The 142,799-nt window shown below is 43.6% G+C and overlaps 7 protein-coding genes across 15 annotated transcripts; 5 read left to right on the forward strand and 2 right to left on the reverse strand.

Annotated features, from left to right (window-relative positions):
* Positions 1-20,718: 20,718 nt before the first annotated feature.
* Positions 20,719-21,645, forward strand: LOC118588259 (olfactory receptor 1019-like). Its single transcript, XM_036194478.1, has one exon. The coding sequence runs from the start codon at positions 20,719-20,721 to the stop codon at positions 21,643-21,645; it is 927 nt and encodes a 308-aa protein (XP_036050371.1).
* A 5,689-nt stretch (positions 21,646-27,334) lies between these two features.
* On the forward strand, positions 27,335-44,523 carry LOC118588817 (zinc finger protein 39-like). 3 transcript variants are annotated; one of them, XM_036195366.1, is made up of 7 exons: positions 27,335-27,436; positions 28,796-28,852; positions 31,242-31,371; positions 33,921-34,047; positions 38,697-38,789; positions 40,766-40,824; positions 42,872-44,523. In XM_036195366.1, the coding sequence occupies exons 3-7, from the start codon at positions 31,324-31,326 to the stop codon at positions 43,067-43,069; spliced, it is 525 nt and encodes a 174-aa protein (XP_036051259.1). In that variant the 5' UTR covers positions 27,335-27,436; positions 28,796-28,852; positions 31,242-31,323; the 3' UTR covers positions 43,070-44,523. The 3 variants fall into 3 exon arrangements, with proteins under 3 accessions (XP_036051259.1, XP_036051257.1, XP_036051258.1); XM_036195364.1 differs by lacking the exon at positions 42,872-44,523 and having other exon boundaries at positions 40,766-41,506; XM_036195365.1 differs by lacking the exons at positions 31,242-31,371; positions 42,872-44,523 and having other exon boundaries at positions 40,766-41,506.
* A 7,360-nt stretch (positions 44,524-51,883) lies between these two features.
* On the forward strand, positions 51,884-70,360 carry LOC118588816 (zinc finger protein 39-like). Of its 3 annotated transcripts, none has more exons than XM_036195362.1 (6): positions 51,884-51,960; positions 52,926-53,115; positions 53,448-53,670; positions 61,754-61,880; positions 65,665-65,757; positions 66,989-70,360. In XM_036195362.1, the coding sequence occupies exons 3-6, from the start codon at positions 53,656-53,658 to the stop codon at positions 68,398-68,400; spliced, it is 1,647 nt and encodes a 548-aa protein (XP_036051255.1). In that variant the 5' UTR covers positions 51,884-51,960; positions 52,926-53,115; positions 53,448-53,655; the 3' UTR covers positions 68,401-70,360. The 3 variants fall into 3 exon arrangements, with proteins under 3 accessions (XP_036051255.1, XP_036051256.1, XP_036051254.1); XM_036195363.1 differs by lacking the exon at positions 52,926-53,115 and having other exon boundaries at positions 53,448-53,530; positions 53,613-53,670; XM_036195361.1 differs by lacking the exon at positions 52,926-53,115.
* A 6,616-nt stretch (positions 70,361-76,976) lies between these two features.
* Positions 76,977-94,891, reverse strand: LOC118589683 (zinc finger protein 39-like). 5 transcript variants are annotated; one of them, XM_036197171.1, is made up of 5 exons: positions 94,776-94,891; positions 93,455-93,619; positions 87,814-87,940; positions 80,814-80,906; positions 76,977-79,012 (listed from the first exon to the last, which is right to left on the reverse strand). In XM_036197171.1, the coding sequence occupies exons 1-5, from the start codon at positions 94,776-94,778 to the stop codon at positions 77,256-77,258; spliced, it is 2,145 nt and encodes a 714-aa protein (XP_036053064.1). In that variant the 5' UTR covers positions 94,779-94,891; the 3' UTR covers positions 76,977-77,255. The 5 variants fall into 5 exon arrangements, with proteins under 5 accessions (XP_036053064.1, XP_036053063.1, XP_036053066.1 ...); XM_036197170.1 differs by lacking the exon at positions 94,776-94,891 and adding an exon at positions 94,341-94,760; XM_036197173.1 differs by lacking the exon at positions 94,776-94,891 and adding an exon at positions 94,101-94,330.
* Positions 94,892-107,225: 12,334 nt separating this feature from the next.
* Positions 107,226-112,832, forward strand: Btnl10 (butyrophilin like 10). Its single transcript, XM_036197512.1, has 5 exons — positions 107,226-107,310; positions 107,483-107,836; positions 108,600-108,881; positions 111,112-111,294; positions 112,270-112,832. Exons 1-5 carry the CDS (start codon positions 107,226-107,228, stop codon positions 112,830-112,832), a joined length of 1,467 nt encoding a protein of 488 aa, XP_036053405.1.
* A 10,495-nt stretch (positions 112,833-123,327) lies between these two features.
* Rnf187 (ring finger protein 187) lies at positions 123,328-130,003 on the reverse strand. The gene is made up of 4 exons (XM_036197964.1): positions 129,380-130,003; positions 128,183-128,275; positions 125,098-125,322; positions 123,328-124,439 (listed from the first exon to the last, which is right to left on the reverse strand). The coding sequence occupies exons 1-4, from the start codon at positions 129,986-129,988 to the stop codon at positions 124,437-124,439; spliced, it is 930 nt and encodes a 309-aa protein (XP_036053857.1). The 5' UTR covers positions 129,989-130,003; the 3' UTR covers positions 123,328-124,436.
* Positions 130,004-141,969: 11,966 nt separating this feature from the next.
* Positions 141,970-142,441, forward strand: LOC118589702 (histone H2B type 3-A). The gene has a single exon (XM_036197203.1). It carries the CDS (start codon positions 141,994-141,996, stop codon positions 142,372-142,374), a length of 381 nt encoding a protein of 126 aa, XP_036053096.1. The 5' UTR covers positions 141,970-141,993; the 3' UTR covers positions 142,375-142,441.
* The last annotated feature ends 358 nt before the right edge of the window (positions 142,442-142,799 follow it).

Raw genomic sequence — 142,799 nt, forward strand, 5'->3', positions numbered from 1 at the left:
TTTTCAAACATAGGCAACTTAATGTTTATTTATTAATGTTGAATTAACAAATTTTGCAGAATCAAAATGTGTAAATAATATAGATAAGTACAAACAATATAGGGAGTTCTTTTTCTATTCAATTACAAAATATCATATATTAAAAAGGTAAAGACACATTGTATTTAGTAAGTATCAATTTGGTGTATTTCCAGTACTTAGCACAAACCTTACTATGGCCGTGCCGCCCTGAACATGCCTGATCTCATCTAATACTTAGCACAACTATATTGAATAAGATTATTGTTAAAGTGACTAAAGATGGCTTTCACCAGGCAGCTCACTCAGGAACTCAAATGGTTCCTGGAATTGCTAATAAAAGATTGACCCTCACTCCAGATCAGAATCTTATAAAAAAAAAAAAAAAAAAAAGTCAATTGATTATACTGTTTTTATACTGTATCCTTGTTGATGAGGGTTTTGAATATGGATCCAAATTTTCTGGTGGCCTCTTCAGGTACAGTGAGGACCCTTTTTTAAAGATTTATTTATTTATTATGTATGTAGTATTCTGTCTGCATGTTTGCCTGCACACCAGAAGAGGGCGTCAGATCTCATTACAGATGGTTGCTGGGAATTGAACTCAGGACCTCTGGAAGAACAGTCAATGTTCTTAACCTCTGAGCCATGTCTCCAGCCCCCCTAGTGAGGACCTTTTATGCAAACCCACATATCACACAGAGATAAAGACATTGAGTCAGTAATGCTGGCTCAAGCCCATTGAGCAGGAGAGATGGAGATCAGGCTCTTTTGTCGGCCCAGGACACAGAGCCATGACACCCATATCCTGAAGGTTGGGTGATACTCTTAGCTCAGGAAACAGATCCTCCTGTAGTATTTCCTGTTGAAGCCTGGGTGCCTAGTTCACCTGGACATGCATTTCCAGCGTCAACTCAGATATCTGGTATGTTTGAGCCACAGTTTTCCCCAAACTGGCTCATAATCTGAATTCCTAAAGGAGTTTTTAAAGGCAGATTTTGTTGCAAATTTTATTTTCATTATCTGTGGGTTTGTAATCTTAGTTCCTGGAAGCTATGAGCTAGCTTAGATTCTAACCAAGAAAAAAGAGACAATGAAATACGGTGTTGAACCAGAGGGTCAGTCCTCACTAACCCAGGTGTTGCTGATCCTATACTCGGAGTTCCAGCCTCAACAGGCATTCCCTCTAGGATTGGAAACCACCATTCCCTACTCCAGTGACTTAACTGGCTTCTCTGAAGTTCACAGATATTGATTACATGGCTTCATTTATTACAGTTCTATTATCAGCCATTTGTAAAGTTGGTGCTTAGAGAAAGGGGAATTCTGGCCATGCTGGCATTAACAGGCTGGGAAAGACGGTAGGCTTCATGGGGGGCAGAAGACTTAAAGAAGTTCAAGTTAGCTGGGGAATGTGTGTGCCCAGGAGCAGTTAAGGACATCCCTAGACACTTATAAAAGAGGAGAGCTTGATCTATGATACCCAGTGCTGTTCCTTCAGTCAGATCTTTCCATGACAGTGTGAAGTTTTTAGGTTGTTGCTGGTTAACGTTTTAGTTGCTGCAACATGTCTGTCACCAAAATGCTTGACTCTGGAGAAGAAGTTTTAGAGGATGGACTCCATCACCATGGGCATGACAGACAGAACAGTTCACACCAATGTAGACATCTACCTAGACTGAAATGCAGAGAACACACTAAATCACTCATATAGTTTCAGAAAAATGGACTCATGGGCTTAAATGTCAGATTCTTTCTCTGCAGAAGTTCTAGAGCCTGTAGTAAAATGTTTTTAGTATATTGTTACATTTAGAAGAGAAACTAAATGAAGTGAAAATGAAGCGACCAGCTAGAAATCAAACTGTAAAAGCCCCTTTCAAATCCCCTTTGTTATGAACAACCTGTGTGTCTTAAAACTTACTTCACCCGAGGACAAATGCTTTTGTTTCTATCTTTAAAAACTATAAATTTCCAATATTTCTTAACTTACAATGGGACTGTATTGGGATGAACACATCAAAAGCTGGAAGCTTTTTAAACTATTTTTTATTTATGTGTACAAGCGTGGCTCACAATCCCTTTTGATTTTCAAACTTGAGATGCAGACATTTTCTCTCAAGCCTTCTCTGGTTACCTCTCTGCCCATCTGTCCGTCTGTCTGTCTGCCTGCCTGCCTATCTATCTATCTATCTATCTATCCATCTATTTATCATCTATCTGTCTGTCTGTCTATACATCTATCTATCCATCTATCCTCTATAGTTTTATATATAAGAGCTTGTTCATCAGAAGAGAGCCAGGAAGGAATAAAGAAAACAGGATCCATTGCCCTCTTCTGGCCTCTGCAGGCACCTACACAGAGGCGGTGTGCACACACTTACACACACTTGTGCACACAAAGTTAAAAAAATTAAAGCTTCCAATTTATGCCATGTTCATCTCAATATAGCCTTATTGTAAGCTGAATAACATTGGTAATTTATAATTTTTAAAGATAGAAACAAAAATGCCTGTCATTGAATGCAGAAGGTTGTAAGACACACAGGTTGCTTGCTCATAACAAAGAATGTTTGAAAGAGATTTTCACAATTGGATATCTATCTGAAGTATTTTCATTTTCCCTTCTATTTAGTTTCTCTTTTAAATGTAATTTTTGTTTTGTTTTGTTGAGACAGGGTTTCTGTGTGTGGTTTTGGTACCTGTCATGGATCTCACTTTGAATCCCAGGCTGACCTCAAACTCACAGAGATCCGCCTCCTGAGTGCTGGGATTAAAAGCATGGGCCACCACTGCCCAGCTTAAATTTTTTACAGCAACATACTAAAAAAATATTTTTAATTTAAGCTCTAGGACTTCTGCAGAGAAAGAATCTGACATCTAAACCCATTAGTCTATTTTTCTGAAAATCCAGGAGTGGTTTAGTGTGTTCTCTAAGTCTTCGTCTTGGTAGACATGCTGCTGGAACAGGAAAAGTGATGGGAGCCAGGCTGGGTGGTTAGAATTACTCAGTACAGGGAGCAAGGAAAAGCACAGCCTGTCTTCCAGCCTGTGGTCTCTGGTGTTCTGGAACCCAACGTAGCATCACCTGTGACTCAACTCCAATGTCGAGTGATTGTTGCACGCAGTTAATGTAGGGTCTTCAAGGGTCTTTCTACATCATGCATTTATACTGGCAGTCTCCTCTGAAATGGACAATGTTTTTTAAAAAAGAAGGAAGGGAAGAAGGAATGAACGAACGAAGGAAGGAAAGAGAAGGAAGAGAAAGAGAGAAAGAAGGAGAAACTCTTCATCTCTTGCTCTCTCTGATAAGATGCTCCCAGATCTGCAATGCTTCATACCCCAACTACATTCAGAGTGATGCTGGTTTTGTGTGATCATATCATACACATTCACACTTAAAATCCCCCCAACGCTGTCAAATTTTGCAGCTGAAGGTGAAATCCTTTCCAATCTTGCGGAGTTGTGTTGGGCCAAGCTTGGCTGACCCTCAGCCTCTCTTCTGCCTTGGCCTGTGTCTTCCAGCCCTCCCAGGCTGCTAGCTGTGTCTTTTATCAAATTGTCCCTGTGTCTGGTGTTCTTGAGTCCTTTGGATGTCTTAAATTTGTTTCTTTTAATTGTATTTGTCATTATTATGTGTGCCCAACATGTATGTGTGGAGTCAGTTCTCTCTTTCCACATTTATGTGGGATCTGCGGATCAAAATTAGGTCATTGGGTTTGTAGAGCAGGTGGTCTCATTCAGCATCGTATACCATCCATGTATATAATGGCAGTATAAGCAGAACATATACAGTCTCTTTCATGTTGCATTGTGATATTAGTCTGAATCTTCCGGAGTATCGCCATTGTCTCCTAATATTTTTTGTGACCTTATTTGGGATCCAAACATCTGATAATTCAATAATCAACCTTTCTTCACCCACTTCCTGACCTCACCATCTATGTTCTGGGAGCTAATGAGTCCACTCTGAACTTTCAGAGTCCACTTAGTAATAAGAAAAATTTGCCAGGTTCTCCTTGAAGTTCTTCATCATGTGCTGCCTAATTCCTGTCCACTGGACCTGGTGTCCTGTGACTCAGCATCACACCAGACAACTCTTTTGGTTCTAGTGTCCTCCAGACCCATGATGTGTGTATTTCCATCCAGAAATTCCCCACAAAAGCTGAAACTTAGAACCAACTTGGCCTCTGTCTTTGTCCTTCCTCTTTGTGTGGAGAAACTGAATCTGTGTGCTCCCTCCACACTGTGTGGCACTGTGTGGGGTGGGCACTGTGCCAATTGTTTTTGTGAGGTTCCCATGAGACTTGATATGGCAGCCTCTGTTTTCTGGAACCTCACAGAAGGTCTGAGTCTGAGAACTGATGAATGGACCATTTTGTGGGACTCGGAATCATCTGGGGCTTTCTATTCGGCTGTGATACCAAATCCCCATCCTTTGCCTTTTCTCAAATTGCAATGCTTTTATTTTGGTGTTGAGAGATACCTTTATATATCCAGACTCCAGGGCATTGTCAGATGTATGTTCTGTGAATATCTTCTCCAGATACTAGGGCAGTTTGATAAATCATTTAATCTCAAGACCATCCTTCTTGGTCTGCTTTGCCAATGTCGTAGACTGTAACTCACCTCGTTTATGTCTTGCAACTCAACTTGTTCTGTGTCATATTTAGGGATCCATTAGAAAACCCAAAGTCAGGAGTGTTCACCCCAGTTTTCTCTAAGAAATCTTTATTTTTCACATTTAATATTTGATAATTTTTGTAGAAGATATAATATGCTATTTTCACTGTTTTGTAGGTCAAACTAGGTGCCTCAGAATTATCCAGAACACACTTAAGAAAGACAAACCAAACACAAGACAAAGGCCACACATTCTCACATACTTATAGAAAGGAATGAGACAATCTTACAGAAATACACAATGGAGCACTGACAGCTAGTGGGGAGTGGGAAGTAGAAGAGAACAGAAATAAATTCAAAGGGTCTTCTGTGGTCTAGGAAGGATGCTAAGAGGGAGTGGCAGAGGCATCGAGGGTAGTAGAGGGGTGTATAGACTTGACCAGTTCATGACAGAGACACGTGTGAAAATATCAGTAAATCTTATTCATTTATTCGATGCTATAATAAAGGTTCATTCAAAAAATGTATTGCATGGGACTTCTTCCCCATATAGACATACTCATTTTAAAACAGTTGAAAACCATTCTGAGAACAATTGAAAAAATAACTCAGATCATCTGACCCAAAACAGAATGAGCAGGTTTAGGGAGTGACTAGCTCTTGTGAACTCAGAAGTGGGCAAAGCTGGTCAATGACAAACATTTTAAAAGTCTTATGATAAACAAAACACAGTAGGATTCCTTAGGACCAGAAATATGTTCACCAAGGACCACTGACAACTCGCTGCTCAGAGGTCCTGTTTTCAACCAAACACAAACTTCCTGAAAGTTGTAATATGTAGACATGCCAAACCAACACCTGAGAAACCCAAAGCTTATCTCTTGATTTTAGTATAGTTCCTGGTATCCTCTCTGGGTTTTTTTGTTTTGTTTTGTTTTGTTTTTCAATCTTAAAATATTTTTACCTCTTCCTTAAATGTTTAACTCTCTTCCCTTCTGTATAAACCATTTAGTCCTTTTGTGTCTTCAGGCTCTTGGAAGCTTGTATCTTACCCTCTAATTTCTTATTTCCAAGTACCTTAGTTTTTATTTTTTTCATTCTTTACTGTATCTATAGACATGCTTGTCACAAAAGCCTTAAAACACAAGTGAGGTTTATTTATTTTACTTCGTGGGGGTTTTTTTGTGATAGGTAGACAGGAAATTATGTTTTTGAGATCTGATTTATATATAATTGTCGAAGTCAAATGTACAATGAAGGTTTCCTGCCCTGCCCCTGTCCACTTTCAGCACAGAACAGTCATAGTAGCCAATTAAGGATGAGGGCACAGCACATGCTGTATGGAGGCTTGAGAAAACAAGGTTAGGCCACCAGAAGTACATGATTAATGACCAATGTCAACAACAAAGACTACGCAGAGGAAAAATGTGGAGGAAATATTCCCTGTTCAGATCTTTTAAAGGAGATATTTTCCAATCAAATTCATTCTTCTAAAGCTAAATTCCTAGTCCTTTATTCCCATGTTATGTGATGAAGCTGACTGATGGCAAGGCCAGCAGAGTCACCTAGCTAAAGTAGCAGAGTTCTGCCCACTTATTCTAGCTTTAGCCTTTCAAGGACAGCAGGTCCCCTGGGGCCGCTTCTTTCTTGGTGTATTCCTTCCAGAGAAGCTCTGGGACACTGATCTTTTTTTCCAGTCCCAGGGTGACACTCACTCTTTAGCCTCTTAATTTCCCCAAAGACCTCAACTTTCATCAGAGAAGTATGGCTATAGTGTAAGTCCCAAGACTCACCAAGGAACTCTGAAAAACAGTCCCAGGAGAGTGTCATCTTGTTAGCTTAATGGGTCCCATGACTATTGTCCAAATACTTCATTTACAAAAAGTTTTCCTACATTCCAAACCACACCTCATTATTTCAGCCATTAATGCCTCCATGTTTCCCTCATTGCATCACTTTTGTATGTGGTGCTTCAACTTTCCATGGAGCGTGGGGCATGTGTCCTGATGTCTATAGGAAAGCCATCTCCACGATCCCAGTGCTGGGGTAGCACAAAAATATTCTTAAATCTTCCTAAAGGGTGTGCAGACATCAGTTAGTGACTTAGTTGGGTTTATTTAGAATTTTCACATTGACTCTTGCCTGCTCAAAATCAGTGTCCATTAAAACACAGGAAGAAGTATGGCTATAATGAAGTCAATTCAAAAGTTGGCATTCTTCACGCACCTTCAGGTACATCCAGTGCAGAGGTCACATCCAGGCAAGCAATCCAGACAAACAATTTACTCTGTAGCAGTAAATTCACCACCACAGAGATACAAGGCAGCACTAAGAAAAAGGGTGAAAAATGGAAATCTCAGCTGTTAAGTTTGTGGAGTCAAATTCATTTATGAAATCATGTTCATGAACCTTGCCCTCAGGTTTTCAGGCCCAAATGTTAAAAAAAAGTCCTGCACTGAATTCATACATCAAATCCCCATAATTTTATTGCAGTTCTTAAAAATTATTTTGTATGTCTTTTGAGGAAAAACAGGGACTTGAGCATTAGGTTCTGGTTGTTCCACAGCATTCAGTGGCACATATCTTTAACCCCAGAATTAGAAAAGCAGAGGCAGTTATATCTTCTATGGATTTGAAGCCAGCCTGGACTACATAGAGAGTTCCAGGCTGACCAGGGCTATATACACATAGATAGATAGAAAAATAGATAGATAGATAGATAGATAGATAGATAGATAGAGAGAGAGAGAGAGAGAGATAGATAGAGAGATAGAGAGAGATAATAAAGGGTGTTCTCATGACACATACAGGATATACGTTGAGTACATTCATTCATTAACCCATAATAAATAAATAAATAAACAAACAAACAAATAAATAAATAAGGTGTTCTCATGACACTTCACATACATACGGACATGCTCTGAGCACATTCACTCATTAACGCATCCTGTACCCCCTTCCTCCCACCAGTCTCCTGTCTCTCCCAAAGTTGTCTCCCTTCTTCTCTTGTCAGTTTTCAAACTTAGATTGCACATCCGACAGCAAGTGTGTGGTGTTTGTCTTCCTGGGTTTGCTTTCTCCACTTAACACAATGATCCCCAGTTCCATCCATTTTTCCTGCCAACGACATGATTTTTTTTTTTTTGCCCCTTTAAGGATGGACAAAACTTCATTTTTAAATCTACATGTCTGTTGATGAGTACCTGGGCTGGTTCTCTTCCGTGCCACAGTAAGGATGGCTGAGCACACACATCTCTGCAGCACGCTGACTTCGGGCCCTTCAGTTACACACTCTGGAGGGCTCCAGGTGGATTACACAGAGGTTCTGATTTTCGTCTTTTTTCAACCATGGCACTGATTTCTGCAGTGGCTGCATCAATGTGTGCCCCATTGTTGGTGTGCACAGGTTCCTTCCCCATCCTCACCAGCACGTGTTCACTGCTTCCTTGATGACAGCCACTCTGACTGGTAGGAGAGGGAACCTGAATGCCGCTTTGATTTGCATCTGCCTGATTACTAAGAATGGCCAATGTTTTTACCATGTACCTCTTGGCCATTAATACTTCTTTGAGGTGTCTATTCTATTTAGTTGCCTACTTCTCTAAACAATTGATTCCTTTCTGCAGTTTAACTTTTATAATATATTTACTATATATTATATTGTATATATTATACTATATCATATTATATATCTATATTAATCCCAGAACTAGGGAGACAGAGGCAGTTATAACTCTGTGAGTTCGAGGCCAGCCTGAACTACAGAGAGAGTTCCAGGCTGGCCAGGCCTACACAGTGAGACCTGGTCTGACATATACACATACATACATAAATAAGTAAATAAGTAAATAAGTAAGTAAGTAAGTAAATAAATAAATAAATAAATAAATAAATAAATAAATAAATAAATAAATAAATAAATGGTTTGATCATGGCACTTTCATATATATATATATATATATAGTTTGTGAGATGAATAGCTGGCAAATACTTTTCTCCTGTTCTGTAGGCAGGCTCTAATGTTCTCTAAAATGTCAGTTAGAGGTATTGTTTTATTCTGTCCCTCGAGTCTTTTATTGTTTTTTTAATTGGTAAAAATATGATATGGGGCTGGAGAGATGGCTCAGGGGTTAAGAGCACTTGCTGCCCTTGCCTCCCCATGGTGGCTCATAACTTCTACAACTCCAGATCCGAAGGATCTGACGCCCTCTCCTGGCCTCTTAGGGTACTACATGCACATGGTGCTCAGGCATACATGGCAGGCAAAACACCAATATACACAAAATTAAAATAAATCCGGCTTTTTAAAAATTATATATTCTAGGTACAGTGTGTGTGTGTGTGTGTGTGTGTGTGTGTGTGTGTGTGTGTGTGTGTGTGTGTTATAGAACTTGTGGCTTAAAAACATACAATGTAGGATGACTGGACCAACCTTTGGGCATGTATTACTTCATACAATTTTCATTACTCTGGGGAAAAAAATCTAATGAAAACCTGCTTATTCACTTTGCAACACAGACTATATTATAGCTGTAGTCACTATGTTATATGGGGGGGGGGGGCAGTATGTGCATATGAGTACAGTGCCCTCAGAAGCCTGAAGAAGGTGTCTGATTCCCTGGAACTGGAGTTACAGACAATTGTAAGTCCCTGCAGCAATGCTGGGGCCCAAACTCTGGTCTCCTGTGACAGCAGTACACCCTCTTCACCACTGAGCAATCTCTCCAGCCCCCAACTACAAGTTTCTACTTTGATCAACATTTCCTCAGGCCTCTTTCTCCTCTAGCCTACAGTAAACATTTTTCTTGTATTCTATGCACTCAAACCTTTTTTTTAAAACATATGCCTAATAAGCAAGAAAATGTGGCTTATTTTTCTGTTCCTGACTATTTTACTTAATAATAATGTTCTTTAGTTTCACTTAGGTTATTCCAAATGATAATTTGTGCTATTCTAAATGGAAGGTTTCTTTTCCTTTTTGAGGATGTAAAGCATCCCATAGAAAATATTGTTTATTATACCCTTTACCCATTCATGTATTAGTGGAACTCAGGAGAGGTGCCTGTAGGAAATGAAATAAATGTGTCTTGGCTATGGTGAATACATTTGCAATGAATACAAGGTGCAGGTATTTCTCTTTGGCATACTGGTTTCATTTTGTACAAGTAGCTAACCTGTTAGGGTTTTCAGTCCGGTGTTCTAACAGACCTCATGCTAACTTTACTTTTAGCCTTGCAAGCAGCTTCCATGCTGTTTTCCATAACGTCTGTTCTAATTTGCACTCTCATCAATTATTATGTATTCTTTTTCTCCTGATTCCAGTATTCTTTTTTTCTTGGATGTTAAGTTAACAAGTATGAGCATCTAAGGAATGTCTGTCACTGAGAAAATAAGAATGCATGAGGTCATTTGGTGAAAGACAAAGCCCATGTAAGGTGTATGAGCGGTGGTGGAATACCTCTGTGATCCGGCACTTGTGGAGGCAGGGGAATCAAGGTCATCCTCAGCTACATAGTTTGAGGCTAGCCTGAGCTACATGAGACTCTATCTCTAAAAAAGAAAAGAAAGAGAGAAATTTGGTTAGTATACACCTCAGTTTTGAAAGCCGTCAATATTAATTTTCAGGTGAAAGTTTTTGGCTGCTGCAGCTATGGGTAACATTGAAAAATCTTTGTACCATAATAATTAGCCCAAATAAAATGTAAATATATATTAATGCAAGATATCACTTAAAAAGATATTCTTGTAAAATTTTTATTCAAAAATGTTTTTTTTAATATAGGCTCTTGAGTTGAAATGTTAGAATTTTTATTATTTAACTGTATCTTTTTTCACTTAAGTTCTTTCAGGTTTTTGAGAATTTCCTATGTGCATACTGTATGTCCATCATTTCCACCCCTCCTTGTTCCCTGTCCAATTCTCTTATTTAGGCAACCATATTACTGGGATTTCTTGAGACACCTCCCCATCATGTCCAGAAGACATGCTCTCTCAGCAGGTGTCCTGGCTTGCCATCTCTTAAAATCTTTCTGCCCCTCTTCCATGCTTCCCCTTGACTCTGGGGTGAAGGGTTATGCTGTAGATGTATCAGCTCGGACAGCACCCCATGGTCAGTTGTCTGCATTTTAGCCAATTGTGGATTCCTGCAGTGATCTCCATCTGCTGCAGAAAGACGTTTCCTTGCTAATGGTGAGAGATAAACAGCTCTATGGGTGTAAGTATTTTGAAGACGGTTTGAAATTATATTTGTTTAGGAAAGTGACAGTGCTAGGTTCTCCTCCAGAGTCTAGGACCTCCTTGGTCGTGGGTACTTAGCTAGGTGTGCAGTACCATACATGAATTCACTCCTATTGAACAGACTTACAGTCCAATTAGACAGCTCTTGGTTATTAATTTGAAAAGTAATTTTAAGATGTTTATACTTTTTTTAAAAAATGATCTTGCAGCCGGACAGTGGTGATACACTCCTTTAATCCCAGCACTCGTGAGGCAGAGGTAGGTGGATCTCTGTGAGTCTGAGGCCAGCCTGGTCTACAGAGTGAGTTCCAGGACAGCCAGGACTGTTACAAAGAGAAAACCCTGTCTTGAAAAACCCCAAGTAAAATAAAATTAAAAATGATCTTGCTGTCTAGAAGCATTCCTCAAATCCCCCACACATCTTCAATTACCAACTACCAAATATTTGCTCACTGTTCGGTGTAATTTAGATCCAAATAATGAACTCAGTACAGAATAGTGTTAAGTCTGGTATTTTCCATAATTGTATTGAATTAAATGTTTTCATGTGTGTTAAGAAAAATAAAATGATATTTATTTACATAGTATTGTATTCTGGGATTCCTTTCCTCTCTTTGGCTAAGGAGTAAATTAATGTGTTTTAAGTTTTTGTGACTAATACTGGAACAATGCAAACTAAAAGTTCAAAATAAAAAAAGAAGCACCAACTCAGTACTCATTTTAGCAATGAAATAGCTTGATTAAAGTATGAATATTTTATGTCGCATATGATGGCTTTTAAGTACAGCTTTCATATGAACTAGGAAGGCAGAGAATATTGTGGCTTGCCATGTTGTACTCTGTACTTTGCTGAAGGAGTCTAGAGCTGAACTTTGACTCTTTGAAGGATATGTATACATCCTTGTAACTCATAGGCCTGTTTTATCAGTATGGCCCAGAATTCTTTCTCAGTCTTAAGATGTCACCAACCTCCATTTCTCTCCTGTCCATTATCAGAGCTTTCTTGGTTTTGTTTTTCATTTGGGGTCTGTTCTATCATGTTACATTTTTTGAGGTGCTACAATCCTTTGGGTCTTCATATCTCTTGTGTCTCAGTGTTTTCTGTGAGTTTGAAGACACGCAAACACTTTGGTTTCTATAGGTACTCTTTGAGGGTAGATGCTTAATGGCCAAGTGAAGATGATATGGGACAACCCAAGTGTGCATAGTGTCTCTCACCGGGTAAGGTGCTGCCTTTGTTCTATTGTAGGGTGAGGGGACATGCTGGACTCCATTATCCAGTGAGACCAAAGGCAGAACTATGTGTGCATCAGGTAGAACTACTGGCTGGGACTGAGGTCCACTGGACAGATGTTCACAGACATTCACTCTGGGCAGGCAGTTCTGCTATTGGGTTACAAACTGGGCACAGATGTTAGGTGTAGAGTCATCCCTAAGGCGAGGCTTACACAATCCAGTTGAAATTTGCCTTGTATCAAGCCAGTCCAGGCCCTTCCTCTCCATGTGGAGGTGGCACTCCTGCCTAGATGTGGCCACTGGACACTGCATTAAGCAGAGCCACTGCTCGAGTTCCAGATCAAAGTTTGGCCACTGTGCTTCTCCAAAGCGTTCAGACAGGAGTCTCCCTGTCTTTGTTGTGAATAGAGAGGCTGTTCTCCTCATGAGCCAGGCCTGTTTACTTACTATACTTCTCTGAAATATGTAGAGTGAGAAGTCTCTCCCCTAAGACATGAGAGACAGATAGGATTTGTTTTGTTTTTATTGGTATGTGCCAATCTCTGAGAACCGTCCTCATTCCTAGCATCCCTGTTCTTGGCATTGTGTTGGAAATCTATTGGCTGTAAATGCCTACATTCATTCCTAGACTCTTCCTTTACAGCACTATATGGTTTTAGTTACAAGTAAAAATGAAATTTAATTTTATATCATACTGTCTTATGATATAAAACTGCTATAACTAAAACCATTTGCTGAGGTAGGAATGATCTCTTTAAATATGATGTTGTGAGGAAAAAAGAATGTCCACATGGAGAAAAGTGAAATTAGACACTTACCTCTCCCCCACATCCAAAAATCAGTCTAAATGAATTACAGGGTTAAATATATGACCAATGTAAACATATTGGGAAAATATATAGGGAAAAATATATAGGATGGGGGCTGGACCTGATTTGGGAGGTATGATACCAAATCACAGGCAACTAAGCAAACACAGTCAAGTAAGATTATATCAAACCAGAAATGCCTTTCACAGTGAAGGAGGGAAGCAATCCAATGAAGCAAAAGGGAAAAAATTGCAAACTTTACATTTGAAAAGAAACAGTATTTTTTTTCTTTTTTGAGCTGAGGATCGAACCTAGAGCCTTGCACTTGCTAGGCAAGCGCTCTACCACTGAGCTACAGTATTAAAACATATCCCTAGTGGTGATTTTTAAGTATGTTTCCTGTACCTATTGGGCACGTGTATACCTTTTGACAAACAGCTGTTCAAGTACTTTGCCCATATTTAAATTTTTATTTTCTTGCTATAGATTGAGTTCTTCATATGTCTGACTAGCAGGCCCTCCTTAAAAAAATAACAAATCTTGGGAATACATAAAAATACACATTAGAATTATAGAAAGCAACATGCATGAATCTCACATAAAAATGTAAGTCAAAGAAGCCAGATGCAAATGTCAATCAGAACATATTGGTAAATGTGGGTGCCTGCTTGTCAGCTCAGCTATCCACAGAGGTATGTTGATTGGGAAGAGGTACGAAAGACACCAAGCTGATGGTCAAGTTTTGCTTGACCAGAGCTTTGGTTGTATGAACTTCTTCACACAGCAAAATCACATAGCCCTGTAGACTTTAGATTTGCATATATTTCCTTTTGTATTTATGTTTCTACAATGACCTTGGCAAGACTCAAGAAACAAGCTGTACTAGAATAGATACACCAATAGTAAAACACCAATAATGTAGGTGTGTGTGTGTGCCACACACACATTTTGCTGTGTTTGTCTTTAGACAGGACCCTGCTACACAGCCCAGGATGGCCTCAAACTCAGTCCTCCTCGCCATCCCCATCAGGGCTAGGTTTTGTTTTCTGTCCACCAACCTAGATGTATTTAAAAGTATGATAGATCCTGCTGTGAGCAATAGACTAAGAATTAGTTGCATCATTAGTAAGCATCAAAGGATCGCTTATGGCATGTAATAGTAAACCTGGCACTTAAATGATGTCATCTGTGGATATCTGTAAGGCAAGACAAGGCTCTGAGCAATCGTTTGGGGTCACAGGTCACAGTAGCAGATATGAGTGTAATGGAGTTGTCTGATGCTTCTAAGTACCCTAAAAACTCAGACAAAGAAAATGATGAGTTCATATTTCACAATTTCATATTTGTGGCCTGAATAGAATACAGATATTTTTGTCTTAAAATAAGTATCTATCTCATTGAGCCTCAAGTCTGAGCTTTCTAAAAATTCAAACCATAGTTTTGTTATACCAACTGGCATTTTCATGTGGCCCCAGGAAACATTTTTTTAAGTTCTCTAAGATAACCCACAGGGACCCTGAGAAGTCTTAGACAATGGTACCTGACAGGAACCAAACATATTCCCAGAGCAAGCTCCCCAGATAGCTCAGAGCAGGCTGGCTCCTTTTCCCAGATGAACTGGAAGGTGAATCAGTTCACAATATTTAAGACATGCAAATGGAATCAGACAGCTTCCTCCGTCCACATCTCCATCAATTCCTTGCCAAGGCAGCTGACTGACCTCCTGAGACAGTCCTGCTGTCCCTGTTGTCACTTGATGACCTTTGGACACAGAAAGTGAGCATCATTCCACCAGGTAAGAGCTGACTGAGATAACAAAACAACAAACATTCCTCTGTGGATAATCACAACTGATGTGTTCATCACCTATCAATCAATTTGTACTTCTTTTAGGAAAATTGAAGGTCTGTAAATTATAGAAATATTTTATGAAAAAGCTGATCATTTTTATATCACAACTTCTCTGAATATGATTTCACCACTGCCTCTTAGTATATCATCAACTGGGCACAAGACAAAATATGTGCTTTTTGCTTAATGGGCTTGTTTACATATTGGAATAGCAACTGCTGTAAATTACTATTTCTAAAGTTGTTCAAGTATCTTCAGTCTAGCTCAGAATATTGACAATGGCCTGATAGTATAAGAATGTCTATTTACTATCTATTTGTAGTAATTGTAATATTCTACCCAGCTATTTCAGAGGCAGGGAACAATACAAGTTCTTAAGCAGGAAGTGAATTCAAGGCCAACTAACTAACAACCTTGTCTTAAAACCGTCTTCTCAACTGTATTCACATATACCAATGGTTAGCTGTCTGAGTTTGCAGGAATCATGAGTTGCTTCCTCTGATGCATGGCACTGCCTCCTGTGGATCTCATAGCCCAAGTAGAGTCAGAACTGACTCTGCTAGCACAAGATGAACTTGTCTCAAATAAAATTGACAGAGGGAAGATCAAACAGAAGCCAAATGTATTGCACAGGTACAATGCACCAGCTGCTTTTAGAAACTGTCAGGGCCTCCAAGAATTCTGTTTAAGAAGAAGTTTTCCACCCATGTTAGACATTAGATTCCTAAGGACTGGAGTCATTAAATAACTGCTAGTGGGCTGTGCATAGAGTGCTTCACTCAGAATTCAGTCTTTGTGGAGATGATTGAAAGAATGAAAGAGAGGACAGTGGACCCTTATGTGGAAGGCCTCAGCAGCAACAGAATGAAAACACAACCTGATGAGCAGAAACCAAACCCTCAGAGGAGACTGAAGAAGCACTCAGGCAAGGCAACTCCAAATAGAGTCCCCCAGGAGACAAACGCAGCTGTGATCAGGGTCACCTTGACCACCCCTAGTCAAAAGCCACAAAGATAATTGGTGCCAAAGTGTGAGCTCTTCATCTCCGGCTTAACTATTCTATTTTGAAACCTAAGTTATACTTTGAGGAGTGTTTTTCATGATTTTTTTTGATTACAGAAGCAACATGCTCTCTTTTGAAATTATATTCACATCCAGGGTCTAATACAAATGAATCTGTTATTAAGCTTTGATACGTATATATTCATGGACCAGTGCAAACAACATCAGCTCTAGGAAGACATTAGGGAAGTGTGAGGAAACAGAGTTAAGGCCAATGAAAATTTAGACTGGACAAGAAAAGGCTTTGATTTTCAAACCTGAGCTCCAGACTCTATTGAGAGAGCACTTTGGTTTAAATATATGCACAGGTGTCTCACCCCATACTGGGGGCATCTTTTGCTACTGGCCTATATATTTTGAAAATGACATAGGCTCTGTATAAACAATTTCTGGCAAACTGCAAAGTAACTTGCTGAAGGCCCAGACTCTGCATCTTGGAAAATGTGATACCAGGCCAAGTACTGAGCAGATGTGATGACTGTCCCTCATCGTCAGCTCGACTGGATTTAGAGTCACCTAGGAGACTGATGCCATTTTCTTTGCCTTGGGTGTGTGTTGATGTTTGCCACTCCTCCCCGCCATGTCTTGCTCACGTTGATGGATCCTATCTTCTAAAATTTCATACTCAAGTCAAGCATTTTGGTGATAGACATGGTACAGGAACTAAGACAATTTTCTAATAAATCATTTGCCATCAATAACCTAAAACGTTCACATTGTCATTGAAATATCTGATTGGAGGAAAAGCACATGGTTATATAGAGTGAGTTCTCCCACTTCATGAGTGTCTCGAAGCCATTCTTCATTGCTCCTGAGTACACTTCCCCCATCTAGATAGATTCAACCTCCTCCACACGTCTTCTGTCGGCGCCACCATGAAGCCTGCCTGCTATCTCTCCCAGCCAGTCAGTACCACCAGTGGCCAGAATTCCACTTTCTCCAAGCACCAGCTTTACAAATGGCAGATAATAGAATTGCTATAAATGAAGCCATGTAAGTAATACCTGTGGAGTTAAAAGAAGCCACTTAATCACTGAGGTGGGAGATGGTGCCAATCCGAGAGAGAACACCCGTTGAGGATGGAATGCAGAGCAGTGTCGGAGTTAACGAAGACTGCTCTGTAACCCAAAATTGTATTTGTCTCCTTTATTTTTTGAGTCTAAGCTAGCCCTTCTCTCACAGCATCTAGGAACTAAAATTACAAACTCATAGAAATTGGAAATAATATACACAATCAAAAAATCTGCCTTTTAAATTGTATCCAAATTCAGTTAATGAGCCATTCTGGGGGAAGCAATACCTGAACACACCAGAAATCTGAATAATGAAGTTGACTGGAAATTCATGCCTGGGTGAGCTAGGGATTCAGGCTTCAACAGAAAACACAGCAAAAGGAAATTCCTCCTCAGTTCACATCAGGTGTCATGACTCAATTCCATCAACAGAGAGAAAAGGCAGGTAGGTCCCCATCTCTCATGCCTAAGGAACTACAATATTTAATCTCACTTGCTAACTTGATCAGATCTAGAATCACCTAGAAGATAGACCTTCTAGGCACACCTATGAGGGATTGTTTACATGGCTAGCCTCTGAAAATGTCTTGCTTGGATTAACTGATGTGTGAAGCAGAACCATTCTGAGTAAGAAACCTGGACTGAATAAAAAGGAAAAAGTGGGCTGAAAGCAAGCATTAATTTCTCTCTTACTCACTGAAAACACAATATGACCAACTATATCATTTATTCGGAACTGAATTATGTAACCAATATATTTTCTTGGTTTTTTAAAAACTTTTTTTAAAAACAGGCCCTCTAGTATCCCAAGTTACACTCCAACTCTCTAGATAGCCAAAATGATCTTAAAATTCTGATTCTCCTGCCTCCATCACTCAAATCCTGTGGTTACAGGCCTTATTCAATTTTTGACTAGTGATAATTTAATAGGTTTAGGTAATATTTCAATGAGCACACTGTGGAACAAGTTAAGCTAATAATCATTCTTTGTCACCTCATCTTCTTACCAGTCACACAAAAAAAGTGAGTGCAGAATCCTCAGAAAGCTAGGAACAGAATAATCCCAGGATCTAGCAAATCCAACTCTGAGTGAGCACCTAAAGGGATTACAATCCCCATATTGAAAAGATGTTTGCATTACTGTGTGCATGGAAGCACTACTGGAAGGGACTGACCTGCAGAAACAACCCAAGTGCCCATCAATGTGGGAATGGATAAAAAGTGGTGATATACGCACAGGGGATGCTGCACAATCTTTAGGAAAGAGGGAAGTCCTTTCTCTGTCAAGAAAGATGAACCCGGACATCATACTATTTCAAAAAGATGGGGACAAAAAGACAATTCTGTTGTTACCCTTTTCAGTGAGAAATCACTCCATGCACTTAGAGCTTACTAAAGGAAAGTTTCTTTTAATAATAGAGAGCGACCACTCTAGCTAATGCCAATAAGGAGAACAGTTCAAAGCAGAAATCTCCCATAGTTTATATAGATCAGTAGCATCACATCACATTCATACACACACTTTTATCAGGAAGTTGCTTTTAGGTTCCTGCCCAAATTATACTTATAGTATTAAACATGTTTTTCAGAGACAGAAACTGCAAGTTTTGGCTATTTGTGGACAAATGGGGGGATTTACAATGTAAAGATACAATGTAAAGGTATTGTCACAGTCACCTTGGTATTTAACATTTGCTGCATTAACAAGGGCATCCTTAGAGGGACAGTGTTTCAATGCTTTGAAGGTACAAGTTTTCACAAGCCGGAAAACACAATGTTGTGAATGTCCTTCACTTTCACATTAGCAAATAGCTCCAAATTTAATACCACTTCCTAACAAAATCCACATCCCAGTCACACCAGATTCTGACAGCCATTCAGCCAGACAAACCAGCCAGGATCTGGATTTGGTTTCTTCCAAAACCAGAGGGAAAATCTTGTGCCAGGGTTTATCGGGTCGATTTAGGAAGAGGAGGCTGGGAAGATGGGGGAGGGAGAGAGGAGGCAGGCAGTGCCTGGGCACAGCCACCATGAGCTAGTCTCAGTCACGGTGACAATTACATTCACCCGGCCTTTGAACCAAGCGTCATTCTGGCTGTGGCTTGCTGAGCACTCAGTGTCAGTGCCTTCCCGAGGTTAATTCTCTTCCACATGAGCAGACTGGCTCCGCTCTGTCTTCCAGAAATAGAATTATGCTGCTGGTATTTCTGTGGACTTTACAAAACTGCATAAAACCTAGAGTTTTTTAAGGTTTATTTATGTAATGTACCTTGGGGTTTTGCCTGCATGTACGACTGTATGAGGGTGTCAGATCACCTGGGACTGGAGTTACAGACAGTTGTGAACTGCCATGTGGGTGCTGGGAATTGAACCTGGATCCTTGAAAAAACAGCCAGTACTCTTAACTGCTGAGCCATCACTCCAGTCCCAGAAAACTTGAGGTTTTTTTGTTTTTTGTTTTTTTGTTTTAACCAGGACCTCCCTACCCACTCATTCACGCAAAGCTCCTTCAAGTATTTTCTCCTTCCATTTAACGAGGCATGTCTGTTAAGCTATATCAGGAATTCCAGGTAAGACCAAAGCCACTCTGTCCCACCCAGAGTACACCAGCAGTTGTACTTTCTGAAAACTTTGCCCTTTCCCAAACACAGTGCACATTTACTTTTCTAAGGGAATTGCCCACACTGCTTCCTCCAGCTGCCCAGGCTCTGGTACAGCACCCAGGCTGCAGCCTGGGCCTTCATCGGCCCCTATGTCTGCACTGCTCCCTCCCAGCTGACCTGGGGGTGATCGTGAGGTCCTCAGCCAAATAGTAGCAGTCTTTCCCAGGAATGTAGGGAATACGTGATAAAAGTGGGAGCCTCGGCCCCCCCGTTCAGCACCCGTGGCAGCTGTCTTCTCTGGAGCTGCTGATGAACCAGGAAAAGGGCTCAGAGCAGCAGATACTTCCATGGGTGTAACATAGTCTACTAAACCTAATAAGCAGGCTACACATTCGGCATCAGTGAGTGTTGGGGGTTGATGTTTTTCCACACCCGTGAGCTTGCTCACAGCTCAGTCTCCAGAGCTCAGAGCTAGGCTTCGAGGCTGATGTCTGAGGGAGACCACAGATGCTTGCTTTGGTTTGCCCATTCACTAATGTCCACTGAGGGCTCATCATCAGATACTGACCATCTCTACAGGCAGAGAAATAGTACAGCATGTTCCTGCATACCCACAGAGTGAAAAAAACCAGGAGGATAAATAAAAGTCTCTAGGAACAGGAATTTACAGAAACCTAGAACTCGAGTGTTTCATGTTACATGTGCTCTTCAATAGAGGACATTTGGCCAACAGTGTTGGTAGAATGATTTTTTTTTTTTAGTTAAAAAAAGACTCTTAAGAAAAAATAACAATGGAATTAATACTAAAGGTATGTGGGGGTGAATCAGCAATGGAAAGAAAATGAGATTTAGAAAATCTATAGAATATTAAGAAGGAAATTGTTAATAATGAGAGTAAAAATAGAAAACCACTCTATCCTTTAAAAAAAAAACATTGAAATGTTTATGAGTTGACTTGCTTCAATACATAGAAAGCAAATGCATGGGACTGCTTCCCACTTGACTCCATGGAGAATTTAAGAGCAAGTGTGCCCTCTCTCCCCTCCTCTCTTCTCCCTCCCCCTTTTCTTCTCCCACCCTTTCCTCCTCCTCAGTTCTTTGAAAGGCCATTTTTGATAAGCTGCTTCCTGGTGTTAGTTTTCTGGTGAAAGTCATGACTCTGTAGACAACATGGAGCTGCAGACACATGTTCTGAGACTGCCTCCTATTTCTGACCTCTCCCTTAGCTGTGTGTGGTCCCTGCATCTGAACACAACTTGAGCAGACATGTCCAATCACACAAGAGTGACTCACTTCATCCTCAGGGGCTTCTCAGATGTCCCACAGCTGAAATTGGTGGTCATCCCGTTTTTCTTGCTTGTCTACACATTTGGCCTCCTGGGGAACAGCTCCATCATCATAGCAGTGATGAGAGACAGTAGGCTTCACTCCCCCATGTACTTCTTCCTGAAGAATTTATCTTTCCTGGACATGAGCTACACTTCAGCCACCATCCCCAAGGCAGTGCTTATATCCTTCACAGGCTCGGGAGTCATCTCCTATCTCGAATGTGTAGCCCAGCTTTACATATTTATCACACTTTCATCTACCGAATGCTTCCTGCTCACGGCCATGGCTTATGACCGGTTCCTGGCCATCCTCAGGCCACTGCTCTATGGCACCATCATGAGCCAGAAATGTTGTGTTGAGCTGGTGGTCACTGCCTGGGTGAGTGGGGCCATCTACTCAGCCTTCCACACTTTCAACACCTTCTCCCTCCCTTACTGTGGACCCAATGTTGTTGAACACTTCTTCTGTGACATCCCTCCAGTCATGAGACTGTCCTGCACTGATTACCATCTCCATGAGGAGGTGGGCTTTGCTGTCAGCAGCTGCATTGTTATGAGCTCCTTTCTCCTCACGGTCCTCTCCTATGTGGGCATCGTGTCCACAGTTGTCCGCATCCCCTCAGTGGATGGCAGGTGGAAGGCCTTTTCTACCTGTTCCTCTCACCTGACCACAGTCCTCTTGTTCTATGGAACTGGAAGCTTTATGTACCTGAGGCCTGCTTCCCGGTACTCTCCAATCCAGGGTCGCCTGGCCTCTGTTTTCTACTCTGTCCTCACTCCTTCTTTGAATCCAGTTGTCTATTGTCTGAGGAACAAAGACATGAAGTTTGCTCTGCAGAAACTTTACTGTGGAAGAAAGTCCTGAGTCCTACAAGACCACAGTGTGTGGCTCTTAGGGTCTGATGGATGTTGCTGGAGCCAAGTGTTTTACACACACACACACACACACACACACACACACACACACACACACATCATGCCCCCTTTCCCTTCCTGTGACACTTGACATTGCTGATCAAGCCAGTTGCAGAACTTGCAAGAGGCCACCACAGTCCCTGCAGTGACCTTTCAAACTCCAGGGGATTCTATACCCTCTTCTGGCCTCCATGGGCATCCTGACCTATATGCACTTATCTACATGCAGATATACACATCAATGGTAGCATTTCAAAAATTAAACTATGTGTCTCAGAATGTCCTAAGAAATTACAGACTAAATGGCTTAAATCAAGTGAAAACAATTATACCTAGATTGATTCTTGAGACAGAAAGACAAACAAGCCAACAAAGAAATATATGTGTCTGCCACCAGAGACCTCTGACCTATATTCAGCTGATGAAGATGTTTGGTGATTGGTGTCCAACCATATGCTGACCTGCCTTCTAACTGCCCAGTCTTTTACTACAGGGTCACCTAGACAATTCATATAGTCTTGTTCTCATCTCCGTTTGCAGAACCTGAATTTATATATGAGGAAATGGCCAGCCAGGAGGGGCTGTTTGATTCCCTCTTCCCAGGCTCTAGGAGAACTCTCCAGAGGACCATTTTTATTGAGTGGCTGCGAAGTTCTCACATGGAATAGACTTTCTCCCCTAACCAGATCCTGTACCGCTCCCTCTATTTCACTGTGAATAATGTGCTATTGTTGGATTTCCACTGGATGTCTTCTGTTGATCATAAAAGTGATTTTACTATGTCAGTCCTAAGCATCTTCACCCCAATTCTCAAATGTACCTTTTGGGTTTTACATACTTCAGGAACAGCGATTCTCACTGCCAATGTCACTGTCTCTCTGACAAGCTCTGCAATGTGATTTTATCACAGGACTTCGTCTCTTGGTTCAGGGCTTTGCCTTTGTGTGTATGTATTTATAACTGGATACTGTCCACTCTTCCATGAAGTATTTAAGTTCCTTTATAATTAAAAATTTACTCAAATCAATTTATGAGAAATGTGGTCTCATCCCATATACTTCAGGAATTGTTCTATAGTGCTGTTTTAACTCCTCCATTTCCTGCCTCTGCTTCCCAAGTTCTGTGAGTTTGAGGCCAGCCTGTTCTACAAAGTGAGTTCCAGGACAGACAAGGCTACACAGAGAAACCCTGTCTCAAAAAGAAAAGAGAAGAGAAGAGAAGAGAGGAAAAAGAAAACTAATTTTCATCCAATTTCATTATGTGATCATAATTTGTGATTGTAAACATTTATAATGTTTAGATATTTCCCTCTCTTAAATTATCATCAAGTTATACAGAAATAAACATGTTTTCTCATACAGTCCATATAACAGAATCAAATATACATGGAGAATGTGAAGGTACACAATTTATTTTTAGTTCTTTTCTGATAGGGAATGTTTTATCTAATGCTACATGACATAAAATGGATATTCTCTTGTGTATCCACATTACATAAAAAGTGACACAGTGTTATTTTTACATTGGCCTAAGTTTTTAAAAAGATGCATTTTAGAAACTCAAGAACATGTACTAGAGTTTTAAAAATAAGTATAACTAATACACTAAAAGAAAAAATGAGAACAAAAAATAGAAGACAGAAAAAGGTGAGAAATGAAAAATAATTATTAAACATTTACAAATATTATAGGCAAATCTAATTCTGACCATAATTATTTTAAGTATAAATTATTAAAATATACCATTAAAGACAGAGCCATGCATAATTACTCATGCTCTTAATCCTAGCATTTCAGAAGCAAGAATGGATAGACCTCTGTGAGTTTGAGACTAGCCTGGTCTATATAGTAAGTTCTAGACCATTGAGGGATACACAGTAAGTCCTTGCCTTTAAAGAATGATAGATTATATTTTTTAAAAAAGACACAACTATATTCTATCTATAATTCCATTTAAATAAATACATAGATACACACAAACTGAAAGTTAAGAAATTGAGGAATGTAGGGGCCAACAGGATGGCTCAGATGGTTAAGGCCACCATCCACAGATGAACACATCCGCACAGATGCAAACATGCATAGACACATACATGCACACCACACACATACACATGAAAGAGAAAAACAAAAACAGGAATATGTTGCAATACTATCATAGACTCACTTTTCCAGAAAAACATGAAGGATACAAATGCCCCTATGTGTAACACAAATCTTAAAAGGTCTTATAAATAAAAACAAACCCAGAGCCAGGTATTGGGGTAAACACTGAAAGGTCAGAGAAATAGAACAAGCCACAGCCAACCTCACCTCACCAATTCCTCAGCTGGTCTTGTTTCCTCAGATTGAAAGCTTCTGTGTCCTTATCTCAATGGGTCTCAGCTAAACTGCTGCTAGAAGCCTAAAAGCTTAACTGGACCTAAAAAAATCTCTAGTTCCTAGTCCTCATGCCTTATATACCTTTCTGCTTCCTACCATCACTTCCTAGGATTAAAGGCATGTGTCATTGCCCCGGCCAGCAGGATTTCAACAGGGGCGACCCACCTGTGGGAGCAAATGAAAGAGACAGAGGACACGAGGGACTACAGCACAGACAAGAGATCAAGCTGCGGGTTTTATTTTTCTCCACAAGGCTTATATAGCATAGGAGGGGAAGGGGCAGGAAGGAGAGAATGGGGAGGGATGTGGAAGGGGTGCAAGATGTGGGAGATGTGCAGGTCGTACAACTGCAAGATGTCAGCTAAGGTCACTCACTGCTCAGGGGCCATTTGTTCTGTTGCTAGGCTACCTGACCATGGAATGCTCTTTACATTTGGTTGTCATGGCACCTGACTATGGGATGTTCTCTTATCTTTGGGGGCCTCTGGTTAGTAAACGGGTGTTACTGCTCTGGGAAGAGGCAGTGGGCTTATGACTTGTTCTCTGGCCTAGCTAGTACTTTTCCATGGTTCATGTTTGGTTCTTGACATTGCCATCAAGCCTGACTGTTTACAGTGTGGCTTTGAACTCACAGAGATCCAGATGGATCTCTGCCTCTGGAATGCTAGGATTAAAGGTGTGTGTGCCACCATTTTCTGGCCTCTATGTTTATCTAGTGGCTGTTCTGTTTCCTGACCCCAGATAAGTTTATTAGGGTGCACAGTAGATTGGGGGACACAATATCACCACATCTATGTTCATTTCTGATATCATTTTTCTTCCCCATTTTTCTGGTTCATGATGTCTGGAGGAACATATTAATTTAGACTCATTTCTTATCAAATCTCTGCCTCAAGGGCAAACATTCTCTGACTTTAACCTTTACTACTCAACACTTAAAAACAGTATCTCAGTGAGAAATACAAACTTTCTACTTTAGATAATTCACAAGAACTTTTTGTTTTAATTGGCATACTCACTGTCCTTGAAAGTGGCCCCATCTTTCAAGACTACATTTTGCATCTCAGTTTCATGAATGAATAAGATGACTGAGATTCATGCAGGATGTTTAGTACACAGACCCATGTGAAATGACCAGGGAACAAAGCACATCCTGAGCATTCTTTCTGTACCTTTCCTCTTACTGTTCCCAGGCTTGGGTACAGCTCCTTGCATTCACATTGACTCTGGTGACCTGGTACTCTAAGGGTGGTGCCCAGAGTCTGAAGTGCATCACAGAAGCCCACAAGGACTGTGCCTGGTCCTGCTCTGAGGCTCAAACAATAGAAGTGGCCTGTTCCATGTGGAAACATTTGTCACCCTGAGGGAAAGTTCAGCAGAAGCTACATCTCCATTCACACAGAACCCTTCTATCTTCAAAGTACAGAAGGAAAGACAGGGTTTAGCGGTAGGTGAGTTCCTCCCAAGTCCTGATCTTGAGATGTTGCTGATGGAGGTGTGACTAGCAAATACCTGTAACTTTGAGTCCTAGATGAATGGTTAACTTTATTCACAGAGAACTCCAACTAAATATACCCTTTCTCATATCTTACATTCTTTTAGTCAGATACATAATTATCTCACTTTATAAAAATGGCTCAGCTACCACATGGCAATTCACAATTGTATGTAAGAACGATGCCTCTTCTGACCTCCACAGGCTTATGCATGCACATGGTGTCCATACACATATAATTAACTAATTTTAAAATCATGTTTAAAAGTAGGCAAGATGTATTAATAGACATGTCTTACAAAAACATTGGAAATGAACATCTTTATACATAAACAAAGTAGGCCAGACTCAGAAAAAAAACAAATATTGTGTGTTTTTCCTTGGAAGTAAAAACTCAATTTCATATGTAAGGTTTTATTTTTATTTACGTATTCTAAATGAGTGTATGCTCCGTGTGTGTGTGTGTGTGTGTGTGTGTGTGTGTGTGTGTGTGTGTCCATGAAGGACAGAAAATGGCGTTGGATCCTCTGGAAATAAGGTTACAGGAGGTTGTAAGCTGCCCAACATATTATTGGTTGGGTCACCTGAAAGAGCAGCAAGTGCTTTTAGACATTGAAAATAGTGGGGAAATGTTTAGAAAAAGTAACAGAACTTTGGCAAGAGAAAGGCAGAGCAAACAAGAGAAATGGGGGTGATGTAACTATGTTCAAATCTATCATATTTGAGTGAAAATACCATGAAAGCACTTTGAATAATGAATAAATTTTAAGGTATTTATTATAAGAAAGAATTGACATTACCTTTTTGAGGAAAAGTTTTATATGGTCTTATGTGTGTGGCACAGAATATAAACTGGTCAAATTTGGGGGTGTGGCTATACAAATGGTAAGCCTTTAACATGGCAGTGTCAGGAAAATGCAAACTAAAATCACAGTGAGTTACCATTTGTATGAGTGAGCTTGTCAGTAACAGAAAAGTTGACACTGTTATGGAGAGTGTGAAGATGAGCAACACATTTTTAAAAGGAGCTGAAAATGGATGGATGGATGTTCATTATGGAAAATGTGAAGGTTTCGCAAAAAGATTAAAATGCAACTCCTGTAACAGTTGGCAAGTCCAATTGTGAAATATAAATAAAGGATTTCAGGTCAGTGTGCCCGAGATTCCTGCACTGCTATAGTTACCGCAACATCATCCATAGGGGTCAAGGTATGACAATTACTTGTGTTCATCCCATAGGTATATGAAAAGGAAACATGAATATCCACAATGAAGTACATCTCAAAAATAGCAAAACCTTGTTACTTTGGACGACATTAAAAAAAAAAAAAACAAAAAACAACCTTGGCCGGGCGGTGGTGGCGCACGCCTTTAATCCCAGCACTCAGGAGGCAGAGCCAGGCGGATCTCAAGTGAGTTCAAGGCCAGCTTGGTCTCCAAAGCGAGTTCCAGGAAAGGCGCAAAGCTACACAGAGAAACCCTGTCTCTAAAAAAAAAAAAAAAAAAAACAAAAAAAAACCTGAAGGACGTCATGCTAAATGGGATAGTCAGGTAGAGAAAGAAACACAATTATGTCGCAGGTTTAGGTGGGAAAGGTCTAAGAATAAAGTGAGAAGTAGAATCTGCTAGTCAGCCTTGTTCCGTCAGCGATTGGTACCTATTACGGTCACTCAAGATATTCTATCCAATCATGGAGAGGACTCGGATCTGTCCAATCAGATGCTCTGAGGCGGGGCGTACTTTCCTGTTCTGTCTCCGGCTCCGCCATGTTGCTTCCGGTTTCCGCCGAGGTCGGGCGCTAGTGTTTGTGGCCCTAGGTTCTCCTTTTGGTGAAAGCTTCACAGAGGCTGACGTCCGGCACCAAGGTGAGTGCAGCCGCTGGGGGCCCGGCGGGAGCAGGCCGGGATCGGTCCTCAGCTCTTCGGCTGTTCCGGGTGCAGACGGCGCTGGGCTGGGATCCTGTGCGGGGCTGAGCTCACTGCCTATCTCTCTCCATTCTGGAAGCTGTGCTCAGCCTGGCCCTGTTCCTGAGTCCATCTCCTGCGGCTCCTGAGCTTAGTCCTCCCTCCACCACGGTGTGTGCCCCCACGCTGCAGTTCAAAAGGACTTTGCTGACTGTCCCTGTAATATTTCATTGTGAGGGCTTCACCAGAGAGGAAGGCATTGAGGAGTCAGTCAATCCCGTGACCGGTTAGTGAGGGAAAAGCTGGTGGGGAGGATGTTGACAGAGAAGCGATGGCTGGACTCCTCGGTGAGGGGCCAATGACTTTGGGGTGTTAATCTGCTGGACCACAGATACCAGAGACTTAGCCATCACTGCGTTCTTGCTTCATTGCCAAGGGCATCTCTTCAGACCTGGAGAGTGTCTGGAGGGAAGAGCTATGACACAGCAGTAGTTCACAGAGGAGCCGAGCTGTCTAATTGTGGTTTTAGCTCCTTTGGACCCACACTCAGAACTGTGGCTTCCTGGAGCCTATGGTAGTTTTTACTTCTAGTGTTCTGAATAACCTAATACTCTTTTTTAAAAACAGTATAGAAGCGGTGTGTAGGGACACAAAGTTACCATCTCCGCCAGTTCTCCTGGGATAACGTTTTAAAACTGTACAGATCTCATTTGTTGTAGCTACACGAGCTAGCGCAAGTGGATTTGTGGGAGGGAGACCTCAGGAAGAGCAGCCATTGTGAAATATCACTGCAAAAGTCCTGCAGTAAATACTCCGTGTTCGGTTTTGCCAGTGTGGTCATGAGAGGAAACCATCTAGATGGGAGGAGACACACTTTCTGTGGAATTTAAATATGTAAAACAAGATCTACCAGTAGGGCAGTTCTGTGTGGTGCGTTTGTATTGAACCGTACCAAACTGACAGGAACCTAAGTAATATTGCCTTTGTAGCTTCCTGTGATTTCTGTGACTCAATAATGTTCATTAAACACCCATCCTTAAAACACTGAATTATTTTAGAATAACATAGTTGCTAAGCAAGCAGCAGATGTTTCCATTAACCTGTGTGTAACTGAATGATGACTCTCTACCACTTAATAAGATGCCTGGTGCTTCTTCAACAGGATCCACAACAAGTTGTGGCAGTTTTCAAGTATAATACACTATTTCCGCACAGGGAGACATTTCCGTTGTCTTGTAGCTTTCTCCCTGTCTTTGTGAATTGGGATCTGAAAGCAAGATCATATCTAGTGAGTTAATTTCTGTTGACCTTCTCTTCTAGCTGTGATTGCACAGTCCTCTCATGTCTGAAAGAGCTAGGACAATGGACACATCTGAGGTAAGTTGTATAGTTAGCCTCACCTTGTTTTATAGTGTAGTTTAGGACTTTTGAAAATTGGAATGGAAGAGTAAACTTAATGTAAGGTAGAGCATGGGATGTGTTGACGGAGCCACATTATAAGGTCTTTTGTAGAGTGATTAAATCACATGTAACTTGGTCTCTAGTTTTCCTGACACAGTCTGTTTGTTGTAGGGGTTGGATTGACTCAGAAAGTAAGTGCCAACTTCTCATGTCCTGTGAAGTCTAAACAGGCTTGCATGATGTGGACAGAGCTTCATCCCCAGGCTGGAAATGAACACAGCCTTCAGCAGTGTCAGTTCACGAGTGCTCAAGCTCAGATCGATTCACAGGGCTCTTCTTGCTGGCTAAAGTTGTATAGTTCCAGGGAGCTTTGGGGAGAGCCCAGTTATGTCAGATGAGACCTGGAATGTATGAAGACCACGTACTGTGTGGGTCCTTCACTTCTCTCCCTGCGTTTCCTCTGCTTATGTGTGTATGTAGATCATAACAGTGTCCAAACATAAGTTTCTAGTAATACTTTGTCTTTACAGTTTGCATTTTTTCTCCTACTCACTGTACTCTGGTTCAGATTCTCAACATTCATCGCAGTCAAATGGCCAGCTGCCTTACTTAAATCTTCTGCCGTGCTGCAGAGCTGTGCCCATCATCTTCACCGGGAAGGTCTTCATTTCGGTCCTGAGATTGCTGCTGCTTTCTTAGCTTTTCTTCTTAGTTCTTCCCCTCCTTATCATAGCTTACGCTTTTCTTCTGCTCAGTCCCTACCCATCCCACCTTAGAGGACTTCTGTAACCCAGCCCTTTGAGTTTGGTGACTAGTTCTTGGTAGCATGGACCACTTGTTTAGCTTTCAGATCGTAATTTTAACTCCTGTGTTGCTATGCAAAGACATGTCAAGCTCTCCTTGACAAAATGGAAGTCATAGCCTCCATTTTTCCCTTGTATATGATATTGTCGCTGATCTACCTTATGGCCTTGATGAGTGTGCTGGAAGGAGGGATTTCTTTTTTTTTTTTTCCTGGATCTTTTTTCCCTCCACTTCCCTTCCCTTCCTTTGCTCCCCGAGGTCTAATGTTAGGAGTTGCAGTTCCTGCTGGCTTTATTTGTTGTTCATTCTTGGTCCAGTGGCAGCATGTGATGCTGTAGATGGTGAGGAAGTGTGGCTGCCTGAAGACAAGTATATACTTTCTTGCTCACACTGGAACTGTCCGTCTCTGCTAGGCCGGAAGGGTCTGTTCCTCAGTGGTGATGCCTGTGTGCCGATGAGCTGTACTGCTACAAGCGAGTGTGGTGCAGGCCTTGGGAGTAAGTGGGGGAGCAGAAGTTAGTGGGATACCATTTGTGTAGGAGTCACAAGAAAGGCACACGGAGCACAAGTGAAAACAGGAGCATGGGTCTGAATAATATGCATTATCTTGCTTATATATTTTATGTCAATACTTCCATCTGGTTCATAGATCATAAAAAATATATTCCTTGCTCAAAAATGTCTTGACATTATTTTAAACACAGGAAACAGGACCAGCTAGATTGCAGTCCCGACAGGGCTGGGGCAGGAGTCTCTACAAAGGCTATAAGTACACTGGGTCAGGTTCAATAGCTTGCCTGACGTTTCCCATATACAGAAGCCAGAGCATAGGAATCCACAGGTAAAGGTGAGAAGAGTACCATGCACTCTTACCTTCATTGACGTACACAATGGCTTAGGTTCATGGTCAGTAGCTTAGAAGGAATTCTGGATTCAAAAATTGAGGCCAAACACATTTGGGTAACAGGAGTGTTGACATATTATCTGGATGGTAGAAAGAGATAAAGGTATTATTTGTGTCTCCTATCAGACCTTATCAGAAGTGACCTCAGCAAAGGACTTTATAGGTAAAGAACTTGGCACTAGGAACTTTTAAGGCAAGATCTTACTAGGTGACCTTGGTTGGCTAAGAACTTCTCTGTAAACCATGCTGGTCTTGAACTCACAGACCACCTGCCTCTGCTTCCCGAGTGCTGCCTTAAAGGTAAGCACTACCACACCCAGCAGCTAGGACTGTTGTTTTGTTTCTGTTCCTGTAGCCACGTGCGCTACTGGCCTACCTCTCTTATGTTGATAAGGGGCAGTGCTTCTAGCAAAGGCCACACCCATGAGACTGTTCAGCTGGAGGAATTGATTTTATCCTGAGCACTTTGCTTCTTCTGACTCCAAGGCAATAGGTGGAAAAGGAGCTAGTGGTGGTTTTCCTGAGTAATCTAGACAATCCGACTAGTCTACAATGGCAATAGGAGGGGATATGCATTACTTTTATACTGCTGTGACCAAATAAATACCTGAAGAACCCACTTAGGGGAGGGAGATTTATTCTGGCTCCTTGTTTCAGAGGAGTGAGTCCATCATGGCAGTGGTGGCAGGTTGGAGTGGCTCCGTCAGTGGAGGTGTGAAGAGGAGCGGCTGTTCACACCATGGCAGACCTGGAACCTGAGAGAGAAGTGGGAAGGAACCAGGGGCAGGTATAATCTCCAAAGACACCTCATTTCTAGTCTACTTCCAGCAGCCAGACCCTATCGCCTAAACCTTCCACAGCCTTCAAAGTAGCACCACACACTGTGGATCATGTGCTCAAAGCAGTGAGCCTGTAGAGAGCATTCCATAGTCAAACCACAAAAGGAAGAGTATGTCTAGAGTACAGGAGATCACTAAGGGCATCTCTTAGTATAACTGTGCCCTCTTATAGCCAAAACACCCCCATCAGGCAGGACTACACAAATATTCCAGACACTTCAGTTATGACTGTGGGTCAGGAATGTTTTTGTGTATGTCCACATATATCCAAATATTTTGGATGCTGATTTTTCTCAGTAATTTTTTTTTAGGTATAGAATTAGGAAGTAAATATTTAGAAGTGACTGCATCTTTTTTGTGACTATTTCTTTGTCTTGGGATCTAATTTTATTATATATGAATTCAAATTTCTCAGCTTTTATTATAGTTGTGTATTTATTGACTACTTCCTTTTAGAAAGGTATTTCCTCATTGAAAATTAAAAGTAGAACAGTTCAGACCCAGAAGTCAGTGTAAGCTGTAAAACTTGCTTCAGTTTGCATGTGTGGGTGTTCATCAACGTTTGTTTTCGGTGTTCCTGGTCCATCCTCAGGATTGGATCTTCTCTAGCTAATGCAGTCTATATCCTCTGACGTCAGAACTATAGCTTATGTTTTGATAAACAACACCTCCGGCTTTGGTGGTTATATAAGCAAGGTATATATCACATCTTTGGCCACGATAGCTTCACAGAATGACCTTCCTGGAGTTTGCTGATCAGTGAGGAAAAGAGCAGCAAACCGAGTGCCAGCTTCAAAAGGCCATCAGAGGTGGCAGGTCTCTTCTGCAGATAACTCCGTAGGCGGCGTTAGCTAGTCCTGACTGAGCTGAAATGAGGTGGGAATGGAGGTATATGTTCTGTTCACATAAACAGCACTGAAAATGAGTAGGCAGTGGTCACCGTGTCTGGAATCCTTCCACTCATATGCCAGCACCTCCAAAGTACCATCTTTTTAGCGCTTTGTGCTTGTGTCTCAAAATGATGCCAGGAATTCATTTAACACTCGTTATGACTACTCTTATCTCAGACATCTGGCATTTATAGATGAATTTCAACCTATTGTGTACAAAGTGTAACAGATTGGAGTATGTGTAGGAACATGGTAATGAGGTGAAGGGGTAAACCTTGAGAAACATCATCTTCACTACAGTCTTGGAGTCTTGGGCAGGTGTGGATGGCCTTAACCCTGAAGATTGGACACCTTCTTAGATGAGGCTCTGATTCTGTGCCCTGGTCATTACTTCCCAAGCCCATGGCTCTAGTTAAGGAACTTCTTATTCTGTTTCCCAGGAAGTTTGGTCTTTGCCGATGATAAATGAAAGCCTTTCCAATGTATTATGCTCAGAGAATAAGCAGCCCTTGTCCTCTCTTTCTCATTCACAAGTCTCAAATCCTGCTTTTTGTCTGAGTCAGTTACTAGGCACCAGCTTAAGAAGGTCATCAGAGATGACAGGTCACTTCTGCAGCAACTTCGGAGGCAGCGTCAGTTAGTTCTGACTGAGCTGAAGTAAGGTGGGAATGGAGGTGTATGTTCTGTTCTGGTCTCTACATACTACCTTAATTTGCTTGTGTTCCAAAAGAAATTAGGAAACAAGTTATCATGGGAAAACAGTTGTTTCCAGGTTAGCAAAACCACAGGAGAAAAATAATCTATTGTTTCCTTCCCACAAACTACCTGCCTCCTTTCATGTCACATAGTTAACACATCAGTTCCCATAAATTGTCTACGTAGAAAGCTTGGAAACAAACTGGCGTTTTTATCAAAGACAAAATATATTCATGAAAATGCTGTTCTTAATTTTTATTTTCTGTTGCTGCTTTGTGTTTCCTTCTGTGATGAGTTTCCAATTTCTTACTAACTCTTTTGTCTGCCTAGCCCCTAACTCTTGGGCCCCCTGCCTCAGCCTTCTGGAGAAGTGGGATCTGTGGAACTTACCACATTGCATGTCTTCGGTTCTGTGAAGTGATTTTTCCCCTCTGGCTCTGCCCTAAGACCCTCCCCTTTCTCCTTTCACGGGATGGCTTTCAAAACATCTAGGTGTTGAACTGGCTTCTGCTTGTTTAGATACTGCCCTAAAGGGTGCTAGTGATGTTTTTTATCTGTTGGATCTAGCAGTTCTAAATTTTAGAAGGGCATATGTGGGTGCCTATAACTGTACTTATATAACTTACAGACAACATTAACTACTTAGATTTGTAATTGTTAGAGTCAGAGATGTATTCAATAGGGAAACCAAAGGATTATCTATTGCTTACATTTGTTTTCTACCTCTTTTCTTTCATCATTGCTAAATTAGTATGTTTGTAAGGCATTTTGCAGAATATTTTTCTTCCATGATAAGAAAACTTATATGTATATTGTGTGTAAATGATGCTTGTGGAGAGGAGTGACTTCCCATATTCCTATTTCTTGCCCGAGGCTGAAGGCTTGGGCTGAGGAATGTTGTTTCATTCCAGGGCTTGGTGTCATTTGAGGATGTCTCTGTGGACTTCACCTGGGAGGAGTGGCAGGACCTGGATGATGCTCAGAGGAAGCTCTACAGGGATGTGATGCTGGAGACCTACAGGAGCCTGGAGTCCTTGAGTGAGTAAAAGTCCCCAGTAATCCTATTCGAAGCCTATCCCTTTTTCATAAATACAGGAACTACTTCCAAGGATTTTTTTGTTTTTGTTGTTATTGTTGTTTTGGTGCTAGGGACCAAACTGGTTCTTGTACAATATAGGTAATTACCCAGCACTGAGCTTAATCTCCAGACTATATTTTTTTTAAATGTATGAGTATTTTGCTCCCATGTATGTGTGTGCACCATGTGCATACAGTGTCCAAGGAGGTCAGAGATGGCATTGGAGGCCCTGGAACTAGAGTTACAGACAGTTGTTAGCAGCCATGTGGTTGCTGGGAATCAAACCTGTCCTCTGCAAGAATAGCAAGTGTTCTTAATTGCTGAGCCATTTCTCCAGGCCCTGCCCTGTTTGTTTGTTTGTTTGTTTGTTTAAGTTTTATGTGCATTGGTGTTTTGCCTGCATGTCTGTGTGGGGGTGTCGGATCCCCTGGAACTTACAATGTGAGCTGCCATGTGGGTGCTGGGAACTGAACCCTGGTCCTCTGGAAGAGCAGTCTGTGCTCCTAACTGCTGAGTCATCTCTCCAGCCCCTGTTTGTTTGTTTTTTGAGGTAGGGTCTCAACATAGCCCTGGCTGTCCTGGAACTCATAGAAATCCAACTGCCTCTGCTTTCCAAGTGCTGGGATAAAAGATGTGCTCCACCACATCTAGTGCTATTTATAATTTTAACTGGCACATCATAGTTGTACATATTCATGAAAACATTCCTCCTCCCCAGTCTTGCAACATTAGGCTCGAAGAGCAGCTCCTCTCCAGCACTCTTCTATGCCTCGTTGTGGAGTAGCCGGAGCTGTCAGCACAGTGAGAAGCAGCAGAGAAAGCATCAGCACTGTCACGTCCAATAGCAGAAGCTAAAGTTTTATAGTTATTTTTCCAAAAACTTCCTATATACTGCACATGATAGTACATACCTTTGATCCCAGCACTTGGGAGGCAGAGACAGACAGATCTTTGTGAGTTCAAGGCCAGCCTGGTCTACATGGTAAGTCTAGGCCAACCAAAACTACATAGAGACTCTGTCTCAAAATAACAAAACCAAACACATTTAAAAAAAAAAAAAAAAAAACCCACCTCTTCCTGTTACCTGTTCTTTTGGTTTTGTGCATGTATCAGTTTTTACATTGTTGCTCTCACTGGAAGTTTCTCTGTACTGGATTGCCACTTTGGTGTTTGTCCCTTCTCTATTCCTCTTTCATCCCTTGCTTTGTGTAAGAACTTACTGCTTTCTTTCTATTGTGTTTACCACATCTTACCACATTGTTGAATGGTGGTAGACTTTTTATTTGTTGCAGTGCACTTTGAAGTTTTTTGTTTGTTTTTAACAGTTCCTCATTCAGGACTGTGCTATCTACTTTTAGTATACTTTTCATGATTTTTTTAATGCCTGACTTGGGTGGGGGAAGGACTGGATGTTTATTTTGTTGTTTGTATGTGGTCCGTGCACATCAGTTTATGGGGTTTGCCTGACCCTTTACATGCATGAGGCGGCCACGGGAGGCTTCCTCTGCTCTCCCCTTATATCTTGAGGCAGACTGTCACTGAATCAGAAGCTTGCCTTTCCAGCCAGGCTGTTGGCCAGCAGTCTTCTGGAATGTGCCTGTCTCCTATCCTCCTCCTGCCCCCATCCTCCACCACCACCACCACCACCACCCCCAGCTTCGTCTGAGTGCTGGGTCTCCAACCCTGATCATCTTTTCAAATCTGACCCCATTTGAAGATGGGATCTTACTGTGTAGCTTTGGCTAATGTATTAGTTACTTTTCTGTTGCTGTCAAAACACACCATGACCAAGGTAACTAGACAAGAAAGCATTTAACTGGGCTCCTGATTTCAGAGGGTAAGAGTCCATGATGGCAGAACAAGGCATGGAGGCAGACACAGGTGAGATGTTACATCTTGATCCACTAACAGGATGCAGAGAGAACACTGGGAATGGCACATGACTTTTGAAACTCAAAGTTTGCCCACAATGACATACCTCCCAACACCCAGTCTTACTAAATGAGGACCAAGGGTTCAAACATGAGTCTATGGACACCATTCTCTTTGAGAACATCACAGCTAGGCTACGGCTCACCATCCTTTTGCCGCACTCTCCTTAGCGTGCAGATTATAGGTGTGAGCCATCATGTTGAGCCAATCCTTACTATTGATTTCTAGTTTGGTTCTTTGTGGTCTAGGACACCCAGGGTATGTTTCGCTTTGTTTTTGTTTTTTGTTTGTTTTGTTTTGTTTTATGGTACATTGAAGCTTCTTTTGTTTCCTGACATTTGATCTGTTCGGGAGAGTGCTTTGTTGATGAAGGCAATGTGTGTTGGGTGGAATAATTCTGTAATGTTTAAAGCCTCTTTGGTCTCTAAGTAAAGTTTAACTGCACTGTTAATTTACTTCTCATGTGTTTACATTGTGTAATTGGGTCCTCTAGCAGTTGTGTGTGTGTGTGTGTGTGTGTGTGTGTGTGTAAAATGTTATAAAATGTATACTATATATGTGTCTATTAATACACATGTATCATTATAATGAGCCTTGTCTTTTTTTTTTTTTTTTTTTTTTTTTTTTTTTTTTTTTTTTTACAATGTTTGGTTATAGTTAACAGTTGTGAGGTCTGTATGTGTTGGCCATAGTTAGCAGTTGTGAGGTCTGTATGTGCTGGCCATAGTTAGCAGTTGTGAGGTCTGTATGTTTTGGCCATAGTTAGCAGTTGTGAGATCTGTATGTGCTGGCCATAGTTAACAGTTGTGAGATCTGTATGTGTTGGCCATAGTTAGCAGTTGTGAGGTCTGTATGTGTTGGCCATAGTTAGCAGTTGTGAGGTCTGTATGTGTTGGCCATAGTTAGCAGTTGTGAGGTCTGTATGTGTTGGCCATAGTTAGCAGTTGTGAGGTCTGTATGTGTTGGCCATCATTTCAGTCCCTTAACCATCAATCTAGGTGTGCCTTCATTGGCACACTGACTTTTGCTTAGGCAGTAAATCATCAAGTTTCTTTTCTGTTGGCCATTCGGCCAGCCTGTATCCTCTGACTCACTGATTACATTCTGACAGAATGCTGTTCTGGGTGTTTTATTGTTGCTGCTTCTCTTCATATCTTCTGTTCTTTTCTGATAAATCTTTGTTGTTTTGTGGTTTCCTATATATATAGGAATTATTTTAAACTTACTTTTTGTGCATCTGCTCTGCATTTGAGTTTTTATCTTTCCATATGTTTTCATGATAGTATCCTGTGGAATGTCTAGTGGGGACATTAGCCAATTTTTGTCAAGTCAGCCTGAGGTAATGAAAGCTTTTACTTGTTTACATTTGAAAGTTTTTGTTTCTGTTTGAATGTTCTGGTTATAGTATTGTTGCTTGGAAATACTCTTTGGTATTTTCCATATATCATCTCATTTTTTTCTTAGTCTGTAAAGTTTCTACATTTGGAGATATTTACTGTGCTATAATGGGTATTGTTTAGTGTATGACATACTGTTTGTCTTATCGTTTAAAAGTTTGTATTGCTTTTATTGTATTTATTTCTGTGTGGTGGGGGCATGTGTGCCTTGGGGTGTATGTGGAGGTCATAAGACACCTTGCAAGAATTGCATCCTCCTTTCATCATGTGGTTCCTGAGGATTGAACTTGGGTCATGAGTCTTAGATGCAAGTGCCTTTACCAGCTGAGCTATCTCATCTGCCTTTTTTCCATTTTCTTATTTTGTAAAATGCAGTTTTTTAAAGCTATAATTCTCAGCCAAGTGCAGTGGTGTACACCTTTAATCATCTCAGCACTTGGGAGGCAGAGGCAAATGTAGCTCTGACTTCAAGACCAGCCTGGTCTACAGGATGAGTTTCAGGACTGCCAGGGCTACATAAAGAAAACTTGTCTTGAAAAAACAAAAAAGAAAATATCTCTCTCCACAGACTTTCCTTCAAAATTCAGTGCTAAAATTATTAAAATGTGCCGCATGCTGGCTCTCAGGCTATCTTAGAGTTCTTTGGTTTGTAGAGTTTTTTTTTTAAATCACATTTAATTATGTGTGTCTGTGTGTGTGTTTATGTATGTGAGTACAGTGTTCACATAGGATGCAAGAAGGTAGATCCTCTGGAACTGGAGTTTACAGTTGTTTGTGAGCTGCCTGGTGTTAGTGCTTAGAACTGAACTCTGGTCCTCTGCAGAAGTGTCCGCTCTTCCCTCATGGGTCATCTCTCCAGTCCTGTTTTGGACTTTAATAGTTGACTGTAATACACCTTGGGGATTGATCTATTTTGATTGAATCTGTGGATGTTCTTAAAGCTTTCAAGAAATGTTCTCACTGGTCCTGTCACTGCCCAATACCCATAGTAAGACATATGTTGGTTTTATGTGTCTGGGCTTTTTGTCTGCGTGTATGCCTGTGCACAACTTGAATACAGTGCCTTCAGAAGCCGGAAGAAGACAACTGGTTTCCTGGGACTGGAGTTTGAAACAGTTGTGACCCTCCATTTGGGTTCTGGGAAATGAAACTCAAGTCCCTAGCAAGAGCAACCAATGTTCTTAACCTCTAAGCCATCTCTCCAGCCCAATGTATTGTCATTATTTAATGTACCTGACTTAGCAGTTAGCCAAAACTTGACAATTATTTCCTACTAATAGACCAGTGTGATCCCAAACCTGAGTTGATCCTGAAGTTGGAACAAGAAGCTGAACCATGGAAGGAAGAAGATGTCCCAAACCAGAGCCTCCCAGGTCAGTGAATGTACCCTGGACACAGATGTCAAGTTGAGGAAGCTCATCAGATGGTGGCAGTGTTGAGCTATTGTTTCCATTTTTCTCTTGTTCCAAACTTGAATTTAAGTGTTCTTACTCATCCAACAATCAGTATGTATAGTATATACAACAATCTGCAAGGGAGGCTCTTACATTAGTCAGGGTTCCTTAGAGGAACAGAACTGATAGAACATGTGCACGCGTACACACACACACAAATATGGTATTTATTAGAGCGGATTACAGGCTGTGGCCCAGGTAGTCCAACAACAGCTATCCCAAAAGAAAGGTCAAGAATCTAGTAGTTGTTCAGTCAGGTCGGTGAGACTGGACGTCTCACCAGTACCATTTTGTGCTGGAGTCTCTGAGGATTCCTAGAGAGCTTCTGTCTTCAGAATATATTGGAATCCTGAAGAGCTAGGCCCTAAAACCAGTGAAGGAGTGCCTCAGCAAAAGATAGATGCACTTGCCAGTGAGGGTGAGGACAAGCAGGCAAAAAGCAAAAACCTCCTTCTTCGGTTCATGACCTTTATGTGGGCTGCCACTGGACAGTTTGGCCAATATTTAGAGTGGGTCTTCCCACTCAAATGATCCAATCCAGAAAATCCCTCACAGGTCTGTACAGCTGCTTGGGTTTGAGTCGGTTCCAGATATAGTCAAGTTGACAGCCAAGATTAGCCATCACACCACTTTAGTTATTTTTGCCATGTATTATTTTAGGCTTAGCAAATTCATTCCCCTTTCTAGTTTTTGCAATATATTATCTTAGGCTAAATAAATTCTGTTCAACCTGTGGTTGTTCTTAGACATGTTTGTTGGTGGCTATTTTTTATGTTCTTAGTTGTCCTTTACTCATTTTTTATAGCTTATTTTGAGCATTTATTTATGTGTTTATTGCTTGTTACTTGCTCCCTCTTATACACTTGTTTGATATTCTGAAACAAAGAATGGAAGTCAAGAAACTTATCAGCAGGCTAAAGAGCTCTGTTGTATTGAGAAATAGAAATTTTGGCATTTAAGAAATCATCACCCCTCCCTCAAAGTCTTCCCTGAATAAAAAAAGGAAAAAAATAGTAAGGTCTAAAGAATATGCAATTTTAAGATTATCACTTATTTTGATTTAATTTAATTTTAGACCACTGATTTCTAAACATAGTATACAATATGTGGGTGGACAAGAACTCTCGAGTGCTTATTATTATTATTCCAATTTTGAAGTTAATAGTTTGAAACTAACACTGAAAACATAGTCATTTAGACAGCTCACCAAAGATTGATAGAATATGAGAAAAGATGCTGAAAATAAAATCATGTATATGAAGACAGCAGAATTTGTGAAGCTAGGAAGCACCTAGGTAGATTCTAGGATGGAGTACATCTAGAGCTTAGTGTGACATCTAGGAGACCTTGAACTTGAAGGTCAAATGACCTACAGATTGCTTGTTTCTGGGCTCAAATTTTATGAAGGATTATGCTATTAGCCTTCCACTTTTCTCTTTGTGGAAATCGCTCTGATTCAGCATATGCAGTGAACTTGTACAGGAAACTCCATTAGTTTTTCAGTTTTAACATGGTCAAAGTGCCAAAGCATAAATACAGGAATAGATAAAGGAGAAGCAGGATTTTATGAGTCAGTGTGTCTGTTTACACCGATAGGGAAGTGCCAGTCAGTAATGTCAGACCTGTGCAGCAGTTCTCAGTATTGTGGGGACACCTTGCCTTATGGAACCAAATGTTTACAGGTTTCCCTGCATGTTGTATTTAATTCAGATTAAATTGGGAATATTAATAATCCATTCTTCTGTATATGGAGGGAGATTGTTAGTATTTGAAAAGTACTGGAGATGCCTGCATCATTTCATCAAGAAATTTTTTCTTAGGTAACAGACAAGTGTACCACACTTGATCCGTGTGGGTACTAACCAGAAAACCTTCCATTTCTTTATTTCTTCTAGATATGCAACATGCGAATGAGATCAACCAAGACTATCAAAATGTACATGGATGCAATCTGGTAATTGCCAAGAGCAGCAGCACTTCAGCTGAGGAGAGGGTTAAAGCAGGAAAAACGTTGACTAGCTCAAACCATGTTTTAAGGCTAGCTGTAAAGAGTGATATGTCTTCTGGAATGAGACCTGGGGTGCTTAATATGTGGGATTGTGTGCTTCTCCCTAGTAAGCCCAGGGAGATGCAGGCTGTAGAGGAACTTGATCTTCCTCATGTAACCAGGGTGTCCCCCAGACTTCCTGGGCCTCTTAGTCTATATCACAGTACTAAATGTGAAGAAAAGCATTTTCAGTATTGTGGGCACAGTGAAGCTCTCCACACGAAGACAGTGTGGATACAGAACACATTTCCTATCAGAGATCCTTCCAGTAAGTTGAAGAACTACAGGAAAGGATTAGAAAAGTTAGCTCATCCTGCCCAAGGGGGGACCCAGGTACAGGAGCAAACTTTTGAATGTAAAGTATGTGGGAAATTGTTCTATAAAAATTCTCACCTAACACAGCACTTAAAAACACACAAAGAAAAGGAATGTTATAAAAGTAATGATTGTGAGCCAATATTCAATATACAATCAAACCTCCAAAAACATCAGAGTTTGAATGTGGGAGAAAAGCCTTTATACATGTCATGAAGATGAGAATTACATTTGTCAGAAAGCAGAAAAATGTGTTCAGCAGAGAATCATAGGGGATGGAAGGAATGTGTATGAGAAAACTGTTTGCTCAAAATTAAATTACCGTGTTCAACAGAACCCTCACAAGGATGAGAAACCCCATGAATACAATATATCTGGAAAAACAGTTAATAAGTCAGACCTCCAACTTGAGACACCACACAGATATGAGAAAGCATATGAATGTAATACATGTGGGAAAACCTTTAACCATACACCAAATATCTACTCACATTCGAGAGCTCACACAGCTGAGAAACCCTATGAGTGTAAAGACTGTCAGCAGTCAAAACTCATCGTGAATCAGCAAGCTCACACACAGGAGAAACGCTACGTGTGCAATGTATGTGGAAAAGCCTTTTACAAAAGAGCCCACTTAAACGCACATCAACGAACTCACACAGGTGAGAAGCCATATGACTGTAATGAATGTGGGAAATCTTTTAGGCTGAAGTCATTTCTTGTTGTACATCAAAGAATTCACACAGGTGAAAAACCCTTTGCATGTACTACATGTGGAAAAAGTTTCAAGCAGAGGACAAGTCTTTACACACACATAAGAATTCACACAGGTGAGAAACCCTATGAATGTAAAGAATGTAGGAAATCTTTTATTCTCAAGTCATATCTCACTGTACATCAGAGAACTCATTCAGGCGAGAAGCCCTATGAGTGTGATGTATGTGGAAAGTCCTTCAAGCAAAACTCCCACCTTCACGCACATAAGAGGACTCACACGAGTGAGAAACCCTACGAGTGTATTGTATGTGGCAAAAGTTACAAGCAGAGTCCAAGCCTCTATACACATAAGAAAATTCATATGAGTGAGAAACCCTATGAATGTAAACAGTGTAGGAAGTCATTTAGTTTGAAGTTCCATCTCACCAGACATCAGAGGACTCACTCAGGTGAAAAACACTATCAGTGAAATGTGTGTGGATGAGCCTTTAAGCAGAGTTCACACCAGTGTACATCAGAGAACTTCCCCAGGTGAGAAATCCTTGAATGGGAAGAATATAGAATACCTCTCTACCACTAGTCATCTGTCCATGTTTATTAGGAGCTTTAGTGGGGAGAAACTCCATCAGTGTTAGGTCTGTGGAAAGGCCTGCTGCCAGATGTCAAGCTGGTACACATATCTTTTATAATTAAAAACTAAGAAAATATTCCAGCCAAAGATAATCAGAGAACTCACAAACATGAGAAACCTGAAGAGCATAAATGTAAAAACTAGCTCAACCATAAGATACAACTCATTAGAACATATACAAATGGGTGAGATGTTGAAAAACCCTTCCCTAGATATCATATCTCAGCAGTTATTAGGTAATTCACACCCTATTAAGAAACCCTGTGAATGTAGAAAATCCTTTAACCATAGGTCATTCTTTACTGCATACCAAAGAAGACACATGGGAACATCTCCATGAATGTTGTTTATGTGCAGAAAACACACACTCAAGACACACCTCTGTGTCCACCTGAAAACTCAAAACTGAGAAACTCTCTGACTGTAACGACTGTAGGAAATATTTCAACCATAAGCCATCTGTTGCTGTACATGAAAGAAGTCACATAGGTGAGTATAATGTAAGCAGAGAACCCTTTAAGGGATGCCGAGTCTCTTTGCATTAGACATGCACTACTGAGGAATCTATACAGAAATGCCTTTTTCAATAGACAGACCTCTCTAAACATCAGTGACTCTGGTCGGAAGCATATGAGTAATGTATGTGGGAAACCCTTTTGCTGGATGTCAAACCTTCACTCATACAGATGTAATCATTGTATGCATCTGGAAGAGCCACATAGTCTAAAGCAGACCTCAGGAAACATTTGAATTAGCACAGAGGAGACCTTGTAAACATAATATGTGGGCAGTGTTTCTAAGAAGTCACTCAGCGGGAAGTCATCCCACAAAGTCCTTAAGTCCAGGAAGCAGAGTACCATGTGCTCCCCAAGATTTATTTTCTTTGCTGCACTCATCAGCCTGTGTTTTGCAGTCCATTTTTGTTTGTGGGACCTTGTGCTAATCTCTTTAGTAGAATGTAAATGCATGTATCCCACTAACCCCCCAAATCTTAACAAACTCCACCTGGGAGCCCATCCATAGTTGGCCTGAAATGCAAATAACCTCCAGCGTGTTTAGGAGCCATGAATAGAAGGGCACTGTGGCTCAGAATTGTTCTGTCCAGAGAGCTATGATCCTCCTGCATGTTTCTACCATCTCTAGTGTATGGAAAGGAGATCTGCAGAATCTGTAATAGTGCAGAGCTACAGCCATTAGTTCACTCTAAGACGTGGTGAGACAGACAGATTGTCTTTAGAAAACTATCAGGAGAGAGATCCTGTGGCCACTCTTCATTCCCATGCTGCCTTGTTGGGAAGAAGAAATCCTGATAAAATTCCCAGAGATACTGAGTGTGTTTCTGGTAGGGATCTTCCATTAAACAGATCATTGAATGCACATTGCTTTTATGTGTGAAACCTTTCAATAAAATTTCCAGTCAAGTTTCGACCAAGGAAAATTATCATTATGGAATCTATACATTAATTTTGGGGGGGCAAGAAATGTTAAATCTCATATTCCAGTTGTTTTTCAAAATCTGCGTGCCAGGAGATGAATATTGGTAATGCCTATCAGTGGACAGCTGCCTGTCTGGGGACATTTGTGATGTTTTAACTAGAGTTTGGGAGAGGCCAGTGGCACATACAGGGATGTAGCTGAACAGCCTACAGTATATTGGATAGTACACTCATGTATGTATGGTTCATGGATATGAGTGTTCTATGATGAGAATAAGCAAAAGAGACTCTCCGTGTTTCGTGTAATATGTGTTGCAATGTACATTAATTGATGTAATACATGTTGCAACGTACATTGATATTTCCCACATTTGATGTCATTCTGGCCTCTTTACATCTTCCTAGCCTCAGACATTGTATTATATACTTTCGTAGTCGTGTGTCATCTAAGTGTGTGTGACAGTTGTTACTGGCTCAAGTAAATAAAGGTATTCTTTTCCTAACCTTGTGATGTCTTGGAGTGGTCCTGTGTGTCTGATAGGAAAAGTATTTACAGTTAAAGGCACAGAAAGAGGTTTGTTCACAGCTGGAGTGAGAGTTGATTTTGGACTGTTGTGAACTGTAGTGCTCATTCCCTCCCACCCTCAGAGGGGTAATTTCCCCTTTGTTCCTCTTTCTTGTGCTTTTAAATGGGACGTCAGCATCGGCGTGAGTATGTGCACCACATGCTCTGAAACCAAGGTTCTTTAATCTCCATTACAAAATAGAGCCTGTCTCAATGTGATGTGCTGAAATTAAAGTACTCGCCATGTAACCTGGAACATGATGAAAGGTCTATCTATCCTCTATTTCAGTGAATTAGTTTTCCTTCTTCCAAGTTGCTAGGGGCCTGCAACAGAATGTTGAGCTATACTCCAGCATTTCCTACTTTGCCAAAGTTGGATTTGATTTTGTTCCCAGTCCTACATACTGATTTGGGGGTTTAGCTCTACTGTATTTCTAGTAATTACTTGTGATCAGTATTTTATGCTACGCATGTGAGCCAGCTCTGCCTGGGAAAGTTCCATGACATCTCTTAGAATGTGCCAAAAAAACAAATGGAGACATGGAAGAAGTGAATCTTCTGTTGTACACTGAAGGGGGCGGACCTTCAGGTTCCAAATCATCCTTTATTAGTGGGATCCCATAAATTCTCAGTATACAAAACTATAAAAACCCATTTCAGTGGTGCTGTGTAGAGCCACTGAAATGACTGATATGAAAACTGAGGGATTTTTGTTTTTGCAGGGAAGGGGGCATTTACTTACAGAATTGTGTTTATCTTGTTCCATAAAAATATTTCCCTCTGGGCAGTGGTGGTGCATGGCTTTAATCTGCACTCAAGCAGAAGCAGGCAGATCTCTGTGAGTTCCAGGACAGCCAAGGCTACACAGAGAAACCTTGTCTTGAAAAACAGGGGGGAAAATAGTACTAAGTTACAAACCAATATAAGCATTCATGCTTGTGGAAAATCCTAGCACTTTGGAGGGTTTGGCAGCATTATGAGTTTGAGGCCTGTGTAAGGAGTCACTCCCAACCCACCTACTACCTCACACATGTGCACATGAACACAAACACACACACATTTGTATCCTAAACTCATCAGTTTGAGTTAAGCATCCCTGCTACCACTCCTGCCAAACTCCCCAATAATAGACCTACTATGACAGTCATCATAGACAAATACTACTTTATGTGCAGACTTAAAGGGAAATGGTGAGGCATGTAGGAGAAACAACATAACCAGATTTAAAAAAAAAATAAAATAAAAATTGTTCCAGAAAATAGTATATTACAGTTCAAAATGGTATTTCAGACTTAAAGCAAAGTAGGCACTTCCAGAGTATTAAAACTCACTGATACAATGTCTCTAAACATGTATTTAACAATAACTAACTTGTTAGTATAAAAAGCAAAGCACTCAAGGGGGGCAAGCTTGGAACTAGAGTCCTGTGGTCAGAACAGGAGGGCTAGAGGTGGTGTTGAGGGGACAGTATACATTTGAAGAAAACTTTCCATAAGTGAAAGCCATGGTAGTCCTGCTTAAGCAGACATTTGGATATGAGGAATCCCAGTGCCAAGCAACCAGAGCCAAATCAATACCTCCCCATAACAGGTACCTTAAAAAAATAAGAGTTCCCAGAGCTTGTTGATTCTAGGCACAGTCAAGTTGACAAACAAGCTTAGCCATCACACTGGACCATGATCACTTACATTTAGCTCCAGAAGAAACTTTTATCTCCCATGAAATGAGAGATAAATAATGTAATTATTTTGAATTATTATTGACAAGTGCTGATGGTCCATCACCTGTCAGTTTTCAGCCATCCCAATCTGGTGCTGAAGGCCTGGAGAGTTCTTAATGAACCACTGCTCATCAGTCTACACCAGAAACAAACAAACAAACAAACAAAAAAAAAAACAGGTTATAATAACAGTGAAGGAATCCGCAGCAACAACAAGATAACTACAAAAGAAATGAAAAACAGCTGCTGTATCATGGGAGATAAAGGTTTCTTCTAGAGCTCGATGTAAGTGACCATGGTCCAGTGTGGTAGTTACTCTTGTTTGTCAACTTGACTGCATCTAGAATCAACTACAACAAGCTCTGGGCACTTTTATTTTCTTAATGTTTAGGAAATTTGAATTGAGTTTTCTCAGATTATTTGAAAATGGAAGGCCCATCCTGAATCTGGGTAAAAGGACATGAAAGAAGGGGATTGCTTTTTGCCTGCTTCTCCTAACTCGTGCTGGTGAGTTCATCTATCCTGATGCTGCAGCATTCCTTCAATGATACAAGAACCAACATCTTGAGGATTCCAACAGAGACTGGAGACCAGTGGCTCTCCCTCTCCAGGAATCCTCTAGGCTTTCAGTACCAGATTGAGACTGTAGAGACATCCAGCCTCATGAACTGAGCTTACCCACAAACCAAATAAACAAAGCTTCATAAAGCCACAATATAGTCAAACTGCAAAAATCCAAAAATTAACACAACCATCTTTAAAAACCAAAACTCCATTGGGATATTAAGCAGAATTCAAATGATTGCAGAAAATAACAAGCAAACCAAAGTATTAGAAATGTTTTACACAACATTACAGAAGCAGAGATGATGAACAGTCCTGACTTAGTGGCCTAACAAAAAAGGCTCAGAGTGAATGTATTTAGACTCAAGAGCTGAACACAAGCTTGTGCTCTTATTGGTAGATACGGCCTCTTTCAACAATGTTTGGTAGCAATGCTGACACTAGCATGAATTCCAGTAAATACACTGTAGGAAACTGGTATAGTCTCCTCTGTAGTCCACACAAGTACAAGCGAGCAAACACAGCACACTGCAATGAACCTGTGGTTCTGGATTACAGTGGGCAAAAATCAATTGATTCACTGGCTATGTCAGTATATCTGTGCAGAAAGGCAGACAGATTGCCAGATTTATCTTCAGCAAAAGGGAACAGGTTCTAGGGAAAATAGCTAATTCTAGGTCTGGGGAAAAAAAATGTAAAATGAACCTTGAGTATTTCTCAGTGTCAGAAAGTAATGGGTGTAGACGTAGCTCAGCTGATGGAATGCTTTCCTATTTCATTGCATGCACAATGTCCTCAATTAGATTTCTAGCATAGCATAAAACCCCAATGGTAATTCATACTGATAATCTCAGTACCCAGGAGATCGAGTTGGAAAACAACTCCCTGGGTAGGAACAAGAGAGGATGTTCTGCAGTGAAGGGGTCTCGGTGACCACCATGGCCAGCAGAATAACAATTGGTGGGAGGCAAGAAAGTAATTCAGTTCAACATGACTCAGAAGTCAGTGTTGGTTCAAACTTCAGGACTCTGACCCCGAGCAGTTTATTTTAGGCACATTTAAGCATAGCACAATTTGTTGAAAACTTTTCTGGTGATAATTAACTCAATTCCATGTGCACAATACAGTTTAAGATAAGACTACATCAAAATTCTTTGTAAAGTACGTGTGACATTTTCCATAAAGATGGGTTCTATAGCTTGGCTACATGTGACACCTTCCATGAAGATAAATTCTATAGGTTGAGAAGCTCAGGATAAGGGTCTGGGGGAGGAACCAGATGTTTGCCACCAGATAGTGCAAACATCACCAGGCTACTAAGCACATCCACTCCCAGCCTTCTGGGCAGATTACAGGTTATGCATCTTTCTTTTTGAAGGAACAACCCTGTGTATTTAACATTTCTGGTTCCCTTAGTGCTTATCTGTGAGCCCAAGGACCTTTGTGCCTCCCATACTAGAAAAGTATAAAATATTAAAACAGATGGAGTATATGGAGGTATGTGTTTGTCAAAGGTGTACCTTTAAGGAGCTTCAGAGAGATTGCTCCATGGTTAGGAGCACTTACTGCTCTTTCTGAGGATCCAGGTCAGGTCTCAGAACATACATGGTGGCTCAAATAACCCAAGTTCCAGAGGGTGTACCATCCTTTTCTGGCCTCTGAAGGTACCAGGGATGCACTGGTACACAGACATACATGTAGACCAAACACTCACACATATAAATTTTTTAAAAATTAATTGTACATTTAATTGTGGCTTCATAAACCAAGAGTGGTGGCAAACACTTTTAATCCCAGCATTTGGGAGGCAGAGGCAGGTGGATCTCTGTGAATTCAAAGCCAGCCTGATCTATATAGGGAGTACCAGGACATCCAGAGCTAAATAATAGCAAGACCCTGTCTAAAAAAATAAGTAAATAAAAATTTTTTAAATTGTAGCTTTGGGACTAAGAAGTGATTCAGTGGCTAAGAGCATTCACCACTCTTGATGGAGAACCCAGGTTTGGTTCCCATATTCAGTGGCTCACAATTGCCTGTAACTCCAGTTCTAAGGGATCCAGTGCCCTCCTCCTGTGGGCCCTGCATGAGTGGTGCACATAGAGACAAGCAGGCATCCACATACATAGATTTAAATAAAAGAAAGAAAGAAGGTTTGGTGCTGGAGAGATGACTTGGCAGTTTAGAACATTGCTATTCTTCCTGAGGACCTGAGTTCAATTCCCAGCACCCACACTGAGTTGCTCACAACAGCCTATAACCCCAGCTGTGGGGGCAGGGGGAGACTCACATGGATGCCTCCAGCCTCCTTAGATATCCCTATGCAATGCACACCCCCTACACACATAATTGATGAAACAATTTTTTTAAATTGTAGATTTCAATGTATGCACATCTGACTATACAAAGGAACTAAAAATAAGCATGTATGGGTTGACAGGGTAGGGAATGGGTTAAAGTAATGAAGAAAGTTTAAAGGTGCCTAATAAGTAGTGGTTGAAGCTGTGAACAGTCTATTATATTGTTTAGTTTTATGTGTTTATTTACACAGGTATGTATATTTTTCTATAATAAAGCATTTTATAAGACGCAAAGTTAAGCCAAGTACAGCGGCAAATGCCTCTAATCCTAGCACAGGGCACAAGCCTGTCTGTCAGTCCTGTGAAGACTGGAAGATGAGTTCAGTGTTATCTTCATATGGTACATTTACATACATACATAGAGGCAAAACACTTATACACCTAGAATAAAAATGAATTAGTCTTAAAAACAACAACAGGCCGGGCAGCGGTGGTGGCACACACCTTTAATCCCAGCACTCGGGAGGCAGAGCCAGGCAGATCTCTGTGAGTTCAAGGCCAGCCTGGTCTACAGAGTGAGATCCAGGACAGGCACCAAAACTACACAGAGAAACCCTGTCAACCACCACCAACAAAGATCTTGGATACCTTTTGGAATAGGCAAGGCCAAAGTTATTGAAAGCATGGGAGAGGCTATTTTTTTTTTTCTGTTATACAAGTGCACTCATGTGATAATTCATTGAGCTTTTGCACATTTATTTTTGTTCACATGCTTGTACATTAATAAACACTCAATATTTTATATTGTCACAAAGATTTCATGGCAGTGTCTTAGAATGATGAAAGATTTAATGTTCCTTAATGTTCATCTATCCCATCATCAGAAGGTAATCGTCTCCAAATCCTAAACCTTGGCAACCCCATAGACTCATCAGTTGTTAGCTCAATTAAGTGATAAGCTCTGTGTTTAATTTAAAAAACTCTGTGTGTGTGTGTGTGTGTGTGTGTGTGTGTGTGTGTGTGTGTATGGGAATGTGTAAATGTGAGTGAAGGTGCCCAAAGAGTCCAGAAGAGGGTGTTTGGGTCCCCTGGAACTGGAGGTACAGGCGGTTATGAGCTTCCGGTGTGAGTGCTAGGAACAGAACTTGGGGTCTCTGCTCTCAGGTGCACACATGCTCTTTACCAACGACACATCTCTCCAACCCCAACTCTGCATTTTTTCAATGATAAAACTTTTCCTTACAGTGTTCCAATACTGTGATGCTCCCCAGGCTCACAGTTAGAACAGCATCCTTCACATAGCAGGGCACGTGTGGAACTGGGTTCAATCAGGAGCAAAATCAGTAGGAAAGGTTTTAACCAAGAATGTACTTCTAGGAAGTCACTCTGGTTCTCCTTCAGTTCCTCAGGCATTGTTCTCCATCTAGTGAGATCAAATAAAACATTGCATAGTACAGGACATAGTTACTACAGAACAAGGTGAAACATTGTCAAGGGTGAGAGTGAGCATGGACCAAAGACTGCATTCGAAAATAGGCTTTAATACCGCACACTGAAGTTTCTGGGGCAACTGCCCCAAGAGATTTCTATTCACAAGATTGACAAGCTTATTTGGATTAATTTGTAAGAATGGGGCAATTGTGTGTCTTTGATGTGTTATTTATTGTCTTTTGAGACAAGGTCTTGCTGTGTATCTTGGCTGTACTGAAATTCTTTATACAAACCAGCCTGGCCTGGAACTGACAGAGATCTGCCTGCCTCCACCTCATCAATGCTTGAACTAAAGATGTGGGCCACCACACCCAGCCTGTGTCTTTGGTTTTATAATCTTTGAAGAAGTTTAAAATACCACACTTCTACCCAGACCCAGAGGTATGGCTCAGGTCCTCTACTTATTATTTAAAAAAATGTGAAAATATTTGAAGAAAGTTATATATAGGAAACAGCCTTCCCTTAAAGGGCCTCAATGGGCAACTATTTTCTATTTTTCTCTCACAAAGAATTTTAAATTGTGAGAAGGGGCGATTGAATCCATGCTTCCCTCTTTTCATGTGGTAGTTTGAATTCTAAGGGCAGTTGTGGTACTTTGGTTTTCCTTAACTTAAGGTGCGTCCATCCACAAAAGACCTGATGGAATGCCTGTCTTGCTATTCTGGCTACCTAATAATTATAGTTTATTTTATGTGTATGAGTGTTTTGCCTGCCTGTAGGTCTGTGCACATGTGTGCAGTGCCCATAGAGTCCAGAAAGGATTCTGGATCCTCGCTGCCATGTAGGTGCTGGACGTTGAACTCGGATCCTCTAGAAGAGCAACCAGTGCTCTTAACCACTGAGCCATGTCTCTAGTTCCACATTTTTTGGGGGTGGGGGGGGTGGGGGCTGTGAAGTAGGGTCTCTTTATGTAGACCAGGCTGGCCTGAAACTCAGAGATCTGTTCACCTGTCTCTCTTTGATGCTGGGATTAAAGGTGTGTGCCACCATGTCCACCCAGCTGAAGTTTTGTTTTGTATGCATGAAGCAGTTGTTTCTGGGTTTAGCCTCACAACGCATGCACTTTTAGAGCTTTGATGTATTCCAAAATGCAGCCATATCGATGTCGCTGGCGACCGGGACGCCCTAAACTGTCCAAAGAACCTAAGACAGTTTCACAAGCTCTAAGAGCAGGACGGCCTCTGTACACTTCCGGTCTGTTTCCGGCGGCGCCATCTTGCTTCCGGTTTCCGCGGGGGCTGGATCGCTACCTCAGTCCTGCGCCAGCCTGTTATGACATCTAGAGGTAGTGAGACGCCTGCCTTCTGGTGAGTGCAGCGGGTTTCTGCCGGCCGGGGCGGGTGCTGTGCGGTGTGCACACGGTGGATCTGGGAGCCCCGGGCTGGGCTGAGCTGCGCCTCCGTCGCCCTCGGTCCTGACGTGGCTGAGCCTGCCCCCTCCCTGATGCTGCAGGGAGACCAGTCCTCAGCCGTACCCCTTCGCCTCCTCTTCCTGACCCTAGTACCACAACTGCTGTGTCTGGCGTCCCATTGTCTAGCGGTGACAGCCCTGGGGCCTAGAGCAGCCTGAGGTGTGGGGCTGAGCCTGGGCTGGGGCATCTCCTGTCCTCTCCCTCATCTGGAAGGCTCTTAAAGTGTTGGCTTCTATGGAGAGTGCACAGTAGTTGCACAGACTTTTACTGGGAGATATACACACATGTCTGTTCACCTCAGATGGGCACTTAGGAATGACTAAGGTAAAGGCTCCATCATGGTCCAACTTGGTGATCCAGTGAGTTTATTGGACTTACTGATATAGAGAGGATGGTTCACACACACACACACACACACACACACACACACACACACACACCCGACCACCAACCCTACCCCACTATGGATAGTGACCTCATGGAAGCTACCTCATCAAGCTCCATGTTCAGTTAATTTTTCATCTCCTGCATACTCTAGATCACTAGCAAGGTGAGAGGTGCCCTGGGCTAGGTAATGGTTGGAATCCCAGATGAAGGTCTGGAATGCCCTTTGTCTTCTACTTTAGATAGAACAGCTCCATTACCACTATTGTGGACCTGTGTTATTTGGCTTATTTCATTATTATGGCCTCCTGGTCAATCTTTGATGCAAGATGGAGATGGGAGAATAATGTTAGCCGAGAGGAAAAAGCCATAGCACAATAGTGAGCAGAGCTGTTTTGTACAGTGTGATTTCAGTTCTTGTGGAAACATGCTCTTGAGGAGCCTCGATACTGTTTTAAAATTTGGATGTATTAACAGGACATGGTAACACAGAAGTATAACCCTAGCAGGATGGCATGGGAAACCTCATTTGGAAACTGTACTTTTGTCGCATTGAGGCCCTGCTGGCCAGAGCACATTCAGAAACAAAGCTAAGGAGCATCGTGGGAGGAAGCTACCCCCAGGCATGGACACCACAGGCAGGCTCTGGTTAAACAGTACTTGGAAGGTACTGCAGTCAATATTGGTCATGTTCATTTACAGAGACAGTCCTGAGCCAAATGTTTAGACTGTATGAAGCATTTTGTCTGTGAAACTTAAATCCGTACACCAAGAGATGGAGATGGAATCCTGTGTGGTGCCTCTGCATTGACAGGAAAGTAGAAAATCCTGCCCGAGGGTTTTCTACAATTTCTTTGACTGTATCTTGTTCATTAGACATCCGTCCTTAAAACATTGCAGTATGTCTTCATGACATACACAGTCACTAAGCAAGCAGCAGTCACTAACCTATGGTAAACCAGAAGTTTAATCTCTAATTCATTGTGTTCTTTCCTTTAGATCTATTGTGGCAGTCCTCCAGTGTAAGAGACTGGTTCCACACGGGAGGCTTTTCGCTGTTTTCTAGCTTTCTCCCTCAGCAAGTATGTAGCAATCTTTGCACATCGGAATCCACAAACAAGGCACAGCAAATGCCGGTTCACCTCTGTTCGCCTTCTCTTCCAGCTGCCATTGCAAGGTGCTCCATGTGCCTCAGAGAACGAGGAAAATGAGCACAGTTGTGGTAAGTGGTGTGGTTATTCCTGACCTCGCTTCACTTTGTGCTTTAAGAGCTTTGTGAGAGTTCCTTAATTAAAATTGGAATGGAAAAACAAACATAAGACAGATATGCACAGACATAGTAAGATCATAATGTCGACAGAACCATGTTATAAAGGCTTTAGAGTCATTTGAACTGGCCCACTGGTTTTGCTTTTCTTTTTTAGGGGCGTGGGGGGAGGGAGGGTGTGGTGGTGGTTCGAGACAGGATATTTTTGTATAGCCTTGGCTGTCCTGGAACTAGCTCTGTAGACCAGGCTTGCCTCAAACTCAAAGAGATTCACCTGCCTCCCTAGTGTTGGGGATTAAAGGCGTCTGTCACCATCACCTGGCATCACTAGTTTTTCTGGTCCTGTGTCATTTGTTATCGTTTGGATTGACTTCAGGAAGAGGACATGATCAATTCTCATGGCCTGCGACATCTAAACAGGCTTCATAGACACATGCACAACGATGTGTACAGTGCTTCACTCCCAACCCAGAGCTGAGTGCAGCATTCACAGTTGTCAGGATTCCCTGGTACTCAGACACATGGGTTTCATCAGAATTTTAAATTATAGTCAAAGGCCAGCACAATTCTCTAGCTGCCTTACCTGAAACTTCTGCCACATTTGAAATTACTATCGGTGTTCTTCATGTGAATGCTTCCATTTCAAGTTTTCTTTTCTCTCGTGTGTGTGTGTGTGTGTGTGTGTGTGTGTGTGTGTGTGTGTGTGTGTGTGTTTATAGATGTGGGCAAACTTGGCATATGATTATCCTTGTGTTCAGCTCTGTGTCCCTTCCATTCCATTCCACTGTAGACGTCTGTGCTTCAGGCCGCCCTGATTTGCCTTTCTTAACCATTTCTCTGTAACTTGTACCTTTTGCTCAGCTTTCAGATCGTTAAGTCTGACTCCTGTGTGGCTATGCAAAGGCACCTCAAGCTTCCCTTGTCAAAGTGAAAATCAGATCCTCCATTCTTTCCTTATATGGTATTGATAACAGTATACCAAATGGCCTTTATCCTACACTAAAAGAAGGAATTCATTTCCTCCTTTCTTTTTCTTTTTCTTTTTTTCTGGGCTTTCTTCTTCCCTTCCCTTCCTTTGCTCCCCGAGGTCTAATGTTAGGAGTTGCAGTTCCTGCTGGCTTTGTTTGTTGTTCATTCTTGGTCCAGTGGCAGCATGTGATGCTGTAGATGGTGAGGAAGTGTGGCTGCCTGAAGACAAGTATATACTTTCTTGCTCACACTGGAACTGTCCGTCTCTGCTAGGCCGGAAGGGTCTGTTCCTCAGTGGTGATGCCTGTGTGCCGATGAGCTGTACTGCTACAAGCGAGTGTGGTGCAGGCCTTGGGAGTAAGTGGGGGGACAGAAGTTAGTGGGATACCATTTGTATAGGAGTCCCGAGAAAGGCACACGGAGCACAAGTGAAAACAGGAGCATGGGTCTGAATATTACATATTTTTCCTTTTGTATGTTTATGCCAGTGTATCAGTCTAGTTGGTAGACAACACAGAATTATCAGTTTCTAGCTCAAACAACACATGACTTTTAATGGAACAACTGACTTCACAGGCAGCAAGCATGGCATGAGCCCAGGCTCTCAGAATTCACAGGTTTCGCCCTGGTTTCCACCTTCCTGAAGCATCTGCCCTGATATAGAATATGGGATCATCGCAGAGACACACAATGCAGAGCCCGCTAGACTGCCATCCCCACAGTGTTGGCTCTACCTGGTTATATGTGCATTGACTCAGGGTTAGTACATTGCCGATACTGTCTTCATAGGCAGAAGCCGGGGTGTAGGAATCAGCAGGGAAAGATGAGAAGAGTACCACACACTCTTACCCACACTGATCTGCATAGTGGTTTAGGTTTGTGATCAGCAGCCTGGAAGGAACATGATCGGAAAACTGAGGCCAAAGTCATGTAGGGGACAGGAGTGCTGGCATACCTCTGTAAATACTGGGAGGAGTGAAGATGTCTGTGTGCCCCTCACCAAAAGGTGGTCTCAGCAGAAGCCTTAGAGTGCTGGGATAGGCACACTTTGGTTTCTCTTCCAAGTGGCCTCATGCTCTGCTGGCCTAGAAGTCTTAGCTGCAGAAGGGCCGTGCTTCTCCCAGGAGTCACAGGTCTGGTTCTGTGGAGCTTGTGGGTCTGTCTTCAGCCTGGACAGTGTTGATCTTTTTGACCCCAGGTGTACTCAGAAAGGAGGTAGAGTGCTGGTGTGGCTGGTGACGACCCAGACTGTCGTGAAGCACCAGGAGGCCCGGGGGACAGTCTCTTCTGGCCTCAGGAAGCCTGCCATTCCTCCTGACCTGAAAAGTTGTAGGTTCTGTTTGTTCCTGTTTGTGTCACCTGGCAAACACTGCTGTTATAGACAGGCCCACTAAGACTTGCTGACCGTACACCTCCTGTCTTTAGATCAGCTCCTTCCTCTGTCTGCTCTAGACCCAGACTTCCTGTGTGCTGCTTTGTACTGCTGCCTTACTATTATTGCTTAAAATTATCTTACTTTTAGAATTTTAAAGGTTTATTTTGTATTTATGAGTGTTTGCCTGCATGTATGTATGTACAATATGTGTGTCAGAGTCAGAGCCCCTGGAATTGAAGTTACAAATAATTGTGAACCACCATATGCTAGGTGCTAGGGACTGAACCCAGGTCCTTTGTAAGAGCAACAGGTGGTCTTAACCACTGAGCCATCTCTCCAGCTTCTAATATATTATTTTAACATTTATTTGTGGTGTGTGTGTGTGTGTGTGTGTGTGTGTGTGTGTGTATTTGTAGGTCAGAAAACAACTTGTGAGATCCAGTTCTTCCACCATGTGAGATCCAGAGATCCAGCTAATGTTTGACAGGCTTGCCAGCCAGCTCATTTACCAGTGGAGCCATCACCAGCCAGGTCTTTAGGAAAAATTCCTAAAATAGAATCAAGTGAGTTACAGATGCTGCTGTGAGCCTGTTGCTCATTAGCTGTCACTTGGTGGTTACGTCATAGTTTTCCTTCTAAAGTTGTGTTTTCCCTTTAAAGGGCGTTGCACTACTTCCTGTGGTGTGCAGGCCCTGTAGTAACACAGGTGGGCTTCTTCCTGCCCTGCTGTGTCGTGATCGCTAAAGACTTTATTCTGAAGCACTAGAAGCCCACCAGACCGCGTTTCCCCCCTGTTTGAAATGCCCACAGCTTTTTAAAGAGCTTGAAAGTTAAACGAAGTGTGTTTACTTCCATGCTGGCCATTTTCAGTGTCGCTGCATTCATGAAGATTTCTACCCTTTTTCCTTGGTTTTTGGCAGCTTGGTCCTACCTGCTTTGTGTGCTGTTTCCTGATTTTAAATGTTCAGTTTCCCCTAAGAAAATTGTTGGTCACTACTAACAAGTTTTGAGGTTCCCCCACTCATCTACAGGTTTCATAGTACCTAGAAAAAAAATGAGAGAATTCAGAGATGTCATTGTACTCGTGGTTACAACTTATGCCTAGGAGAGGATTCACTATAGTCAACAAGAGAGTGAGGTCCGAGAGTCACCTTGTAGAAACTCCTGGCTGTCTTTCATCCGTGGAGGCCTGTGTCATTAGCTCTTTGTTTAGGCAACAGTGCCTGACAGTAATCCCAGCCAGTTAGCAAGTGAATCTCCTCCTGCCCAATATTTCTACCATTTCTTAGGATTCAGTTACATACATGTCATTGACCACCATTGGCTGCTTTAGTCTCCTGCATATCAAGTATCAGGTCAAGCTGACAGCACATGATCCAAGCCTGTCCCCACAAATGCCTGCCACCATGAGCATAGAGACCATACACAAGGCCCCAAGGCTTAGGTAAGTAGAGATTCATGCCTAGGATCTATGCAGAGGGCTCAGTCTTTCTTTGGGAAACATTGACCCCTCTACTACATACATAGCTTATGATCTGTAGGCTGAAATGTATAGATTTGGGGGTTTGTGTATTAAGTTATATTTATAAACCATTTGGCTTAGACTGTGGGTTATTTTTTCTGACTTTACGTAAAAGTAAATTCTCTAGTCACGTATGTGTTACACCACCTGTTTTGCCTACTTATCATTGAGTTTCCAGTGTTTTCAATTGAGAGTTCACAGTTTTTAAATCTTTCTATGTGTATTATGTGTATATATGTGTATGATGTGTGTTCATACATATGTACATGAATTTGTATGCACAGATGTGAGTATATTCAAGTGTGTGAGCACTGTGACTTAGATGTGAAGGTCAGAGAACAACCTGAGAGGCTGGCTGGCCCTTTACCTTGTTTGAGACAGTCTCTTTGTTGTTTGCCATTATATGTGAGGCTAACTAGCCTTTGAGATTCTCCTGCTGTTGCTTCCCGTCTTATTGTGGGGCACTGACGTCACAGACATCTGCTTCCATGCCAGTTTTACATGGATTTGGAGCTTGAACTCAGGTCTTCCCGATCTCATGACACGTGTACTTTATGCACTGAGGTCCAGTCAAGGCTTTATTTCTCAAAACAAAACAAAACAAAACAAAAAAAGGCCTAGAAAGGCCTTTTTTCTAAAAAAAAAAAAAAAAAAAAGGCAGAGTAGTTCTAGCTTGTAATTCCTCAGTTCTTTACACTCTGGATGTGGATTTAATGTCACTTCATATGCATATGTAGTGTAGTTATTCATAACGTTTGTTGAGATGCTCACTGGCCCAGCCTCAGGGTTACGGTGCCTGCCATCAGCTAGAATGATATTCTTTAACTGATGCCTCTTCCTGCATTTAGGATGTCAGGTGTGGTGGCGCTTTGGTAGCAACAGCTCCCTCCAGCTTTGAAGTTACATGTTCATGCGTGTGTCCCCTCTGTGCCCAGTCTGTTCTTGTTTTACCACTTGAAGTGCCATGTCTCTCCTATCCCCACCCCCTGGCTGCGCTCCTTCCCCCTCAAATGGGTCCCCTTCAGATGTCGCCTATGTGCTACTGTGCCCCCATGATTCCTTTTCACTCTCCCATCTGTTTCCCCCTCTTTCAGTACACCTACATATGCACACATGGTGAGCATTGGAGTCTAGATTCCTTAGATGAGAGAGAACGTGGTGATGGTCTTTCTGATTCTGCTTTGCTTCAACGTAATGGTTGCCTCTGGGTCCACCCATTCGCCTAACTGATGTTCTCATTCATTCTTTGTGGCTTAATAAAATTCCATTGTGTCTATCACATTTTCTCGTCTGTTGATGGATATTTAGCTGGTTCCATTTCTGACTAAAATGAATATCACCACATTAAACATGATGATTAGACATCTCTGTAAAAGGCTGGCTCAGATTTTTTTTTGAGTATATTTCCAGGAGTGGAATGTAGCATGAATCTTAAAGGTACTTATTAATAAAAATCAAACCTGAGCCAGTTATTGGGGTGAACGCTGGAAGATCAGAGAAGCAGAACAAGACACAGCTTCCTCGCCTCACAAGTAACTCAGCTGATCCTGTTTCCTCAGACTGGAAGCCTCTGTGTCCTCATCCAGAATGACTCTCAGCTGAACTGATGCTCAAAAGCCTAAAAGCTTAACCAGGCAAAAGCTTCTAGTTTCTGTTCCTCACGCCTTATATACCTTTCTGCTTTCTACCATCACTCCCTGGGATTAAAGGCGTGTGTCACCATTCTTGGCAGTTTCCAATGTGGCCTTGAACTCACAGAGATCCAGAGGGATTTCTGCCTCTGGAATGCTAGGATTAAAGGCGAATGTGCCACCATTTTCTGGCCTCTGTATCTAGTGGCTGTTCTGTTCTCTGACCCCAAATAAGTTTATTATTAGGGTGCACAATAATTTGGGGAACACAATACCATCACAGTGGAATGTCTGAATCATGTGGTAGTTTGATTTTTAGTATTTTGAGGAACTTTCATATTGATTTCTACAGGTGTGTAAGATATATAAGTGATACATAAGAATTCCTGTTTCCTCACATCCTCAGCAACTTGTTTTCTTTTTTATTTGTTTTGTTTTGTTTTTTATTTGTTTGTTTGTTGGTTGGTTTTTCAAGACAGGGTTCTCTGTGTAGTTTTGGTGCCTGTCCTGGATCTCGCTCTGTAGACCAGGCTGGCCTCAAACTCACAGAGATCCACCTGCCTCTGCCTCCCGAGTGCTGGGATTAAAGGCGTGTGCCACCACCAACTGGCTCCATTTGTTTGTTTTTAATTCATAACTGTTGTAATGGTGAAATTGGGATGCCAGTGTAGCTTTTATTTGCATTTTCTTGGTAGCTGATGACATTGAACATTTTTTTCATCTACCTATTGGGCATATATTCTTCCTCATTTGAGGAGGATCTGTTTGGTTCTGGCCATTTATCAGTTGGATTATGGAGGATCTGTTTGGTTCTGGCCATTTATCAGTTGGATTATTTGTGACTTTGGTATTTACCTTTTTGAGTTCTTTGTGTATTGTATATGCTAATCTACTGTTAGATATATAGCTGGCAAAGATTTTGTCCCATTCTGTAGGCTTTCTGCTGTTTTCTTTGCTGGGCAAAGTATTTTTAACTCCATGCTGTCTTACTCATCAATTCTTGTAATAGATTCCTGAGCTTTTGAAGTCTTTTTCCTGTGCCTGTATTTTGACAAACTCCTAGCCACTGTTATACTAAATGTGAAGTGCTGAAGCATTTCCTTTAACATCACAAACAAGACAAGGCTATTCAAACTGTATAGTGCTGGAAGTCTTGGCCAGGGCAGAAGAAGAAAGACAAGGAACACCAAAGGGAAGGGCAGAAATTGGATCACCTTTATTTGCAGGTGGTGTGATCTTATACCTATCACCCTAAGGACTCCACCAGAAGATTCTCAGATCTGATAACATGTCCAGCAGGATGTCAGGAATAGAAAATCAGCATATAAAACTCAAGAGATGTTCCATAAACTAGTAACAGTTGTACAGAAAAAGAAGTCAGTCACTAAATATAAATTTAGCAAATCTAATAATGTGATAACTCTAAATTATGAGGTTAAAGACCTCTATAATGAAGACTTCTAGATATTAAAGAAAGAAATTGAGTAAGAAAACGTAAGATTGAAAGAATTCCCATGCTCATGGATTGGCCATGTAGTTTTTCCAGATACATAGTTGAAATGTTTGTACGTGTGTGTGTGTGTGTGTGTGTGTGTGTGTGTGTGTGTGTGTGTGTATAAGAGAGAGAGAGAGAGAGAGAGAGAGTCACTGACTTAGAGAGACTTAGACTTTTAAAACAAAGTATCCTGGGATGCCCATGAACTGCTTGTATAGCTGGAGATGGCTTTAAACTTCAGGTCCTCTTGCCTTAACATTCCAGGTGCTAGGATTAAGATAAGAGCCACCATGCTCTTAGTATATTATCTAATACTGAACTTGCCTGTTTTCCCAGAATAAATTTTCAAGTCTTCTGCAGTTCTTAGCATCTGCATCTCTTCCTCGGTCATGGAATGTATTTCTGATTCTTTGTTTGGAGTCCTAAGTTACTTTAAAGCCATTTCACTCAGCTTGATGAAGTTAGATGCCACTGAAAATTTTAATTCTTTATGTTCCTGTAAAAATGTGTTGTAAGATCTTGTTGTCCAATTGCCTGTTAGGCATCGGTGCATTTGACAGAAGAAACTCTAGGCAAGTATGTCTAAGATCTGTTGTAACTCCTCCCCATCATGGTGATTGTCATTTATCCCAATTTAGTGTACTCCCTATGTAGAGCAGACTTGCGGCAAATGTAGAGGTCCTCCTGTTTCTGCCTCTTAGGTAGTTGGATTAAAGGTGTGCATCAACACACCTGGCCAGTTTACCCTTCTTTCTAGGACACTGGAGATGTGTATTTCTTTGTGGGTACTAGCAGCTCTTCTGGTTGGAGTTGGGCATGTGTTTCAGTGGAAAGCCCAAGGAATATCCATTACGTATGCACGTTTACTACTTCAGTCACTCATCAAGCTAGTGAGCAGGCAAGGTGTTTTGTAGGTTTTTGTTTTTCTTCTTCCTTAATAAAGCATGCCTGTAAGGTACATCTCACGGAAGAGATGCTTCAGGACAGGAGTGACCTCTCTTACCCAAGGCTGAAGGCTTGGGCTGAGGAATGTTGTTTCATTCCAGGGCTTGGTGTCATTTGAGGATGTCTCTGTGGACTTCACCTGGGAGGAGTGGCAGGACCTGGATGATGCTCAGAGGAAGCTCTACAGGGATGTGATGCTGGAGACCTACAGGAGCCTGCTGTCCTTGAGTGAGTAGAAGGCGACAGTAATCCTGTCAGAAGCTTATCCCTTTTTCATAAATACAGGAACTACTTCAAAGAGTGGTGATTGTTGGTTTGGGTTTTTGTTTTGTTTTTCCCTGAGCCAGTAGCCAAACCTAGAGTCTTGCACATGCTTGGTAAAAACACCCACCCACCTGGCTTTCACTGACACGTGGCAACTGCACATATTTATAATGAAAGTTGTCATTTCAATACTTATGTGCTGTACATCGTGATAGTATTATATAAGTCTGTAAACTTAGACTTATCATTTCTTTCTATTGAAAACATTTAAAACCCTCCTTATTTGCTTTCTATTTATTTAATGTGTGTGAATATTTTGTCTGATTGCACGTGGTGTGCACTGTGTGTTCCTGGTGCCCAGTGAGATCAGAAGATGATGTCAGATCCTCTGGAACTGGAGCTAGGGATAGTTGTGAACTGCTATGTGTGTGCTAGGAACCAACTTCAAGTCCTCTGTAAGAACACCAGGTCTCTTACCCACCGAGTCATTTCTCCGACCCCAAAGCCTCGTACTTTCAAGTCACTGTTGCCAACCATGTTCAGCTTTTGTGTACTATAGAGCAGTGTGAGTTATGTCTCCTATCCAGCTGTTTTCCCTGTGTCTGTGCATCATCTTGTCTCCTTCCCTCCGTCCTGCACACCATTCCTAGGCTCTGGAAGCCAGATGTTCTTTCCTTGTGTTCAGGTTAACAGTAGCTTCCAGCCATAAGTGTGAATATGCAGTGTTTCTTTTAGCTTGATCTTCCTCCCTTGATACAAGTATCTGTCAGTTACATCCATGGTCCCGTGAGAGAAAATTCAGGGCCTTTTCCAAGCTGAATGAAGTCATCCTCTCTGGATTTAGCTCATTTTCTTATCAGTTCATCTGAGGGTAGATACTAAAGTAGATTCCATATCATCTCGTCAGTATATGATGCTGCAGTCACTGTGTGCACAGAGTTCTCTTCAAAACACTGGGGTGGATTTCCTCTGGATGTGTGTGTGTGTTCCAGGGGTTGGGTTGTGGTATGTGGCAGTTCACTTCCCAGTATTTTAGTAAGCACCATGCTGTTTCCCATAGTGCCTGTTAATTACATCTCTAGGAACATAGACTTTCCTTCTCTGTATCCTCACCAGCATTCGTAATGTTACACATAGTGTATGTGTGTGTGTGTGTGTGTGTGTGTGTGTGTGTGTGTGTGTGTGTGTGTGAATGTGTATGGGTTTGTACATGTGAGGACAGGAGCTGTGGAGGCCAGAAGAGGGCTTCTCCCCTGGAGCTGCAGTTACAAGCAATTGTGAGTCTCTGTACTTGGGTGCTGAGAACTGAGCCCAGTTCTTCTGCAAGCTCAGGAAGTGCCTTTCACCTCTGAGCGGTTTCTCCAACCCCGAGAGTTCTGGTTTCAGTGCTGCTCTGTCAACTGTGCTTTTGGTGTCGGGTCTAAGTTCACCTTTGCCTAGGTTCTATCCTTCTGTGTTTTCCATGTTGGTTTTAGAATTGGTAGGAGGCGGACTTAACACCTTTCTCCATCACAAGGTTATCCAGCTTCACGGACATTGAGATAGATCTTCCTTCCAAACGCTGTTCTTGTTCCTGATGAGGATTGGCTGGCTGTGACCCTGTACGTTGACTTTGGTTTTTCTGTTACGTTGTTATAGTCTGTGCTTTTTCCTCCTGACTGTGCAAGCTGTCCTGGTAACAGGTCTCTTCCACGTATGTTTTGAGGTTAGGTTTTCTTGGTAGTCTGTTCTTTCATTCTTTTTGTTTGGTTGGTTGGTTTTTGCTTTTGTTTTTAGAGACAGGGCTTCTCTGTGTAGCCCTGGCTGTCCTGGAACTCACTCTGTAGACCAGGCTGGTCTTGATCCTAGAGAGCCACCTATCTGTCTCCCAAGTGCTGGGATTAAAGGTGTGTGCCACCACAACTAGCCATTTATTCTTTTAATTAAAATGTATAACTGTTTCAGAATGTCACTGTTATTGATTACTGTGAACATATGAATCACTTGTGTAGTATTGACACAGATGTGGGGAATTGAACTTTCCTTGTGGTACTGGGCTGCTTATGTTAATGATAAGTTCTTTAGGTTACTGTTAGCACTCCTTCGGATGTCCTTTTCCTCCTCCTTCCATAAGAAGCAAAGACTTTGAGAATTGGAAGTTTGATGAACTAGCTGCCCTGGTTACCTTGAACAGAAGGACTGACTCCCAGTTGACAGCTAGTGTAACTCCTCTTAGGGCAGTACCGGCCACTTTAACAGTCCCAGGGCGTTTTGAGGACAGCTGTCTGCTCTCCGAGAGATGCAGTACAGGCCAGCACAGTTTCAGAGTTTCTAACTGACTTTTACTTATAGCATGAATCTTAAAGGTACTTGTTAATGAAATCAAACCCGAGGCCAGTTATTGGGGTGAATGCTGGAAGATCAGAGACACAGAACAAGCCACAGCTATCTCACCTTGCTAGTTCCTCAGGTGATCCTTTTTCCTCAGGCTGGAAGCTTCTGAGTCCTCCTCCACATGAATCTCAGATGAACTGTGTTGCTCCAAAGCCTGAACGCTAACCAACCAAATGCTTAACTAACTACATGCTTTTTTTTTTTTTTTTCTTTAATTCCTGGTCCTCACGCCTTATATACTTTTCTCTTTCTGCCCCCACTCCTTGGGATTAAAGGTTGGGTTTCTGGGATTGAAGGCATGAGTCACCATGCTTAGCTGTTTCTAAAGTGGCCTTGAACTAAGAGATCCGGCTAGCTCTGCCTCCCAAGTGCTGGGATTAAAGGCGTGCACCACCACTGCCCAACTTCTGTTATGGCTTACTCTTCCCATTTTCTAGCCACCATTTCTGGCTTTGTTCTAGTGGCTGTCTGTTCTCTGACCCCAGATATGTTTATTTCGGGGAACACACAATATTTCAGGGAACACAATACCCACATTTACTCTCATGGGTTTTGGTGGATTCTGGGTGACTCAGCAGTCATGTCCCCTAAGAGTCAGAAGGGGGCATGTCCCTTGTGGCCTGACAGATGGTTGTGACTGATGGAAAGTAAATGAGGCTTTGACTGGTGCAGACAGTCCTCACTGACATGTGTGCCTTCCTGTTGGTGTACCAAGTCCCTCTCTGGCTATAGCCACAGACTGTTAGCTCGCTTGGAGAGGTGCCTGGGAGACGCCCTTCTGTGCTGCATCCCCTGGTGTTCCAAGAAAAGGTTTCTCTCCAGTCGGCTCTTCTTCGCTGACTAGTGGAGACTAGTGGAGTACGCTGATCTGGTAATACCAAGACTAGAGTAGCAGAGACTGGAACTGAACCCAAGGCACCAAAAGATGATTTTATCTTTAAAAGAAAGGAACTCTTTCTGTTGATGCTCTCTTGCTGTTTCGTTCTATTAAATTCTTTACATTGTTTTTCTCCTGATTTCCTCTGCTTCCTGTTGTGTTTGGGATGGGGGGGCGCACAAGGGAGGGGGGTTCAGAGCTTACTGGTCACTCATCTGATCTTGCCAACTCCTGCAGCTTCTGGCTGAGGAGCTTTAGATTTTTGTTGATACAGTGCATTGTAAAAAATTTTTCCTTGCTTTTTTCCCCCTTGATCCAGGTGGTCAGTCAGAATAACCCTTTTATTATGTATGTATTGCTTTTATTTTAATGTCCTCAACATTGGTTATAAATGCCATGTTCTCATAGAGTGTTCATATTGGTCCAATCATTGCTCAGAGTCTGAAGCCAGTATTTTGTGTTTGGGGGTACAATTTGCACACTGTTTCCTATTACTAGATCAGTGTGATGCCAAACCTGAGTTGATCCTGAAGTTGGAGCAGGGAGCTGGGCCATGGAAGGAAGAAGATGCCCCAAACGGAAGGCTCCCAGGTCAGTGAATGCGCCCGAGGCAGGGTGTCCAGACTAGTGAACAGTCATCGGGTGGTGGGAGTGTGAAGTTCTTTTCACTCAATTCTGCCATCTTCCAGAGACTAACTTCTTAATCAGATGCTTGCTGTCTTGTGTCCAAGGGAGGCTCTCCCTTCCAGGTATACCTGCCTTTCCTGGTTTTACTGTGTATTTTTCTAATCTGGCCAGTTCTGCTCACTGGTCTTGAACATTTCATTAAGTAGTTACTCTAAATCTCATTGTCCCTTCCCCTCTGTGTTTATGTGATGCTTCATTGTAAGCATTTATTCATGACTTTATTAATGCATTTATCACTTTTTATTTGATTCCTCATAGACAGTGGTCTACTATGTGGGACCAACAGTGGTGATCCTACAAATTTGCCTTGTTTAAAGAGCTTCTGCTGTGTTGAGACACAGAAAACTTTGGCATTGAAAGAATAACCACAAATTCTTAGTTGAATAAATTGAGTGAAAAAATATAGGATGGTTCTAAAGCTAAAGCAGCGTTAAGGAGATTGTTTTAAAATTCATATCAGATTAACTTTGAGACTTACAAATTTGGTACACAGTTCATAAGTTGATAGGAACTCTAGTCTTCAGACTGGTTACATTTTCATTAGAGGTTCCAAAGTGGCATTAGTAGTTCTGTGTTAATATTGAAAACATAGGTAAAAAGATGTCAGAATCAAATGGTGCATACCAGGATACCAGAATTTATGTAATTCAAGGAGCGTCTGCAGAGACTCCTGGTAGGACAGACCCAAGGGGTGGCATGTTATCCAGAAGATTGTAGGTACGGAGTCCAGATGAAGTAGGACAGACCCAAGGGGTGGTGTGTTATCCAGAAGATTGTAGGCACGGAGTCCAGATGAAGTAGGACAGACCCAAGGGGTGGTGTGTTATCCAGAAGATCATAGGCATGGAGCCCAAATGAACCAAGGCCTGTTCAAAGGCTATTGGATGAGGAAAATTATAGATCTGGTTAGCCTTGGAGTGCAATCTAAGTCAACAGATTTGTGCTGATTTGCTATGAAATTGTAACCCAGTGGAAGCTCTGCAAGAGCAGCAAGTGCTTTTAGCCTCTGAGTCATCTCTCCAGACCCTGTTTTGCAGTATTACTTCATGAGGGACTACTTCTTCACTTTCATGTTAGAATTCTACCAGAATGACTTCTGTGTTGTTCATGTAGGGCAACTTTTATTTCCTTTCAGCTGTGGAGAATGTGAAGAGCCTGAACAAGACCAGTTGGGACAATCAAAAGAGACATTTGAACCACCTGGTAATCACTGGCAACTCTTCAGCTGAGGAGAGGGTCAAATTTAGGAAAAGATTTAATATGAGTTCCAACCATGTTTTACACCTGGCTATTAAGAATAGGAACTCTTCTGAAATGAGATCTGAGGTGCTTGATATATGGGAAAATGTGTATCTCCCTGGTGAGCCCAGTGATATGGAGCCTATAGAGGACCTTGATCATCTTACTACAACCAAGATGTCATGCAGACCTCCTGAGCCTCTTAGTCTGGATCACGGTGTTGAAAGTGGGCAGCAGCACTTTCTGTATAGTCAACATGATGAAACTTTCAATGGGAACACTGTGTGGACACATAAGGTATTTCCTTTGGGAGATAATCCAAGTAAGTTAAAGGAATACAGGAAAGCATTTGGTAAGTTAGATCCTAGTGCCCAAGATGGGACTCACATAAGGAAAGACACTTTTGATTGTAACTTGTGTAAGAAATCATTCTCTGACAAGTGTAACCATACTCAGCATTTTAAAACATGCATAAAAAACAAATATGATAAATGTACTGATTGTGAACCCACATTCAATACAAAACCAGGCCTTATAAATCTTCAGAGCACTCTGAATGCATGGGGAAAGCCCTGTGGATGTAATGAGGGTGAGAAATGCATGTGTCAGATGCCAAAACAGAGGGTTAACCAGAGTGTCTTCTCAAGTAAGGAGAGTAATGGTGTGAAAAAATTATGCCCAAAGTTAAATTTCAGTGTGCACCAGAGACCTCACACAGGTAAAAAACCCCATGAATGCAATACATCTGCAAAAATCAACAACCAACCTCGTAGGCGGCACAGATGTGGGAGAACCTATCAATGTAAAGTATGTGGGAAAGCCTTTAAGCACACACAAAATCTCTACTTACACTACAGAACTCACACTGGTGAGAAGCCATATGAGTGTAAAGAATGTAAGAAACTATTTAGTGTAAAGTCAAATCTCAGTGTACATCAGAAAACCCACACAGGCGAAAAACCCTATGAGTGTAACATATGTGGAAATGCCTTTAAAAGGAGGTGTGACCTAACTATACATCAGAGAGTTCACACAGGTGAGAAGCCCTACGAATGTGAAGAGTGCAGGAAAACTTTCAGTATCAAGTCAGGCCTCATTGTGCATCAGAGAATTCACACAGGTGAGAAACCCTATGAGTGTAATGTATGTGGAAAACGTTTTAACCAGAAGTCAAATCTCTCCACACACGAGAAGATTCACACAGGTGAGAAACCCTTTGAATGTAAAGAATGTAGCAAATCATTTAGCGTCAAGTCATATCTCACTATACATCAAAAAACTCACCTGGGTGAGAAACCTCATGCATGAAATCTGAGGAAGCCTTCTATCAGAAGACAAACCTCTACAGAGAGCTTGCACAGGGGAGAAACCCTAGGTTCATAAAGAATGTAGGAAAAGTCATTTGTCATCTCTCCTGAACCTCGGAGAGTTCAGAGGCGAAGAGCCCTGTGGATGTAAAGGCTGCAGCCATCGGCAGTCTTAAGTCACATCTCATAATTAGTGAACTCCAAACACTGGTAGGTACCAGCGTGGGATATGTCCAAAGACTTCTGCCAGACTTGAGTTGTTGGAGAAATCTTACAGGTGAGAAGCGTTCTGAATGTAAGGTCTGGAAATAATCAGTCCTCAGCAAGACTGGAGAATTCATGCTGATGAGAAGCCCTGTGAGTGTAGTAGCTATGTGGAAAGCCCGTTAGTCAGAAGTCCCACTCTCAAGTTGAGTTCACACAGCTGAGAAGGCCTGTGAATATAAGGAATGTAGGAAAGCATTTCAGACATGTGTCACCTCTCCATGTGTCTCACAGAATTGAGAGTTGAGAGATACTTATCAGTGCAAACGGTCACCTGCCACATGTCAAAGCTGTCTACACATTAGAGAAATCTCACAGTTGAAAGGCTTTCTGAATGTAAGGACTAGGAAACCTTTCCAACAAATGTACATCAGAGTACTCAGAAATGCAAAGGGGAGGGAGCTGTCAGCAGCAGATACAACTCACTGCACGGCAGACATACACAGCTGAGTAACTGTTTGGATGCAGTGTGTGGAGAAACCTGTTCCCAGATGTCAGATCTCAGCAGTCTTTAGGTGAGGAGCCCTCTGAATGTGAGGAATCCTTCATTGCAGACCAAAGAAGACACGTAGGATAAGCCATATCAATTCAATATGTGCAAAACCTTGGTTCTGTAAGATGGACATCTGCCTCCACTGGAGAACCACATGAACACAAAACCCTGCAAATATAAAAACTGAAAAAACCTGTGAATTTAAAGAATGTAGAAAATAGCTCATATTCTTGGGGTGTGTGCAAGAGCTCACAGGTAAACATGATCCCACCTAGGTAAGTATAACAGACATTTGTGCACATCAGAAAATCCCTCACTGCTGAGAAACCATAAGAGTTTATGTGGACCAGATGGCATATGTGGACAAGACTTTTACCTAATGGAAACACTCTGGCTAGCTCATGGGCTGGAAGTACATGAATGCAGTGGATGTGGACAGTGCTTTTATAGGAAGTTGACCTCCATATTGGAGAGTTCTTTAAGATGGAATGCTGTTAACATGTGGACAAACATATCTAGAATGGTTATGGATATGGGAAATGTCATTGTGAGAAGTCCTGTTAACAGAGGTCTCAGGTGCTAAGATTACCTTTTTGCTCTAAGACTGGCAGCCTGCATGTGTAGCATTATGGGGAGAGCATGGCCAGAGCTCTGTAGGAATTTTAACATTTGTGACGACTTTTCTTTCCTGCCTCAACCCCCAATTCCTGCAGTACATTATCCCTGGATTTGTACTCATGGTCTGAAAGCAGATAAGATTATCTGTGGAGAGAAGTGGGTGTAGGGAAGGACACTGATTTACAGACATGTTTCATTGGAGAGAACAGAGGTTTTATATGTTTATAAATCTCTTGTTTGTATGAGTGATATAACCTTTTTGCAACATAATATAAAATCATTGTAACCCATTTTTAAAGTATTTCAGACAGGGGACCTTTCATGCTAGAAAATTCACCCAAGAGAGGGTCCTTCTTATCACCTTTGTATTTTCAAGCCACTTTATGGAGAAAAAGAAACATGAAATTTCAGTAAATTCTAAATGCCTTACCTGGCACCAGCATTTCATTAAGGAGATACAAAAGTATGTTTCATGTGTGAAACATTTGTATATCCACAAAAATTTATATGCATCAGAAATCATTCATAAGATGAAATTGTCAGTTTCTAAGAAGTGTTAACTATAGTATTAAAATTATTTTTGCGATGGGTGTGGTGGCATGTGTCTTAAATCCCAGAATCCAGAAGGCAGCAAATCTGTAGGTTTGAGGTCAGCCTGATCTACATAGAGTTCCAGGCCAGCGGGGCTACATAATAAGACTCTGTCTCAAAAAAAAAAAAAAAAAAAAAGATTGTTGAATATGATAAATATTTATGATGGTGTCTGATGCAATGGTTTGGTCCACATTTGAGGACATCTGTGTTTGTCACAACCACAGTTTGAGAGACGCAGTTGATACTAGTGGATACCAGGAATGCCACTGAACTGAAGGGCTGTTGTCCTTTCCTGAGGAGGTATGAACAGATATGTACTCAGCCCGGATAGGGCACTGGCAACAGACCGAATACACAGTTCTGTCTAACTGCAATCCCATCAGTGAGTTTGTGGAGGTTTCAGGAGTATGGGTGAGAGGTTGTCTAACAAGCACAGGAGTGATTCCACAGCTGCATCACTGAAAGACCCCATGAGGACTCATGAAAACTGAAACTAAGTAGGTCACACAGAGTTAGGTAGTCTCCCTCCCTCCCAGTGGCCCTCCCCCTTTATAAACATGGGAATGGGCCTCAAGAATCTCACACATTTTCGGGGCTTCGTGAGTCTTAGGGGTTTATTTCCTAGTCTTAATGAGCCTTCCTCCAGGATGGGAATGTTTTAATTCAGAAGGTACTGATATTACACAGAGAAACTCTGTCTCGAAAAAACGAAACAAAACAAAACAAAAAAGGAGGGTGGGAGGGTTGGGGATTTAGCTCAGTGGTAGAGCGCTTGCCTAGCAAGTGCAAGGCCCTGGGTTCGGTCCTCAGCTCAAAAAACCAAAAGAAAAAAACCCAGAAGGTACTGATACGCATCAGGCACAATATACCCTGATGTATGTAAGGTTTGTGCAGATGATTTTATCACATTAACAGATGTTCTCTGTATGCAGGGACATGCAGGAAATACACTTATTGTAATGTTTATTGTGATTTCATTAAGGTTTTCTACATTAAATACTATCCTAGCCTGTTTACATCTTGTAAGTCTCTAGTTTTTATTTTCTTAATCTTTTAACATATAAGTGTATACGGTGATTGTCACCAACTGTCTGCTAAGTATTGATGTTTGTGTTTTTCTAACATGGTGATGTCTTAAAGTGAGCCAGTGTTTCTAAGAGAATAAGTATCAGGGTAGAAAAGCATGAATAAAGATATTTTTCACAGCTATCTTGTGAATTGATTTAGAACTTTGTGAACAAATGGTACAAAAGTGTTTCCCTCCTCAGAGAGAAATAGTCTCAGAGTAAGTTCCTTTTCAGTAGTCTCTCATGTTTGCTTAAAAGAATAGAACCAGTTTCAGCTCTCAACATGACATGCCTAAAGCAGATACCGTCAATGCTACCAAGAATTAGTCAACAGTCAACATAGTAATGAGAGTTACAGTTTACAAGGACATATTAACAACGTGGTAGGAGGCTGCCACAGAATGTTCTTTGACCACACACCATCTTACACTTCGCCAAAGTGCAATTTGGCTTTGGTCTCTTCTGAATACTATTCAGAGATTTATCTCAGCTGTACTAATTATAATTAGGTGAGACCAATCTTCCAATTTTTTTTAAAACTAAGCATATGACTTAGCTCTATCTGTTAGCATACTGGAATGGGTTGGGGTGGGAGTTCCATAACAACTCTTAGAAGAGTTCCTGGAGACATGGAGGAAGTCTGTCTTCTGTTGCACACTGGTCTTTGTAGTCATAATTTCTGATTGATAATTTTCTCTCTAAACGTGGTTCCTATAATTGTTACAATACAAAACTTTCCAACCAGTGTGAATGATGTTGTGTAGGGCAATAAATAGCCAATGAGGAAACTGCTTTTTTTGAAGGACTTGGGACATGAATGGAAAACATTAGGTTTCTCTTGGTAAATAAGAAACAGCCATGTACTTACCCAAAACAAGCTTTCTTACCCAAAACAAGCACAGTTCCAGGATTTGGGAGGCTGATTCAAGATTGTACATAGGGCGAAGCCAACATAGGGTGCATAGGGCATCAGTCTGTCCGTTTACATGCTCTTGCATGCCCATCCTCCATGGTTACAGAGAAGTCAGGCATCACTTCTGCATCCTCTCCTAGAAATAGCCCTTCTGTCCCTGGTGATACCTTGTTTTTAGCTCCAGGATTATAATTGTAGACAAATCTTAAATATATGCACAAATTTAAAAGGAAAAGTAGTTATGTACATAAGGTACTATATAGTCACATTATAAATTGACCAGAGAATAATTTATTATAGGACAAAAATTTTATTTCAGAATTAAAAATTTTTGAAAGGAATTTTTCCAGATGCTTGAAAAATTCATTGGAGTGTGAGTTTAGGGAGTTCCTGAAAATTAGAATAAGAAGGATGAGGGCTGTTGACTGACATGGCTCAGCAGGTACAAGGATGAGGGCTGTTGACATGGCTCAGCAGGTACAAGGATGAGGGCTGTTGACATGGCTCAGCAGGTACAAGGATGAGGGCTGTTGACATGGCTCAGTAGGTACAAGGATGAGGGCTGTTGAGATGGCTCAGCAGGTACAAGGATGAGGGCTGTTGACTGACATGGCTCAGCAGGTACAAGGATGAGGGCTGTTGACTGACATGGCTCAGCAGGTACAAGGATGAGGGCTGTTGAGATGGTTCAGGCAGGTACAAGGATGAGGGCTGTTGAGATGGTTCAGGCAGGTACAAGGATGAGGGCTGTTGAGATGGTTCAGGCAGGTACAAGGATGAGGGCTGTTGACATGGCTCAGCAGGTAAAGGCACTTTCGGCCAAGCCTAAGTCAATTCCCAGGACCCACATGGTGGAAAAAATAGACTCCCACTGGTTGTCCTTTGACCTCTACAGGTACCATGGTACAAACACACGTGCATACCCAAAATGTGGACTAACAATGATGAGAATGTGACTGCAGAAGCATTAATTACTAGTTATTTACAGTAGGGTTTTGTTGTTGTTATGTTTTGGTTTTTTGAGATGTGGTCTCTATGTTGTCCTGGCTGTCCTGAAACACCCTATGTAGACCAGGCTGCCGTAAGACGCCAAGATCTGCCTGCCTCCATGAGTACTAGGAATAAAGTCATGTGCCATCAGGCCTGGCTTATTAGTTTGAACAGGTTGGTAATGGCACCAGGCAACACATGTATGTTAACTGCACAAAACAGGAAATGGATATAAAAGTAGAGGATCATTATTGTGGTTCTGTTATTCCTTGCAAGTCTTAAAATCTGAAACCACGTCTCAATTCTACCTTAAGTGTTGCCTGCCTGTTTTGCTGTTTCTGAACTGGTAGCTGTTCTAGCAAGTAGATTATTCCCAAAAGTGTGAAAGGTCATACTGGCCTGTGCCACCTTAATGGACCCTAGCTGACGGTGTGTAAGCTGCCGTATTTCACTTTCAAACTAGTTCAGTAGTCCAGATTCTGGCATGCCTCTTTGTCAGCTCTTCTCTGCTAACTCCAGCAGTGTTGGGGTTTTGCTAGGCATGGCTCACAGGGCATCTCCCTGACTTAGGTTAGGAGCAGCCACCCTACAACAGGTCCTCATCAGAACCACTTGAGCAAGAATTGCTTGGAGTCTAGAAAGATGGATGGACAACTGAGTTCCTCAGAGATTGAGAGGGCTCATTAGTACCCAGAAGGACCTGTCATCTCAAATACCTTCTGAATTTAGTCCAGTAAATATTAAAGACGTCAAGTTATTTAAAGGAAGGTTGAAGTTTTGGTGTTATGCTGAACAGTAATTTTTGTTGTCAGAGAAAGTGTTTTCTAACTTCAAGATTGGTGACACATGAAGAAGGGAGGGAGGGAGGAAGAGGGAGGGGACAATCTGAGCACTGTTTCTACATAAAAAGAAGAAAACATAGGGGTAACTCTTAAGTCGGTTATGTGTCGCCTTAGTTCTCTAAATACTGAGTGAATTTGAATTGCTTCCTACAAACCATTCTCCCTGTCTAAACTCTCTAGCAGCTTTTAAAATTTCGGTATTAAGGAAATAAAAGACAATCTTATTCATACCAGAAATATGGAGACATTTTACTTTCTGGTTCACCAAGTTTTTGAAGGGAAGAGAGGCACTTAGTCCTGTTGGGCTATTACAGATCAAGGGTTTGCAATAGGCAACTTCAGCTAGGAGAACAAAGTTGCGTGAGTGTCAGGAAAGTTTGCTATGTATTGCCAAGTGTGAACTCAGTCACACTTACCATATGCTGCAGGAGTTGGGCCTGACCCAGGTGAGGTCTCCTCTTTAGAGTAGGGCAAGGGCACCCTGACAAGCTGGGTTTAGGTGGAGGCGGTTTGCTGTAAATCCACAGAAAACCATGATCAGAATCAGCTTTTTGGCCATTTCACAACTGAGTTAGAGGCCCAGCATCAATGCATGTGAGCTGCCAGCTTCCTAGGAAAGCAAATCTTGAACGAAAAACGAGAAAATGATAGGGACACAGTAACCACTGAACTGGGCCAATGTTGCACTCACATCTTTCCTGGAAGTTGCATCTGGAAAACTATTCCAAATAGACAGAGAATGTATTCCCTACAGAGATGGGACAACTAGTCATTTATGACCTGGTAGTGCTGATGGAGCATCAGGACATCATCTCTACATCAGCTCCCCTCATCTTATCAATATTAATGTTAGCAAAGCAAGATTTTAGTTAATTATGGAGAGTTCAATCTCTAAGAATGCTACTGGTAGCTAGACAGTGGTGGTTCATGCCTTTAATCCTAGCACATGGGAGGCAGAGGCAGGTGAGTCTTTGAGTTTGAGAGGCCAGCCTGGTCTACAGAGTTCTAGGACAGCCAGGACATAGAGAAACCCTGTCCAAAAAAAAGAATGTTACTAGTAGGCAACCATCCCTCACAACACCAACCTCCATCATGCCTTAGCAGACTGAGCAAGCCAGAGAGAGCAAGTCAGTAAGCAGCATTCCTTCATGGTCTCTGTTTCAATTGCTGCGCTGACTACCCCAGTCATAGACTGTGACATGGAGTGTCACAGTGTAAGCCAAATAAAACCTTTCCTCTTCGAGTTGTTTTTGGGTAGTGTTTTATCACAGTACCAAAGAAGCTAATAGCTAATTAGGACAGATTCCTATCAGCATCTCAAAAATGCTGATCGTAAGATACAAATCTCAGATACCAAGGTTTACAGATTTATAAGGAAAAACAGTTTTGCACATTATACAAAACTATTTTATTCAAGGCAGGTAAGTGTAGGGCAACAAAAACATCTTTAGAGCTAGAGCAGAATGTATTCTGACAAATGACTTGTGCTATTGGTGATACAGCAGTGTTCAGTATGCCTTCCAGCTCAGTGAGAATTAGGCAACATAAAGGAATCTTCAAGAAACCAACAACAGCAGTCACTTCTGTTCATTGGTTTTCTATTGGAAATAGAGTATAGAAAATTGGGGAAGGGATGCAAACAAATGACAATGAATTGTTGACTTCCAACTCAGCACTGATACTGACATGACAACTGTCGTTCACAGCTCTTTAATTTAGGTGCCAGCTCTGAATGTCTTAGGGAGTTCATTTTTCACTTCTATATGGGCAATATTCCTATTAGATCAGCTATCAGGCTTTATATTATTTTATAAGCTACAAAAAATCTTGCTTAAGGGATTCTTAAATAGCAGTGTTCGCACATACACTAGGAGAAAGTGGGGAAAGTGCATAGTACTATTTAAGAAAATAGATACATGTGCTAGAATAGTATTTGATGTAGAAATTTTTAGTTTATGCATGTATAGGGGGCTGAAACCAGAGTCTCACGAATGTTACCCATACACTTTACCATTTAACAAAGAAAAACAAAGTAAATACATTTTCTATCCTTAACCTAGGTCTCACCAAAGGAATTTCCCATTAGTATAAAACACCTGCATACATGTAAATGAGGAATGCTTTGTGTACTTCAGGCTGTTTACAAAGCACGTCTGGCCCCTATCTACTGTGTGCCAGTACCAACTCTCAACCTCCAGTTACAACAACCACAAATGTTCGCAGACACAATGTACTCTGACAGCAATAACATCACTCATATTATTTATTGGCACATGTATGCCTCCATTTGAAAGCTAGTATTAAAATTACAAAGACTGGTAGTTTTCCTTCATTACAAACTTCTGACATTTAAGTTTTGTTCAAAGTTTCACATATTACCAACATTTTATTTATTCAAACTGTTCAACGAAACTTTTCTAATAAAGTATTCTCAATTTGCTATGGAGGTTTCCCTTGTGTACAAATTTTGAAATATTAAAGAGCATGTAAGTTCTCTCAAAAACTTCATTAAGTGAATTAGTTATGGAGATCTGCATTCTTTTCAAAACATCATGCACAATGATTTGAGAAAGTATTCCTCACCTAAACTAAGAGTATTTAGGGATAAAAATGAGAGCCTCTCTGCTCTCTCCAATCAGTTATATTTCTCTTAAATTGGTGACTTTCTGACAATGGATGTCAAGGCCATCTTGCAGGTCACATTCACTTCAGGCCCAGAGCTCATGTAAACTCAGGGAGGGAAAAAAAAAAAAAAAAAAAAAAAAAAAAAAAAAAAACCAAAAAAAAAACTTACAGCATTTCTGTGGGCCTGGCAGAAACAATGATCATCATATATATGCACATTTTTCTGTAGGCCTGTTACATGGTCAGACTGACTACATAATAGAGACTGTGTTCCAAAGAAGACAGCCAACTTGTGCCACACAGAATTTTCTATATAAATGTAATGCTTGCTAAGGTGGCCTTCTCACAAAAAACATTGTCCTCAGTCATCACATTTTTAGAGTATCTCCTGTGTGTGAGTTGTCTGATGCCTGCTGATAGTTTCTGCTAAAAGGGCTTTCCACATTACACTCATAGGCATTCCCTCAGGTGAATTTTCTGATGCACAGTGAGGGATGACTTATGATAGAATGTTTTCCTACATTCTTGACATTCAAATCGTTTCTCACTTTCATGAGTTATCTGATGCCTGTTCAGGTATGATTTCTGGTGAAAAGCCTTTTTACATATCTTACATTCATAGGGCTTCTCACCTGTATGAGTTCTCTGATGTACAGTGAGATGTGACTTACTGTAAAATGTTTTCCTACATTCTTCACATGAGTATGGTTTATAACCTGTGTGGCTTCTTTGATGGACAGTGAGGGACGACTTATGAAGGAATGTCTTCTGACATTCTTCACATGAGTATGGTCTGTCACCTGTGTGATTTCTCTGATGCCTGCTGAGACTGGACTTCTGGTAGAAAGCTTTCCCACATTCTTTACATTCATAGGGCTTCTCCCCAGTGTGAGTTCCCTGATGCATGCTGAGGTGTGACTTCCGGTGAAAGGTTTTTCCACATACACCACATTCATAAGGTTTCTCACCTGTGTGTGTTTTCTGATGTACAGTGAGGTTGGATTTACGATTGAATGTTTTCTGACACTCTTCACATTCATATGGTTTGTCTCCTGTGTGAATTTTCTGATGGATAATGAGGTGCGACTTAGAGTAGAAAGTTTTCCCACACTCGTCACATTCATATGGTTTCTCACCTGTGTGAGTTCTGTGATGTACATTCAGGTCTGACTTACAGTAGAAAGTCTTCCTACATTTTTTACATTCATAGGGCTTCTCACCTGTGTGGGTTCGCTGATGTATAGTGAGGGATGACTTATGGTAGAAAGATTTCCTACATTCTTTACATCCATAGGGCTTCTCACCTGTGTGAATTCGCTGATGCCTGTTGAGGTGTGACTTCCGGTAAAATGATTTCCCACACATATGACACCCATAGGGTTTATAACCTGTCCTCTGATATCTCCTGAGCTTTGGCTTCTCGTTAAAGCTTTTTTCAGATTGATACATTTCATACAGCTTTGTTCCTCTGGGGACTCTCTGACGAACATTTTGCTGTTTCTGATGAAAAAATTTCTTACATTGTCTACATCTGGAGGATCTGACTCCTGCATGTATTCTCTGTTTTTTATGGTATGATTTCTTAATGAAGGTTTTCTCACAATCACTACACTTGTAATATTTCTGTACTTTGTGTGTTTTCTTATGTTTTGTGAGCTTGAACTTTGAACAGAATGTTTTCTTACAAATATTACATTCCCATGTTGGTTCCCTTACCCAAGTCATCTCTTGTGCATTAAGAGCAACCTCATCAGATGCTTTCCCAGACTCACCAACTTCACTGGAACTAGGTGCAATGTGGAACCTCTTACTTGTCCATAATGCCTTTGTGTTGCAGGTTGCTTCTTGCCTACAACATTGAAAATGCTGTCGAGTAGTCGGAGCTCTGTTATACAACCTATGATGCTGTGCATGCATGGGGGGCTTACTAGTTAGGGAGCCATCAAGTTCCTTTCCAGTCTGCATGTTATCAAGCTCATTAGGGGGAAGCCCATTCTGCCATACATTAAGTGCTGCAGGCCTCATTCCTGAAGAATTTCCATTCTTTACAGTCATATTTGAAACATTCTTTGATCTCACATTAAATATTTTTCCTAATTTAACATTCTCCTTAGTCGACGTGTTGCTGTTGGTAATTACAAGGTGCCACAAATGTCTCTCTTGATTGTCCTGGCTGGTTTCAGCCAGTTCATTTACTTTCTGGATATCTAAAAGAAAACAGAAGGAGCCACGCTCATATTACAGCAGGAAGATAAAGAATTGCCTTCTCATTCTCACTGCATTATGATTTCAAAATAAGATTGATACCTGATGTATATAGGTTTGTCCCCAGTGACTCTATCCATTAGACTTTACAATGTAAAATCACATCACTTCATTGATTGAAAATGTTTTATTCAGTTGAAACATGAGCTAGTTAAATATTCACCTGTGCTTAGCCGTATATTTCAGTACACTCATTTCCACCTGCTATTTTCCTGTTCCTTTATTCTAGTTCTTAATCGTCCCACTTTCCTTTCTTAACTGACTTATAAGGTCGGGTCCTTGTCAGGTAGCTATCAGCAGATGGAAGTTCATATGGTGTGTCTTTCACCTAATCAGAAATACAGTTTAGACTTAGGAAAGGATTGATACCTGTGTGCTTCGTTTTCACTTTTCTATGAGGAACCACAATAGAAACTTAGGGGGTTGGTTTATAAACACAAATGACGTTATTTTCACATGAAAACAGCTAACTCTATCCCTCCAATTTCCTAATCAAAATCTACTTTATGCTTCCTAGAACCCTAAGAGGGTCAGGAAGCTCCAGCCTACCTCCAATGGATTTCATTCAGGAAAGCCATCATTCTTTGAAATGTTTTTCTGGATATTTCTGAGATTCACAGAACTGTCATTCTCCACTTAGGTTAAGGTACATGTACCCATGCTTTGTAACTCTTTGCTTCTGGAAGCTTCTATTTTATATTAAGCTGTCTTCTACATTATAAATGTAGCCTTCTGTGTAAATCTATTGTCTTCAAATTAGTTCACAAAGAGAGACTGCTGATGAGAGACTTCTACACCCACACAGAAATCTCAGCGGTTCAACATGAGATCCTGCTGCAATTAAGTCTCTTCACATCAAAGGCCTACTTGTCCTGTCAAGCCTAGGTTTCCCCTTTCCATGCTGAGTCATTTGGTTGTGCTGAGTGTCCCTCACTTTCATGGATTCTGATTCTGTGGGACAGAAGACTTGATTCTAGGCTTCTTTTTCTCTTCTTCTCATCAATCACCTTGGTTAATGGCTGAATAACTATAATAATAAATATTTATGTTAACCTACCGATTTCCAAAGGACTAAGATCATGACCACTCTCAAGTCTATATTTTATGCCCACTTATGTATTAGGTATACCAAATTTGGAAAAAAGTAATATCAAGATTAAACTAAATGAATAATAATCTCCTTAAAATTCCCTTCCCTTTAGACTTTTCCTGAAATAAAAGTGTGTACTTTTATTTCTTGTTTTGTGATAAAACATTCTTTGTGACTCTTATCTTACAACCAAATAATTTGTGTGTTTAATTTTTTTCAACAAAATGTAAGCTCTTTATGTGCAGATGCCTGTTTAATTATTACTTACATGTCTAATTTTAAAAGTGCAATGTTTAGGAGATAACCAAATACCATATGATAAAAGAACTAATGGAGTCAAAAATGCCTGGGGTAGAAAACACAAATAATTGAGAACTTAGAGAAAGTAGCTAACCAGCTAACCAAAATTGTCTATGAAGCTCCATATAGTTACAGAAACTTGTGAACTCAAGAAAATATGTAGCATAAGAAAAAAGAGAGTAAAGGTTCATGTGAGACTTCTCCTTGGAGAATGTACCCAGGAAACACCTGATGTATGATACCAGCTGACCCCAAGACTAGGGCCAGAGCCATCAGTGAAAGCAGCTCAACATGGCCAATGGCTACTAGATTCTGGTCATCCTTGTCTGTTCGTCCAGGGTGCATTCACTGACCTGGCCGACTCTTTTCTGGGACTTCTTCTACTCTCCACGGCCCAGTTCCTTGCTCCAACTTAAAGATCACCTCAGGTTTGGTGATGCAGTGACCTGTTAATGAGAAATAATGTTAGACTGTATCAAATGCTAAGTCAAGTACACTGCAGAAAGATAGCGCCTTTGGGAACTGAGTGATTGCTAGACAAATCTGAACACTGTGTGTTAACTTGTGTCCTTCACGGTCTGCAATCTTGCCTTTATTACGTAAAGTTAAATGGCCTGAGAAAGAAAGCAAAGCTGGGGTTAGTGCAGACCTGTGATTTCAGAATCCTGAGAGGCTAAGACAGAAGGAATACTAGTTGAAAGTCTGTCTAAGCAACTTAATAAGAGCCTGTCTCAAAATAAAAAATAAACAGCGTTGAGAATACAGTTCAGTGACACAACACTTGCCCAGTATGTATATGAATCCCTAAATTAATCCCCAGCACTAAGGATAAATAAATAGGAAAAGGAAATCTAAGAATGAGTTTAAAAATACTTAAAGCAACACAATACAATTATATTTTTAAAGAAGGAAGGAAGGAAAAAAAAGAAAACAAGCAGACTCAGATATGTAGGAGACAAGGGTGACGAAAATCTGAAGTGATCTGGCTGTCAAGATCGGTTAGCAGGTAAAGGCACCTGGTACCAGGCCTCACATACAAGTTCTATCCCCAGGACCCGTATAGAGGAAAAAGAGCACCAAGTCTGCCAAGGTGTTCTCTGACCTCTAGACGCATGGCATGGCATATGTTTGTGCTTAAAAAATTTTAAGCAATCTGAATTTTGGAGCTAAAGCTCAAGAAAAACTTAAGGAAAACAAAAAAGTGGGTGCCTCCACAGCAGAATTGATTAAAGTTTAGAATCTTGTGGTCGGATTTTGTTTTTGTTTTGTTTTGTTTTTGAGACAGGATCTTACTATGTGACTCTGAAGTCTTGGAACCCACTATGTAGATCAGGCTAGCCAGATTTTAAAATGGAAAAAGAAACTAATTTTATTTATTTTTATTTTATCTGTGTGAATGTTTTGCCTGCATGTATGTCTATGCACCATGTGCACGCAGTGCCTGTGGATTCAAGGAGAGATGGCTGGAGCTCCTGGGACTGAAGTTACAGATGGTTGTTGAGTGGCCATGTGGGTATTCGAACCCCGGTCCTCTGGAAGAGCAGCCAGTGCTCATAACTGCTGAGCCATCTCTCTAATCCCCAATATTTTTTTCTTAATGAAGAACACCTTCAACACTTTTGGTTTAAGTATTTGTATGACTGGTGTTCAAAATAGAATAGAGAATGGATATAAAAAAACAAAACAAAACAAAATTCAGCCAGGCATGGTAGACTACACCTGTAAATCTCAGCATTCTGAGGCTCAAACAAGAAAATCAGGAGTTGGAGGCTAGCCTAGACTATGTAACAAATTCTAGGTGAGCATGAGCTACATGGTGAAACCTTGTTTCAAAAATCCAAACAATGGGAGACAGAGGTGATCCCAGGAGTTTGCTAGCCAGCCAGCCTAGCCTAAAAGTGAAGGACCCTGTCTCAAGGTATCCCAGTTGGGTTTGTTGTTGTGTTGTGTTTTGTTTTGTTTTGTTTTTAACTTGACAAAGGCTAGTTATCTGGGAATAGGAACCCCAATTGAAAGAATGTCTCCAAGGAAAGCTTGTGGAGAAATTTCTTGATTAGTGATTGATGTGGGAGGGCCCAGCCCATTGTGGGCTGTGCCAAACTTGGGCAAGAGGTCCAGGGGTGTATAAGAAAGCAGACTGCACAAGCCATGATTGAGCAAGTCAGCAGCAGCAGTCCTCTATGGTCTCTGCTTCAGTTCCTGTCTTGGCTTCCCCTGGTGATGCCCGGTAACCTGCAAGCCATCCATATAAAGCCCTTTATCCTCCACTTGTTTTTTAAGATACAAAGGAATAAGGAGAGAAAGAGGAACACACCTAACATCCTCCTATCCTCTAGCCTCCAAATGTTTATGCATGTGTGTGTGAACTTGTACATATGTACACAAGCACATATTCCACACACATATACACACCAAGTGTTTTTAACCCAAATAAATTATTTAAAAATGAAATAAATGATTTAAAAAATCCAAATTCAAGAGAAATATATAACCATCTAGATGCAACTGCCCAAAAAAGGTCCTGAGTTGTACTGTATATAATCGGACTATCAAAAGCAAAACATGCATTAGAGGAACACCAGAGACCAAGAGGAATCCCCCAGGTGAGGACAAAAGACTGACTCAAAGTTAAACAAAAACCAAAACCATTGCCAGCCCAGAATACTGCTTCTAGAGAGGTTAACTTTCGAAAACTGAGAATTGGACTTTCTAAAATAAACAAAAACTGAAAGAGTCCATCACCACTAGATCAGACTGTGGTAATTAATCTTGTCAACTTAATAGGGTCTGTGTGGCTTCTCCCAGGAAAGGATTAACTGAGGGGAGAAGCCCCTCCCCCAGTCAATGAGGTCTGAGGGAAAGCAGTGGTGTTTGCTGCCTTCCTGTCTTGCTGGTGAGTGCATTCATCTCTGCTGTTAGTGTCATCCTTTCCTGATAGCAGACTCCAGCTCCTCCAATTTCCAAATGGATCGAAAACCAGCAACTCCCAGGATTCTTTCAGGCTTTAAACGCTAGACGGAGACTGCTGAGGTATTTGGCCTTGTGGACTGAGAAGCTACTGGGTTCTCAGGCTCCCCAGTATATAGATAGCCATTGTTTGATTACCTTTCCCTATTAGCTGAGAGATAATCTAATAAATCTTTAATACACATACACACACACACACACACACACACACACACACACACACACTCACTCTCTCTCTCTCTCTCTCTCTAATGTTCTGTTCCTCTAGAGCAGTGGTTCTCAATTTCCTAATGTTGTGACCCTTTAATATAGTTTCTCATGTTGTGGTGACCCCCAACCATAAAATTATTTTCATTACTACTTCATAACCATAATTTTGGGGGTTTTTGTGGGTGGTGTTTGGTTTTTCAAGACAGGGTTTCTCTGTGTAAGTCATGGCTGTCCTATAACTCACTCTGTAGACCAGACTGGCCTCGAAGTCTCGGAGATCCACCTGGCTCTGCCTACTGAGTGCTGGGATTAAAGGCATGCCCTACCATGCCCAGCACTTCTAACTGTAATTTTTGCTACTGTTATGACTCATTAATAATATAAATCTCTGTGTTTTCCAATGGTCTGAGGTGACCCTTCTGAAAGGGTCATTCAAACCCCAAGGGAGTCAAGACCCACATGTTGAGAACCACTGCTCTGGAGAACCCTGACTAATACACAGCCCTACAGGAAATGCTTATGAGATGTTATACAATAAGTGTTATACAATAAAATTAAACAATGCAGCAGATACACAAAAGGAAAAGATGAAAGTGTATCAATACAAGAAAACCATTAAACATAAAAAATTAACACAGAAAAAAATACAGAAAATAGCCACCAAAAATGTCAGAAATACATCTTCACTTATCAAAAATATCCTTGAGCATAAATGACATATTTCTCAATAAAAAAATATAAACTGTTTGACTAGATGAAAATACTGTTCTTTTCTCAGTGACATGCTGCAGAAGAGAAAACCATTCACTAAGAAAGACATGTGGACTGAATAGTAAGGGGTGGATGTAACATGAAGATGGGAACCCAGAGCATCCAGAATTCAGACAGACTGAATCAAAACCTGTTAGAAAAACAAACCCAGACACTTCTAGAATATTGGCCACTGCTGAGGGATACCATTCATCTCACAGTTCACATTACTTATCAGGACAGGGCAAATGTTAAGAAATAAAGTAAGCCTCAACAAATTTAAAAAACAAACAAGCAAAACCCCTGGGTTCACAGTTACTGTCCTCTCTAATCACAATGAGGTAAAAGTAGAAGCTAAAGTAAAAAGAACATTATTAGCTATAGTGTTTGGGAATTAAACGTCCTACTGGATGGCTCCTGAATATGAAAGAAAGCAAAACCCAAATTTGAGAATGTACTGGAACAAATGACTGTTACAACTGCATCTAAAGCAGTACTGCAAGAGATCCCATGTGTGCCTACATCAAAAGCCAAACCACAAACAAAAACAAAAAAACCATTTAACTTTTGAACAATTTTTAATTAAAATTTTAAAAAAGACATCACAAGTGATACCACAGAAATCCAAAGTATCAGCTGGGTGGTAGTGACGAACACCTTTAATCCCAGCACTCAGGAGGCAGAGACAAGTGGATTTCTATGAATTCAAGGCCAGCCTGGTCTACAGAGCAAATTCCAGGACAGTCAGAGCTAAACAGAGAAACTCTGTCTTGAAAAAAAGAAGAAGAAGAAGAAGAAGAAGAAGAAGAAGAAGAAGAAGAAGAAGAAGAAGAAGAAGAAGAAGAAGAAGAAGAAGAAGAAGAAGAAGAAGAAGAAGAAGAAGAAGAAGAAGAAGAAAGAAGAAGAAGGAGAAAGAAGAAGAAGAAGAAAGAAGAAGAAGAAGAAAGAAGAAGAAGAAGAAGAAGAAGAAGAAGAAGAAGAAGAAGAAGAAGAAGAAGAAGAAGAAAGAAGAAGAAGAAGAAGAAGAAGAAGAAATAATCCAAAGTATCCTTAGCAAATACAATGAACATGATCAAACTGAAAAACATTTAAAGAAATAGGTAATTCATTGGACATACACAAGCTACCCAAACTCAACAGTGAAAATACAGTCTGACAGGATATTAATACATTTGAATCAGTAATAATAAGTCTGTCAACAAAACCCACAGCATCACGGGAGAATGTTTTCAAATGGATCATCTCCTATCCAGTAGTCTCTTTAATGAAATTATTGAGATGTAAAGACAGTAATACTACTCAAAAGTTACTAAAGCACAGTCATAAAGGATTATTACAATAAAAATTATAAGCTTCCTGTTGAAGCCACCACTGAGGGGCAGCAACCATGGCTGCAGGCTATTCCATGGTTGTTGGCCTTATCCCAGGCCACAAAGAAAGAAAGAATGTAAAAAAGCCGAGACGTGGCTGACAGTGCTGCTGTCTCACTAAACATACCAAAATTTTAAGGGAACGTGCAATTTTCTGCCCTGTGAGTGGTACACCATCAGACCTGCACAGTGCCTCCAAGGACATGCAAGTTCAAGAAGTGGGTGAGGATACACATCTGTGACAAGAGGAAGCTGGAGAAGCTAGGCAACATTCTGGCATCAAGAAGGACTAGATCTCTTTTGCCTATCCCCTTCCTTAATAAACCTTTATCACACCACACACACGCACACACACACTCACATCACACACACACACACACACACACACACACATCTCTCTCACACGCACACACACACACACGCACACACACACACATCTCTCTCTCACACACACACACATCACATACACACACATACACACACACACACCATATCACACACACACACCATATCTCACACACACACACACACATCTCTCTCACACACACACATCTCACACACACACACACGCACACACACACGCACACACACACCATATCACACACACCATATCTCACACACACACACACACATCTCTCTCACACACACACATCTCACACACACACACACGCACACACACACGCACACACACACCATATCACACACACCATATCTCACACACACACACACATCTCTCTCTCACACACGCGCACACACATCTCTCTCACACACACACACGCACACACACGCACACACACACACACACGCACACACGCACACACACACATCTCTCTCACACACACACACACGCACACACACCATATCACACACACACGCACACTCACACACATCTCTCACACACACACGCACACACATCTCTCTCACACGCACACACACGCACACACACCATATCACACACACACACGCACACACTCACACACATCTCACACACACATGCACACACATCTCTCTCACACGCACACACACGCACACACACACACACGCGCGCACACGCGCACACACACGCACACACACTCACACACATCTCTCTCACACACTCACACACTCACACACTCACACTCACACATCTCTCTCACACACACGCACACACACACGCACACACATCTCTCTCACACACACACACGCGTGCACACACACACATCTCTCTCACGCGCACACACACACACACACGCGCGCACACACATGCACACACACACACACATACACACACGCACACACACACGCACACACACACTCACACACATATGTAGTGTGCATATATGGGAAACACTGATGAAAGGAAGTGAGGACCACAAAACGAAGACCTCACTGTCATAGATGAATTCAATATTGATAAAATGTCCACATACTCAAACTGACTTACCAATTATCTGCGTATCAACAGCATTTTCACAGAACTAGAAAAAGCCAGTCCTATTCTTTACAGAGAAACACAAAAGGCCCCAGACAGCCAAAGCATTCTTTTGGAAAAAAAGAACAAATCTGCTCATTACATATGTAACCAACTGCACAGTCCTGGCATAGAAGCAGACAAACAGGCCAACGGAACAACAGAGAAAAAATAAGTCGGGCACAAAAGATAAACACTGCACATCCTTGTTTATATGTGGAAGACAAAGTTGTACTCAAAGAAACAGAGGCAAGAATGGTTGTCATAGCCTACAAGAGTATGTGAGGGAGGGACTGAGTGAAGATGGTTAATGCATGCAGGGGACAGCTGGGTAGCCAGTACGTAAAACTTTATTTTTCTGTAGCACAGGAGCATGACCATTGTTGAAAATGATTAAATGTTCTAAAATAGCTAACAGAGATTTAAATGTTCCCAATATAATGATGTGATATGTCTGCATAGACCTGCCAATTGCTGTAGGAAGGGTTATTTATACATACGTGTGTGTGTGTGTGTGTGTGTGTGTGTGTGTGTGTGTGTGTGTGTAAACAAATTTCACTGTTTTTACTAACAAAGGACGTGCTACTACTGGGGACTTTCACTCACCCAAGGACTCCAGGCTCCTGTAGGTCTCCAGCATCACATCCCTGTAGAGCTTCCTCTGAGCATCATCCAGGTCCTGCCACTCCTCCCAGGTGAAGTCCACAGAGACATCCTCAAATGACACCAAGCCCTGGAATGAAACATTTCTCCTCAACTCAAGCTTTTGGGGCTACCCAAAGCTAGGAATGTAGGAGTTTGCTCTTTGTGAGTGTATCTCATGCAGGCTGCATATTGGTTTATATTCTCTATCATGGGAGGGAAAAAATCACTACTATTTTATGCTTCTGTACTAATTTAGTAACACAAAAGACTACTACTACAGAATTTTCCATTCCTAACAAAAATGGATGGATTGTGTGCAATAAAACATGCACAAGACCCTGGATTCAATTTGCAATAATACACACATATACAAACTCTCTCTCACAAAAGGAAGAAAGAAAGAAAAAGAAAAGAAACCTTATCCACAAGTGGACTGGTAGTCTAGTCTGAATGAGGACAGAGGCACACCTACATCCTTGAAATAATGTTGAACAAAGACACATGTCAGTGCAGAACAGGGTGATGAGGACTGCTAAGCATCCTTGAGCTTATGCTTCACTGACAGCAGGCTTAGCTCTTCGACCTGATGAGTTCTCATGAGTAACAAGCCACAGAAGTCAAGTTGTAAAAGCACAAAACAATGGGCAGTTAATGGACCTATACGTAGACCCATATGTATGTGATTGTTCCTGGGTAATGGGGAGTTATAAAGTTATATGTTCAGGTGACTGACAACCCAGCAGTTCTGCATTTAAAGATGGTCTGATTCCAACAACTCGAGTACATTTACAGTAATCTTTGTATTTGTCTCTTAAATCTAAGATCTGCATTTTGAAAGCCATCTCAGGAAAGGAGGTCAGAGACGAATGCAAATGAATAATAATGAGAGAAGAAACCAGGTGACACATAATCTCCTGCATGGGGTATATAGCCTTTAAATACAGAATAGAAACCACCCTTAGCTAAGTAGCAATAAGACCAGGTGGGGCTACATGAGATCCTGTCTCAAAAAAAAAAAGAGAAAATAAAAGAATGCAGCTGTGGGAGCCCACAGAGGCTTCCTAGTGAGAAATTACTCAGGGTCAGAGAATCTGAGCTGGCTTTACCCAGCAGGGCTGCATAAGGAGATGATTTGGCCACAGACATGTTTACCAGGTGTTTGGAAGGGTCTGCACTTGGCTGTGTGGTATGCTTTGATCATGCAAGGGGTAGGTCTTTTGCCTCTCTCCTTGGAATACTATAAAAAGTCCTCTGAACAAACTTAGAGGTTGTTGGGTACTGATCTAGGCCCTCCTGAAGCTATCCTGTGTTTCTGTCTTTCTTCTTGATTCCAACTTTCATTCTATCTAATATTTCCTCATTTCTCTCTCCTCACCTAAGAACCCTTCAAAAGTTGGGAGTGGTCTCCCACATACAGCCAAGTGTGGTGGTGCACAGATCTCTGTTAAGTACAAGGCCACCCAGGGCTACATAGTGAGACCCCATGTCAAACAAGCAAACAAACAAACAAGTAGACATCCTTAAAAAAACTCATTCTAAAAAATGAAAAAGCAAAAACTCCAGAACTAAAATTTGGTAGTTGTCTGTTGTGCTTAGAGTAGAAAGATATATATACTTCCAGGATGTATACATGATTAGCTAAGTAGAAAGCAATTTTGTAAAAATTAAGGGGAAGTTGTGGTGATAGATTGTGTGCCCTGATAAACTTGCCTGAGGATCAGAGAAGCAGAACAGCCAGCCACTAGTTCTTACCTCTATGAAATCCTCAGCCTAAAGAGAGTGAGTTCCAGTTTCCTCACACCTTATATACCTTTCTCTGCCCAGATATCACTTCCTGGGATTAAAGGCATGTGTGCTTCCCAGTACTGAGATTAAAGGTGTGTGTTACCACTGCCTGGCTCTGTTTCCAGCATGGCCTTGAACTCCCTAGTGATAGGATTCAGGGTATGCCCCACCACTGCCTGACCTCTATGTCTAATCTAGTGGCTGGCTCTGTCCTTTGATCCTCAGGCAAGTTTATTAGAGTACAAATATATTACCACAAGAAGTACAATGAATATGATAGGTAATAGATTTATCTTAAAATGTACTATTGGGTTGGATAGTTTGTTTTTGAGACAGTGTCTCATGCAGTCCAGGCTAGACTCTGCATAGCTGACGCTGGCCTTGGACTCTTGATCCTTTTGCCTCCAGGGAATGTGAACCACCATACCCAACTAAACATACTATGTTTCTGTGATTAGACATGTGAGAACATTCAACTGGCTACTGGATATAGGATCTGTGATGGAAAGAAAATGAACCCCATAAGAAGTGGCACTATTAGGAGATGTGTCTTTGTTGGAGGAAGTATGTCACTATGGGGGTTGAGCTTTGAGACCTCTTATGCTTAAGCTATGCTCAGTGTGACCGACAGTTCACTTCCTGTTGCCTGTGGATCAGGATGAAGAACTCTCCTCTGCTCTTTCTCCAGCACCATGTCTGCCTGCACGCCACCATGTCCCCCCATAATGCTAATGGACTAAACCTCTGCAACTGTAAGCTAGCCCCAATTAAATGTTTTCCTTTATAAGAACTGTTGTGGTCATGGAGTCTCTTCACAGCAATAGAAACCCTAATTAAGACAGACCTAGCAATCAAAGGACAGTTTTAGCAGGAAAAGTAAGATTTCGCTAACAGCAGAACCTCAGTCATATGAAGACAAAAGAGTAAGTGAAATAGCTTCAGGAGAACCCAAGAGATTGTAAAAGTGAAAGTATCTGCAGAGACATTAACATTCAGTGACTAAGGAAGAGAATCGGACCACAGGAACTGAGAAATACTCTTAAATACTTATCTAGAAATAAAGAAAAGCTCAGTATTAAAAAATACGTTAATGTTTGTCACTATATTCACAGTTCCACTGGTGGGCATGTGTGATCTTGTGGTTATCCTCAAAGACATGGAAAAGGCATTTTTTATTACTTATTTTATTTTATGTGGATGGGTGTTTTGCCTGCATGTATATATGTGTACTACATGCATGCAGTGCCCACAAAGGCCAGAAGGCCTTGCATACCCTAGAACAGGTGTTACAGATGGTTGTGAACTGCCATGTCAATGCTGGGAATTGAACCCAGGTCCTCTGGAAGAGTACTCTATGTTCTTAACCACTGAGCCATTTAAAACAAAACAAAAAAAAAAAAAACAAAAAAAAAAAAAAAAAACACACACACACACAAAAAAAAGAGCCCTTTGTAAAGATTCTCAGCCCAAAAAAAAAAAAAAAAAAAATTCAGAACAGTCTTTCTTCTCATGATAAAATTTATATCTCTTAACAAAAAAGGCAGCATGACAGCCAAGGAAAAAGACGGAATGATAAGGATGTCCCGTGTCTTTCCAGGCAAGGTTTGGTAGGCCTGTAATCCCAGCACTTAAGGGGCAGAGGCAGGAGGATCCAAGTTTGAGGCCAGCCTGGTCTACATAGCAAGACCCTATCTACAAAACTCAAACATCAACATAAAGACCCACCTCATGAACACCAGCACTGTATAAGACATGCCAACCAAGTTAAAAGGGGAAAATGCAGATTATAATTTCCATATCATTTAGAAGTAAAACACCTGATAATCTCCTGTAAAGTATTTCAAATAGAAAATAAATTAAAACTATAAAAAATTGAATTCTACATGTGACACTATTCATACAACAAAATCACTGAAATAAAACCCTGGCCGTACTAACAACAAAAGTATGCAAGTATATGAAGGAAGAAAAGGGTGGGGGATTTAAAAAAAAAAAAAAAGCAAATAAAGAGAGTAGCATATTTATGGAGTAGAATTTTATATCATAAAGACACTGACTCTGTAGGTCAATAAGCTAATTTAATAGCAGTCCAATGGAAGCATCAAATTTTCATTAAAATTTTCAGTTTTTATGGGGAACTGAAGAAGCAAAAATGGGGTGTGATTAGTTATAGTTGCTTTCTCCAATCCAAGTCCCTCCCTGTGTTAGCTGCTTTGGGCTTCCATAACATGCTGCATTTTCTCAGTTCTGCAGGATCAAGACACCAGCTGATTCAGTTTCTGCTGAGGCCTTCCCAGATTTATAAAGGCAATTTCCTTGATGTGTACTCACACAGTGCAGTGAGAAAGAACTCTCTCCCTCTTCTTTTGAAGGCCCTCAGTCCTATAAGATTAGGGACTAGCACTTTTTCAACTGCAGCTAACTCCGAAGTGCCCTAACTCCAGATATAGTGACATTTGGTTTTAGTGGCCTCACCATGTAAATTCATCCACAGTATTTGCCATTCCTAACTTTGATGAAAAATCAAATGCCTACTTGTAGTCAATCCAATAATCAGGTTTAGAATTCCCCACTTAGCTTGTCTAACCAAACAGTATTGTCCACGTAGACCAGAGGACAACTTCAGATGTAGTTCCTCAGAGCCATCTTCTTTCACACTGTGGAATCCCTAGCCTCCTTCCTTAGAGCCCTGGATCCCAGATCCCCCCTTTAAATACCCATTGGTATAATATGTATATGGGGTCCTTTAAATAAAGACAATGGGCAGGGTAGGGTGAGAGGAATCAGTACCTGGTGTTCCACTTTGGGGATGCCCCTCTCTGTGGACTTCATTCTTCTGTCCATAACAATGGAGACAGTAACACACATTTGAGTGTGTAGGCCTCATCCTGAGCAAATCTGTAATGACGTAAAGGACAGAAACGCAATCCCTACCTCCTTCTATGAAAGTACAGGCCCCAGAGCCAAGGGAAGAAGTGAAAAGGTGATAGCCAATGACCCCAAAACAAACCATATAGTCTGGTTTTCAGTGATCAAGATTTCACATCTTTCAAGAAAGTTATTTTGAGTATTTTGCTTTTAGTATCCTTCACTGGAATTGCTCAACTTCATTTTTGGACTCTTCTTTGTGTAGAGAAACACAGTTAATTTTATTTTTGACCTTTGTTACTTTACTCAATTTTTTCATGTCATTTTTAATGAACACAGTGTCACCTCATCTCCAAACATATATGATTATGACCCTCTTCTTCCAATTTACATGACTTTTAGTCATTACTGCTGCCATGGGTCCTGGAGAGCACCTCTAGGACAGTGATAATAGCAGAGTGAGAATGGGTATGTCTTATTTTTCTTCTCAGGAAATAAAAATACTGATTTTTATTAAGTATGACATTAATTACAAGGGAAATGTAACCTTATGTTCCTACACTGTTCTCCAGTTTGTTTTCTGCATTTACTGAAATGGTCATGTGAATTTTTAAAAATTTATTTAGTGTATGTGCATGCTTGTGCCACAGAGCAAACATGGAGTCTAAGGATATGTGGAATTTGGTTCTTTCCTTTCATCTCGTCGGTCCCGGAGATCCAACTCAGGTTGTCAGAGTTGAGCACCTTTACCCACTGATCCATCTTGATGGTGCTCTTGTGGATTTTCGATTGTCAATTGCCATGGCATACTACATTAAATCATGTTTGACAAAAGATTATATATGTATTATGTGAGTATATATATATAATCTCATACTACTGTTTCTAGATAAGGTAAGGGAATGAAGACAACACACACACATATTACCTCCCACGGTTTCTTATTTACCTTCACTGGTGCCTTGTGTTTTCTTGCTCTACACCGCTGGGGCCATCTCCTGTGGCTGTAAGTGACAGGCCTCTTCTTGTAGCCTCTCTTCTGCTTTCCAATGTCAAGAGTTTGACTGGGGAGTTGACTCATGGAGTTCTCCACACAGTCCTGCTGCAAGTTCCTCTATAAAACCATACAGTGTTAAAGATGTGAGTGACTTAGAGCTACATTTACAGTGCAATGACACATGAACTAAAGCAAATTCAACAGAATGACCCTCAGTCTCCGAGAATGAGTCACACTATTATCTGTCTTGTGAGCTTGGCAAATGCAGCGCCCTGAGTACAATTTAAACCTTTTGTAAAATTGTCATAAAATCAAGTGCTAAAAATGCCTCAAGATAATCGCAAAACACACCACGTATTGACACAAGTTTTGCTATTTATAAACTTTTAAAGTTTCTTCCCTACATGTAACATAGTCTTAAGAAAACACTTGCAATAATATCAACTTAAAACTTACAAGTCCTGTGGGAAATCATGTAAATTACAGAACCTAGTCAAAGATGCAGGAATTCTAATTTGTTCTACTAATTGTTCTATTTGAGACTTTACAAAGTTAGGGAAAATGGGGATTTTTAAATGGGGTTTGAAAAGTTTCTAACCATTGCAAAGAAGCCCACAGATTCCTTTGACGCCCAGGGCCACACTTGGGACCAACTTCCTACAACGCTATTTCAGCAAGCACCACCCAATAACACAAACTGTGGCTTCATCCAGGGATTAATCTGTTCATGAGGCCAGAGCCATTGGAATGTCACAAAGCCCTCGCACCGCCCGAGGTGTGTTTTATTAACGTAGTCGGTCCAATCAAGCTGACAATCAAGATTGCCAAGCACACATACGAAGTTATGACGATGGAATACGATGTACATCGATCCATCGGGCTGGTGCATTGGGAGCAGAAGCATCGCTACAGCCAAGGACCCGAATTCGGCGTGGAAGAGACGCTGCACGTCCCTGCTCACGACACTCCACTCAAGCCAACACAATGAAAGCCTTCCAGATGAAGGGGAGGTCAGCGGATGCCCCAGCCCAGGCTCAGCCCACACCTCAGGCTGCTCTAGCGCCCAGGGCTGTCACCGCTAGACAATGGGACGCCAGACACAGCAGCGGTGGCGCCCGGGTCAGGACCGAGAGGAGAAGGGTGCGGCTGGTGACAAGTCTCCCCGCAGCGTCAGGGCGTGGGGAGGCTCAGCTGCGGCAGGACCGGGGGCGGCAGGGGCGCAGCTCAGCCCCGCACAGGCCTCCGGGAGCCGGTTCCCGCGGGCAGCACTCACCATGGCGCCCCCGTCCGCCTCGCTCAGCTGACAGGCCTGAGACGCCCAGACTGCCCAGCTCAGCTAACGGAGCAAGCGCTAAGATGGCGCGAGACAAAGGCCGGCGAACCAGCGAACCCGAGAAGGCCCGCCCCCGCGCCCGGGGTGCGAGCCTGATTGGATCGTATCTCAGTCCCCACCCTCCCCTCGTGCCTTGAGTGACCGCAGAGGGCACCAATCCATGGCTGAGTAAGGCAGAAGGCCAGACTAGCGACAGCTGCGTGTGTTTGTTTTGTTTTGTATCCGGTTTCTCGAGACGAGGTAACCTGCGCTGACCTCGAACTCATAACTGTCCTTCTGGCTCAGCCCCAAAGTGCTGAGATTGCAGGAGCCGACCGCGGTGCTCCCCTTGTCTGAAGCTGTCTGAAGATAAAGCTCACTCCAGGCGGATGACGAGGTTGGGGTTTAATCCCGTTCATAAAGTCATCCGAATGACGAATTCCATGTAGGAATATGTTATTCGCAGATGTAAAGAAAGACAGTTATTTTTAATTTTCAGTAACTTTTCCTTTGATCTTTGCTTCTTTGATTTTGGTCCCAGAGCTTTGAACAGAGAAGCTGACAGGAATCTAACAGAAGCCATCTGTTAAAGAGGATGTCGAGTACAAATAAAATGTGAGACGCATTGTCATTTAAGAATTCTTGGCATTCACATTTTTTAAAAAAATCAGACTGCGTTGATGGTAATTGTAAGGCCCCTCGTGGGCACCGAGTGGCCAGGCCCCGCCCTCGAGGACCTCCAAACAGCTAAGCTCTGCCCACAGAACACTCTTGAGGACCATAATAAGGACCAGAGAGAGGGTCAAGCACCTCCCTACAGAGTAAAAAGTTCAAGCTCGTGGTTGGGGATTTAGCTCAGTGGTAAAGCGCTTGCCTAGCAAGCACAAGGCCCTGGGTTCGGATCCTCAGCTCCACATTTAAAAAAAAAAAAAGTTCAAGCTCAGGACTTGAAAGCCCACCAATCCCTGAGCTCACTCCAAGTTTGCCAACCCACCAATCCCCACCCTGGAAAGCTCCACCTCCCCACTCACCCACCGGTATGTCTCCCAGTAAATCTTGCGTGAAGTTTATTGTGTGGCGGGATTTTGTGGTATTCCTTGACTCCCAGCCGCCAGGATACCTTTGTCCTCAGAGCTGTAACACTTACATTGGTGACTTGATAGGCTCTCCTGGTGCCCTGCTCCACCTCAGGGCCTGAGCTGCACTAGGACTCTCATCCCTCCAGTCCATCTACAACAGACTCACCTGCCTGCTCACTGACCCCTCAGCATCCCACCCACCAGCGGCAATTAGTAAATTTTCCTTTTGGAAGGTGTAAATGCTTCCCTGAGTCGGCACTCCTCTGGTACTCTTGGAGGTGGAGGTACCCCAGCTAGGATCTTTAAGGCTATGGCCTCTTCACCTGACCCCATCCCTCCACCCTTAGAGCTGCAATCTTGTATATAAAACTTCATATTACTGTATGAAGCCCTATATAAAGCCCACCTCCCACTCAGTTCTTTGTGCTTCTCTCCTGAGCAGAGGCAGCTGCGTTTTTCCCAATAAGTCATTGTGTGAGGTTTGTTGTGCAGTGTGACTTTGTGGTATTCCTTGGTTCCCAATTACCAGGTTACCTTTCACCTCAGAGCTGTAACACAGAAAGGACCAATTGATCATAATATATTGTAATATCTCCAAAATAAAGTGCTATGTATGGGCTTCAGGACTATATTATAAGAACTCAGCTGGTTATGGCAAAGCCGCTACCTGAAGGGATCAAGGAATTCCTTCAGAGGAAACCAAATTCCAGGGAGCATTTGGTGTTATTTGGCTTGTTTTATATTAGCTGTTATCTGTTATGAAAATCATGTGTGCCTTCACAGCTTTCCCAATTGATTTTCTCCTAAGAATTGCTAACAATGTGGACTGATGACTATTTGGACATATACATTTGAGATATTTGGATAACAACCTCAGGAAAGACTTCCTTCCCTCAGGTCCATCCGTTTCTTCTCCTTTTAGTGCTGGAATCAGATATCTCCCTTAGCCACTTTCAAGGACTAACAGAAATAGCAGTCCAAACCACCACATAATAAGTCTTCTGAGTTAAGGTAAATTCCACACGGAGACACTGACTAGGTCAGGTGGATCTTAAGTAATAGCTTTGCACAATTTAGCTCTGACCCTCCTTTTCTTATAGCCTTACTAACTTTATAGATTTATAACTCCTTACCTAACTACTTTTAGGAATATTTAGATAACCTTGTGTGCTGACAGCTATGCTCATCCAGAACCCCAGTTCAAGCCTCCCTGTAATTATCGTCATTGGCACCATCTGGCCAGATCCATCCCCAGACGGAGGAAAGCACCTTATTAGAGATACCTCTGTACTCTCCAAGAACAGACTTAAGCATCCAGGCTACCTGTTTGAGAAGGCCTGGAAGATGTACTAATTAAGCTTAACTTTCTCCTTCCCAAAGTCTTATCTCTAGTTTTAGATCCACCCTTAACAATTAACTCAGAACTAAAGGGTTCCAACTTACAGGCACATCTAGCTGTGATGGAAGTTGCCTAGCCAAGTTGCCTAGCGATGGAGCACACTTGCCAGAAACGGTGGGAGCAGAGATAGTTTGGAGAGATAAGGGCCAAAGGGATAAAAAGGTAGTTCTATTTTCAGAGAGGGGCTAGACAGAGAAAGGGAAAAGAGAATGGAAGAACTAGATGAGTAAGAAGTGGAGAGGAACGTACTGAGATGGGGAAGAACTAGATTGAAGGGAGTAATAGAGGAACAAGATTGGAAGATGAGGAAGAGCCAGATGGGGAAGAACAAGACGAGATGGAGAACAAGATGATAGAGAAGGAGATGGAAGAGGAGTGATATGGGGAAGAATTAGATGGATGAGAACCTAGATGGGGCAGAACTAAGAGGAGAGAATTAAGATAGAACTTAGAGGAGACAGCAGATGAATGCAGAGAGAAATCAGGCAAGAAATGGGCTAGGCACGAGAGCAGAACAGAAGCCATGTAGAGAGAGAACTGACTCAGAGAATAAAGTGTATGGACTAAGGAGTTCTGTGTATATAGATTCATTTCTTTCATCAAAGATTAATTATCAGCTGGTTGTAGATTCTTCCTGGACCCTGGGAGGGGACTATCGAGGGGCTGGACCTCCATGGTCCCTGACAATAAAGTTTAGATAGCCTTGACACTAAATCTTCAGAAAACACTCATATTGTAAGTCTCTAGCACATCTTAGCTCTTGGCATGGTGACATTAAGGTCCTAGAATAGTGTGACATCTGCAAAAGAGTCTAATGGGCTAATCACCTGACTTAGAACCCTGTGATTGTAGAAAGTGCCAAGTTGTCTTGGACTATCTTTAGTCTCTTGAGAGCTAGTCATTGCCTACTTTTTACTTTAACACAAGAGTTGGCTCCCTACTGCAAAGAAAGAAGGGCATTGCTCACGGTAGACCATGAGCTAGGGAGTTAGCTCTAAAATAATAAAGGTGACCATTAAATCAGGATTGATCAAAAAAGCATGGAAATTAAAGAATAAGACCGACCTGCAACTAAAGCAGATTACCTTTTGACCAAGGGTCTCCGGAAACAGGGACGATATGCATGTGCCTCAGGAGGCTTGAGAGTTTTATGAGCAGGGGGAGTTCTTGGGGTAGAGGATCCTATCTGCCTGCTGGTTCTCCTGTAGCCTCAAAGCTGTAATTACCCATGGAGGTTGGTATGGCCTTATCGGGAGCAGCGGATGCTCTTCTGGAGGGAGGATTCCTTAGTTTATGATGCCACATTATCTTAGACCGACTTATCGAGAGCTTCCTGGATCCTAGCAGCCTGCAGATGTCATCAGTGTGTCAATGCTCCTGCCCTGAGTACCTTAATGCACCTTTAGGCTTTTGTACTATTAGCCCTTTAATGTCCACATCATTTGACCATTCTCCTGATGACCACTCAGGTAGGGCTTAGGGGAGCATGCATAGGGTAAACGAACGCCTCACCGGTCCAGCCCGCAGTGCACTCAGAATGACCAATTTCAGTAAAGATTACTTCAGTTCCCATCCAGTTCCCGCCATAAGTCTCTTAAGACCAGGGTGCAGGGTCAAACACTCCCTCCTACAACTTGGCCTGGCACCACCAGCGCTCAGGAATCTTTTCCCTTCTTAATAAGTCTGTGTTCTCTCAGCTCCCTCCTTGGCTGCATTTACTTACTCCTCTTGGGTGTAAGATAATGAACCTAGAAGCCACTGGCCCAGGGTAACTTCGGTGACTTGGATTGTTGGGTACTCTAGCACTCTGGACTTGCCCTGGACGGAGCTAAGGGTAACTTTGAATTCCTGAGCCCTCTGGAAGAGACAGAGTCCATCTCAATGGGCTGCTGGAGTCTGTCTGCCTCTGCCTCATTTTATACTGAACTCCAGAGTGAATTCCAGGCCAGCCTAGGCTCCTTAAGACTATGTCTCAAAAAATACAAGCAAGCAAAGTCAAAATCCTTTTGTTAGTTTTGTTCTAATTTTACCGTGTATTAAAGACTAATATTGGTGAAATGATGGGCTTGTCTGTATTCGCGGTACAGTCCAAAGGTATTCTAATTTGACTCATGCTCAAGAATGATGGTAGGACAATAATGAAGTGTTTTCTGGCCAGGTGGTGATGGCGCATGCCTTCGATCCCAGCATTTGGAGGGCAGAGCTCTGTGAGTTCAAGACCAGCCTGGTCTACAGAGCGAGTTCCAAGAAAGCCAGGGCTATACAGAGAGAGACCCTAGTCTCAAAAAACAAACAAACAAACAAAAAAAATGTTTTCTGAGCCTTTAATCCCAGGAAGTGATGGCAGAAATCAGAAAAGTATACAAGGCGTGAGGACCAGGAACTAGAGCTGGTTAAGCGTTCAGGCTTTCAAGAAGCAGTTCAGCTGAGATCCATTTGGATGAGGACTCAGAGGCTTCCAGTCTGAGGAAACAGGATCGGCTGAGGAACTGGCAAGGTGAGGTGGCTGTGGCTTGTTCTGCTTCTCTGTAATTATTCTGTAAGAATGTAAAAGTTTTTACCTACAGTACAAACTGTTGTACCCAGAGTCCCCCAAAGACCACCAAGAGACCAAATCTGATCCAAAAGCAGAGAGCCTTTTTATTGTTTTCGAGTTAACTCAGGTCTCTCTGTCCATCTGATGCAGCAGCTGAGCAGGGGAGACCCTGAGTAGCAATGAAGCAGGGTGTTTATAGTGGTTAGGGTAGGGGATCTGGGGAATTCCAACTCTACATAGTTACAAGCTCAGGACTGGTGCTTACTTCCGGTTAGAGACGCTTGGTTTGAACGGATTGGAGAGTTGCAGCTGTAAGGAAATGGCCGTCCCCTCTAGAGTTTACGTCATCACATCTGTATCATCAGCAGACCATTTTCTCTGACAATTAGACATCCCATTTCTTCTCTGCAGGAAACGTGCTCCCTCTGACAGCTATGGTATATAATCTATCATGTCCTTTAGGTTATGACAGGAAACGTCTGGAACTCGTTTGTGTAGCTCCTAATTGTCTGGGTCTAGAGCGAAGGGGCAGCACATCCCCTGGTGGATTTTTTTTTTTTTAAGAACAGTTTGTCCAAGGCCCCGCTGCCCGCTGCCCCCTACCTGTCCCTTTCCTAAGATGGCTGCAACCCTGTCATCCTCTCACAAACACGGCAATTCTCAACAGCTGATAGCCTCAGTTCCAACCCCAAGTGTTGCAAAGTCACTTGCAATGTCGCATGATGGCTTGCTCAATGCAGAGTGACAGGTATGCTTTCAGAGCCATGGCTCCAGTCATGAGATTCCTGAAGGAGGGTATTAGTCTTCTCATATCCAGTTGCGAAGGCATCTAGCCACCACTTGAGAGTATCAACAAATATTTGGATCCCTTAAAGGAAGAACTGCATGTTGTTTATTTGCCAGTCATTGCTGGTTACTGCCCATGAGGTTGGGATGGAGCCACTAAGGGAGGGGTCTGGACCCCCAGGATCATTCACAACATAGGAAATTTGGTCAATGGTTTTTTTACAAAGGCTTATGCCACTGAACACTTGTTTGCAAGTTTAGTATAATCATGTAGTTCTGTAATGATTGGGGGTGGGGTGGGGGTGGAGGTAGGTGATCTGGCTAGCAAATGTGCATGGGAGATCTGGCCCCACCCCTCATCTGCCATAAAATGGACTGGTCAAGGGAATAAAGGCCTCCCCTCTCCCCTACCCCTCTCTGCTGTGGGTGGCAGATCTGGCCCTGAGGTCATGAGACTGAGAGAGTTGGTACTATCTCTCACCAGCTGCAGCACTCAGGAGAGCCAGCCCTGCACCTCACCAGGGCAGCACAGTAGAGCTGACCCAGTTGGCAGGGACACGGGTGAGCCGGCCCTGAAGGCATGAGAGCTGACCACCCCGAATGTCTGCCATGTGCTGGCATGTGTGAGGGAAAGATGCCCTCCCCCTCCTCACCTGCAGCAGGTGGGAGAGCTGGCCCAGGGTCATAAGAGTGGGAGACCTGGTCCTGTTCCTCGTCAGCTACAGCACATAGGCGAGCAGGTTCTACACATCACCTGACCAGCACTGTAGAGCTGGCCCCTGTTGGCAGGGACGTAGGTGAGCCAGCCCTGTGGGCATGAGAGCTGATGCCCCTCCCCCATATACCTCTTACAGGAATCAGAGAGCAGCCCCTGCCTCACACCTGGGCTCACAGTGGAGCTGACATTGGTCCTATGAGTGGGGTGAACTGCTGTGATTATTGCTCTGTATTAAAGGTGGAGGAGGTTTGTGGAACATTGGCCCTTGGCGGGCTAGCTACCTTCAATAGAATTTTTTATTTCTTTTCTCCCAGGACTGACCTCCAGGCCAGCTTACCACAAACGACATGGTCTTCTTCCTCCCCACTTCTCTCCCCCATCCTTGTCCTCTCTAGGCCGCTACTAGATTTAAAACTTGTCTATCCTAGGGGTTTTCTTTAAGACTCCTGTAAATTGTCCCCGAGCTGCCATTTGAGCCGTTGTTGTTGTTGTTGTTGTTGTTGTTGTTGTTGTTTGGTTGTTTGGTTTTTCGAGACAGGGTTTCTCTGTGTAGCTTTGTGCCTTTCCTGGATCTTGTTCTGTAGACCAGGCTGGCCTTGAACTCACAGAGATCTGCCTGGCTCTGCCTCCCGAGTGCTGGGATTAAAGGCGTGCGCCACCACCGCCCGGCGAGCCCATTCTTTTATCAATGAGACCAAGGACCCCAAGAGTGGGTCTTGTTTCCCGGGTATCATAGGGTGGCTCCTCCCTGACACCCCAGGATGTCTAGTAGCACTTTTGGTCCTGCTTTTTAATTCTTTACTAGGTGAGTAAATGAACTTCTCCCTGCATCCCCAGATGACATCAGAACTTCCTGCTGTGGATCTGTGGGCCCATGACCGAAGGGTCCTTGCTATGTATGGAGGCACAGCGAGGTTCCCATGGCAGGGGCAGCTACAGTCCTGGGGCTAGGGCCACAGCATGAGAGGAAACCTCAAGACACACCCCTGTAGTTGCTACAAAAAATGCTGGAAGCCACGGTGAAGCTCTTTGGTGAGGCCCAGGAGCCTGGAGACCACTTTCAGAGGACCTTGGAGAGAAAAGAGCTCAGACTCCACGCCCTGCTCAGGGCCTTAGGAGCAAAGCTTCTGCTGGTGGGGACCGGGAGAGACAAGGGAATTTAGGTGCAAATAAACCCTCTTCCTGGTCACGGCTCCAGGAAAAACAAAAACAAAAAACTGGACATACAGATGTACTGACACACAAGGTCCAGCAGAGGGCGCCAAGAGCTAAAAATTCCATTGGGCAAAATAGAGACTTCGATTTTCTGTTTTTTAATTTTTATTAATTTTTATCCAGAAAGAGTGGCGTGTCCTACTTTTCTTCTCACCTCATTTTTCTTATTCTTTTCTTTTTCACTGAAGCTAAATTCACAGCACAAAACAAACCACTTTGGCACTTAGGGCATTCACACTGTCTTCCAACTAGCACCTATATCTAATCTGAAAATATTTTCAGTGCCTTAAAATTCCAAAACCATTTGCGATCCAGTAATTCCACACCCACTTTCATCCTCCTCCCTCATCAAACCATTTAGCTGAATTCCTGCTGGACGCAGCCTTTTATGGCCTTAGACTGAACCTTCACAGTTGAGGCAGGTGGCTGGGTGTCTCGAAGCCCTCAGGGTTCCAGCTAGAGCCTCTGGGCCAGGCATCATCCTGGTTGGCATAGTGCACGTAGGCCTGGGCAATAGCAAAACGGGGTGCGCTCTGAGTCTGTCTCCTGTGGGCCTGGGGGAAGCAGATGTGAACCAACTGGAGTGTGGATGGTGGACTCCTGAAATCCCGGCGTTTGAGAGATGGTGTTAGGAGGATCAGGAAAAACTCTTTAAAAAAAAAAAAAAACTTTAAACAAATGATAATAATAATGAATTTATTTTTAACGGATATATTAAAATTACACATAGTTATTTGGGGTACCTGTGATGTTTTGATAATGTACACATGTGTAACATCTAAATCAGGGCAAACATCTATCTCCTCAAACATCTGTCATCTCTTTTTAAATTTTTTATTTATAATATTTTTATTTTACATACCAACCACAGATCCCTCTCTCATCCCTCCTCCCACTCCCCACTTTGACTCCCCCATCTAAGCCCATCTCCCATCTCCTCCTCCAAAAGGGTAAGGCCTCTAGTGGGGTGTCAGCAAAGTCTGGTACATTCATCTGAGGTAGGACCAAGCCCCTCCCTGCTGCATCAAGGCTGAGAAAGGTGTCCTACCATAGGTAATGGACTCCAGAAAGCCTGCTCATGCACCAGGGATAGATCCTGATACTACCGCCAGGGACCCCTCAAACAGACCAAGCTACACATATGCCGAGGGCCTAGTCCAGTCCCATGGAGGTTCCACAGCTGTTGGTCTAAAGTTGTGAGTTCCTATGAGCTTGGTTCAGTTGTCCCTGTAGATTTCCCCATCATGATCTTGACCCCCCTTGCTCATATAATCAATCCCTCTTCCCTCTCTTTGACTGGACTCCTGGAGCTCAGCCTGGTGCTTGGTTGTGGATCTCTGCATCTGTTTCAATCTGTTACTTGGTAAAGGCTCTATGATGACAGTTAGGGTATTCACCAATCTGATTACCAGGGTAGGCCAGTTCAGGCACCCTCTCCACTATTGCTAGTAGTCTAATCTGGAGTCGTCCTTGTAGATTCCTAGGAATTTCCCTAGCATCAGGTTTCTCCCTTACCCATGTCTCCCTCATCAAGATATCTCTTTCATTGTTCTCCCATTCCATCCCTCCCCAGCTCGACCATCCCATTCCCTCATGGTCTCACCCCCCATTCCCTCCTCCTCTAATGCCTCCCCTCCCCAGTTTACTCATGGAGATCTCATCTGCTTCCCCTTCCCAAATCAATCCATGCATCTCCCTTAGGGTCCTCCTTGTTTCCTAGCTTCTCTGGAGCCGTGGGTTGTCATCTGCTTGTCCTTTGCTTTATATCTAGTATCCACTTATGAGTGAGTACATGCCATGTTTGCCCTTCTGAGTCTGGGTTACCTCACTCAGGATGATATTTTCTAGTTCTATCCAGTTGCCTGCAAATTTCATGATGTCATTGTTTTTCTCTGCTGAGTAGTGCTCCATTGTGTATTATGTACCACATTTTCTTAATCCATTTTTCAGTTGACAGGCATCTAGGTTGTTTCCAGGTTCTGGTTATTACAAATAATCTCATATGGCTGAAAGACATTTAAGGAATTGCTCAACATCTGTAGCCATCAGGGAAATGCAAATCAAAACAACTCTGAGATACCATCTTACACCTGTCAGAATGGCTAAGATCAAAAACACTGATGACAGTTTATGTTGAAGAGAATGTGGAGCAAGGGGAACACTCCTCCACTGTTGGTGGGAATGCAAACATGTTCAGCCACTTTGGAAATCAGTATGGTGACTTCTCAGAAAATTGGAAATCAATCTTCCTCAAGACCCAGCTATACCACTCTTGGACATATACCCATGGGATGCTCAATCATACCACAAGGACACTTGCTCAACTATGTCATGTCTCTTTTTAAAAGGAAAATTTATTTGTTATAAATTATGTGTATGTGTGGGTGAGTGCCAGTATCCACAGAGGCCAGAGGTGTTGGATCCTCTGGAGCTGGAGTTATAGGCAGTTGTGAGCCACCCACCATGAATCTCAGGAACCTTCCTTGGATCATCTGGAAGAGCAGCAAGTATTCTTAACCACTGAGCCATCTCTCCAGACCTGATCCTACTGTTGCTACCTGTACCAGTATAGATCCTCTGTGCATTAGCTGACCAGAGCTTCTTGCCACTATTTAGCTCTTAACTCAGCATCCTCTGTTCACCCTGTCTCCCCTCTTCTGTCTCCAAACTCTGCTCACCACCATTCTACCCTCAACTTCTCTGAGAGCAACATTTTAGCTTCCATGTATGCGTGGGATGGTGCTGTACTCATCTTTCGGTACCTAGCTCATTTTACTTAACATAATAATCTCCATTTCTGTACATATTGCTGCAAAAGACAGACCTCACTCTTTTCTATGGTTGAAGAGTTCCATACGGCCTATCCATTCATCCTTCAATGCAGTGGGTTTATTTAATTTTTCTTGACTATCAAGAATAGAGCTGCAATGAATGTGGAATGCACCTGTCATTTTTACATACTGGCGTAATTTCCTTCAAGTATATACTCAGTGGTGGGAAAGCTTCATATGGTAGTTTTATTTCCAATTGTTTGCAGGATCTCAGCACTCCATCACGGCTGCTCAGGAGCTTGCTCTAGACTTGTAAAGTGTAAGTCCTCCTTCCTGACAAGTGAGAGGAATTTCAGCTGGCATTGTTGCCTAGCCAGCACAATTCATGTTTTCATGTGGTGCCCCCTCATGTTTATACATAGAATAACTTGTTTGCCAGAGGGTGTGCCCCCAAAGAGGCATGCTGGGAAGGAGTTAGGGCTGGACTTTCTCCATAGCTCCGGGCCCAGAGCACCTAAGTGTCCCTCACCATCTTCTGAATTAAAGTGAGCAATCCTTTTTGCCCAGAGCCAAGTGGCCCTGCCTGGCAGCTCTTTTCTTACCCAAAGCTTCCAGGAACACCAGACTTTTAAGTCAATAAGAAGGTAGAGTGGGACAAATTCAGCCTGGCCCAGTGCTTCACTCAAGTGACAGGTATAAGCATCCAGGACCTTACAGTGATAGGGGACAGGATTTGGCCTAGATTTCTGGATAGAAGTCTCCATAGTCAATGCCAGAATCAGGCCACTTTCAATACCAAGACCCCTAAAAGCAGGGGAGCCAGTGTGGCTGCTCAGACTGTCTCAATAACCAGAGAACTTTATCTGAATCCCCAGTGCCTACAACTGGCTGGGATCCCAGCACTGACAGTCTATGTCATCCCATTGGGCTCCTGGTGGCCCCAACCTGGCCCAGCTGCCACCCTCCTGCAGGCCACCTCCCCTCATCTCCATGCCCTCCCTTATCCCTGTTACCAGTGCCCTTATCTTCTAGGCTCAGTACAGCTGGTCGTGCCCCTTAGGACGATTTTTTTTCCCTCTGTTGCAACTTCCCTAAAGGTAAGAGCTGTTTATTTTCCAACGGCAGTGACGGGACTCAAGAGAAGCTGGTGAGTTTGTCTATTCTTCGGTTTCTAGCCCCCCACCCCCATCACCCTTGGGAGATGGGCAGGCTCATTTGGATTGTGCCCTGTCTGGAATTTTCAGGGAACAAAACCAATTTCCTCAGAGTCATCAGAAGCCATCCTGGAAAGCAGGCAGCAGGCTCAGAGGTAGGTGAGTGTTTTCTCCTTTAATGGCACTTTTCAGTGTTTTAGTTTGGACCTCTCCCCACACTCAATGACAGGGAGACTCCTAGGCAAGAACCAAAACATCCTTGCTGACACAATATACTACATGTGAAGGGCAGTCTAAGGCTTTACCAGGAAGGACCTCTTAGGGCTGACTGCTCTGCTCCCAAAACTTATTCTCTAAACAGATTATACTAACTACCCTAAATGACTGAATTTTGAGGGGTGCCCCTCTCTGCCAAGGAGGAAGCTGTATCCTCTAACCCAAGCTGGAGACGTTCTTTCAAGGCAATGGGACAGTGGAGGGTGTTAAGGATCCCGATGACTTGAAATTTGCCTATTAGAGCTGGTTTTTCTCCAGGTGCCTGCTAAAAACCCACCCAAGAGTGGGCAGTCATGTGCAGCTCACTCACACACAGGGCCATCTGCAGACTTCCGTGGGAAACAACACTGTATCTAGGACTAAGAACTCATGTGGTGTGTGAATGAGCAGCTTTCTCTCTTAAGCTACTTTTTCTTTCTCCTAGCCTCTCTTTCACCATGTCTGAGGTGTGTCTAATCCTATATGTCCCCAATAGGGATGGCAAGGCTACACCATGGAGATGCTACTCTGCCAAGCTTCATGGTCACCTTCATTTGCCTGCAGCTCCTGCCTGCTGGAAACGGTAGAACAGCAGCCCCTTCCTGACCCTGGGGGTGCCCAGAGTCAAGCTGAGGTCTCCAACTGAGGCTCAGGACTAGGGGAACCCTCATGCCTTCAAAGGGGAAAGTGGGTACAGGGGGAGCCCCTGCCTCCTGCGTGTGACCTAACCTAGCCCTTCCATTTGCATCTCTAAGGAAAATCAGATTTCCGTGTCCTTGGACCTCCAGACCCACTTCTGGCAGTAGTTGGGCAAGACAAAGAGTTGCCTTGCAAGCTGACACCCAACATCAGTGCGGAGGGCATGGAGCTGAGGTGGTACAGGGACCAGCCCTCACCAGCTGTGCATGTGCACAAGGATGGGGAGGATGTGTATGGCGAGCAGATGGAGGATTACAGGGGAAGGACCACGTTCATCGGCAACCACATGGTCAGAGGAGAGGTCGCGGTGAGGATACGCAATGTCACCGTGTTTGATAACGGGACTTATCACTGCGTCTTCAAGGAGCACACATCCCACAGCCAGGCCACCCTGTGGTTGAAGGTGGCAGGTGAGGGCTGCTGTGTGCTTCTTTCCTTTTGCTTGGGGGCTTCTATCAGCACCAGCCCCAATTCCAGACCATGGCTTCTAGAGCCGAGTCCCAAAGCTGGAGAAGCTTCGGCAACAGCCACTTCAAGACAAAACTATCTTCCCTGTGCACCCTGTGTCCCCAGGATGTAGTTCTGAACAGAGGGCTGTTTCCATCTGCCTTCCCTTCATCACACTACCAGAAAGAGAGCACAGAGTGGGGGGTGTGGGGGCTGTTGAGGCATGGCAACAGCCGGGAGATGGAAAGACAGAGCCTGAGATGGAGAGTCAGAGAGATAGGAAGATAGAGCAAGCAAGAGACAGATTGAGAAATAAAGGCAAAGAAAAACAGAGGGAAGGCAGGAACTCGGAGGGAAACAACAAAGAGACACAGGAAGAGAGACAGAGATGGAGAGGCTGGAACAGATGGGCATGAAAACAGAAAAGGAGACTGAGATTATTTGGGGACATGGAGAAGTTTCCTTTGTTCTTTGTGGTCACACAGACCCCAACTCCTTCCTTTTCCCATACTTAGTGGGAAACTTGGTTTTTCCCATTAAACCTCCCGTTTCCTTAAACCTTGACTGTTTTATTGGAAATCACGATGCTGCCTTGCGTGACGTGACTGCACAGATGGGTCATATACAGAGAGTCATAGAACCCACTAAACACCTGTAAGACGCCCCCCCCCCCCCCCATGGAAGCAAGTGTAGTTACAGTATCTGAGCTGATGTCTCTTCCTTCAGGGCTGGGCTCATCACCCAGAATCCAAGTGATTGACAGCCAGGACAAAAGCCTTCGGGCAGAGTGCACCTCAGCAGGCTGGTTCCCAGAGCCTAAGGTGAAGTGGCTGGACCTCAGAGGACAGCCAGTGCCAGCTGAGACTCACTTCTCAGCCTCAGCCAGCACTGGCCTCTTGGCTGTGGTGTCCGTTGTGACTTCCCAGGACAGGGCTGTGGAGGGTCTGACTTGTTCCATCTCCAACCCCCTCCTCCCTGAGAAGAAGGTGGCTGAGACTTACCTGCCTGGTGAGTACCTGTTCAGTTCTGCCATCAAAGCCACTAGCACAGGAGTCCAGGCCCTGAGTGCCAGGGATGTTTGGAGAAAGCTGTGGGGGCAGAGCCAGAGAAGACCCTGCCTGCAGCCCGGCCAAGGGGGTCATGGGGATGTTGGTTCCCGAGATGAAACAGTGATAGAGTTGCAGAGAGATCTTCCAGGGAAGCAAGAAAGTTACATCCTGATACTGGTGGTGGTTGTTGTTGTTGTTGTTGTTGTTGTTGTTGTTGTTTTAATAAATTTTTTTTAAAGAGAAGTTTTAGTTCATGGCAAATTTAATCAAAAAGTACATAGATTTTCTTTAAAAAAAAACTATTTCTTTTATTTTATGTATGAGTGTTTTACTGAGTGTGTGTAATTGTCCTGTGTGTGTGCACTTCCCTTAGAACTGGAGTTACAGATGATTGTGAGCCACCATGTGGGTGCTGGAAATGGGACCTGGGTCCTCTGGAAGGGCAGCCATGCTCTTAACCCCTGAAATGTCTCCCCAGCCCCTGGGTTTTCTACATGGTTCCTCTCATAGACATAACTCTCCCAGGTATGAAAATCCAGACGGGAACGTCACAGGGATGAACAGGCAGAGACCCACCAGGGTCAGCAAGAAAGTGGGGCTCCGTGGTACTGGCTGTTCTGGGGTGTGGACATGAGAGAATGACATCTGTCCACCTGTACTACATGCTGGCCTTTCTTCTTCTTTGAATGGTTTCGCCTTTCCCCACTGTTTCGTATTTGAAACCACACCAAATGCATGCTTTTCAGACTGGCTTCGTTCCGTTAGCGATGTGCGTTTAGGAGTTTTCTGTGATTTTCCTTTGCCTGATGTCTTAGTGACTGTTCTAATGCTGTGAGGAGACTCCAGGAGCAGGACATCTTACCGGACAAACACATTTAATTGTTTACCATTTTAGAGACTGAGTCCTTTGTCAACATGGCAGGCACCATGGTGGCAGGTGGGAAGGCATGATGCTGGAGAAGTAGCTAAGAGCTCACATCTGATCCTGCAATTGCAGGCCGAGAGGGAGACACTGGGCTTGCTGTGGGCTTTTGAAAACCTCAGCCCACCCCCAGCGACACACCTCCTCCAACAAGGCCACACCTCCCAATCCTTCCCAAACAGTTCCACCAACAAGGGACTGGGCATTAAATGCAGGATCCTACTGGAGTCGTTCTCTTTCAGACCACCACACTTATTTATTTTGAGAGCTGAGTAACTATTCCACTGTCTGGCTAGAACAGTTAATTTATCTATTTATCTTCTAAAGGATATGTTTAGCTTTTCATTTAAAGCTTTATTTCTTTAAAAATTTGGTTTTTTGACTTTTTGAAAAAGGATATCATTATCATTTTCAAAAGGATAATCCCAGCTGGCCTGGAACTCACAATATAGACCAAGCCAATTTTGAACTCACGGAGATTTGCCTGCCTCTGCCTCCTAAGTGCTAGAATTAAAGGCATTTGCTACATGCCTGACAGAAGTTTTATTTCTAAATGATGTTAAACTTGCAGTTTAATTTTGCAAAATTATATGGTTTGCAAAAATAATAAGTCTCTACACCACTTGCCCAGATTCACATTTTTAATATTTTGCTACATTTTAATTGACTTCACTTTCTTCTTCTACAAATAGCATATCTAATATCTATATCTTACCCATATGGCCATGCATATGCAACCTCTGCAGTCCACTCTCGCTCAGCTCATACCATACTTTGTCCTGGGCTCCTGGGCCACGGACAGGTGTGTGTCGTTAGCAGTCCCAGACAGACAATGGAAGCCCACGGTCAGGGTAGGCAGGTTCTGTGTCTGGTGAAGGCTGTTCCACAGTACAAAGATCTCCTTGCAGTGTCTTTGTGTGGGGGAAGGGCCAGGACCTCTCTGAGGTACTTTTTATAAGGACATTAATCCTAGTAATGAGGCCCCACCCTCAGGACTTCCTCACCTCCCACAGCCCACCTGCACCATCATCTAAGAGGCTGGGATTTCAATGTTTTGGGGGACACCAACATGCAGGCTATAGCACTGTGTATCAGGAGACATCTCATTTTTTTTTTTCTGAACCTTTTTTAGAAAGGTCTGTGAACACTGTGTCCCTTGAGTCTGGAATATTGGTGTGTGTGTGTGTGTGTGTGTGTGTGTGTGTGTGTGTGCACTCACACAAAGACAGTCCCCCCTGTTATTCTTGATGCCCTGGCATCCTCTTAGCTGCCCTGTTCAGAAGGCCTCCGTCCACGGAGAGGGGACCAGCTCTGCCTCTGATCCTCACGGCGTTGGGGCTTGTCACGGCAGCTATTGCCTGTGCCTTCGGGAGATCGAACAAAGAGGATGAAAGTGAGGAAGAAGTGCATCCAGGAACCAGTGCTGAGGCTGAGGCTGAGCCCTTCCACAGTGAGTGAGCCCTGACCCTCACACCAGGGACCCGGATGCCAAGCTCCGGCCTGAGGCTTGTGTCATCCAACACAGCAGGAATGGAATGACCAGTGGGGATTTTGGCTCTGGAATTTCCCAACCACAACCCACCCAGAGGAAACCCTTCATCACTGAGAGATTCCTTGCTCGGTTATTCTTCACAAGATAACTTTGGGCAGTCTACAGGGCCTCTTTCTGGGAAATGAATAGACAGGAACTGGAAGCTTGGGCTTGTCATTTTTCCACTACTGAAACAAAATGCCCGAGACTCGGTCATGTGTAAAGGAATGTTTATTTAGCTCACATTTGGGGGTCTAAATGTCCAAGATCAGGTGGTCCATGTGGTGAGGGCTCCTTGGCTGTGTCAAATTATGGTAGATAGCAAGACAGAATAAGCAAAAGATTTGGGGATAGGGGTCACATGGGAACCAGCCAGGATCCCCAGAGAACTAAAAGATGTTCCCATGAGGTCATTACCTCAGATGAGGCTCCACCTCTTAAAAGCTCCCCCACCTCCCACTTGTTAGACCCCACTGAGGGTCAGGCTTCTAACAAGCAAACCTTGAGGATACCTGCCAATCACACGCAACCCACAGAAAAACCCACCCACATCTGGAGTACTGGCTATGGGGTGTGGGTGTGAATTTCAAGTCTTCTGTCTGCTGGAGGTGGTCTCTGTCTCTGTGTCAGTTTCGCTGTCTCTGTCTCTCCCACACAGAGCCTGAGCCTCTGAGCTGAGTTTAGTACACAGTGGGAACCATCTCAGGCTATGCTCACGCCTCCTCCTCCCTCCCTCCCTCGCTGCTTGGAGGATTAACAAAAACAGTTTAAATGGGGACAATGAGGACAGTAACAGATTTCTAGATTTCATGTAGGCGACAAACCTTGGATGCCTCATCCATGCAGGGCCAAGACAGCAAAAGCCCCTACATCTGATACTTTTTCTCTCCACAGCCAGCCTGTCCCTGGACCCTGAAACCGGGAGCCCCAAACTCATAGTGTCTGAAGACCGGAAAAGTGTGAAGCGGTTGTTATTTGACCAGGACTTGTTTCCCAATTCTAAAAGATTTGACCAAGACCCTTGCATCCTGGCCCAAGAGCGGTTTGATACAGGGAGACATTACTGGGAGGTAGAGGTCGGGGACAGGCGGGCCTGGATTCTGGGTGTGTGTCTGGAAAGTTTGGGACGGGAAGGAAGGATCCCCAAGTCACCTCAGCATGGCCTCTGGGCACTGGAGTTTTACAAGAAGAAACTCCAGGCCCTCTCCTACCCCAGGACTCGCCTGTCTTCTCCACAATCGCTCTGGCGTGTGGGTATCTTCTTAAACTTTGAGGCAGGAGAAATCTCCTTTCACAATGCAGCTGACGGTTCCCAGATCTATGTGTTCTCTGGGCTGTCTTTTTCTGGTCCCTTACAGCCATTCTTCTGCCTCTGGACCCATGACCCCAGGCCCCTAACCGTCTGCTCAGTGGTCAGAGAGGAGGAAGAAGACACAGAATCTTCTGGAGGTCCTTGATCTTCCTGGGGATTCCGCAGACATCCTCAGGAGAGAGAAGCTCCTGCCTTCTTGTCCGCCCTGGCTCCTGGTACTATTTATTGCATTCCTGCGTAGAAATATGGCAAGACACCAGGGTCTAGATATACTGCCTCTGCCAATTTCTGTGCTGAATGCTGACACCACACCCACCCCAGGATTTCTAAAGGTGTTGTAATTTGGAGATGAGGCATTGAAAGAGGGTAAGGTTAAAGGAAGACATTGATGTACCTTAACCCCATAAAGCTGATCTTATAAGAGAGGAGATCAAGACACACACATACCTGTGGGGACTCAGAGAGGTGCCACTCACTAGCCGAGGAGACCAGCAACGTCTCCGATGTCTAGTTTCTGGGCCTTAGAAAGTGGTTCCTCTGGAGTGAGAATCGCATGACTCTCCTGTGCTGAGGTACTTTGTCATGGCTGGCCTCCCCAGTGAGGAAGCCTGTACAATAAGCACAACAAGGCTATTTTTGCCGTGTTCTTAGAGGCGTGTGTGGAATGCCCAGCTCAGTGGTGGGCTGTGCTCTGGCTGTGTGATAACTGTCCTCTTCTTCCTCCCTCTTCCTCCATCTTGTTTATCTTTCTTTTCCTTCCTCTCTGCCTTCCTCTCTCTTCTCCACCCCTTCTCCCCTCCTTCTTTTTCTTCCTGTTAAATTATTTTTATTTTTAATGACGTGTGTGTGTGTGTGTGTGTGTGTGTGTGTGTGCGCGCGCGTGTGCGCGCGCGCACACACACACACACACACACACACACACACACACACATGAGGGCAATGCCCATGGAGGCCTCATGATTACCCTGGAACTGTAGTTACAGCAGTTGGGAGCTGACATGTGAGGAACAAAACTCAGGTTTTCTGCAAGAACAGCCAGGGCTCTTGGTCCTAGAACATCTCTCCAGCCCTTCTTCCTTCTCTCTCTTTCTCACCCCTCCAATCTCCTTCTACCTTAAATCTCTCTCCCCCTCACTATGACAGACTAATTTCCAGCCACACAAAGGCAAAGATCTGAAGATTCCTAAGGCTTTGGTCAGAGTCCAGTGAGGACAGAAACCGCGACAGTGTTGACAGAGAAAAGAAGTGGGTGTTAATAAACACTTGGGAACACAGGAGATAAAGCTAGACCATGGGAACCAGCTCTCAGCTACCTGAGGTTCTTCCACTCCGAGACTTCGGGCAGAAGGGAGAGCAGAGCCCAGGGTCTGGGGTGCTGCTCTGCTTGTTCCACGGGTGCTGAGAAAAATGCAGTCTGTCCAGTGCTGTGATGCTGGAGACCCCAAGAGAAACAGAGTCACACTGTCCCCCAGACCCAAGCAGGGATCTATTGGTGGGGTCTATGTGGCATTCAGGATTCTACTCCAGGAAGACTGGGGCTTATGGTTAAGTGCTCTAGCCTAAAAGCCATGAAGGACTCTTCCCTCCTCTGGAGACCAGAAATTGAACTGAAGTGTTGGCAGATTTGGCTTCTCTGGGAAGCAATGGAAAATCGACTCCAGGCCTCCCTCCCAGTGTGTGGTGACATCCAGCCCTCCTTGGCTGGCAGGAGCATGCTACTTCTGTCCTTGTATGGCCAGAGCCTCTCTGTGTTTCTTTAAAATCTTTCTCTTAGACACACTTATCCATGTCAGAGCCCACTTTAACACAGGCTGGCTCCACCCTGAGGTTTGTAACTTGATTGCATCTGCAAAGACCCTTTTCTCCAAATGATCCCAGTCACAATGTGTGGGGTTCAGACTCCCACATATCTGGGGGGACACTCAACCTACCATACTGGCTGAGTGGTGGGCACACCCTTTTACATTGGAATGCCTCCTCAGAATGAGACCATTGTCCATAAGGGCTGTCAAAGTTATACATGTTTCAGAGAGACAAGGTCCTCAGACACAGCTAAAGAACGCCTAGTGTTTAGGGTTCACAGTCAAGAGCACGGCCATAGTTAGTCCGTGGAGTAGCAAGAATATGTCAGAAACACAGGTGGCCCCTGAGCTGGACTTTGGAGAGAGGCTGGCATTTATAACCCTCTGCCTCATGAGTGTTGGGTTAAAGGCATGAGCCACCACTGCCCAGCTAGGTTTTTGTTGTTGTTGTTTTAGGATTTATCTATGTATTTTATGTATATGGGTGTTTTGTCTGAATATATGTCTGCACACCAGAAGGTGGTCCATACCTTCAATCCCAGCACTTGAGAGCCAAAAGCAGGCAGATACCCGAGTTTGAGGCCAGCCTGGTCTACAGAGTGAGTTTCAGGACAGCCAGGGCTACACAGGGGAACTATGTCTCATTTTTAAAAAGTGTGTGTGTGTGTGTGTGTGTGTGTGTGTGTGTGTGTGTGTGTGTGCCTGGAGCTGCAGTTAAGGCATTGGTGAACTGCCCCACATGGGTGTTGGAATCAGCACTCCTGTTCTTATGATGGAGTAGCAGGTCCTCTTACTTGCTAACCCATCTCTCCAGCCTCAAGCTTCCTGGTGTGAAGGGTACAGCATGGTGAACATTGGTTAAAGTGTACAATCAGGCAGCAGCGCCATCAAGAGATCAGAGACTTTTGCCATTAAAGTTCCTCTGCATATTTTGGAACTTGATCCCCACAGATGATTGCCTTTAGGTAGCCACTGACCTGTGGAGTTTTTGTTTTGATTTCGCCTCTCATTCTTGGACTTAATTTGAAGTCAGCCAGTTGAAAGTGTGGAGCATTACTGATACCATTGAGTTGAGAACTTTCCTTTTCTCTTGTCCTCTTTGGCACAGCTGTATGATGTGCTTTTACCTGTTCTGGAATTTAAAATAAATGGAACCATACTATCATCTTCTTGTCTTTTTTACTTCTGTGTTAGTTCATTTCCTGTTGTCACAACCAAACACCTGTAGCTGGGAAATGTAAAACGTTTCTTGGCTGACATTTTTGGAGAGCGCATGGGAAGGCAACCTGGTGAACCCCAAGTGGCTGCCACCCCCCCTCTTCACCCTCCAGTCTACAGCTTCTCTCTCCTCCTCTGTCCGGGTTTGTTGTTTTATGTCAAGTTGCCAACTTGACACAGCTAGAGTTATTATGGGAAGAGGGACCAGCTGAGGAACAGCCTCCATCAGGTTGCCTGTTGGACTGTGGAGACTGTAGAGCAGTGGTTCTCAACCTTCCTAACACTGTGACCCTTTAATGCAGTTCCTCACATTGTGGTGACCCCCAACCATAAAATTATTTTGTTGCTGCTTCGTAACTTACTTTGTAAGTTTGCTATGGTTATGATTGTAATGTAAATATATCTGACATGTAGGATGTAAAAAGTGACCACAGAGGGGTCAAGAACTGTTGCTGTAGAGGATTTTGATTGATGGATGTGGGAGGGCCCAGTGGGTGGTGCCACACCTGAGCAGGTGGTCCTGGGTGCCATAAGAAAGCAGGCTGAGAAATCTAGTAAGCAGTGTTCACTCATGGCTTCTGCTTCAGTTCCTGCCTCCAGGTTTCTGCCCTAATTTCTCTTCCAGACGTAAGCTGAAATCTTTTCCTCCTCAAGTTGCTTCTGGTCATGATATTGTCACAGCTTTGTCAGACAGACATGGAGACCCGAGTTAACTCTTTGCTTTTGCATTGGATTTGGTCTCTTGGTGGTCTTTGGGGGGGACTCTGGGTACAACACTAATACTTTATCACAGGAACCGAAAATTAACTAATACAGCCACAGAACAGGGAGGCTGATTTCAGCTTTATGTTGATTTTTTTTTTTTTTAATGAGACAGGATAACCAGGCTGGACTGGAACTCAGCTTCTGCCTTATCCTCAGGAGTGCCAGTATTAGTTTAGGATTGGGCTTTGTGCTCACGATTTCCTGCCTGCTGTCCCTTGCTCCAATGTGGCCATCTACATTGGTGAGCAGGGTTCTTCTTTAGGTACTGATAATTTCTCCAGTGCACTGTCATGGAGATACCCAGAAACAGTATGTCACCAAGTCACTAGGCATCACTTTGTCCAATCCTGCTGGGACATTAACCACCATGGCTGGTTCACCCAGGCTTCATAGAAAGGTAGGAGTCTATCTCTAAATGTCGGTGAACAAGCCCAGGGGATTCCCAAGGGGACCTTCCTCTATCCTGTCACTGTGAAGTCCTTCCCCATCCCACTCCCATATTCTCCCTTAATTACATTGTGTGTGTGTGTGCATGTGTGCATGTATGTGTGCTAAATCGAATGCACGTGCACTGTGGCACACAGGAAGGCCAGAGGACAAGTTGTGGGAATTGCTTCTCTCCTCCCACAATGTGGGTTCCCAGGACTGAACTCACTCAAGTAGTCAGACTTGGTGGCAAGTGACTTTACCTGCTGAGCTTTCTCAACAACCTCCCATTCTCCCATTAAAATGCCTGGTGACTTCTGTCACATCTAGGTAGAGCTCAGGTCCCCCAAGTCTTTCCATACTGGGATGTTACCTTCCTGCTTAAAACTTGTACTTACCCTTCACTGTCTGGTTTCATCACTGACAAAGGAAAACAGGAACTGAGCACCACTTAGCCCACATTTTAGGAGTCACTCATTTTAAGACTCTTCTGACCACCTGCCCTGCTACATGCTTATGGTGTCTTCTTTTTCATGTCCCTCTTCATGCCTCTGTGATTTATTGGCATGGGTGGCAGCCATCTGAGGAAGATTCTAATGGATTTTCTCATTCTCAGGAGAACCATGAGTTAAACCATTGTGCCCATGGTAAGCTAGGGAAAACATGTGTTTAAAGACCCAAGGATGGCTGTCAAGATGGCTCAGTGAGTGGGTAAAGGTCTCCAGAATTACTCACCTAGCCAAGCTTCATTAACTTTTCTGTTAAAGAAAAGTCTGATGGGAAGAGGAATATTATTCAAAGTTATTTTAAGTATTGCTAGAATATAAGCACATTTTGGTCATTTTTGTTCATATATGTTCTATACTCATCATCCAGGCCATATTTTTTTCTCTTGTCACCAACTCATTGAGCTGTTGGTGCATCATGTGCATGTAGTGCTCACAGAGGCCAGAAGAGGGTGCTGGATCCCCTGGAGCTGGAGTTACAGACTCGTGAACCCCAGTGTGAGTGTCACAAACCAAACCCTGGTCCTCTGGAAGAGCAGCCATTAAACCATCTCTTCAGTGGCTATGATCCATATTTATCAGGAAAATAATCAACCAAAGTTAAAATGTTCTCAAAAATAATGGCCACAGTCTACATGGAAATATCGAGATTTCTGTAACATTTCTCAGAACTTTAGGTGGGGGTGAAAAACAGCAGGCTGTTTGCTTCAGTCTCTCTCACAATCTTCCTGAAATTTTGCAAATGGATGGAAATGAGCTACAACTCAGATACCTTAATCAAGAGTAAATATCAGTATTAGTAGGCATAACAAAGTGTCCACCACGTTTTGTTTTTTCCTAATGTAGATGTAAATGAAATAGCAATGGAAACACGGTAGTATAAGTTTCCCCAAGGACGGCACCAGATTGAAAAGGCGGTGTTTAGCCAAGCACTTTTGGGGCCTCCATGTTTACCTTTGCTCTTGGTGGAACTGCTGGAATTTGCCTGCCTTGCCCCAGATGATGAATTGTCATGGCGCTTTCAGGCCCCGTTGGTTATTTTGGGGTCAGGCAACTTGGGTTCTGCTCAAGCAGTGAGGTCATGGCCCACCACATTGTATATCCATAGGTAACCCGGGAGGAGGCGGACAAAGCCTCAAGGGGGGTGTGGCTTTAGTCCGTGAGACCCGCTACACCTGGAAAGTGTGTATTGCCCGGAAAATTGGATGGTGGCCTTGAAAAGGGGTCAAAGCCAAACCCAAATGTAGATTAAAAGTATGCCCTTTCAAATTATTGCACTTTCGACGTGTTCAACAGTCGGGGGCAGAACTAATTTTGAAGCACTTAGGGGCTCTATCAAATGTGTAGATGGGTAAGTGCTGGATGGAGTTGGTCAGTAGTAAATACAGCTTGACAAGTACAGTAAAGGGGGGAGGGGGGACTAGGAAATTAATTGACTTGTCACTGTCAACATCTCCACACGATTTTTAAAATTAGTTTGAGACAGGGTCTCACTTTGTAGTACTGGCTGACCTAATTCCTGGGGTCAAAGCTAGGAGCAGTGCCTCCCCACTGAATCATCAAGCGAGCTGAACCGGTTTAGAATCCAAGAACTGTTTGAAGGAACCCCAGCTGCGGGCTTCAGACAAACCTCTCTCTAGCACGCGGCACAGTAATACCTCTGCCAGGCCACCAGAGGGAGTCAGGAGTCCACTAAAGATTGCCCATTAAGGCACCCAGCGATTCCGGTTAGCTCTGAAAAGAGCCTTTGGTAGTCTGAAGGTGGACAAAACCTCTGCAGCTGGTAGCCTTGTGGCCATCCCTGCATTGCTGAGTGCCGGGCTAGACACAGCTCCACGGCTCAGGGACCTCCGCGCTGGAGGGGCCGAACCGCAGCAACACCCGAGTCACCAAAGCCCTTAGCGCGTTGGAAGGCTGGGCAGGGGTGAAGGAGCACGGTTCTCGTGGTCCACGTAGGCGGACACAAAGGCAAGAAGCAGACCATCAAAAAACGAACAGCTTACAGCATTAACTCTGGGTCTGATAAACGGTCGGACCCTCGGGTACGAAAGGCAATCCGAAAGCTCCATTGGCTACTCTGTGAAGACTTGCCCAATCAGAAGAGCTCAGGAAAGCCACCTCATTTGCATATGTCCAGAATTCTATGAGAGTGGTGTTTTCCATGCGTTTATCTCAGGGCACTGTTCCCTCAGAGATCCTTGCTTTTCCTCTTTGGGGACAGCTGTCCACAAAGGAGGAGTGCTCTGGCCTCATGATACGTACTAATAAGATTTAGGAGTGTATATAACTGGGCAGAGTGGGGAGCCGACCTGTGTTTAGGAAAGATAAAGTAGGCCTTAGCAATGGATGGAAGGCAAGACCCTTGATGATTGACTGAGCATGGCGTTGACCTTGGGTCTGTAATCAGAGGCCACTATACGCCCCTGGAACCTCTTCCTCCGGCCGGAAAAAGGAGACAGCCTCTCTGCACTTTCAGCTTGCCGGGGAACCCCAAGTTCAAAGTGAAAACAACCCAGGGCAGCGTATCCTGAGATTTAATCATGTCCTTTAGCGCTGCAGGTCTGAGGCCAGGGAATGGAATTTCAGAACCCAGTCATCTGAGGCCAGGGAATGGAATTTCAGAACCCAGTCATCGGAATACCATTTATGAAAGGAACCACAGAGACTCAGGCGCTGCCTGTGCAAAAGGGGAAACACACACACCCGATCCTTGGGGCAGCCTGTCCAAGGGCCCTTGTAGCTCTTTAGCACAAGTGTGCCTGCCCTTGCTTGCACCACCAGCCCCCCAAATGCACTCTTGCTAAAAACCAGACTATTTGTTTTGTGAGTTCAATCCCGGATATGTGCTGTATCAATGGTGGTGTTTCAGCTACTATTTTGCTTCTAAAGCCAGCACAGCCTTGTTTGTCTCCTAGAAATTCCTTAACAGCACACCTTTTCATGAATGACAGTTAAACAGAGAATCTGTTTCAGCTCAATTATCTATCTCTAAATCAAAATTCTCTTATGGAAATAAAGCACCTCGTGTGGACATCAAGCGGCACAAAGCTTATGAACGAGTCCCTTTCCTAGGAGTTTTAGCCATCTTCTGGTCAGCCCTCACTTAACAATGGTGATGAGGGCAGACCTTAAGAGCCACAGCCACTTTTCACTGGGGAAGAAATGCCCAAGGTTTCACCCAGAACCTCACAAGAAGTCCCCAAAGGGAGTCAAGAATTTCAGCTGCAGTCTGCAGGGGAGGTGCTGCCAGAGAAGCCCTGGATCAAGGCCCAACTAAATGACTTGCATGTTGGAATACAGTCAGCCTGTTCATGGGCTACATCTGTGGATTCAATTAGAAAGGAAAAAAAAAAAATACCAGACACACACACACACACACACACTCGCCCCTTATCTATAGCATATTCTATACTTCTGACCTCACCATTTCCCCCAGACCATATAAACTAGTTCATAGTATCAGTTCTATGAAGTAATCTAGAGGTGGTTTATAGAACACTAGATGCTGTACGAAGGTTAGATGGGGACTCATACAGGTACCTGAGCGCCAGCCCCCAGTGGACAGGCACTGAGGACACGTGTTCTTTTTTAATCCACTGTACTGGCCTGTTTTCTAGTATGCACACTACTTGTGAGGCTCTTCCCCAACTCTACTGAGCATGACAGTACTGCTGCAGAAAACCCAAGCAAGGCCTGACTGAAATCTGCCTTAGAACCTGGCTGTTTTCCATATGCGGAAGGCCCTAGCAAAACCAAAAATACTTGCTGCTCCTCCTTGCTTTTGGTATAGGGGGTGAGGGAGTTCACAAGATTTTTCCAAGTAGCCACTAAACTCACGACAGTCAGTCGGCCTGCTTCAGTTTCCTGGGTGTGGCTTTCTTTTCTTTTCTTTTCTGTTTTTTTGTTTTGAGACAGGGTCTCACTATGTAGCCTTGCCTGGCCTGGAACTTGCTAGGTAGACCAGGCTCGCCTCAAACTCGCAGATATCTGTCTGCTTCTGCCTCCCAAGTGCTGGGATTAAAGGGATGTTCCACCATGCTCAGTTTTTTGAAAGTTGGTATTCTCTTCATTCCCCACATCCCAATCTTTTCCATTTCCAATCCCATAGGCAACCAGTCCTTCGGATTCCATGATGCCTGACATGCTCTCCCAGCATATCCAACCTGTAGCCTATGGATTAGGTGCAAAGGATATTTATCAAAACAATGCAGCACACCACCCAATTGTACTTCCCTTTGTAGACAAGTGTCAGAAGGATGGATACATCCATATAGACCATGTGTACAATTCAATCTGGCTGTTTTTTACTTACCATGGTACCTTGAAGCCCCTCTTCATGTGGCCATGTAAAACACATCCAGTTCATCACTTCTTTTCACTGGCTCCACCCTCCATGACCTTCCACTTCCCTAGCAAAGGAACCCTGGTGGCCTATCTTGTAACAGTGTGGTTACAAGTTAGAGTATACACTAACTTGAGGACCTGGGAAGAGATGTCCTTTGGGTCACTGTGCCCCTAAGTCTACCAAACTCCTGAGCTGACATTGAGTCAGCAGTAAAGGTGGGAGTGGAGTGTGGGGTCTTTGGGATTCTGACCTTAGGCTTTTGCTGTGTCACTGTGAAATCTCTCCTCCAATGGAAATATTAGAAGGTGAGACCTTGGGAGGTGATATGGTAAAAAGGGTGGAGCCTCAGAAATAGGATAAGTGTTCTATAAGGTCCTAGAGACCTTTTTGTTGTTTTTCAAGACAGGGTTTCTCTGTTTAGCCCTGCCTGTCCTAGAACATTCTCTGTAAACCAGGCTGGCCTCGAACTCAGAGATCCACCTCCTACAGACCTTTCCTTCTTTCTTCCCTGTGAAAACATCTATGGAACCAGGAAGTAGGCCTCACTAGATAGGGAATCTGCCACCAAACCTGACTGCTCAACTCCATCAATGGGGAAAGATGACAAAGTTGGCTAGTGCGGGAGGGACCCAGAGGATGGCAGATCCCTCTTCAGGGAGAAGAGACCAGTGAAGGATCTGGTGAGCCCTGGTGCCAAGGTGCTCAGAGGTTCAAATTCTGGAGTGGACCAGGGTTATGGTGGGCATGGGGAAGTGCCCTATGTGGCAGCCACTTAGGGTGCTGTTGATAGAATGTGTGGATTGCAGGCTAACTGGTAAGCAGAGCTATGATGCAAACCAGGCTTTCTCAACTTAAGACTGCACTTCACACGTCCAGTTTGTCTGCTGGGAGTCACAGGGACAGGAAAGAGTGAGTCTCTGGGACATGTCCTCTGGGGTTGTAGGTGTTTACTTAGACAAGATCATATGGTTTTCTGGACCAATGTTAAAATCTGAGGGATGAACCCCTCACTTGTTTCTGAATACAGGTGGCCAGTCCAATTGCCTGGCATTCTCTACACCCGCCATTCAACTAGTCTAGTTTCCATTTTTGTCCCCAACAGAGGTCAGTCTGTCAATCAATCAATCAATCAATCAATCAATCAATCAATAAGGCTCAAGGCTACTGCCCTCACTGCCACCTGCACCTGTCCCTGCCTTCCTGTTCTTCCCTGGCACTCAGTCGGAGGGAGCTCCTCTGCCTGCAGGGAAGGCCGATCCTGGGCATCCAGTCACCTGAATATGCATGTGACTAGTCCGTGATCTTCCAGCCCTGGGTGCATCTGCTCACCTGGCTGGCCCTCCGCAGGACCCTGTCAGGTGGGCTAAGCCAGGGTCCCCTCGGCATGTCTCCTCGTGGCCCTACTTCCTGGGTGTGATTCTCAGTCAACATGGGCTTCAGGATGACACCCGGCTCTCTCCCCAACTGTATCAGTGACAGTCTGCCTATCCTGCTTCCACAAACATCAAAGGCTCTGGACCCAGGTCAAGAGCAGGGGTAGCAGCTCCGTGGACAGATTAGGAGGCAGAGAAACAGAGGCTGGAGCAAACCACTTTATTCAGCACTGAGAACCCAGCCCACCTGGGAGTCAAGCTGGAGCCAGTCACTACACCCAAAGCCAGGGCCTTCTGAGGACAAACACTGCTACCCCAAACCTACATAGGTCTGAATCTTTGGCCCCTGACCTGTCTGTCCACTCTGCTGGGTTTTGTTTCTTGGACTAGTTATCTACATACACAATGCTGCAGGCAACCACGCTACCGCTACGCCACAAGTTTTGTAAAATTAACCTACTGGAGAAAATATGAGGTGAGAAAAAGCCAAAAATACAGCGAAGTGAAGCACCAGGTGGCCTGAAGATGCCACCCCTGCTGCTCTTCTGCAGGGAAGAGGGTCCTTCCATGAGAGGTGGGTAACAGTAGGGAGCACTTTGGGATGCCAGTGACACCCAAGGGGCACACGCTGGGAGGAAAGAGGCCGGGAAAACAGAGCAGAAGGCAGCTCCCAGGGTCCAGCACAGCAAGACCCAAAGGGGAACAGGCCTCTGGAGGGTGGAGAACGCTTCATCTTTTTTCCCCCAAGAGTTGGTTCTCAGCCACACCCCAGGGACTCCTGTATCTCTATTCCCTGGCACTAATACAGGCTGACCGTAACTGGTATGCTCGTGAGCCTTGCTGAGGGATGTCTGGTGAGCCAACCCTGTCATGGGCACCAATGGGGAAGGTGCAAGGTTTGGTTCCTGGATACTAGAGTGACATATCGCCACACTAGGCCCTGAGCCATGGCTAAACAAGAAGGGGCGTCAGAGCTGCCCAGTGGTCTCAGACAGGGTTGGGACACACTGGGAAGGGAATCCAGGACTGGTCTCTACTAGCAACAGGTACAAGCCTGAGCACATTCATACCCCAAAGAAAACTAAAAACACAGCTGAGAAATGGAGCTACGTGGATGACCAGAAGCGAGGCACTGCTGACGCTTCATCCCGGGCCAACGTGCTGTCAGAGTTGACGGAGATGGGAACCTGTCCAGGATGAAGGGTGGTGCCAGGCAGAGGTCTGAGAGATGTAGGTAGGGGTGCTACAGGCCAGCTGTGGAAGGTGGTTCCTTCTGCCTCATGCTCCAGGGGGCCAGCCTGCCGCTAAGCATCATCACTGCAGGGAAAGGGAGACAGAGACAAAAGGAAAAGACAGTGAAACAGAGAAAATGAAAGGAGATATGGAGACAAGGATGACAAGGAGACCGAGAAATACACAGAAAGAGACAGAACAGGCAGTGAGACAGACGGCTGCTCTCTTGAGCACAACACTCCCAGAACCAAGGTAACTTGACAACTCACTGGAATCCATCTTTGGACACAGGTCAAAGCCTGTGTCTCCAAGGCTGTACACATCCATCACCACCAGGACTGCATAGCCCCTAACAGCTAATAGGTATGTGGAAAGGTGGATACCTCCGCTACAGGTGGCTGGTGATGGCCACATTACAAGCCCAGGCTCAGACTGCCAAGTGGGCTGCATCAGGTGTTGGCCCAACTCCTGGGGCAGAGATGAGGATGGGAGAAGACAGAGGGGGTATCCTGGCTGCTTTGCCCGGGGGTCTGAGGAGTAAAAACATCCCTCCCATGTGAGACCCAGGGTCATCTCATCTCTTCCTCAGCTCGAAGTTCCTTCCGACCACTTCCCTGACATTCAGACCTAGGCCACAGCCGGGGCAGCCCCAACCTTGCTCTTGGGTGGTCTCCCTTCACTGGGGTTCCGAGCAGGCCAGAGGTTTGATGTGGAGAGGCACTCACTCCCCACGGGTTGGTACCTGCAGAAGCATGCTAAGGCCCAGGTTCCGGTGCTTCTTCTCCAGCTCCGACACAGCCTGCAGTAGGGACCGGAAGCGTTCTGCAGGATCGGCCTGCTCATCATCCTCAGAAGCACCCTCATCCTTCTCAGCCTCCTGCAGAAAGTGTTCCTCCTCTTCCACGAAGAAGGCCCGAAGCTTCTTGTAGTCAGTCAGGGCCTTCTTTCTTCGGTCCATGACATGCCCCTGCAGGGGGAGTGGAAGGACAACAGTCCACCTTGCCCCACACCCATTGCTACTGTGTCCAAAGAAAGAGGACCCCATCTACTCTGAAAGAAACTAAGAAATATGACACCTCAGAATATGCTGGCTGGCTCTTTTGAATTAAACCCACTTAAAAAAAAAATCAAAGGTGAGAGAAGATTCCTAAGCAAGAAGTGATATCTCCACATGAAAGATGCCCCTGTGGCCCCTCATGGTGGTGTTAGCTTGGTCCCAATGTGAGGTGGAGTTGACAGGACCTTTAAGAGGTGGGAATTGAAGGCCAGCAGTAGCATCACACACACGCCTTTAATCCCAATACTCAGGAGACAGAGGCAGGCGATCTCTGTGAGTTCGAGGCCAGCCTGGTCTACTGAGCGAGTTCCAGGACACTGATGGGTGTGCCCTCTGAAAAGACTGATGCTGGTCTCACAGGCTACCAGCTGGTTCCCAAGGCAGCTGTTACAGAGAGAGCAATCCTGGGTCCACACACTTCCACCATGAGACCCCACTAGAGACAGGCAGAAAGAGCCTTTTGATCTTTGATGTTCAGCCTCTAGAACCAATAACCTGCCTTCTTTACACCATACTCAAGTTTTAGATAATTCTGTTACAGCAACAGAAAAAGGCTAACGCAACTCCCTGTACAAAGCAAAAGGAATGGCATTCTTATCAAAAGGCTGGAAGATACCACATGGACTTTGTTTAAAAAAAAAAAAAAAAAAAAGGATTCTTTCATGTCTCCCAAATTCATCACTTATCCACATCCTGCCCCTCTCCGTCCAAGTCAGTGTATTTGTCAGATGGTGACTGCCTCTCTGGGCTGTTGCCTCATGAGGCCTCTCATACCACTTGCTCTTCTATTAAAGCAACGTTCTATCTCCCCTGCAGGAAATGCATCTCCAAGACACCGAAGTGTATGGATGCTCAAGTCCCTTCTACAAAATGGCCCAGCACTGCCACAACCTGTCTGCATCCTTCCACATGCTGCAGGTCATCTCCAGCTGACACAATCTACCTAATACAATGTAAATACTTCTTAAAAAGTGGAGTGGGGATTCATCCCACCAATTAGGTTTGAGGTATAAGCCTGTAAGATTCAGATGGCTGGATCCACTTGCTCCCAGGCAGAATGGGCAGTGGCTGTTCACCTGGTTCTGTATTTGTGAGTTTATCTTCCCCCTTATTACCTTAATGAATCCTTGTTACTCCCTTAAACAGAAGCTTGTGGATTTCGCTTAAGAAAAGAGTTCCTCTACTCTACTGTGACTAGAAGGAAGCCTATGTACTAAGTACACCCATACAACAACCACAGGCCTACGGTCTATTTGTGGTGCTTGCTTTGTGTGATTACATTCATTGCCTTTCACATGCAGAACAAGCATTCCACCAATCAGCCACATTCCCATTTCCCATCAGAAGTCTGTTAAGTCCTTGGACATAGAACCCACATATACATTGCTCAACTTATGTGAAGACCCCACTCACAGCTTCCCAAAGATGAACTCTGGGACCAAAGTCCTGTCAGAATGCTCAGCAACCTTCCACCAGTCACTTTTCCTACTAGCTTCTGGTGAATCCGAGAGCAAAAATCCATCCTGCCACCCTCAGCAACTCTTCAACCAGCCTAACATAGATAACAGAACTAAAAAAAGACACTTCTAACTTCAGATCTTCATCCTGGCCCTGGACTACACAACACAGGGGATAGCCATGACCTGAGGGAAGAATGCTGCAAGGCTGTAAATACCAGCCAGATAACTGCTGTCTGGACAAGCTCCTCCCTCTGACTACAGGATCCTCATCTTCGTATTAAAAGCCTCTATGTGCTAGAACTTGTCCTTGGAATGACTGTGGGCTCCTAGAAAGCTGGACATCCTCAAAGCCTTCTAGTTTTTGTGAGGAGTAGAGCAGGTGGCTTCAGCCTTCAGGCACAGGCCATCTGAGAGCATCAGGGCTTCTGTAGTCTACAAAAACATTTTGGTTTTATGTTCTTAAAAAAATAGGGGGAGGGTGGAAACTAATGAACTTTAATATATAGAAGGAAAAGTCACCAGAGTTTAAATCAATGTGCGGTTTTGTTGACAAGTAACCTTAAAAAACTGTAATATGATGTCACCTTGGTGAGATGAAGGCAAGCTGCTAAGTACCAACGTTTTGTGTTCCTCCAAATCCTTGTGTTGAAACCTCCAGGTACTGGTGTTAAAAGTAGTGGGCCTTGCCGGGCGGTGGTGGCGCACGCCTTTAATCTCAGCATTCGGGAGGCAGAGCCAGGCGGATCTCTGTGAGTTCGAGGCCAGCCTGGTCTACAGAGCAAGATCCAGGACAGGCACCAAAACTACACAGAGAAACCCTGTCTCAAAAAAACCAAAAGTAGTGGGCCTTTGGGAAGCAGTTAGTCCTACCAGAGTCGATGGTATTTGTCCTAGCCCCAGAGAGCCCTTGTCCCCTTCCATGTGATGATACACTGATAAAAGCTACCAGAAAGTAGCCCTGATCAGATATGAACTTGCCATGGCTTGCCTGTGGACTTCCAGCCTCCAGTGCAGTAATGTCTGTAGTTTTATATGGCAGCCAGAAAACAGCAAGTTCTACTGGGGTTGGTCAGAATCAAGAGTACTACAAAGTGTCCTGTGTAGAAAAGGGAGCTGAAGCTTACAGAACTTCATGTAAAGCATGAGAAGGAAAGAGGATCCCTATTGACTTCTGGCTAGACTGTGTCCCATGACAGTACCCTGGCATTCATTAAGTCCGCACAGAGGCCCCTCCTCCAGCCAGCCAGGCATACAGCAGCTCAGTTTGGTTGCCCTGCTGGTTCCCCATATCCAGGAGACCCCCCACTTGCCTTCCACACAGCAGCCGCTGATTCTGCCTGACCGTGCAGGTCCCGGGCATCATTTAAGTCCTTCCTCATGATTTCCACGGACCCCTTGTTCTCCTGGGAAATAAAAGCTGGTTATAGATTGGGAAGAAGGATTTGGACACCCAGATCAGCAGTCCAGCCTCTGGCTGCTGCAAATCGTTTGTCTTTTAAAAGGGGGGGGGGGGGCCTCTTGCGCTTCCCACTTTGACAGAACTAGGTACTCAGCAGACAGTTCCATGTGACTGCATGTTTTTAAAGACTGTGGAGATTGCTGTCTTAGGAAGGGTAAATAACTCTAGCAGCATGTTCTGGCAGAGCATCCGGGTTAGGACCCCGATGTAACCACTGGCCTCTACCCCAACAGTGTTCACTAATAGTGACTAAATCCTGTTCTGGAGCTCATGGTGTATCATTCCAGAAGATAAGGCTAACAGCACCCTCAAACACACTAAGCTGCGGGGCAGAGACCAGGCACCACTCACTATCATCTTACCTGGCCTCTCAGAAATAGACCACCCCTGCCCCTCTCTGGGCCTGGGATGATACTCCAGACCCCTGGGTCCCAGTTTTGCCCAGATTGTAATGGGTGGGCTCTACCCAATGGCAAATGTCACATGCAATGACCAAGAGGGTACAGCAGAGAAGATTCTAGAATGAGGTAGACAGGCAGTCCCTCAGAGGGCAGCAAGGGGTGGGTAACTGGCAGATAGAAGCCCACACTCAGGTCTCCACCAGCAAGTAGGTGGGCGGGGCTTGCCTCAATGAGGTCATACCCGGATAGGAGCAGGAAGAGGCCTTAGGGAATGGACTTGAAGGGAAATGGGGAGAAAACGACAGTCTAAGGGCGGTACAGTGATAAGGAACTGCTAGGCCAGAGAACTGGGATGAAAAGGGGACAAAAGAGCATGCTCTAGAGATGAGAGATCGAGGATCAGAGCAGGGTCCGGGAGATGGTTAACAGAGATCGGGGAGGACCGAACTCACGGACTCCACGATTTAAGAACACGGCAGGGATCCCCGGGGTAGGAAGGGTGCGGGGCTGTGGGGCACCGGGGTGGGGAGGATGCTGGGCACCCAGGGGATGCGGCAGAGGGAAGAGGAGGTCAGCGCCCCGATCGAGAGACTGATCCAGGTGAGTAAGGCACAAAGGTGAGTAGTGTGCGGGGCCGCCATGCGCACCTTGCCGCGTAGCGCCTTCCTCCAGCGCGGCTCCCATTCGGGCGGCTCCGGGCCCGCGGCCATGCGGCAGGCCGAGCATAGCGGATCTCCGTCGGCCCGGCACAGCAGCTGTAGCGCGGCCTCGCTGGCAGGGCCGTCGCGGGCCGGCGCCGCGGCCGCCTCCTCGAGTGCCAGAAGGCGGCGACTGAGTGGAGGGCGGCCGGGCTCTACGGCGCGCTGCCAGCAGTCGTCGGCACACTCGGGGCACGGGAAGGGCCCGTCCTCCTCGGCCCAGAAGCGCACCACGCACGCCCGGCAGAAACGGTGGCCGCAGTCGGCGCGCACCGGCTCGCGGGGCGCGCGCTGGCACAAGGCGCAGACGGCCTCAGCGGGGCCCGCGGGGAGCGCCAGGGCTGCGGGTGGCGGCGCCGGCGGAGAGGGCGCAGAAGAGCCGGGAATCGGCCGGAGAGCGAGGCCGAGAAGCCTCAGCCGACGACTCAGAACCGGACTGCGCCAACGCCGAGCACGCGCGCGCGCGGGGCGGGGTTCGGGCTGCCGTGCGCTCTGACGTCCAGGTCCTGGCAGCTGCGCGCTCCTCCATCCAGGTCCTGGCAGCTGTACTCTCTCCATTCAGGTCCTAGTAAGTCGCGCGTCGCCCCGCCCAGGTCAGAGCAGCTGCGCACTCTTACAGCCTGGTTCTGGTAGCTGCTCATCTCTTTGTCCTGTTGGTGTCAGTCGTGGACTCCGAACCCAGATCCTGACGGCGATGCTCTCTGTGTCCTGTAAGGTTACTCACACTCATACTCCAGGGTGCCGCCGCAATATCATAGATAATTGCTCATCTCCCATAGATAAGTCGGTCTATCAGGGGAGACTTTGCAGTTCCTGAAATCCAGGGCTGACTGACAGGGTGACTGAAGGTTTAGGGTGACTTATCTCTATACCTTCAACCCAGAAGCGAGATAAGACAGGTCAGGTAGACAGAAACTCCTAAAATGATTAGCATGCCAGTGTAGTCAAGCAGGAGTCCGACCAAACTACAGAAGATAGCGACGTAAAGTGAAGGTGGATATGCCAGGTGCTTTTACCTTGTGGGTCCAAGTGAGGAGTCGGTGCTTCTAAGTGCCTCATGTATATCCACTACCCAACCAATACCACCACCCCACCCCCCCCCCCCCCCGTCTCCAGAACTGTTTTCACCTGCCAAATCTGAAAACCCATCCCCACATTCTCCTTCTCATATTTGACTTTTCCTATCATCGATATGTCATAAACTGGGACCATTTAGAATTGTCCTTTTATTGTTTTACTTGCGAAGGAATTCTCTTTTTAATTCAAATGTTATTTAGCAATATATGATTTGGTCACCAAATTAGTAAATTTGCTGTGGAAAGTTGTAATCTTACTGGGGGGAGGGGGAGAGAGGACATTGTGGAGAATAGAATCTCAGTGGTATAATTGGAATTTGTGGGATTGGTTTCTTAAGTTCTTGGTGGCTACAGTTCTAAAAAGCTCAAGGCATTAAATGTGTTGCTCATCTTTTTACTATCTCCACTCCATTTAGAATCAATTTATCAGTGTCCTGTAGGGAATCTAGGTCCCTGTTGACTTGCCCATTGCCATGTGAATTTTGATTAGTCACGTGTGATAGATAGATAGATAGATAGATAGATAGATGCCAGTTTTATAAAATAAAACAAGTTGTGCCTCTTGGGGGACCTCAACTTGTTTCATTTGCAAGCTCAAGTGAAACTTAACTTGAGCTGTTTCTTGTAAATGTCTGAAAACAAAATTTAAGTTCCACAGAGTATGAGTGCAGAGTGGCAAGTTTTGAAATAGGGTTTTGAATCTCTTGCAAATGATTAGGAATTATTGAGATGCAAACTCAGGCATCAAATATTACTGTTACTTATTGTTAATGTCTTGTTAATACAGGATCAGCATCCAGAGAATCAAAGTCTGAAACTATTAAGACTGCTAACATGATGTCACAGATGGGACAAATTCCCCATCATGAGATCCATTCTGATCTGTGTACGCTGTACAAAAATGCTATCAAGGAGTAAATTAGTTCTTAAGAGCGTGAGTTATTTATTGGTGAGGCTGCCCCATTTACTTGCCCCTTTCACATGTGGACAGTTCCCTTTCCACTTTCCTATTATGTTGTAACACAGCTCAGAGGTCCTTGTCAGGACATGGACATCTTTCAGTCACCACATCATGAGCCAAAAAAAATTCTTTTATTATGTTACTCGGACTCAGATATTTTATTATAACAGCCCAGCATGATCTGAGAAATGAAGATATGGGAAGGTGCTCAAATCCAGTGTTCATCTGAAAAATAGGAAGTTAAGCAACAATGTCACCCACAAAGTGTCACATTATACCTAGCATTAGATGATGGAATGCCCACTCGGCGCCAGGGACCTGGGATGGCCATCTGGGGCCACTCCTGCAGTACAGGTCAAGCCAAGCAGAGACAACTTTAAGCCCATGATCCCCATGTCTAGGTATCCAAGAGAACTCTTCCTAATGATTGCATTCTTTCCAGCATCCAAGAGGGTATGTGGCAGCATGTTAGAAGGCAAGAATACTCCCCTAGGAAAGTGTAGAGGGGAAATACAAGGTCCCATACCACAAAAACAAGGCTTGGACAATGCCAAAATATGGACAGTGTATAGTGAAAAAGAAGTTGAATGGTATATGTACTGTTCAGGGTTCCCTAGAGAAACAGAACCGATAAAATAACTACACACACACACACACACACACACACACACACACACACACACACACGTGCACAGGATTTATTGGAGCAGCTCATAGGCTGTGGTCCAACTAGTCCAACACTGGCTGTCTCCTGATGGAAAGTCCAAGGATCCAGTAGTTGTTCAGTCCACCACCTGGATGTCTCGGCTGGTCTCCAGGATGTCCAGAACCCTGACCCAGCAGGTTCTAAAGCCACTGAAGAAATGAATTTAGCAGTAAGAGTAAGAGCGAGCAGGCAAAGAGTAATAAGCACTTCCTTCTCCTGTGGTCCTCATACAGGCCGCCAGCAGAAGGTGGGCCAGAGTTAAAGTGCATCTTCCCACCTCAAAAGATCTGGATTTAGGGTGGTTTTCCCAGCTCAAATGATTCAGTCAAGAAAAAATTCCTCATAGGTGTACCCAGCCCCCTTGGGTTTTAGTTAATTCCAGATGTAGTCAACAACCAAGAACAGCTATCACAGCATATACATGGTATTTATGTAATCCAACAATGCTCAATGCTCACACAGAACAGCAGTGAGTTTTGCAGGAATGCACTCCAAAGAATACTATAGAAGCAGGTGTAGTCAGTTATCCACAACTTAGGACTCTTCTTCAGATTGAGATAAAAAAGATATTGTAAATGTGATGTTGCCATTTATATGTACTAAACACAACTACCGCAGCCATATCTGTACTAAAGCTATACAGTCCTGTTGATTTCCTAAACAATAGAGCAAATATTCGCAATCTAATATCCTGTTAAGTATCATAAGTCATTTAGAAAAAAATTTAAATTAAATAGAAGTATCCATTTAAATATTATGATGTTTTAGCTGGGCATAGTGGTACATGCATTTAATCACAGCACTCAGGAGTCACAGCGGGCTGAGCACTGTGAGTTCCAGACCAGCTAGAGCTACATAATGAGGCCATATCACAAAAGTGTGTGTGTGTGTGTGTGTGTGTGTGTGTGTGTGTGTGTGTATGCATGCATACATGCATGTGTAACAGAGATTTTTGTCTGAGGGATTTGGGTGTCCTTAAATGTTGCTATCACTGTAGGTTTAAAGCCAACCTCTTCAACAGATATGACATGTATGCTTATATATAAATGATATTCAAATTTGAAATTTTTTTCTTCAGATTAAAAAAATCTAATTGGGGACCAGCAAGATGGCTCAGTGGGTGAAAGTTCATGCTGTGCAAGCCTGGGGACCTGAGCTTGATCTCTGGAAGCCAGGTAAAGGTGGAAAGAAAAAAATTAACTCCAAAGCTGTCTTCTGACCCTCACACAAGCACTATGGCATGGACGCCCACACACATCTCATACACACACAAACACACACACACACATCATACACACTAATTAATAATAATAAATTTTATAAGATTAATGTAAAAATTGGTTGTATTAGAGCACATCTATACTCATCTAACTGACCATGGACATATCCAACATGGTTCTCAAGTTGTTACTGAGGTCTGATGCTTAAACTCAGGGCCTTATGCATCCTAGACAATGGCTTTGCCTATCTATAATCCTGGCAGGGGGAGATGAAGGAAAGAAGATTGTGAGTTCAAGGCCAATTTGAGCTACATAGCAAACCCCTGGCTTAAAAAGAAAAACCAAACTAAGCAAAAATAACAACAGAAGCATAGGAGCCGTGGAAAGCCATGAAGAAGGAGATGTGGGAAGAAGTACACTGTGATCTGAAAGTTGGGACAGCACATAGGCGTCCTGGACACTGCCTACATGTGGCATCCTGGAAACCCAGGCTGGCACACAGTCATGGCCAAGGTGTGGCTAGAAGTGCACTCTTCCGATGCCATGCATGTTACCTGGGAAGAAATATACAGCAAAGCTGAGGGCTAAGCTTGAAGATGTGTTGTCCTTTCTGAATCTTCAGTTCTGGGGATCAAATGAGGACCTTGCATACACCAGGGCCAGCTGTCCATCATTGAAATACATCCTTAGCCTATGATTTGGATTTGATTCTAGGGATAAACATTAAAAAATATTTTATCCTTTTGACTTAAAAATTGCAGCAGCTCTCTTGAGAAGCCCACACTCACTCGAGGGTATGGGTCACTGTCCTTTACTTAAGCCTCTCTCCCTTTTTAAACTGTTTAAATTTTAAAATATTTACTTTTATTGTATGTAGTTTGAATGTTTTGCCTGCTGGATGCATGCACACCGTGTGAATACATAGTGCCCAAAAAGGCCAGAAGAGGACTTCAGAACTAGACTTACAGACAGATGTGAGCAGACATGTGAATACTGAGAACTGACCTCAACAAATTCAAGTGCTCTTAACCACTGAGCCATCTCTTCAGCATCCTCTCTCCTCCCTCAATGCCTGTGCTTAAGCCTATCCTAAAACCTTTTCTTTAAAAAAAAAAAGATTTTATTTATATTTATATGTATGTATGTGTGTATGTATGTATGTCTATACATGTCTGTGGGCACCTGTGGAAGTCAGGAAGGACACTGAAGACCTTGGAACCAGAGCTACAGGAGGTTGTGTGCCACTCAACATGGGCGCTGAAAAGCCAGCACCGGTCCTCTGAGAGAATGCTGTGCCATCTCTCCAGCCCCCAGTCTGTTCATAACATGTAACGCTGCTTCCAAGAAAATTGCTTCAAACCAGTTACCTAATAACTACTGCCTTTTAAATATTTTAGGTGTAAAATCAAATGCTTCAGATGTTTAAAATTCATCTGAATCCTAAATTCCAACTATACCTGTGGTGTTTACAAATATAAACCAACAACAACAATAACAAACGTAATAATAATGTGGCCAGTTTGAATAACTCTCTATCTTTCTGAAACACTTCCCTCAAACTGACTAAAGCAAACTGGGTTGTTTTTTGTTTGTTTTTATAGAGCTCTGAGTAGATGTATGATAGGAGACTGAAAATGAATGGATTATAGGGTTCTGAAGTAAGTGAGGGATTAACTGTTAAGGGGATAGATAAAGAGCCCTGGTGTTAATGATTAACAGGACACTGAAGTGGTGGGATAGAACCCAGCTGGGATGAGAGACAGGGGATTAAAGTGGGTTGGATGATGAGGAAGTGGATGGATGACAAGGACCTGTTCATTTACCTTACAATTAGAACAAAAGTAATTGTTTGATACAATATTCTGTAGTTGTAATGGCAAAAACCTAAATAATAACCAAAAAGGAGATTCTCTGAAGAGCAGTATTTGGAAAGAGCAGAGCATCATGAGGGAACACATGCCACTGTAACAAGGAGACTGGGGTAAGCAAGTTTTGAAAAGAGAGAGGAGGAAGATCATGTCAGATATTCCGAAACAAGATTCTTTGGCCACGAGGACAGTTGTGAGCAGTAACCCCTGTAGTATTCTCTGTGTATGGTGGCAGTACCCTCTGTACAGGGCTTTGTAGAGCCTTTGAGATGGTCCTCATCGGGCACACCTGCTTCACAATTATATACTTTTGGTTAGGGCCGGACAAAGGCATTGGCTGACTTCCCAGGAAGATGTGAAGAAATGTCTATTTGCCCCAGGTAAGACACTGTTATATAAAAGAAACAATTCCATCAAGTTCAAATTGGTGAGCCAAGTAAGTTTATTGGAATTACTGACAGGACTTGGGAAGGGGTTACTTATAGGATCATGGGTGAATCAACAATTATGTTATCAAGAAGTTCCACCTCAGCGTGGATGATAACTTGGGAAAGCTGCATGATGGGAATTCCCACCTCCAGCCAGCCTTCCACTCCCTTTATGCTCCAGCAGGAACCCCCATGACCCCCAAGATAAAAAGCAGGGATGCAATTATCTCCTCGTCTAGTGAGTGAGTATGAACGATTACCATAAACCTAGATACCATTCATTCTCCAGGTCTTCACAGCCTCTCTACTCTATGGTGACGGTAGGATGGCACATCAGGCCTAGAGGAGATCCCTCCACCATAACAAAGAGGGGCTCTAATTTTGCTTCTCAGCTTTCACAGTGTCCTCGTCGTCGGTCTCCTGCTCTGTTGGCGCCACGTACCTGAATTTAAATAAATAAATAAATTATTGTTTAAGATAAGGAGACGAAGCCCAAGCCAGGAGTGACGAATCCTTGGCTGCAGGATTAGGACGTGGATGGAGTACTTGGTGCCCTGTGCACAGCGGGGGGCCTTCTTTCCGGGTGGAGAGAAGTGACTGAGAATCCCAGCCCACTACCTCTGCAAAGAGACTGGCAGGGAAAGATGGAGGCTCCCAGGGCAGGTGGGGGATTGTCGGCTGTTTTCTGCAGCAGCGACCGAATACCATAGGCTGCATAATTGATAGAGAAAAGCTTATCTGGATTCCTAAAGCTGGGAAATCCAAAGCTGAGGAGCTGCATCTGGTGACACCCTTCTTGCTTTATTCTCCAGAATAAAGGCGTTCTCAGAGCATCATGGGGTGAGACAGAGCCAGCGGCAGCCAGTTATAACAAAAACACCCCAGCGGTAACCCACAAATCCCTCCGTCCAAGAGTGGATTAATCCAGTCCAGAGGCCTGGGATGATTTCGGTGTGGTGCGTTCCATGCGCCCTCCTCCCGACACAAGCCGCACAAGCCTGCTGCTCCGAAGGCTTTCCTACGCGGTCCTTTATTCCATCACTCGGCTGAGGCCTTGAGAACAGGCCAGCTCACCTCTTCGCCCCCTGGTGAGAAATGTGTTATTTCACGAGCGTTTGTACCTCCCTTGTTCTTGGACAGCACAATGATTTCCTTAGATATGTGTGCTCTGGTGGGAGGGTAGGGAACCTGGGGCAGGGCAGGCTCTGGTGTTTCCTGGGGAAGGTCGGGGTGTGACCTGCAGCTTGCTGATGGCTGCATCCCTCCCTGATGCTCCCGCTCATCTCCGGGTCCAGCTCCTTTCCCCCATCCCCCACCCCCAGCAGTCCTACACGGCCACCGTGACTCCTCTGCCCCTCCTCCGACCCTTCTCTTTGCGCGAACGCCACCTCTTTTGAGAAAATACATACTCTCATAAATTCCGAGTCCGGGAGAGTATGCAGTCATATCTCCTCTACATACCGCTCGAAAGCCACTGGTTCACTTCCAGCAGCCCCTAAGACGTTTAACTACTGTGTTTAGGGGGAGAAGCAGGAAATTACTTAAGGGAATTAAGAAGGAAGAGGTCACTGGCAAGGAAGAAAATTTCGCCAGAGCTGCGCGGCTGGAGCGGATAGACCAGGTGCCCGAACTTAGGGTACGCGCGGCTCTCGGAGCTGGGGGTGGTAGCCCGGCTTTTCTCAGACTGATAGGGTTGCGAAGATTTGCCTCAATAGCTACCATCGTCGATCATTAGCGGCTAAGGAGAAATGGCCACAAAAGACCTTTCGGCAAACACAGGCGAGAGGAACAGGCCAGCTTGCCTCCTCACATCCCCATGCCTCGGTGTGGTCAGCTGAGGCCCTTGGGTGCCCAATCGGAGAAAACACTGCCCTTCACTGAAGGACTCTCCAGTCTAGTGCCCCAGCCGCAACAGAGATGTCCTGGAGTCAGGGTAATGGTGGGAAGGCCTTTGTCCAAAGGATGCCAGCTAGAAACTGCAGAGGACAAAAGATGCCTAAACCCCCGTCCCTACTTTTATGAGAGGAGAGGGCTCAAGCTCACTACAAACCCCAGAGCTTGCACACAATAGAGCCAGCCACCTACTTCCTGTAGCTCGGAACTCAAAGGTTCAACCCGGCAGGAAAGCCTGAAAACCTGTCCTCTGTATTCTGCAGACCCTTTTGTCCCTCTGAATAAAAGGAGTCTAGATGTCAAGTGATATTGCTCCTCCAATTATCAGCCTCTTTGGGGGACTCCCTCCTCCCAATGGATGTCACCTATTGGCCATGACAGTGTATCACTTGTATTAATTGTGGGAATTTCAAAAGAACCCAGCTTTGTTGCTGGGGTGAGAGCTGGGGTAGGGGAGAAGGATGTGTACTTGATATCCACAGCTGCACCCAAATCCAGGGTGTCACTATCCTTATTAATGCCAAAGAAATCCATTCCACATGTGGACTGATGGCCTCCAGTGCCAGGCACTGTACTTTAGAGCCAGGGAAGACAGGGAAAGGCGGCGCAGACAAAATGAAACCTTTTACCATCCACGTTTAAAGTGTACCACCAGGACTGCTGGGGGTGGGGTGAGGGAAGGGAGCCGGACAGGAGATGGGTGAGAGAATCAGGAAGGCATGCAGCCTTTAGTGGCTGCAATGGAAGCCATTGCTTCCCAAACTCTCTTTTTTCGTTTTCTTCTCTTCATTTTCAAAATTACATTTCAATTCACGTTGTCGGCCTGTGGTGGAGGTCAGAAGACAATGTGCGAGACTACCTCCCCTCTTCCACGGTGTGGACCCAGCATTGGACTCTAGACCCCCAAGGCTTGACAACTGATGTGTTTACACCCACTGAGCTGTCTCAAGTGGCCCTCCTTCCCCACTTTCTCTCTCTCTCTCCCTCTCTCCCCCTCTTCCACTTCTTTCTCCCTGGTTCTTCTTCCTCCCTTCCTTTCCTGTACCTGCCCTCCCTTCTCTCCACCCTTCATTCTCCCAAGCACAACCCTCCAGTTTGCCAATGTTTTATCTGTAACCCTTGTTGGTTTTGCTAGTCTAAGCAACTGGAGAGGTTCTCCAGACCATTGATATTGCATTAGAATAACAGAATGCTGCCGTGGGAAAGCCAAGTGCTATAATGGAAACGTGTGTGCCAAAGTGATTATGTATGGCACACTCAAAGGGGCTGGAACAAGGGAAGGGGATGCTTTGTTTGTTTGTTTGTTTTTTGTTTTATTTTGTCTTTTTTTTTTTTTAAGACACAAATGAGGAGCTGAGCACGGTGGTACACTCCTTTAATCCCAGCACTCAGGAGGCAGAGGCAGACAGATCTCTGTGAGTTTGAGGCCAGCATGGTTTACAATTGAGTTCCAGGACAGTCAGAGCTGTTACATAGAGAAACCCTGTCTCAAAAAGACAAAAACAAACAAGACAGACAAACAAACAAAAGACACAAATGAGGAGGATATTTTTAAATATCCTTGCACAAATGGATATTAAAGGATAATCTTTGGCCAAAATTACTAATAGCAAAAGTGTCTGGGATTGAACAGGCACTTGATGAGAAGATCTTCATGTAAAAGTGATGTGTGTGTGTATGTGTGTGTGTGTGTGTGTGTGTGTGTGTATGCTCGAATGTGTTGCTGGGGCCTGAGGCATATTAGTATTAAACTCAGACAGTATCTAACTAACCTATGGTCCTCAGTCCCTTCGAGCATTCTTTAAGGTTTCTGCAAAAGCTCCTGGCTCTGGAGTCTTGTAATAGAATACTATGTCATTTGTGAGTAAATAGCCTTCCCTCACAACCTCTTGGCTTTACCCCTCCACAACTCCCTGCAGGCTGTTAAGATTGACAGGAGTTATTTTTACTCTGAAAACTTTTATACTTTATACAATACCAGACCCATTGAATATGTTTTTATAACAACAGTAAGCGATCTGTAAAATGGGAAGTCTTCCTTCCGGATCACCCACCATAGGTGAGTCACCCCTGCAATGTGGACTTGGAGTGAGGGAGAGAGACAGGGAGCTGTCCATTCTGCACATGGTGTCGACACACAGGAGCACACTGCCAACATGGACTGGAAGTGACTAAGAGGGTGACGTTCCTGGGAGGAACACTTCATGCAGTTGTACTTAGTAAGTTTTGTTTAATATTGTCTTCACTTGTCATTAAATAGCCTTAAAAATTAATGAGCCAGATGTGGTAGCTGGTATCTTAACCCCCTGGAGATGGAAGCAAGAACATCTGGAACTCCAGGCTGGATGAGCTACATGAGACCTTGTCTTAACGATAATAAACTCCATTGTAAAAGCGAGCCATGATTGACCTTTCTATGTATCTTAATACCTGTGGTGCGGCCTCATCCCGTCTACATTTTTTTTTACACATGCTATTTTTGGAAGTGAATGTCAATTTTTGCTTACACATGTGGTTGTTACTTTGGGAGATTACATTGACAATGGGGTTTCTGCACACTGTAGAATATCTTCGTATACATGCCAGCTCTCCTCCTTCAGGGCAGGGCAGTGTTCTTGCCTGAGCTATGCAGCCCCACCCACCACCATTTTAGTGGGTGAAACATTTGCCATTGTTTTAACAGGCATCTGTTTGCTATTAGTATGATATATCAAGAGCAGCAGTTATTTTTTCAAGATTCGCTTGCCTATTCCTGTTCTTAACCAATTTGTAAATGTTCTCTAATTGATACAGACAATTCTAATATTAACCTTTTGACTCTTGGTAGTTGCAGGTAATTTTAACCCAAGGTTTATTTACGTTGTGTGTATAGGAAGGTTGACACCCAAAATGTTTTATTTTTTCCTAAGTGATTCTTGTTGTTTGTTTTTGTCTTTCAAGACAGGGCTTCTGTGTGTAGCCCTGGCTGTCCTGGAACTCGCTCTGTAGACCAGGCTGACCTCAAACTCAAAGATCCACCTACCTCTGCCTGCTAGGATCAAAGGCATGCGCCACCGCTAGGCTCTAAGTGATTTTTTTTTTCACAAAATTGCTTTGAAAGCATTTTCTCATGCTGGTAACTAAGACTCTGGCTCCCTACCCTTGAATTCTCCCAATATCAAGACACCCAAGGCCTCAGCAGCTCAAGTGAATAGGTTTCCATGTTGGTTCTTTCACCAAGCGTTGGCTGGGCATCTGCTATCTGCTGGCTGCCATATTGTCTTCCGCCCTGTAGACACTGCAGAAACAGCCACATCTTTACGTCGGGGATTACAGTTCACTCTGTATTTTGGTGGGAGGTAGAAATGCTGTGTGTTGCTGTGAAAAGAGTCCATAGGAATTATGCACTAGTGTGTGCAGGGCACCTTGCCAGCCTGTTCATCCATATGAACTCACAGCATCTAACAGACATTATACCATCACATGAAGAAACGGAGGGGCGAAGAACGTAGATTGCATGTCCCATGGTAGCTAACTGGCCTTCAGACCAGGATTCCTCAACTGTGATATGCAGATCATAGCTCATTGTGTTTGAAGCGGGAAGTTAACAATCCGCTTTTCTAAAGCCAGCTAGCTCTCCAAGTGAGGCTGAAATGGGAGCGATGTGAACATACAGTCTTTTTATTTTCTCTCAGCACCGTGTGCGTGTGTGTGTGTGTGTGTGTGTGTGTGTGTACGCACGCACAAATTATTATGCGAGGCATAACTTCTATAACCTGCTATGTCCTGTAAATACGGTACCCATCTGTAACGTTACGTCAGCCTTAGCTCCAGTTCCAGGCATTATGGACATCCCAAGAATCCCTTTCCCCAGATGAAAATCTACCTGGCCACACACTCCCAGTGACACTGCCTTAGTATGTTTTCAGATTTCCCAATGAACTGTTGAAATTCATTCATGAATTCTCATAGGAATGTGTCTTTGCTGTTGTTTCCCCTGAGGAGAGGCTACAATGTGAAATAAATGGCAGTTGAAAGCTGTCATTTCCTCCTCCAACTAAACAGGCAATAAGCTTCTTCCTCGTTAGCTGTGGATGAGAAACAAATAGCCGGCGACCTGGTTCAATGAGAGTCGGATCCGGCAGTACTGTCCCTTCAGCCACCTCCACAACTGCCAGAGATGCTAAATCATCCCAGTTATAACAAAGGGTTCAGACAAAGATGAGACACCTGAGCCGGCTCAGCCAACGCACTTTCTGATTGGTTGCGATACCGTCCAATAGGAAAGAAGAACCGGTGTCTCCTAGCTACAACATTTTATGGTTGTCCAATCAGATGATACTACTTTGGAGCCTTCATTTAAATATGAAGATGACAAATAACCTTGCCTTCACGGTCTCTGCGTTCATCTTGGTGCAGCCAGTGCAGCAGGATGCCGGAGCCTTCCCGCTCCACTCCAGCCCCCAAGAAGGGTTCTAAGAAAGCCATTACCAAAGCGCAGAAAAAGGACGGCAAGAAGCGCAAACGGGGCCGAAAGGAGAGCTACTCCATCTATGTGTACAAGGTGCTGAAGCAGGTGCACCCCGACACCGGCATCTCCTCCAAGGCCATGGGCATCATGAACTCGTTCGTCAACGACATCTTCGAGCGCATCGCCAGCGAGGCGTCCCGCCTGGCACATTACAACAAGCGCTCGACCATCACGTCCCGCGAGGTGCAGACGGCCGTGCGCCTGCTGCTGCCCGGGGAGCTGGCCAAGCACGCGGTGTCCGAGGGCACCAAGGCCGTCACCAAGTACACCAGCTCCAAGTGAGGCGCTGCGCGGGCGCCCCCAACCCAAAGGCTCTTTTCAGAGCCACCTTCCAATCTCAAAAAAGGAGCGTGCTACCTGGTGTGATTAAGATCTGTCATTGACTTGATGTGCATTGGGATGGGGTGTGTGTGTATGTGTGTGTGCGCGCGCTGGACATTGGGATCCTGAGGTAATACACGCCTTGTTTATAATACATTAATAAATAAATTGGTCTGGTTTAATTTTGGCCACAGAGAACGTAGTTTAGTAGATTGCTTCCGGAGACATTTGGCGTGGACTGCGCGGTTGGGGGTGGGGGGCGTCAGCAGCAGAATCTCTCATCTTCCCACCCTCTCCATCCCTCCTCCATGTCCTGCTGAGTGCGGTGTCTCTCTGGTGGTTGTGCTCTTGTGGCTGATACTCTCTCGGAGCCATCTTCCTCCGTC

Source organism: Onychomys torridus, chromosome 8 (genome assembly GCF_903995425.1).
Source record: "Onychomys torridus chromosome 8, mOncTor1.1, whole genome shotgun sequence".
In the NCBI taxonomy this organism is placed as follows: domain Eukaryota; kingdom Metazoa; phylum Chordata; class Mammalia; order Rodentia; family Cricetidae; genus Onychomys; species Onychomys torridus.

Excerpts from the sequence above, each read along its gene's own strand:
- LOC118588259 (XM_036194478.1), top strand. The coding sequence starts at position 20,719 with ATGTCCAATCACACAAGAGTGACTCACTTCATCCTCAGGGGCTTCTCA.
- LOC118588817 (XM_036195364.1), top strand. The coding sequence starts at position 31,324 with ATGGCAGACCTGGAACCTGAGAGAGAAGTGGGAAGGAACCAGGGGCAG. Across the intron at positions 34,048-38,696 it reads CAGGAGCCTGGAGTCCTTGA|ACCAGTGTGATCCCAAACCT; the intron begins GTGAGTAAAAGT and ends TCCTACTAATAG. Across the intron at positions 38,790-40,765 it reads CCCAAACCAGAGCCTCCCAG|ATATGCAACATGCGAATGAG; the intron begins GTCAGTGAATGT and ends TATTTCTTCTAG.
- LOC118588816 (XM_036195362.1), top strand. Across the intron at positions 61,881-65,664 it reads CAGGAGCCTGCTGTCCTTGA|ATCAGTGTGATGCCAAACCT; the intron begins GTGAGTAGAAGG and ends TCCTATTACTAG. Across the intron at positions 65,758-66,988 it reads CCCAAACGGAAGGCTCCCAG|CTGTGGAGAATGTGAAGAGC; the intron begins GTCAGTGAATGC and ends ATTTCCTTTCAG.
- LOC118589683 (XM_036197170.1), bottom strand. The coding sequence starts at position 94,406 with ATGCTTCTGCTCCCAATGCACCAGCCCGATGGATCGATGTACATCGTA. Across the intron at positions 93,620-94,340 it reads TATTCCATCGTCATAACTTC|AGGAACTTGCAGCAGGACTG; the intron begins GTATGTGTGCTT and ends ATGGTTTTATAG. Across the intron at positions 79,013-80,813 it reads CCCAGAAAAGAGTCGGCCAG|ATATCCAGAAAGTAAATGAA; the intron begins GTCAGTGAATGC and ends GTTTTCTTTTAG.
- Btnl10 (XM_036197512.1), top strand. The coding sequence starts at position 107,226 with ATGGCAAGGCTACACCATGGAGATGCTACTCTGCCAAGCTTCATGGTC. Across the intron at positions 107,311-107,482 it reads GCTCCTGCCTGCTGGAAACG|GAAAATCAGATTTCCGTGTC; the intron begins GTAGAACAGCAG and ends TGCATCTCTAAG. Across the intron at positions 111,295-112,269 it reads TGAGGCTGAGCCCTTCCACA|CCAGCCTGTCCCTGGACCCT; the intron begins GTGAGTGAGCCC and ends TTCTCTCCACAG.
- Rnf187 (XM_036197964.1), bottom strand. The coding sequence starts at position 129,988 with ATGGAGAGAGTACAGCTGCCAGGACCTGGATGGAGGAGCGCGCAGCTG. Across the intron at positions 128,276-129,379 it reads GGAAGGCGCTACGCGGCAAG|GAGAACAAGGGGTCCGTGGA; the intron begins GTGCGCATGGCG and ends TTTATTTCCCAG. Across the intron at positions 125,323-128,182 it reads CAGCGGCTGCTGTGTGGAAG|GGGCATGTCATGGACCGAAG; the intron begins GCAAGTGGGGGG and ends CTCCCCCTGCAG.
- LOC118589702 (XM_036197203.1), top strand. The coding sequence starts at position 141,994 with ATGCCGGAGCCTTCCCGCTCCACTCCAGCCCCCAAGAAGGGTTCTAAG.